The 144,179-nt window shown below is 33.4% G+C and overlaps 3 long non-coding RNA genes across 6 annotated transcripts; all 3 read left to right on the forward strand.

The window, feature by feature from the left end:
• Positions 1–4,045: 4,045 nt before the first annotated feature.
• LOC127725180 (uncharacterized) lies at positions 4,046–16,982 on the forward strand. 2 transcript variants are annotated; one of them, XR_007992821.1, is made up of 2 exons: positions 4,046–4,107; positions 15,842–16,982. It is a non-coding gene; the product is annotated as an uncharacterized LOC127725180 (long non-coding RNA). The 2 variants fall into 2 exon arrangements; XR_007992822.1 differs by lacking the exon at positions 4,046–4,107 and adding an exon at positions 13,166–13,233.
• Positions 16,983–21,096: 4,114 nt separating this feature from the next.
• On the forward strand, positions 21,097–71,117 carry LOC127725181 (uncharacterized). Of its 3 annotated transcripts, none has more exons than XR_007992825.1 (3): positions 21,097–21,185; positions 62,135–62,293; positions 69,911–71,117. It is a non-coding gene; the product is annotated as an uncharacterized LOC127725181 (long non-coding RNA). The 3 variants fall into 3 exon arrangements; XR_007992824.1 differs by lacking the exon at positions 21,097–21,185 and adding an exon at positions 37,907–37,968; XR_007992823.1 differs by lacking the exon at positions 21,097–21,185 and adding an exon at positions 59,783–59,963.
• A 27,319-nt stretch (positions 71,118–98,436) lies between these two features.
• On the forward strand, positions 98,437–111,903 carry LOC127725182 (uncharacterized). Its single transcript, XR_007992826.1, has 4 exons — positions 98,437–99,010; positions 102,367–102,430; positions 106,270–106,475; positions 110,910–111,903. It is a non-coding gene; the product is annotated as an uncharacterized LOC127725182 (long non-coding RNA).
• The last annotated feature ends 32,276 nt before the right edge of the window (positions 111,904–144,179 follow it).

Genomic DNA, 144,179 nt, shown 5'->3' on the forward strand with positions numbered 1-144,179 from the left:
ATATTTCTCATGAACAGGCGTATGAAAACAGGCCAACACCCGCTGAAGGAAACACTATAAGGGAGCTTCCTTTCCATTTTTATGGGGGGAAAAAGGGGGGGGGCTAGGATGAATATTTTGTCCTGCATTTTTTTTTTTAAGTTCGAGATGTAATCTGTCCTGCCTTTTTTTCTATTAGTTTATCCCGACTTGTTTTTACATAAATTGTCATCCTGCCTTTTTTTTCATATTGACTCATCCTGCCTTTTTTTCAAATTTCATCCTAGACCCCCACCCCCTAAAAATCAAATAGTAGCTCCCTAAGTTAGCAAACAAATTATTTTATTTTACATTGACAAACCTGTATAACCTTGAAGCAGTATTAAGTTCATGTATTATCCCGCATATTATTACATGTACATTGAACTAAAACAAATTGTGGTCATTGTCAAAATTATAATTTACAGTTTACTTTTCCAATGCTTTCAATTAAAGATTAGGGCATTTTTGTCATTGGAATTGAGTTTTGTAGTCGGAGATTACTCTAACCTCCAACGACTGTTTTGCGACACCAGCTAGGGCAGTGGGACTTCAGCTGGTCCCATATCAGATAGATGATATTTGCCCGTCCAAAGTGGATGTTCTGCTTCATTGCTTCTGGAGGCGACTGGATCCATATAAATCAAGCCTCAATTTATTCATTTTTCTCTTCATTTAAGTAAGTTTGATCAACCTGCCACCCGTTATCTTCTCATATTTGGACAGTTTTCACATTGACCCATCAATACTGGCATTTTAGAGGGTATGAATGCCCTTTACCGTCAGGCGTCAAACGGTCAATTTGGCTACCGTTAGTGTCAAATATGTTAACATTTTACCGTGATTCGTCAACATATCCTTATCGTGATTCATCAGAGGTCTCAAATAATTATCGTTACCGTTATTTTTGGGAAAAAATTAACGTGATTCATCAACATCTGTCAATTTTTTTAACGTCTTAAAGAAAGTCTTCATTTTATCGTCATGCACCAAAAATTACCGTTAACGTCATCTGGCAAGATTTTTTACCCTTATTCGTCATGAAGGTACCCCCATTACCACCCTCATTTTAACTTTCACTTTAAAAGAATGTCACATGACCAACATTATGGGAACTGATTTATGCAAATGACCCTTATTGAGCCTCAATTAGTTCATTTTTCTCTTCATTTAAGTAAGTTTAATCGACCTGCCACCCGCTATTTTCTCATATTTGGACAGTTGACACATCAATACTGGCATTTTAACTTTAACTTTAAAACATTGTGACTGACCAACAGAAAAAGTAATTTACAATGCATTATGAGAGCTGATTTATGAAAATGACCCTTATTCAATAGGAAAACATAATCTAACACCTCGTTCATTTATGATGCAAATAAGCTGAATGGCCGAGTGTGTTCAATTTGAAAATAAGAGAGTTAAAATGCCGGAATCGCAAAAACAGATGTTGGACATTAATCTCGGACTATGAGTACGAGTTTTGGGCAATTTGTATGGGTGGGGGGAGGGTTCAAGGGAAGCAAATGCTCTTTAAATTATGCATGTTTCAAAAATTGGGGAAAAATTACACAGAGAGTTGAGTCATTTTTATATTCATTAAATAATGACTAATAACATAAATGGTACCAATTTTTCTGCACCAGATGCGCATTTCGACAATCAATGTCTCTTCAGTGATGCTCAAGGCTAAAATATTTGAAAATCTAAAGCTTATTAAAAACATGAAGAGCAATAAACCAAAAAGGACAAAAAGTATAGCCAAAGCTGGGCAAGGAATCAGAGCTTTGCATGAGGGAGATACATTCCTTAATTTTAAATAATTTCCAAAATTTTGTAACAGCAAATTTTATGTAGACTTACCTTCTAATTCTATAAAAAAAAATCACAACTACTGAACAGGAACAATCATGGTACTTTTTTGTCTATGAAACTACACTATGACATCTTATCTGCAAAACCTACAAACAGACACAGAAATATCATCAAATAGTGAAATATAAGATTGATTGCACCTTGTATGGATAGTTCTGACACGTGTTACATGGGGAGCCCGTTTGTTTACAAATAATAATGTCACGTGATCACGCACTGACCGACAATTCACAAATGCATAACCCATTTATCTTGCGGACATGTAATGGGAATGTGCACGGTTATCAAAAACTACAAAAATATTGCATGTACAGTTAATGAAGAAGTTATTTCATCAAATAGATAAGATATTCGCTCATGACACAAATCGACTGGGTGTCATCGCCATCGGGGATAATTGATAAATAGGATTAAATTGACCGCCAAGAAGGTGTAGAGAACCACCTCTGGAGAACCTTAACATTAATAAGTAATACTCACCAAAATTTCTCTATAATTAACGCTATTCTCTGTTGGAAAATTTCAGAAAGATGCTGATAAACTTATTTTGTGATACAGATTATTTTCTTGTTTTGGCGCGAAATATATTCTTACTGTTAATGCTTGACGTAACAAAATTTGTATAGAATTATATTTAACTAAAGCTCAGCGTAAATATGCAGTAGCATGACAATACATTAATGATAAAATGTGTAAATACTTCTGTAAAAGAATGTAATTTTACTTTACCAGTATACTTCACTTAGAATTACATTTGAGCGCAAGAAAATCTCTATGTGAATCGGCTGAAGGTTACCTCGGCTGAATCCCGGGGTCGAAGTTCAACATGTCAACGGAAATTTTTGCGTGTGCTTGCGTTGCTTTAGATCGAGGCCACAGCTTTTCAACCAATCGGGGAATGTTTACTTGGGGCATACATCTATTTTTACTGCAGGTTTCGACATGTTTAAATCGGGATTATAGAAAAATGGAATGTTGTTGGTAGATACAAAACAGAAAATGATGAACACTTTTAGCAAAAGATAAATTGGATCGGGGGTCTGTGAATTCACATTATTTGTACAACTCTCCTTACTCTTGGGAAGCGTGTGCTTTACATCGAGGCTTGCGTTGCTTTACACCGAGGCTTGCCTTGCTTTACATCGACGCCATAGTAGTTCAACCAATCGGGGAATGTTTATTTGGGGCATACATCTATTTTTACTGCAGGTTTTGGCATATTTTAATCGAAATTAGAGAAAAATGGAATGATGTTAGGAGATATAAAACAGAAAATGATAAATATTTTTAGCAAAAGATGAATTGGATCGGGGTTCTGTGTATTCACATTATTTGTACAACTCTCCTTACTGATGGCAAAAAATGGAATTTCCGTGACCTAAATGGTTCGCGAAAATTAATATTTTTATATATATATAGTAAATACATTTTGGAAATTTCCGATGGAATCAACTAAGCAGAAAAATTAAACATGCTACATAAATAAAACACAGTCACAAAGTCTAAAATAAATATTACTTGTATGCATGGACAGTTACATATTAATAAAATGGCTTTACCGAACTATTTTAGTTTTCCAAGCTTTTCATAAGTAATTTTATTTGAAAATTAGATCACATTGTTAATTGTGAGTCAAAAAATCCAAATTATCAAAACAATACGACGAAAAACGCAGAGGATCAACCACTGATTGATATCATAGATTCGAAAGTTGTATAGTAATGTCAATCAGGGACAAATATTGCTTTGACATATCATATCGGTCAAACGATTCATAATGTTGACCGAAAATATATGTAATGTTTGAAAAAAGTAAAATTACCAAAATACCGGACTCCCAAGGAAAATTCAAAACGGAAAGTTCCTGATCAAATGACAAAACCAAAAGTTCAAACACATCAATCGAATCAGTCATTGGAACTGAATTCGGAGACGAACTTTAGTAATATTGAGTTAAAGCTTTCAATTTAACTACTTATATACATTTACTGTTTTTTAATTTGATTGTATTTTCCATATTTGATTTTTTGTTACAACTCTAGATTTTATTGGCAATACAATATTGAATTGAATATAGAAAATTTCCAATGATATAAATAAAACATATAATATTTGCGTAAAGAGTTACGTTTTGTTTAAAATTAGAAAAGAAATGACATAAATGAAACGGTTCAGTTTTCATGCTTTCAATGAGCTTTCCTACTTGCTAATAAGGTAAGTTAATTTGATTACTTTGAATCAAAATACAGCGGATTAACTTATATTCGCGAGTACAAATTTTCGTGGATTGAAGTAAACTAGAACTTTCGTGGATATTTGATTCTATGGTATTGCAAAAGTCTGCATACAAGCCTATAGGAAATTTGAAATTCATTGAACATTTAGATTCGTGGTTCACCTGTTCCCACACAATCCACGAAAATTGGTATCCTACAAATAATAATGAACAAACAATCAAATTAAAAAACAGTAAAATGTATATAAGTAGTTAAATTGAAAGCTTTAACTCAATATTACTAAAGTTCGTCTCCGAATTCAGTTCCAATGACTGATTCGTTTGATGTGTTTGAACTTTTGGTTTTGACATTTAATATGGGACCTTCCGTTTTGAATTTTACTTGTGTTATTTTACTTTTTTCAAACATTACATATATTTTCGGTCACCATTATGAATTGTTTGACCGATATGATATGTCAAAGCAATATTTGTCCCTGATTAACATTACTATACAACTTTCGAATCTATGATATCCATCAATGGTTGATCCTCTGTGTTGTTCGTCGTATTGTTTTGATGGTTGATCCTCTGTGTTGTTCGTCGTATTGTTTTGATGGTTGATCCTCTGTGTTGTTCGTCGTATTGTTTTGATGGTTGATCCTCTGTGTTGTTCGTCGTATTTTTTGTATAATTTGGATTTTTTGACTCACAATTAACAAACAGATCTAATTTTCAAATAGAATTACTTATAAAAAGCTCGGAAACCTAAAATAGTTCGGTAAAGCCATTTTATTAATATGCAACTGTCCATGCATACAAGTAATATTTATTTTTGACTTTGTGACTGTGTTTTATATATGTAGCATGTTTAATTTTTCTGCTTAGTTGATTCCATTGGAAATATACGTAAACTCCATCATAACCACTCATATTTCTATGAACAATGCAGAGATCAATAATTGATGAGAAACGCCTGCAATATGGAAATAAATTACAATTCACCGCTGTTTGTAAGGCGTAAGAAATATATCTATAGAATATAACCGGTTTTAACTTTTCTTTATTTTAATGAAAATTAAGGAAGCAACTCATTTTTATATACTTCTTTAAATAAGCTAAGTGTTTGAAGACTTTTTGCTTTGTTTTGCTGAAAGGGGCATAAGCCGACAAACCCCGATATTTGGTGATGTACATCTGAGATCAATGTAGGATATTTGGTGATGTCCATCTGATATCAATGTAGAATATTTGGTGATGTCCATCTGAGATCAATGTAGGATATTTGGTGATGTACATCTGAGATCAATGTAGGATATTTGGTGATGTGAGATCAATGTAGGATATTTGGTGATGAGATCAATGTAGGATATTTGGTGATGTGAGATCAATGTAGGATATTTGGTGATTTCCATCTGATATCAATGTAGGATACTTTGTGGTGTCTATCTGAGATCAATGTAGAATATTTGGTGATGAGATAAATGTAGGATAGTTGGTGATGAGATCAATGTAGGATATTTGGTGATGTCCATCTGATATCAATGTAGAATATTTGGTGATGTCCATCTGAGATCAATGTAGGATATTTGGTGATGTACATCTGAGATCAATGTAGGATATTTGGTGATGTGAGATCAATGTAGGATATTTGGTGATGAGATCAATGTAGGATATTTGGTGATGTGAGATCAATGTAGGATATTTGGTGATTTCCATCTGATATCAATGTAGGATACTTTGTGGTGTCTATCTGAGATCAATGTAGAATATTTGGTGATGAGATAAATGTAGGATACTTGGTGATGAGATCAATGTAGGATATTTGGTGATGTGAGATCAATGTAGGATATTTGGGAATGTCCATCTGATATCAATGCAGGATATTTTGTCATGTCCATCTGAGATCAATGTAGGATATTTGGTGATGTCCATCTGAGATCAATGTAGGATATTTGGTGATGTACATCTGAGAAATCAATATAGGATATTTGGTGATGTGAGATCAATGTAGGATATCTGGTGATGAGATCAATGTAGGATATTTGGTGATGTGAGATAAATGTAGGATATTTGGTGATGTCTATCTGATATCAATGTAGGATATTTGGTGATCTGAGATCAATGTAGGGTATTTGGTGATGAGACCAATGTAGATTATTTGGTGATCTGAGATCAATGTAGGGTATTTGGTGATGAGACCAATGTAGATTATTTGGTGATCTGAGATCAATGTAGGATATCTGGTGATGTGAGATAAATGTAGGATATTTGGTGATGTCTATCTGATATCAATGTAGGATATTTGGTGATCTGAGATCAATGTAGGGTATTTGGTGATGAGATCAATGTAGATTATTTGGTGATGAGATCAATGTAGGATATTTGGTGATGTGTGATCAATGTAGGATATTTGGTGATGTGTGATCAATGTAGGATATTTGGTGATGTCCATCTGATATCAATGCAGGATATTTTGTGATGTCCATCTGAGATCAATGTAGGATATTTGGTGATGAGATCAATGTAGGATATTTCGTGACGTACATCTGAGATCAATGTAGGATATTTGGTGATGTCCATCTGAAATCAATGTAGGATATTTGGTAATGTCCATCTGATATCAATGTAGGATATTTGGTGATCTGAGATCAGTGTAGGATATTTGGTGATAAGATCAATGTAGGATATTTGGTGATGAGATCAATGTAGGATATTTCGTGATGTACATGTGAGATTAATGTAGGATATTTGGTGATGAGATCAATGTAGAATATTTGGTGATGTCAATCTGAGATCAATGTAGGATATTTGATGATGTACATCTGAGATCAATGTAGGATATTTGGTGATGTCCATCTGAAATCAATGTAGGATATTTGGTAATGTCCATCTGATATCAATGTAGGATATTTGGTGATCTGAGATCAGTGTAGGATATTTGGTGATAAGATCAATGTAGGATATTTGGTGATGAGATCAATGTAGGATAATTCGTGATGTACATCTGAGATTAATGTAGGATATTTGGTGATGTCCATCTGAGATCAATGTAGGATATTTGGTAATGTCCATCTGATATCAATGTAGGATATTTGGTGATCTGAGATCAGTGTAGGATATTTGGTGATAAGATCAATGTAGGATATTTGGTGATGAGATCAATGTAGGATATTTCGTGTTGTACATCTGAGATTAATGTAGGATATTTGGTGATGAGATCAATGTAGGATATTGGGTGATGTCCATCTGAGATCAATGTAGAATATTTGGTGATGAGATCAATGTAGGATATTTGGTGATGTCCATCTGAGATCAATGTAGGATATTTGGTGATGTCAATCTGAGATCAATGTAGGATATTTGGTGATGTACATCTGAGATCAATGTAAGATACTTGGTGATGTACATGTGAGATCAATGTAGGATATTTGGTGATGTGAGATCAATGTAGTGTTTTGTGAATTGTTGTTTGTCTCCTGATATTGTCTTCGATTTATGCTTTTTGTACAGTGTTTTTTTATTAATCAACCCCTCGTATCTTTTCCCGTCTTAGAATCCACACAGTGATTCACGATAATTATATCAAGAGTTAAGAGTATACTTCCATTATTAAATCTCCATAAATGTAACATACAATGATAGCGTATTAACAGAAATGTGACACATTTGAGTTATATGGTATATAATCACACATTCATGTATTTAAAAGAATAAAAGATAATAAGAACTCTCAAATACCACACTTGTCGCGTTTCTAAGACTAAAGAACCTTCCTTAGATATATAAAATGCTAAGGCTTTACTAGAGGTGTTTTCTGCGTGTGTTTTCAGATGATTTGGCATACATTCTGTTTTTTGTCTTGTTTTCATGAAGATTTAGTAAAAATGGCGGTTTATAACAGTGATAGCACGTCGAACAGCACAGCATATACCTATTGCAATGTAGATTGTTTGTTGGATTACTATGAAAACAACTTCAACCATTTATATGTTGTATTTAAAAAATAATCAGGATCTACTTACCCTTCTGGAGCGCCTGATATCACACCCTGTTTTAGTGGGTTTAACTATGCTCAGTCTTTAGTTTTCTATGATGTGTTTTGTATACTATTGTTTGACTTTTGATCGTTTGTCGTTTTTTGACATGGCATTGTCAGGCTGTTTTTCGACATATGAGTTTGAATATCCATTTTGCATCTTTCGTCTCTCTTTTATGACTGGAATACTTTCTACTTAATTGCATATATTTTATTGGAACCAGCCTGTGGTTTTTTGTTGCAAAAGTAAAACATACTTACGGCCAATCAAATAAATTACTTGCAGAAAAACACTCCCTTAAAAAAAGAGCACCTCAAAAAGAAAAACAACACTTCTAAAAAAACACCATGCGCAGACAAAATCATTATCCACAACAAAAACCGGTGATGTACAGCAATGAATAACATGCCTCAAATTGTAATCGACTAGATTCAATGGAATAAAACATGTAAGTAATATAAAATAACGAGATGAGGTATGATTGCCAATGAGACAACTATCCACCAAAGTTCAAATAAAGTGGATGTAAGCAAAAGTAAGGTTGCCTATAATTGCTTACATCTACTTAATTTGAACTTCGGTGGATAGTTCATACCACACTTCCTTATTTTTGATATTAGATAGTACAGTGTATGATAATTCAATTATCTGTATGTCCTCTGAAATTTCATTATAATTACATTTCTAATCAAGGAGTTGATAATGAAATATTTGCATATTCTGTAGAGTAAAACATGAACATCACTCGGTTTATTAAAAAGACATTGTGTATTTATTATACTTAATTCTAAAATTGTCTTTTTTTTGCAGATGATGAAGTCTAACAGACGAATTTGTAAACAAATTCAATACGAGATTTGATAAAATATTGAATCTGAATCTACAAACAATGGGGAAAGGTCGGGATTTAAAATATTTTTGTGGAGGATTTATAGCCCTGTTTATTTGTTGTACACTACTGTTATCTGCTCGGTTCATTCTTCAGTTGATAATAGACAATTCATACAACAACAAAATATATACCGCAGAATTTACAATGAACAGTAACACTTCAAATTTGAATAAATTGTCATGGAAACCTTCCATGTCCTATAATTTTGTTATGTATGATACACAGAACAATTCGTTTACACTGACACAGTCATGTGACAAAAAAATCAAACTTTCATTGGTTGTAGAAACAGAAATGAAAAATGGAACAACACAATCATGTTCATTATGTTTCAAATACACTTCCGGTATACAAAGGTGTAAAACAATGCTGTTTAAAATAGGAGCAGAAAGTTTTCGCTTAGAAGACCAATTGAGGAGTTTTAAAGATTTTTCATTCATGATACAAAGACAAGAGACATCACACGATTATCTGAAAATCAAATCCTGCAGTTTGATGATCAGTTGTTTCTAGAAAAACAATAAACTAGTACATTACTCGAAGGCAGCTATTTAATTGTCTACAACGAGTTCATTAACAAAAGGCCTCGCCATACATTAGTATACTGTTGTTTGGTGTAAGAATAGCGATGCATTTGCTATTGTATTCAATTGAAAGTTTTTTTTTTGTTCAAAGAACATAAACTTATCGCATTTATCGTTCAGTTATTTGAATCAAAATAAACAAATAAAAGTAATTATATTCTTTCCACTATAAAAGACCTAATGGTAACCTTAATAAAATTGGTAATGTATAAATGTTTGATGTTTGTCTTTAAAACAATTGACTGCATTTTTATGAAGCATTCTTAATTAGAAGATTGAATCATGAAGAAGTATTCAACGATATCAAAACGCCATAATTGTTTTTCTAAAGATATGTCCCAAGACAAGACACTGTAGTGGTTGTTTGTTTTTCTAAAGATATGTCCCAAGACAAGACACTGTAGTGGTTGTTTGTTTTTCTAAAGATATGTCCCAAGACAAGACACTGTAGTGGTTGTTTGTTTTTCTAAAGATATGTCCCAAGACAAGAAACTGTAGTGGTTGTTTGTTTTTCTAAAGATATGTCCCAAGACAAGAAACTGTAGTGGTTGTTTGTTTTTCTAAAGATATGTCCCAAGACAAGACACTGTAGTGGTTGTTTGTTTTTCTAAAGATATGTCCCAAGACAAGACACTGTAGTGGTTGTTTGTTTTTCTAAAGATATGTCCCAAGACAAGAAACTGTAGTGGTTGTTTGTTTTTCTAAAGATATGTCCCAAGACAAGACACTGTAGTGGTTGTTTGTTTTTCTAAAGATATGTTCCAAGACAAGACACTGTAGTGGTTGTTTGTTTTTCTAAAGATATGTTCCAAGACAAGACACTGTAGTGGTTGTTTGTTTTTCGTTCTTTTTTGTTGTATACACCAAACTGTCGTTTATCCACATGTGGAGCAGGATCTGCTTACCCTTCCGGAGCACCTGAGATCACCCCCAGTTTTTGGTGGGGTTCGTGTTGCTTAGTCTTTGGGTTTCTATGTTGTGTCATCTGTACTATTGTTTGTCTGTTTGTCTTTTTATTTTTGGCCATGGCGTTGTCGTTTTTTTTTTCGATCTATGAGTTTGACTGTCCCTCTGGTATCTTTCGTCCCTCTTTTATCTCTTTCGAATTGATGGGGCCACCTTAAAATCTCAATAAATGCCGTCAGACATCAGTACAATCTCGAACTAACCTGTGATTTTTCACATTTGGATCTTTCTGAATAGTTATCACATTCGCAATCATACCACATCTCCTTATTTTTACATTTGATTACTCGATGTTTCCCTATATCTTCACTGAAAAAAAAGGTTTTGTTTTTTACGGCAAATATAATTTTTTTTCAAGCCATGGAGAAATGGATTGAAATTGATATTTTAGCACATGTATCAATTCGTGAAGCTTGACTTTTAGCTTTTTTGTTTTGATAAAACCCGTTCGTTTTAACCTGTATTTATAGGTCGTTTAATTGAGAATCCAGACTATCCTTGGCTAAAAACAAACATTATTTGTCTTAGTCCTTGAACGGAATAAATATAAATACTGTCAGTGCTAATGCGTCGATTACAACGCCGTTAGAATGATCATCGACTCGGAGATTAAAGTTCTATACCCGTTGGAACACTTGTATTTGGCAAAACTTTTAGGATTTTTTGGTCCTCAATGCTCTTCAACTTCGTACTTTATTTGACCTTTTTAACTCTTTTTGATTCGAGCGTCACTGATGAGTCTTTTGTAGACAAAACGCGCCTCAGGCGCAAATACAAAATTTCAATAATGGTATCTATGCTGAGTTTATTTATCACTTTGTTTCGGAGTTTCTTTTCAATAAACAGTGTCCTTTGTTGCTGAATACTATCCAGCAAGTTTCAAGATCAATTACAGCAATACAATCATATATGTTACCACATAGTATAATGCCAATAATGTTTGATCTATCTGTATGTAACTTAAGGGTTGGGCATGATATAGAAATATAGTCATTCCTATCCTCTGTCGTAAAACCTTTTCTTAAATGTTTGTGGGTGGTAGATGAATAAATACACACCCACCTACCGGTCGGAATGCGGGCGTTTCATATGACGCCACATGCAGAAGAGTATGTATGGGGTTAACAAAATAAAGAATAATGGTACAATAGAAATTAGTAGATACAATACCCCCCACCCCCCAATAATAAAAAAAACCCAAACAAACAAACATATTAACAACAACAAAACAACAACAAAAAAAGTGCTAAAGTAGAAATATTTTTTTTAAAACAGAAAAATGACTTTACCTAGTAAAGGATAAAGAAAAGAAGACACTCCCGTTTAGATCATCATGTAGGGAAAGTACCACACTCTCTGCTCATTAAGCAAACCCCTTGCAACGACTCTCTTAGAGGTCAGTGGATCGCCTGTTTTCAGTTTAAATTGCCATCAATAACCAGCATACACTCATTTTCCATAAAGTGTCAGTCTAAATTTTCCGCCCTTCAACCTGGTCGATCTAGCTTGCAGATGGTAGTTTGGTGCAGCTATACGAACATATGATATGTACACAGTGGTAGTTGAGTACGGAATATATATAGATCGCGGTTTTACTATCGCCACAAAGGGAAGTTCAATCATTTTATATTTTATACTTTTATAACTTTCTGTGTACAACGTAGTGAATAAAATTGTCGTTCTTGTAATAAAAGCCAATCGTTTGAAATAAGAACATGCGTTTTAACAACAAAGTGGTTTTTGTAAGCTATTATCGCCGTGTAATATCAGCCTAGTATATATACATATATGCTCCCGCTGAGGGAAGTACCAAAGTTTATCTGACGCAAATTTGCAGATCTAACATATACCTATTTAAAAAAATCTAGTCGTGACTATTATCCATACAAATTATTTTGTTAAAAAAATCTGCACTACATTTTACAATGTTTACCTATGGTTCTTCTGAAATTAAATATATTTTCTATTGAAAATTTCCAGTGGAGTTAACTAAGCAGTATATTTAAACATGCTACAAAAATAAAACTCAGTCACACAGTCAAAAATAAATTGTATGCATGGACAGTTACATTTATTAAAAAGAAAAAAATTAAAGGTTATATGACATGACCGAACGATTTTAGTTCTCCGAGCTTTCTATAAGTAATTTTACTTGAAAATTCGCTCAACTTGTTAATTTTTAATTCATTACAATGTATCAAAACAATACAATGAATAATGCAGAGGATCCACCATTGATGGATATGTAAGATACAAAAAGTGTAAAAAATATGTCAATCATAAAAAGATATTGCTTTGTTCATGATGGTGACCGAAAACATGTGTAATGTGTGAAATAAGTCTATGGAGACGAACTTTAGTAATATTGAATTAAAGCTTTCAGTTTAATTACTAATATACGTGGTAAGTGTTTTTTAATTGATTGTGCTGTTCATATTTGATTTCTTGTTACAAATCTGGTGTTTATTGCCAATACAAAATTGAATTGAATATATAGAAAATTTCCAATAATATAAATAAAACATAATCACACACATATTTATTTGCGACAAGTTACGTTTAGTTTAAAATTAGAAAAGAAATGACATAAATGAAACGGTTCAGTCTTCATGCTTTCAATAAGCAATCCTACTTGCAAATAAGGTAAGTTAATTTGATTTTTGTCATATAGCTCTTCAACTGTTTCGGTACTTATACATCCCTCGGTTTTCAAATGTTTGGCATTAAGCGTTCCTGATGAAGGTAAATCCAGAAAAGCGCTTCGGACGCATGGAATTATTAAACGTGTTGTTTCCAATTTTTTGATAACTTTGAATCAAAATCCTTTGGATTCATTTATATTCGCGAGTACCAATTTTTGTGGATTGAAGTAAACTGTCATTGTCGTGGATATTTGATTCCATGGTATTCCAAAAGTCTGCATACAAGCCTATAGGGAAATTGTAATTCATTGAACATTTAGATTCGTGGTTCACCTGTTCCCACACAATCCACGAAAGTTGGTATCCTATAAATAATAATGAATGCATAGTATAGATATACGTAAACAACAGCATAACACTCATATTTCTATGAACAATGAAGAGATCAATAATTGATGAAAAACGCCTGCAATATGGAAATAAATAATAATTCACCGCTGTTTGTAAGACGTAAGAAATATATCTATGGAATATAACCGGTTTTAACTTTCTCTTTATTTTAATGAAACTTAAGGAAGCAACTCACTTTTATATACTTCTTTAAATAAGCTAAGTGTTTGAAGACTTTTTGTTTTGTTTTGCTGAAAGGGGCATAAGCCGACCAACCCTGATATTTTGTGATGTACATCTGAGATCAATGTAGGATATTTGGTGGTGTACATCTAAGATCAATGTAGGATATTTGGTGATGTACATCTGAGATCAATGTAGGATATTTGGCGATGTACATCTGAGATCAATGTAGGATATTTGGTGGTGTACATCTGAGATCAATGTAGGATATTTGATAATGAGATCAATGTAGGATATTTGGTGGTGTACATCTGAGATCAATGTAGGATATTTGGTGGTGTACATCTGAGATCAATGTAGGATATTTGGTGGTGTACATCTGAGATCAATGTAGGATATTTGATAATGAGATCAATGTAGGATATTTGGTGGTGTACATCTGAGATCAATGTAGGATATTTGGTGGTGTACATCTGAGATCAATGTAGGATATTTGGTGGTGTACATCTGAGATCAATGTAGGATATTTGGTGATGTACATCTGAGATCAATGTAGGATATTTGGTGATGTACATCTGAGATCAATGTAGGATATTTGGTGGTGTACATCTGAGATCAATGTAGGATATTTGGTGAAGTACATCTGAGATCAATGTAGGATATTTGGTGGTGTACATCTGAGATCAATGTAGTGTTTTGTGGATTGTTGTTTGTCTTTTCAAAATTTTTCATTTTACTCCTGATATTGTCTTCGATTTATACTTTTTGTACAGTGTTTTTTTATTAATCAACCCCTCGTACCTTTTCCGGTCTTATAATCCACACAGTGATTCACGGTGATTATATCAAGAGTTTAGGGTATACTTCCGTTATTAAATCTCCATAAATGCAACATACAATGATAGCGTATTCACAGAATTGCGACAAATTTGAGTTATATGGTATATAATCACACATGCATGTATATAAAAGAATAAAAGATAAAATAAGAACTCTCAAATACCACACTTGTTGCAGACATGTATATAAAAGAATAAAAGATAATAAGAACTATCAATTACCACACTTGTCGCAGACATGTATGTTTCTAAAGAACCTTCCTTAGATATACAAAATGCTAAGGCTTTACTAGAGGTGTTTTCTGTGTGTGTTTTCAGATGATTTGGCATACATTCTGTTTTTTGTCTTGTTTTCAAGAATATTTAGTAAAAATGTCGGTTCATAACAGTGATAGCACGTCGAACAGCACAGCATATACCAATTGCAAGGTAGATTGTTTGTTGGATTACTATGAAAACAACTTCAACCATTTATATGTTGTCTTTAAAAAGTAATCAGGATCTGCTTACCCTTCTGGAGCGCCTGATATCGCACCATGTTTTAGTGGGTTTAACTATGCTCAGTCTTTAGTTTTCTATGATGTGTTTTGTATACTATTGTTTGTCTTTTGATCGTTTGTCGTTTTTTGACATGGCATTGTCAGGCTGTTTTTCGACATATGAGTTTGAATATCCAGTTTGCATCTTTCGTCTCTCTTTTATGACTGGAATAATTTCTACTTATTTGCATATAATTTGTTTATTGGAACCAACCTGTGTTTTTATTTGTTGCAAAAGTAAAACATACTGACGGCCAATCATATATTTAGTTGCATTAAAACACTCCCTTCAAAAAAGCACTTAAAAAAAAAACAACACTTCTAATAAAACACCATGCGCAGACAAAATCATTATCCACAACAAAAACAGGTGGTGTAAAGCAATGAATAACATGCCTTCAAATTGTAATCGACTAGTGGATAGTTGTCTAAGTGGCAATCATTCCACACTTTCTTATTTTCATATTAGATAGTACTGTATCTGATAATTCAATTATCTGTATGTCCTCTGAAATTGCATTATAATTACATTTCTAATCAAGGAGTTGATAATGAAATATTTGCATATTCTGTAGAGTTAAACATGAACATCACTCGGTTTATTAATCAGACATTGTTCATTTAATATACTTAATTCTAAAATTGTCTTTTTTTGCAGATGATGCAGTCTAACAGACGAATTTTTAAACAAATCTAATACGAGATTTAATAAAATATTGAATCTGAATCTACAAGCAATGGGGAATGGTGGGAATTTAAAATATTTTTGTGGAGGATTTTTAGTCCTGTTTATTTGTTGTACACTACTTTTATCTGCTCGGTTCATTCTTCAGTTGATAATTGACAATTCATGCAACAACACAATTTATACCGCAGAGTTTACAATGAACAGTAACACTTCAAATTTGAATAAATTGTCATGGAAACCTTCCATGTCCTATAATTTTGTTATGTATGATACACAGAACAATTCGTTTACACTGACACAGTCATGTGACAAAAAAATCAAACTTTCATAGGTTGTAGAAACAGAAATTAAAAATGGAACAACACAATCATGTTCATTATGTTTCAAATACACTTCCGGTATACAAAGGTGTAAAACAATGCTGTTTAAAACGGGAGCAGAAAGTTTTCGCTTGGAAGACCAATTGAGGAGTTTTAAAGATTTTTCATTCATGATACAAAGGCAAGAGACATCACACGATTATCTGAAAATCAAATCCTGCAGATTGAAAATCAGTTGTTTCTAGAAAAAACAATAAAACAGTACATTTCTGGAAGGCAGCTATTTAATGCTATAATGGATGAACAATTTCATCAGCAATAGGCCTTGTCCTACATTAGCATAGTGTTGTCTGGTGTAAGAATAGCGACGCATTTACAATTGTATTAATTCGATAAAAAATTCTTGTTCAAAGCACATAAACTTATCTCATGTACAGTTCACTTATTTGAATTATTTGAATCAACGTAAACAAATAAAAGTGGTTAGATTTGTTCCACTGTAAAAACTTTATAACTTTATTGAAATTGGTAATGTCTAAATGTTTTTTTAGCTTTCAAAAAGTTCATATACAAAATTTGACTGCATTTCTATAAATTATTCTTAGTTTTTTTTTAGAGCTGACATCTCGCAGTTAGTGATGAAAAATTACATCGCATAGACATTAATGCAGGATTCTTTCAGACATAAACAATGACATATATCAAAGTAATGTTTTCTGTACTAATAAAACCTAACCATGACAACATTCTAAAAATGTGTAGTGTATTTTAAATAAAACAATCAAAAGTTTCTTGCATGTTTTAGCATTAGCCTATAATTATTAGAACCGAATTCCATTAGTTTAGTTGTATATAGGACTGTAGAGCGATTTTAGTATGAAGCTATTATGACTTCTGTACTGCATACTAAACGTTTTTACAACCATAATACAACTACAAAAAGAAACATTACATTCTAAAATATATTTTCTAAATTTGTCTGTAGTAAGTGATCGTCTTTATTTACACTGCCCAGGACGTTGCAGTATGTAATCTACCTGAGCACTACAAAATAAGTAAGATTGCTACAAGAACATTAACGATATTAATTTGCATCAGATGCGCATTTTGGCAATCCATTTCTCTTAAATGATGCTCGAGGTCAAGATATGTGAAATTCAAAGCTTAAAAAATGGGCCTACGGATCAAAATGGACATAAAGTAAAGCCAAAGTCGGTCCTTGAATCAGAGGCACGATTTCCATGTCCTCGGACGCATTTGTATTCAGATTAACGTTCAGCGACAAGTGTGTTGTAAATAATGAAAGTTTAACTATTGCGCACTTTTATAATTACGATTTTTGACGAATGGACAAACATGTGAGATTAATTATTGCTATTTCAGGAAAATCTGCATACAGATAAATGTCATAATTCGAGTTCTTATAGTAACCATACTCTTTTAGTCGAAATATTCGCATTGATGAAAACATCACAATAATTTCTCAATTTCAGGTATTATGAAAATGAAGGCAACAATGTATCAAATAAAAAAAGTTTTCTGATTTAAATATTAGAAGATATCATGTGGGCATTCCAAAATCATAAGTTGAAGACAAACCGACAACACAATGACCAAAAGAAAAAAAGACGAATCGTCAAATAACAGCATAGAAAACACTACACAGAAAACTAAATATTGAGCAACATGAATCACACCAAACACCGGAAGTAAACGTATATGCTCTGGAAAAATAAGCAAATTTTGCTCAACTAGCGATAATTGTTGTGTTTCTCCAGTTAAAAGGCATTGGAAAGTTATTTATGGTAATTAGGCATCATACACTAGTTGATTGGTAAATGTCTCTTTTCTGATTTTAATACATCACCAAATTCATAAACCATCCGTACATGTCAATTATCTAACCTTAAAAACAGTAAAATTGAAGACATTCCTTGGAAAGTTTTACGGACGCCATCATTATTGTTTACTGCTTTGGAATATCTGTGTCACATACGACTACGGATTTGTTTCACTTGTCGTAACCACAATCTCCGTCCTCTTTTTCTTGTTTGAGACATTTCCGTAAGCGACTTTTACTGGATGTAGAGAGTGAACTACTAACCATTCCAAAGTTCATAAACTGAGCCCCGGTTTGGTTTGGTTCATGTTGATTAGTCTTTGGTTTTCTATATGACGTTTTGCTTTATTGTTTGTCCTTTCGTCGTTTTTATTTTTGGCCATGGTATTCTATGTTTTTATTTTTGGCCATGGTATTCTATGTTTTTATTTTTGGCCGTGGTATTCTATGTTTTTATTTTTGGCCGTGGTATTCTATGTTTTTATTTTTGGCCATGGTATTTTATGCTTTTATTTTTGGCCGTGGTATTCTATGTTTTTATTTTTGGCCATGGTATTCTAGGTTTTAATTTTGGGCCATGGTATTCTATGTTTTTTTTGGACTTGCCTGCTATGTACCTTCTCTCTAATTCTTAAACTTGACCTTATATAGGGAAGTTTGAAATTAAAACATGAGTTTCAAAGACAACTGAAGGAAAATTAAAAATAGATAAAAACAATAACGAAATACAACATTGAATGCTCAAGCATTATCAAAATAATCTACACATGAAAAAATGCATAATTTCAAACAGATGGAAGACTTATGTTTTCAACATTTGTCTTTCATGTGTAACACATACGAAAAATTTATAAATATCATATGTAAGAAATTTTCACTCCTTAGCCTCGGAAGGATGTCTATAGAGGATGTCAAGCTCAATCATCTCAACCTGTTCCATACTAGTATATCTTTATTATTTATGGAACGATAGTAATTATCCCTTTTGAGTTGCCTTAGTCTTGTCAAATATCAAATGAATTTTCAAAGGGATGGACTTTCTGTTTTAGAAATATGTACAAAATAATTGTATTATCGTAATAAATCATGGTCCAACAAAATAGTATCGATATATTGTATTTCAAAGTTTAAAAAAAAAATGCAATTTTGTTCGACATTTGATATTTTTTTGCTTATTGTACTAGTACTGTAGTTCGTGTAATGAAATAGTGACTCCAGAGTTTACTAAAACCAACGCACTACGTACTGGACAGTTGATATTTTCGAGGTCTGATAGTCCAACAGCAGCGTAAGTAGTTGTAAAACAAATGAAAATATTTTCGAACCTACAACTTGCTTTCCTGAAACGTTCGTGACCAAAACTTAAAAAAGTGTAAAAATATGAAATATTTGATAACATAAAAATCAAACAGGCTTTCAGAGATAAACACCATCGGAAATAAACACATGTATTCTAAAACCAGTTATTGGCATGATACGGGTTATGTTCTTCTCATATATTTTATGATGGTATGATACTCAACCCCTTACGGGAGGGATTGTACTTGATTTTCGTATGATTAGACATAATCTTTCAATCAGTTTAATTGAGGTCTGGAGCTGGCATGTCAGTAACTGCTAGTAGTCCTATGTTCATTTATGTATCATTGTCATTTTGCTTAGTTTATTTTGTTACCTATTCTGACATCGGACTCGGACTTCTTTTGAACTGAGTTTTACTGTGCGTATTGCTATGTGTTTCTTTATTCTACATTGGCTAGAGGTATATGGGGAGGGTTGAGATCTCACAAAACATGTTTAACCCCGCCGCATTTTTGCGCCTGTTCCAAGTCAAGAGCCTCTGGCCTTTGTTAGTCTTGTATGTTTTTTTTTTAATTTTAGTTCATTTATATGTTTTGGAGTTTAGTGTGACGTCCATTTTCACTGAACTAGTACACAATTTTATTTAGGGGTCAGCTGAGGACCACCTCCAGGTGCGGGATTTTCTCGCTGCGCTGAAGACCCATTGGTGGCCTTCGGCTGTTGTCTGCTCTTTGGTCGGGTTGTTGTCTCTTTGACATATTCCCCATTTCCATTCTCAATTTTATTTCAGAGAAAATTGCAAAACAGTTATACATATAAATATAAAAATAAGAAGAAGTGGTATGATTGCCAATGTCTGCCAAAGGGTCATCTGTTCGTACCTTGGGTTTGAAATACTGACTGCTTAGATGGTGATACCATAAAGAACGAAACGTCCACCAGCAGTGGTATTGACCAAGTGGTCATGAAAAGACATAATATAAACCAGGCCGATATTTTAGATACACCAGACGTGGTTTTCGGCTACACTGTTCAGTGATGCTCGTAATAATTGAACATGATCTTGGTGAGCTTAGAAAACCAGATAATTCCAAAACGTGTGTGCCAAGTCTTGCTAAGATTATCAATTCTATAGGGTAGACATATATCGGTTTTGTATGTTTTTAAGATTTTCTGAATAGTGTATTTACAGAAATTTGCCATAATAATATTTCATGTCAGTTTACTAATAGGCAGTTGAAACTCTAAGGGACAAATTTCCATTAGGAAGGTATTGAAATTCCAAGAACTTATGCAAAATAAAGGCTAGGTGATCTGTACATTTGGGTATACAGTGGCGGATCAAAGGGGCGTAGAGGGCGAACGTTCCCCCTTTGATCGCCAAAAAAAAAAATTCTCCTGTTTCTCACGATTTATATTTTTTTTTAGCATAAAATCGTCCAAAACTGTTATGTTCGGCGGTTTAGAGCACTTTTATGAAATTACGCCCCCTTTCGAAAATCATGAATCCGCCCTTGGTAAAACCCTTAGAGTCAAAATCAGTAATAGTTCCAAATGGATGCATGATGAATATTTGGGATAAAGAATGTGTTTCAACCAATGAAAAAAAAAAAGACAGAAGAAAAAGTAAAACTTTAAATCTTTTAAAACTAAATCTATACGTAAACCTATATTTGTCCGTCTAAATAGTGTTTTCTAGTCTTTTAAATAATCTATTTTTTGTTTTGGTATTTCATGGTCTTTAAATAGTTTATTAGGTCAACATACAAAATAGATTCCTTCATACCTGCCGCACCTTTTATAGGTGTACTACATTATTGATACTGCTTATCTTTGCGAAAGAAGATGTAAGGTTAGTACATTAAGCATGTATTTTATAATTGTATATTTATTTATTTAAATGCTATGATAACTTTTTCATACTGTATTTTCAGTCGTCAAGCATAATACTGGGGATAAATAATGCGTATAAGTGGTGTGAGGCACAACACATCAAAGATACCGGGCTTAAAATTTTGTACGCCATACGCTCATTTGGTTAACAAAAGACTCTTCAGTGACGCTCGAATCTAAAAAGGTTAAAAGTCCAAATCCAGTACGAAGTTGAAGAGCATTGAGGACAAAAAAAAAGGTTTTGCCAAATACAGCTAAGGTTACATATTCGTTAAAAAATACAACAATGAAAAACGTTTCATTTATGCTATCTACTACCATATTGACTCATTTTAGGATTAGTATACGTAATTTGGGGGTATTTCGGATTTTGACAAACAGAGTTTTTGCATTTTAAACTCGTTGAACTGCATTTGAAGATCGTAAACAATGATATTGGTAGAAATTTTACTTCCAAAGATACAATGAATTAACAGTTTGTGAGATAGATCTGTAAGATATTACTATATTTATTAAAAGGTACATAAAAGGCGGAGAAAGCTAGTACACAAGTTTGTAGTTTAAATTACACTTTTTTTTTAATTCCGTCCACATGCATAACATGCATAATTTAGCATCAAAATGATTTGTTGTTATTATTGTAATTGTTTCCGCTTTAAATATGTTAAATGATATGAAAATGATAGGGTCACCGTAGATTTCTCTAATCTAACATTAATTATCATCTATTTCATATAAATGCCCGAGGAAACGATATTTCAGGATATAGAATAGACAAGAATATATCAATCTATGATTTAATCGGATAACCAGCTATACCTCAATACAAGCATGGATTATCACCCTTGCATCGGATTCTATCAATAAGATTTCGAACGACAAACAGAGCGTTCTAATTTTTAGATTGTGCTTACGGCAATTCGTATAGATCTGTACATAAGTCAAACACATAAAAAGAGCATGGACAATGAGCGTATCTTAGGAAGATTACTTTAGAAAAAAATGGTAAACACACGGAAAATATATGATTTGTTTCTACTGATGCCTATAATGTGTTGTTGCAGGGGTTTGTTTTAAATGTAGTTATGAGGGTCTGCAGGGGGTTTGAAACATAGCGAATACTGGTTAAAATGTGCAGAATAAAGGGCAAAACATATAAAGAATAGAGAATAATAGGCAAAAACTTAAAGAATACATAGAGAATAATTGGTAAAATGTGCAGAATAAAGGACAAAACATATAAAGAATAGAACAAAAGGCAAAAAATAGTAAAAAAGAATGGAGAATAATTGGTAACTAAAATATAAAGAATAGAGAATAATAGGCAAACATAGAAGGAATAGAGAAAGACGACCTAAAAATTAAAGAATACAGAAATGAAGGACCACCCAGCCAGACCCTTATATATCGTGTCATTCTCTCATCACTGGGCTTTTTATTTGGACACTCGACTTCTTCTTATTAATACATCAACAGGCAAACAAACGCCCTCATAAAGAACATACCGTCAGACAGAAAAAGTTCACTTTACCGTATTTCTATCATGTCTATACATTAATCAAGTAGATATCTTTTGTGTTATAAAAATTTGCAGTTACAAAAAAATTTTGATTTTTTTTTTAAATTAAGGAATGTATCTCCCTCATGCAAAGCTCTGATTCCTTGCCCGACTTTGGCTATACTTTTGTCGTTTTTGGTTTATAGCTCTTCATCTTTTTTATAAGCTTTGGATTTTCAAATATTTTGGCCTCGAGCATCACTGAAGAGACACTGATTGTCGAAATGCGCATCTGGTGCAGAAAAATTGGTAGCGTTTATGCTATTACTGCTACTGGATCGATGCCTCTGCTGGTGGACTGATAGTCCCCGATGGTATAACCAGCCAAGTAGCCAATACTTCGGTACTGGCATGAAAATACGGATTTTATGTTATTAAAATTTGCTATTACAAATTTTTTTTTTTTTTTTTAATTTAGGAATGTATCGCCCTCATGCAAAGCTCTGATTCCTTGCCCGGCTTTGGCTATACTTTTGTCCTTTTTGGTTTATAGCTCTTCATCTTTTTATAAAGCTTTGGATTTTCAAATATTTTGGCCTCGAGCATCACTGAAGAAACATTGATTATCGCATCTGGTGCAGAAAAATTGGTACCGTTTATGTTATTTAGTCAGCTTTAGTAATTGCTAACGCTCTTCACATGGTATTATGTAGTATTGTTTCACTTTAACATTTTCCTATATCTCCTTTTAGTCATGCCAAAATTATGTGTGTATGAATTTACGAATATGGGTGTCTTTAATCTCCAAACATAATTCAACACAATTATAACGAAAACAAGATAACTCGTGATTAGTTCCTCAAAATATCTGAAGTATTGTTTCAACTGCGATATGTACATGTAATATGTCATATATCGATATAGAAACAAAGAAATATTTGAAGTCTCACATCATTTCTTTGATGTGGGAACATGAAGTTTACGGTATAATTTTTAAGAATTTCAGTAATCGGACGCATAACATTAATAACGTGTTATTTTCCTTTGTCTATTCTTATATCCAGACAAGGATAGAAGGTACATTAGTTTTGGTTAAAGGCCGGTAAATGTTTTGGTTTAAAGTAATTCTGATATTGATAACGTGAAACTACGTACATGATGACATTGCAAAGTAAACTGCGAAATATGTAGGTTTTTTTTTAGGGTTTTGACCCAAATTTCACAGTCCATGGAAATGTGATAGTGTGAGCGGGACATTGTGTTAATATATGGACACATACCTTTATTTAAACTATAATGTTTATCATCTGTTTCAGTAATAACAGACGAGGGATTACACCTCAATGCAAATCTAATCAAAAAATCAAAAAATCAGAAGACAAACAGAGTCAACCTACAGTTTTCAGCAATAAAATACCTAAGATTTAAACATGTGGATAGTAATGTCATGTCCTATCCATTCATTCGAAAGGTTTCGATTAACTTTTTGACACAGTCTTTTCTTTTCTCGTTGAACACTTAGTACAAAAATGCTAATATCGTGATATATCATGGTATATCAAATAACTTTCAGTTTAGATTAAGTTACTCGTTTGGTGTAAATATTCGTTTTCGCACCAAACCACTATATGGTGATATGTCTGTTTGTTTTGTTCACGCATCAGTGGCGGATCCAGAGGGGGATGTAGAGGGCGTACGCCCCCCCCCCCCTTTTGCTTGAACTTTTTTTTTTTTTTTGTAAAATTATTAATCAGACTAGACTTAGTGAACTTTGCCATTTCCCGGCAGTGTATTTAATTTTTATGCGACAATTCTTTACTTATAAAGATATTTATCGCTCGTATTTACTGTAATATATTATTGATTATATTGAATTCATGTGATTCGCTACGGCGGAGTTGATCAGTACGTCGAAAAAACGACACTCAGTCATGCACTTTGAAATTCAAATTACAGTAACACATTGCTTAGGCGGGAGATGACAAGCATGACGCCTTCAAAGCGACAAAGGATTGAGCAAGAACGTATTGACTTCTATTTCACAATTCCACTCAACAGAAAGTAATACTCTATTACACTCTGAGTCTCATGAAAAAAAAAGTTCCAAAGCAATATTATTCACCTACGAAAATATGTGTAACCCCACACGCCCCAGCCAATTAATAACATTGCTAAATAATGATCCCCAGTCAGTAAGCCCTAGATAGATTTAAAGTCTAAGGTACGGACCATTTGATTTGATAGGGCAGTCTGAGATATTTTAGAGAAAAAATTTTGACCCTGGTTTTTGCCTTAAAAAAAATTCTGGCCGTATCTGTACTGAAAACAATTATCGTGTCCCCTTTTTTGAAATAAGAAAAAAAAATCCAACAAAATTATTCAGCATTAAATGAACATGGTGAATAAAAAACGGGCGTAATTTTTTTGGGGGGTTTGCATGTAAATCCCATATCTGACCGGAATGTCTGTTTCGCCGAACTGATATACTGAAAACTTTTTTCAAGGCCCAACTGCCGCTTTGAACCTGCCTGCTGGGTGTGGCCTTTATGTCTCCATTTGTCGACCGTCATTCACAACTTCGTTGTCATTTGATTTTCAGACTCATTCGTAGCCTTTGGTTGATTTGGAACCCCTCACTTCCCTTGTGGGTGAAACATTTCAACCAAACATTTGGATAAAAATTGCCTGTTTTGTCTTTGTTCGTGTCGGTCGTATTATAAACTTCATTGAATAGCCGTATATCATGTTTACAGCAAGAAATCTGTGAGGTTATGCTTATTAACCATACAACAAACGAGAATTTTCCATGTCCATTTTTTACTGACAAATCCCACATCAAATATATTAGTACATAGCTTTGGATCCATTCAATCATTTTAAAATAGACAATTAATGGGGAGAATGCGGCATCAAAAATGTCCAACCCTAGCTTACACTTTAACCATAAAATATACATGCCCCACGTCAGGAATCGTTAAAAAATGTGCATTTTACACTTATTTTATGTTTTTTAGCCCAAAAAAGGTAAAAAAAAAACTTTACATACTACGCCCCCCTTTCCAAAATCCTGGATCCGCCCCTGCGCATCGTTGTCAATATAATGGAATTTGATGCGACTGTCACTGAAGTGAGAGGTTTAGCTAGCTATCAAACCAGGTTCAATCCACCATTTTCTACATAAGAAAATGCCTGTACCAAGTCAGGAATATGACAGTTGTTATCCATTCGTTTGATGTGTTTGAGCTTTTGATTTTGCCATTTGATAATAGGGACTTTCCTTTTTGAATTTTCCTCGGAGTTCAGTATTTTTGTGATTTTACTTTTTAACACTAAGTACAAATAACTGTGCAGGAACATAAGATAATAAAAACTTAAAATAACACAATCTTATGACTTACTACAAATAACTGCACAGGAACATAAGATAATCAAAGCTTAAAATAACACAATCTTACAACTAAGTACAAATAACTGTGCAGGAACATAAGATAATCAAAGCATAAAATAACACAATCTTATAACTAAGTACAAATAACTGTACAGGAACATACGATAATCAAAGTATAAAATAACACAATCTTACAACTAAGTACAAATAACTGTACAGGAACATAAGATAATCAAAGCATAAAATAACATAATCTTACAACTAAGTACAAATAACTGTACAGGAACATAAGATAATCAAAGCTTAAAATAACACAATCTTATAACTAAGTACAAATAACTGTACAGGAACATACGATAATCAAAGTATAAAATAACACAATCTTACAACTAAGTACAAATAACTGTACAGGAACATAAGATAATCAAAGCATAAAATAACACAATCTTACAACTAAGTACAAATAACTGTACAGGAACATAAGATAATCAAAGCATAAAATAACACAATCTTACAACTAAGTACAAATAACTGTACAGGCACATAAGATAATCAAAGCTTAAAATAGCACAATCTTACAACTAAGAACGAATAACTGTGCAGGAAAATAAGATAATAAAAGCATAAAATAACACAATCTTACAACTAAGTACAAATAACTGTGCAGGAACATAAGATAATCAAAGCATAAAATAACACAATCTTATAACTAAGAACTAATAACTGTGCAGGAACATAAGATAATCAAAGCATAGAATAACACAATCTAATAAATAAGTACAATTAACTGTACTGGAACATAAGATAATCAAAGCATAAAATAACACAATCTTACAACTAAGTACAAATAACTGTACAGGAACATAAGATAATCAAAGCTTAAAATAACACAATCTTACAACTAAGTACAAATAACTGTACAGGAACATAAGATAATCAAAGCATAAAATAACACAATCTTACAACTAAGTACAAATAACTGTACAGGAACATAAGATAATCAGAGCATAAAATAACACAATCTTACAACTAAGTACAAATACCTATACAGGAACATAAGATAATAAAAGCATAAAATAACACAATCTTACAACTAAGTACAAATAACTGTACAGGAACATAAGATAATCAAAGCATAAAATAACACAATCTTACAACTAAGTACAAATAACTGTATAGGAACATACGATAATCAAAGTATAAAATAACACAATCTTAAAACTAAGTACAAATAACTGTACAGGAACATAAGATAATCAAAGCATAAAATAACACAATCTTACAACTAAGTACAAATAACTGTGCAGGAAAATAAGATAATAAAAGCATAAAATAACACAATCTTAAAACTAAGTACAAATAATTGTGCAGGAACATAAGATAATAAAAGCATAAAATAACACAATCTTACAACTAAGTACAAATAACTGTACAGGAACATAAGATAATCAAAGCATAAAATAACACAATCTTACAACTAAGTACAAATAACTGTACATGAACATACGATAATCAAAGTATAAAATAACACAATCTTACAACTAAGTACAAATAACTGTACAGGAACATAAGATAATCAAAACATAAAATAACACAATCTTACAACTAAGTACAAATAACTGTACAGGAACATAAGATAATCAAAGCATAAAATAACACAATCTTATAACTAAGTACAAATAACTGTACAGGAACATACGATAATCAAAGTATAAAATAACACAATCTTACAACTAAGTACAAATAACTGAAAAGGAACATAAGATAATCAAAGCATAAAATAACACAATCTTACAACTAAGTACAAATAACTGTACAGGAACATAAGATAATCAAAGCATAAAATAACACAATCTTACAACTAAGTAAAAATACCTGTACAGGAACATAAGATAATCAAAGCTTAAAATAACACAATCTTACAACTAAGTACAAATAACTGTACAGGCACATAAGATAATCAAAGCTTAAAATAACACAATCTTACAACTAAGAACGAATAACTGTGCAGGAAAATAAGATAATAGAAGCATAAAATAACACAATCGTACAACTAAGTACAAATAAATGTGCAGGAACATAAGATCATCAAAGCATAAAATAACACAATCTTATAACTAAGAACGAATAACTGTGCAGGAACATAAGATAATCAAAGCATAGAATACCACAATCTAATAAATAAGTACAAATAACTGTACTGGAACATAAGATAATCAAAGCATAAAATAACACAATCTTACAACTAAGTACAAATAACTGTACAGGAACATAAGATAATCAAAGCTTAAAATAACACAATCTTACAACTTAGTACAAATAACTGTACAGGAACATAAGATAATCAAAGCATAAAATAACACAATCTTACAACTAAGTACAAATAACTGTACAGGAACATAAGATAATCAAAGCATAAAATAACACAATCTTACAACTAAGTACAAATAACTGTACAGGAACATAAGATAATCAAAGCATAAAATAACACAATCTTGCAACTAAGTACAAATAACTGTGCAGCAACATAAGATAATCAAATCATAGAATAACACAATCTTATAACTTAGTACAAATAACTGTGCAGGAACATAAGATAATCAAAGCATAAAATAACACAATCTTACAACTAAGTACAAATAACTGTACAGGAACATAAGATAATCAAAGCATAAAATAACACAACCTTACAACTAAGTACAAATAACTGTACAGGCACATAAGATAATCAAAGCTTAAAATAACACAATCTTACAACTAAGAACGAATAACTGTGCAGGAAAATAAGATAATAGAAGCATAAAATAACACAATCTTACAACTAAGTACAAATAACTGTGCAGGAACATAAGATAATCAAAGCATAAAATAACACAATCTTATAACTAAGAACGAATAACTGTGCAGGAACATAAGATAATCAAAGCATAGAATAACACAATCTAATAAATAAGTACAAATAACTGTACTGGAACATAAGATAATCAAAGCATAAAATAACACAATCTTACAACTAAGTACAAATAACTGTACAGGAACATAAGATAATTAAAGCTTAAAATAACACAATCTTACAACTAAGTACAAATAACTGTACAGGAACATAAGATAATCAAAGCATAAAATAACACAATCGTACAACTAAGTACAAATAACTGTACAGGAACATAAGATAATCAAAGCATAAAATAACACAATCTTACAACTAAGTACAAATAACTGTACAGGAACATAAGATAATCAAAGCATAAAATAACACAATCCTATAACTAAGAACGAATAATTGTGTTGAAACATAAGATAATAAAAGCATAAAACAACACAATCTTGCAACTAAGTACAAATAACTGTGCAGCAACATAAGATAATCAAATCATAGAATAACACAATCTTATAACTTAGTACAAATAACTGTGCAGGAACATAAGATAATCAAAGCATAAAATAACACAATCTTACAACTAAGTACAAATAACTGTACAGGAACATAAGATAACCAAAGCATAAAATAACACAACCTTACAACTAAGTACAAATAACTGTACAGGAACATAAGATAATCAAAGCATAAAATAACACAATCTTACAACTAAGTACAAATACCTGTACAGGAACATAAGATAATCAAAGCTTAAAATAACACAATCTTACAACTAAGTACAAATAACTGTACAGGCACATAAGATAATCAAAGCTTAAAATAACACAATCTTAAAACTAAGAACGAATAACTGTGCAGGAAAATAAGAAAATAAAAGCATAAAATAACACAATCTTACAACTAAGTACAAATAACTGTGTAGGAACATAAGATAATCAAAGCATAAAATAACACAATCTTATAACTAAGAACGAATAACTGTGCAGGAACATAAGATAATCAAAGCATAAAATAACACAATCTTACAACTAAGTACAAATACCTGTACAGGAACATAAGATAATCAAAGCTTAAAATTACACAACCTTACAACTAAGTACAAATAACTGTACAGGCACATAAGATAATTAAAGCTTAAAATAACACAATCTTACAACTAAGAATAAATAACTGTGCAGGAAAATAAGATAATAAAAGCATAAAATAACATAATCTTACAACTAAGTACAAATAACTGTACAGGAACATAAGATAATCAAAGCATAAAATAATACAATCTAACAACAAAGTCCAAATAACTGTACAGGAACATAAGATAATCAAAGAATAGAATAACACAATCTAACAACAAAGTACAAATAACTGTGCAGGAACTTAAGATAATCAAAGCATAAAATAACACAATCATAAAAATGAAAAATAATTTAGTTGGTTACGTAAAATAAATGACAAAAAAAAAAACGCGCTATGTCAGATTGACGATAGATGGATATTTGAGATCAACTATTTTTGTTTAAAGATACAAAATGTAATTTATACAATAGATATCATATTTATGATGAGATAACATTCCCTATCAGCATGTAACTAAAAGCTTTTGCAACATCTAATAAGCAACTTGACACTTTGAAACGTTACATTATATAAGATGACTAGACTTTTAACAAATGTGTTTGAATCAGATTGTTCTTATCTTTATCCTTTTACAAAATCAAGGTTTTTGATAAAGAAAGGAAAATATTATACAGTGTTTAAGTGAGATTTCGTTCTCAGAATGACACAAAAAGAGCATTTACTTGAGAATAAATCGATATATCAATTAGTCTTTTTAGCCTTATTTTTTAAGAAATGTATCGATTTGAATAAGAGAAATGTTTTTGCGTTTTGTTTACAAGAAAATACTGCGAATTATTACCGAGTGATTTTTTTTTTATTTCTTAGCAATCATTTGCTTTACTGTTTTCTTTTTGTTATCGGTATGAGGAGTTGCAAAATATTTGCGCAACTACATATAACAGTTATTTAGGTCTTTATGAAAAATAATTGTCTGTGTCAAATCTCACCAGCACCATTTTTTCGTGATTTTAGATATTTCGATACCATAATATTTGTCTAATTGGTTATATTATCGATAATGTCATATTACCGACTGTGAAATTTTTACTAACTGCATTAGAATGGCGGATGAAGCACTAATAGCAGGTAACTCTCCACCGTCGACGCACCCGGTGTCGCTCCTTTTGGAGTTCATGCAATTCCCGAGTTTTTGTTAATTTGTGTTGGTTTGTAGCTTCTTAATCGATGTAAGAGATTTGAACATTGGTATACTACTATTGCCTAAATTAGATATCTATGCCTGGAGGTAAAAAAACCCCATATTTTCCAAAATATACAAAATTGTGTAAACAACATTTACAGACAAATTACATATTTTAATATGGCATGTTAATATACCTTCGAAGACGAAACGTCAATATATAAGGAGTTGCATCCACCCAGTGGCTATAAAACGCATTACCAGGTTTTTAATTTGGTACGCATAAAACATCACCTTAAGATATGGAACGATAGGCACATAATACCAAATTACATATAAAATATATATCAATTAAGATATATTAGAAACTATATGAAGGCGACAGTAGTTGACCGATGTTCAAATCTCGGAACTCGATTAAGAAGAGATACATCAAGGCAATAAACAAAAACAAATGGATACTCCAAAAGTAGCGTACGTGACCGGATTGTCGACAGGCTATGCGTCTCTTGCTGTATATGCATGCTCCTCTATTAAAATCCACACCCAGTCACAATCGAGCATAGGACACAATCGATCGGTAAGATTACAGATCAGACGACTAAACTGGTATCATAAGATCTAAGACCGCGAAAACATGTCGCTGACACATAAAACTTATCATTGATCAATATTCCTGTTGTTGAAACAGTCAATGTTGAGTCTACGGATTTGAGACAGGCACATAACACAACATTACCAAAGAACAGAACATTTAAAATATAAATTTGACAAAAAATGACCACATACAGTGTCGTTCATTATTACTATAAATATATTAAACTTGCGTATTTTTATTCTATTGATATGATCCCTTTCGTTGTACCTTAGAATTACATACAAACCATGGCTTATGTACTACAGCATTCAGCAGAAGGTATACATTGAATGATCTAATATGAATAAAGTAGTTGTAAGGTAAATATCTATGTTTTTTCTGTGTAGTGTAAAGGGGACTTTTAGAGTTCACACGAATCCTTAAGTTTTTGTTTGGTTCCTTGATATGTCTTTTACGAGAATTGAACATCGGTCCACTACTGTTGCCCTAATTTGTCTTTTTGTTGTGTATCTGTGTGATTGTGACAATGGCGTATGTCTACAACTTATGACTGCTTCCCTCCTAGATACCTTCTCACTCTTTTATTAATTAATGGGCAACTCAACCTCACAAATAATCGAAATCTTCTACCGTCGTCAACAATAGACATGTTTCTACGATAAATATCAAGCTATAAATTGTCCAGATAAATGACTTTTATGTTTCCGGTCAACATGACCTAGAGTAAATATTTTAAAATGGTTGGTATTTGTTATCTAACATTAATTGTATGTCATATAATACACCACGATTTTGTTTATTTAGATTCAACCTGACATGAAACACATGAAACTGATAAAGAAAATCATTTCTAAACGTTGCAAAATCTGCAGAATAGATATAATTATCTAAATACAATAGTCATCATGTATCCTTTAGGAATTTATTACAGTTGTTAGATTAATGCTACTGTATTAAACTATTTTATCTACCATAAAGACATTTAAGTCATCCAGTATCATATTGTTGACACATTTTAAATGTATGGTGTTCAATAGTAAAGAGTGATTACAAAAGGAACCGATTTTCTAAACAACTACAAACGATATTATCCTGCGATTTAATACAACCAATATTCACTTACAGTCCAACCTTAGGGACGACATCAAAAGTTCAATGTAGGATAAAAAACTTAATTCACATAGTTTTTTCACTGACCCCCCCCCTCCCCCCCCCCCCCCCTCTTAACTTAATTTGGGAAAAGTTGATTGACCAATATGGATATATGTAAAATCGATTTTGGATAAACAAAACTTGCAGCAATTTTAACCCCCCCCCCCCCCCCCCCCCAAACTATTTGATTTAAGTTTTTTATCCTACATTGATCTTTTGATGTCTTCCCTTAGTGCAATATAATAAAATACATCTTCGTATACTTTTTTTTTATTCAACAACTACTAATTGCACTTTCTGCTGTTAACAATGTACTTCACTAGACCAGCATTCCAGTGAAGAGTCCCTGTTTGTTAATACCAAAAAATCCAGGGTTGTTTTCTGGTAAGCATCATTATATTAAATTAACATTAGTTTTAATTTCACAGCTAATTTATAAAATTATCAGCAATGAAATAAACAAGTATATATCAATGAGACTTATTTGTTTAACAATTTACTATAATAATTGATTTTTTAGTATTGTTTCCGGAAATTTTTCATGTTTCCTCCGTAAACGTGTTAATTGTTTTTCTATCAAATATCTTAATGGTTTGAAACATCTTGCATCTTCGTATACTTAAAGACTTGAGAGTCATGTATTGCATGTATAATTATAATTATAAAAAGAGTTGAATTGAGCTACTACAAACATCTAAATAAAAATCTTACGTGATAGCAAATTTGTTAGTATTTCTTGAATAGAAGCCATTTACGATTATTGTAAAACAAATCTATAGTTTGACGTACAACGTCTCTGACCTATACACATTTTTGTTGAAAATGATAACAAACGTGTGAAATAAAAGCTGACAAGGTGTGCAAAGTACTTGTAAGACTTTACAATTGTAATTGGACAATCAGAAACCAGTGCTTTCGTACTGGTATAATTAAATTGATATTCGTTTGAATCTAAAACTGCCTGATTTAAAAACAAATTGTAATTGTCTCAAATTATTGTCGCAACTCCCTTAAAATACTGATTTCAAACTTATGTTTTGATGCTGAAAATATTTACGATACCACTTTTACTGTATCAGATGAGTATTTTGACAAGTGATGTCTCTATAGTGATGCTCGAGGACAAAATATTTAAAATCCAAAACTAAATCAAACGTTAAAGAGCTGAAAAAAGGACCATATAAACTAGTTAAATAAAAAAGAATACAAGGTTTATTCATATGACTCTTTATACTTATAAGAATGTAATTATATCTGTAATCTTGGATGCTTATTTTTCGTTCCCTTCGTTTTTGTTTTGTTTTTTATGTTTACTTGTGTTTTGTTATTTATTATACGTTTTGTAAGATACGATTTTTAATCGAAAAAAAAACCAACTGAAATTTAAATTTAGCCACCTCTATTACCGATATTCAAATATCACCAATCGGTTAAGAAAATACAAGTCAAAGTCTCAATCAAAGTGTGAGTGATTCGCAAGATCTCCAAAAAGGAACAAAACCTGGTGCGTCGACAGCGTAAACGTCCTTTGCTATACATGCATCACTCGTCATGTGAATCCGCACTCAGTCAAAATATCAACATGATTTATTAATTTGATAAATTAAGTAACAACATTAATGGTACTATTTTTTTTCTGCACTAGCTGCGCATTTCGACAGTAAATGTCTCATATATATAATAAATAAACATGTATGAAAGACAAACACATCAATCAGAAAAAAAATTCATCAACAGAAATATAAAATATATACAAAAAAGATGTTTTCAGCTTCCCAATTGTGAACTTTCCATTTCTATGTAGCAACATTCCAGCAGCGCCTACATACGGAGTACATATTTCCCAGTTGATACGATATTCCAGGGCTTGTTTTTCCTATCATAATTTCCTTGATTAAAGAATATCATATGGAAGTTCATGATAAAACATCAAGGCAATATAATATTTACAGAATATCATATGGAAGTTTATGATGAAACATCAAGGCAATATAATATTTACAGAATATCACTTACGAATGACTACTGCTAAACAGACAAAATAATTTTTTTTTATCAAATCAATTAGTTCAAGCTACTTTTATAAAATAACAGAGAATGAATCATAAAAATTCAGTACGAAATCTCACAACTGTTAATCGATAGGGATTTATTTTTTTTTTTTGGGGGGGGGGGGGGTCTAACTCTGAAAGTATGTTCCATGGGAGGGTTGGGGGGGGGAGGGGGGTCATTATGTGGTTTACAAGAATGATGTGGGGAGGGGGGTTGCCAACAAAACTTTTTAATGTAAAAAAAATTGAATCGACCCCCACAGCTGATAAACAATGACCGTTCCCTAACAAGCAATCAGGCTCATGAGTACTCATCCCTTAACCTGCGACAGTGGTGTAACAGCACAACATAAGAACAAAATGTTAAAACCAATGTCATACAAGGACTCTATTAAACCAAGAGTTCGAAGTGGTGAAGTTGAAATCATCCTTTCGAAAATTTTACGGATGCCATCACGAGTTGGTTGACCGTTATGGAAATCTGTTTTACAGATGACGACAGAAACGTTCCGATTGTCGTAACCCTAATTCAGTCCTCTTTTCCTCGAATGTGACCTACATATTAGACTTATCACCGGGTTTGCAATTACACGAGAAACACAATGGGTGTCACGTATTGAGCATGATACGCTCACCACGTGGAATCAATTGATATCACCCCATGTTTTGGTGGGGTTCATGTTGCTCAGTCTTTAGTTTTCTATGCTGTGTTTTGTACGACTTTGCCCCCCGCAGAGCTATAGAACAACAGTACATTAACGGGTGTTACACGGACTCTTTTTAGATGATACACGGACTCTTTTTAGTTGTTACACGGACGCTTTTTATGAATAGATTCACTCGTGCATGATCAGTGATTTCATGGGCACTTTAACTTTCAATTAGATTTGAACTTTTTGGTTCACCGACATATTTCCTGTCTTTTTATTCAACAAAATATTTACGTTAGCATCAATATCTTTTTTCAAACATTTTCAGTAAAATACTATTCATATCAGTACACTAAGGGATTAGACATTTAACTTCAAAAGGGGGGGGGGTATGGTTTTCTCCTAAAAAAAGTTATTTTGATCCCAAATTTTATGAGAAAAAATTTACTATGGTCAAGCAGATGACAAATTAATGTTCTGCATGATTCCTGATTTTCCGAATACCGTATAGTGATAATTTAAACAAAAATATTTGGGTGATGGCGTTGAAAAGTAAATAGTTAATATACTCAGAAAAGAACATACCGCCCCATTTATGAAGCAAAATAATCGGTCAATAAATGTTTCTTCGATATATGGACATGAATAGTATTTTGGACAATGCTGAAAGTAAAGAAATGATGATACCGACGTTCATATTTCAATAAAAAAAGACAGGAAATAAGTAAATAAAAATCAAATCTTATCAAAAGATAAAATCCCTATCAACTCACCAATGCACGATTGATCCTATAAAAAAAAAGTGTTCGTGTAATACACGTCCAAATAAGCAGCAAATCTAGAAGAAAATCATTCAACTTATGTGATCAGTTTTGGACGGTAAGCTGCGATTGGACCATATAGTAACACGTGTTTAATCCCGATCAACATTTGCAGATCTAGAGACGAGCATGAATTTTAAAAAAAAATCAAAGTATATGCCTGAATATATATAATATTAAGACAAAATCCATTTTTTCATAACATTTCATTCACTAATGAAGTAGGAAATTCATTCTTTTGATACATTTATATTGTTATTGAATTTATATATACATATATATCAGTTGCGGATCCAGCCATTTTAAAAAAGGGGGTTCCCAATCCAGGACAAAACAGGGGGGGGGGGGGGGGTCCAACTATATGTCCCCATTTAAATGTATTGATCGTTCAAAAAAGGGGTGTTACAACCCCCGGGACCCCCACCACTGAATATTGAATTCATGTATTTGGCAACAAACGTGCGATTTTTACAATTTTTTTAAAGGGGGAATGGGGGGATGGAATGGCACAGTCTGCATTTTTTCATCAAAATAAAGATCACAGCCTGTTTATTTTAAATTAAATTAGGCCCCCCTCCCCGCTTTCCGTTTCATCCATAAAAATCAAACGTTAGCTTACTTACCACTAAAATATTTCTTTAATATATTACTTTTTTACGAAGTTGCATTTTAAAAAGTCTTAAATGTGTACAGCATTCATCTTTTACTTGATATGGTTCTTTTTTATCAAATTACTAGATTCCTGATTTTTTTCTTGAAAAAAACTCTCGGTTGAAGGGAAATGAAAAAAAAAGTGTGTTTATACTATAACTCACATTTACTGCTTTATGGCTAGTATCTAAGTTTCTCAAATGTTTAGTCTTGCAAAATGTATTATTACTTTCTTGAAACGTCGTACAAGTCAGATACAAAACAAAAGTAACAAAAAAACAGGCCGGAAACAACCTGCCGTATAGTTTTTCTGCACTTGTAGTCAGGTCAAGGTCCTCGGCTATCGCCTCGGACCTTGACCTGACTACTCGTGCAGAAAAACTATCCGGCAACGGTTGTTACCGGCCTGTTTCTTTGTTACCTTTGTATTGTATCTAATACTTGTACACTGTTTGTCTTTTGATCGTTTTTCATTTTTTGCCATGGCATTTGTTTTCAACTTATGAGTTTGAATATCCCTTTGGTATATTTCCCTCTTTTTTATATAGCCAAACCTCAATACCATCTATGTATCCATAAAGGATTTAATAAAGGTTTGAAGAAATTTTAGATAGCGGTTATAAATGAATAAAATTTAGTTATTTATAGCTTTCAAAAATATAAAACGTGTAAATGTGTAAAAAAAAAAACATGACCGTCAAAATTCTATTTTCAACTTTACAATGATTGTATTCTATAAATAGTTTACCTGTTTAAACACAATTACTATTTCGCCGACTCGTTCCCTGTAGCATAGTAAGTGTTTTATTTACTTGTAAGCTTTGATATTTTATATTGCATCTGGCAAAAATAAATTGCAGATCGTGTAAAATTATTGTTAAAAAAGATTATTCAAGAAACATGAACAACATAATGCTTGAAGACCGTACGGTGACCCATAGATGTATAAACTATGGGTTTATAGATCTATGGGTGACCTATACATGCTATAGCTGTTAACTTCTATGTCATTCGGTCTCTGGTAGAGAGTTGTCTCATTGGCAATTATACCACATCTTCTCATTTTTATATGATATGAATCTCATATGCTCTATTGACTTAACATTTTAAGAAAGTGCATTAGGTTTTGCGAGGTCTTAATTCAGCCTTTAATTTTGCTATACAATCACGTTCATGGTTCGATATGGAAATTTTAAAGAGTGAACAACGCATTACGATTTGGATAGTTTTGGTTATTTTGAGTTATGAAAGTAGGGTATTAACGAAAATGCTGGACAATGAGGTTGAAGATACCAATTAAAGGGACATTCAAAGCCACGGAGTAGAAGAAGAACTAACAATTCTATGGGAAAAAAACGAAGGTCAAATAAATGTTCATATAATCCACAGAAAACTTAAAACTGAGCAACTCGAACCCAAACCAAAACTTGTTTTGAACATACCTGTCTTCATCCTTCACATGACTCTACAAAGGTCGCAACATGATTAAAGTCGACATTCATAAAAATCTTTCAAAATTAATTTGTAAATATGCATATTCTATGGGTCGTATACGATGAGAGAAAAGAACTGTTTCATATACACCCGTAACGAATATTTTAAGATAAATGTGAGGAAGGCATGATTTCAAATCAGGAAATAAAGTCCTGCGAGCTTCCTTTCAGTTATATACTTGCTTACATCTGAATGGTTAAAGTATAACCTACTTTGCACCTACATTTCATTTCAATTAACGGATATCTTTACCTGCATTATTCACAGGTATACTTATGTGTTCTTCCTATACCATAGAATCAAAGGATTGTTTCCTTTATCAATAAAGCGATGTTTGAAAATATATAAAATAGAAGGTATTAGAGTGTATTTTGGCATGTTTTATATCAGAAGGTTCAAACTTTGTGTTATTTTCACGCATTAGATCATGTGTTTCAATGCAATATTGTTTTGAACATTTTGAATTTATCTACAGTTTTCAAAATCAGTTGAATACTCTTCCCTCCTATTTATCAAGAACTGTGAGATTTCTGTGACCCAACATAATAGTGTCTATTACTTAAGTATTTGTTATCAATCATATCATAATTTTGAGAGTCCTTATTTTACACCTTTTGTATAAACTTGCTTTGCTATAGTTTTGTACATTTTGATGTCAAGGTCTTAGAACACATGTTCTTAATCAATATCGATGACAAAAATAGACGAAATAGAACTATATTGAAGGAATGCACTACAGATTGTTAAACTATCAAACATGTATTGTATTTTTCAATTTCAATTAATTTCCTTTTTCAAATAAACCATTCAAAGGGATTTTCACCGGGGTTCACTATTTTCATTTCAAAACAAGATAATATATGATTTAGAGTTTTGTGCCTGTACTGAATTATTAAAGAATAAAGACTCTTGCAATTTCTGTAATATTATTATCAGACATATTGATAATGTCCTGTCATTCAATAATCCACGTTTCAGTGAGTGCTTGCATATCATATACCCAGTTAACTTGAAACTAAGGATACTACTAAAACTATAAGGTCTGCTTCATATTTTGATCTTTTCCTCGATATTGAAACATATGGACGACTTCGAACTATTATACATTACAAACGTGATGATTCAGATTTTCGGATAGTCAACTTCTCATTTAATAGCAGTAACATACTCTCTGCTCCATCGTTGGGCGTTTACGCTCATACATGTTTAGTCTAAATGGACTCCATTAACAGGGATTGCGCTCCCTTCACACAAACTGCTTCAACGGAATGATAAGGAAGAACAACTATAATCAACACAACATACGTTTAACGGACAGAATCACTAATCGTTTGACCGATACGATGTGTGTGTTTCAACTCACAAGCGACATGTTTTCACGATCTTAGATAATTAATTAGTAGTTGTCTGGTCTGCAAATTGACCGATTGAGAAATATTTTCGATACAGAGATTTTTATTGAGCTTGAATTTGCGTTACGGGTAATGCATGTCTAGCAGGAGACGCCTAATATATGGACCAACACTCTAGCAGGAGACGCCTACAATATGGACCAACACTCTAGCAGGAGACGCCTACAATATGGACCAACACTCTAGCAGGAGACGCCTACAATATGGACCAACACTCTAGCAGGAGACGCCAACAATATGGACCAACACTCTAGCAGGAGACGCCTACACTATGGACCAACACTTTAGCAGGAGACGCCTACAATATGGACCAACACTTAAACAGGAGACGCCTACAATATGGACCAACACTCTAGCAGGAGACGCCTACAATATGGACCAACACTCTAACAAGAGACGCCTACAATATGGACCAACACTGTAACAGGAGACGCCTACAATATGGACCAACACTCTAGCAGGAGACGCCAACAATATGGACCAACACTCTAGCAGGAGACGCCTACAATATGGACCAACACTCTAGCAGGAGACGCCTACAATATGGACCAACACTCTAGCAGGAGACGCCAACAATATGGATCAACACTCTAGCAGGAGACGCCTACAATATGGACCAACACTCTAGCAGGAGACGCTTAGAATATGGACCAACACTCTAACAAGAGACGCCTACAATATGGACCAACGCTGTAACAGGAGACGCCTACAATATGGACCAACACTCTAGCAGGAGACGCCAACAATATGGACCAACACTCTAGCAGGAGACGCCAACAATATGGACCAAAACTCTAGCAGGAGACGCCTACAAGATGGACCAACACTCTAGCAGGAGACGCCTACAATATGGACCAACACTCTAGCAGGAGACGCCTACAATATGGACCAACACTCTAGCAGGAGACGCCAACAATATGGACCAACACTGTAGCAGGAGACGCCAACAATATGGACCAACACTCTAGCAGGAGACGCCTACAATATGGACCAACACTCTAGCAGGAGACGCCTACAATATGGACCAACACTTTAACAGGAGACGCCTACAATATTGACCAACACTCTAGCAGGAGACGCCTACAATATGGACCAACACTCTAGCAGAAGACGCCTACAATATGGACCAACACTCTAGCAGGAGACGCCTACAATATGGACCAACACTCTAGCAGGAGACGCTTACAATATGGACCAACACTCTAACAAGAGACGCCTACAATATGGACCGACACTGTAACAGGAGACGCCTTCAATATGGACCGACACTCTAGCAGGAGACGCCAACAATATGGACCAACACTCTAGCAGGAGACGCCAACAATATGGACCAACACTCTAGCAGGAGACGCCTACAAGATGGACCAACACTCTAGCAGGAGACGCCTACAATATGGACCAACACTCTAGCAGGAGACGCCTACAATATGGACCAACACTCTAGCAAGAGACGCCAACAATATGGACCAACACTCTAGCAGGAGACGCCAACAATATGGACCAACACTTTAACAGGAGACGCCTACAATATGGACCAACACTCTAGCAGGAGACGCCTACAATATGGACCAACACTCTAGCAGGAGACGCTTACAATGTGGACCAACACTCTAACAAGAGACGCCTACAATATGGACCAACGCTGTAACAGGAGACGCCTACAATATGGACCAACACTGTAGCAGGAGACGCCAACAATATGGACCAACACTCTAGCAGGAGACGCCAACAATATGGACCAACACTCTAGCAGGAGACGCCTACAATATGGACCAACACTCTAGCAGGAGACGCCTACAATATGGACCAACACTCTAGCAGGAGACGCCAACAATATGGACCAACACTGTAGCAGGAGACGCCAACAATATGGACCAACACTCTAGCAGGAGACGCCTACAATTTGGACCAACACTCTAGCAGAAGACGCCTACAATATGGACCAACACTTTAACAGGAGACGCCTACAATATGAACCAACACTCTAGCAGGAGACGCCCACAATATGGACCAACACTCTAGCAGGAGACGCCAACAATATGGACCAACACTCTAGCAGGAGACGCTTACAATATGGACCAACACTCTAACAAGAGACGCCTACAATATGGACCAACACTGTAACAGGAGACGCCTACAATATGGACCAACACTCTAGCAGGAGACGCCAACAATATGGACCAACACTCTAGCAGGAGACGCCAACAATATGGACCAACACTCTAGCAGGAGACGCCTACAATATGGACCAACACTCTATCAGGAGACGCCTACAATATGGACCAACACTCTAGCAGGAGAGGCCTACAATATGGACCAACACTCGCTCCTTTTGGAGTTCATACAATTTCCTTATATTGTTTTTAATACCTTGATATGTAACTTCTTAAGGGTTTTATGAGATTTGAACGTCAATAAACTACTGTTGCCTCAAAGTATTGAATGTTCCCATGTTGAATAGTTTATATATATTTAATATAACAAGCAAATACATTGTTTATAATAAAATTTAATTAAAAATGTTGCTAAAGGAGAAAACTATTTTGAAATTAAATACTAATATATTGAATAAAGTGCTTTACAAAAACGCATGCGAATAGATAATACTCTGGTAACAATATTCATTGACAACTACACGTGACGATGAACACATTACGTTTCATTAATAATAACTATAAACTCAGGTGGTGGTATAATAAAGGCAATAGTATACTAGTATACCGCTGTTCAATAGTCATAAATCGATTTAACGAGATAATCAAAGGTTTATATAAATACCATGTGTGATACGAAAAAAAAATCTGTTCATAAAGTCTTTACTATATCCTTTGGTCGGTAAACAATTATCTTCAACGACTAATATTGCGTAGATCGAATTATGATAGTGCATACTCATGTTAATTTATACTAGGAGCCGAAAAAAATAAACTTGACCAAGATTTGTAGAAGGAAGTTTAAATTTCCCAGAAGGGACAATTTTTGGAGACTTTTAAAGCTACTTTATTCACCTATGTTATTAAGACTGGTTAATATACTTATTTATAATTGATAGATTAAGATAACATTGATATGTGCAGGTAGTCAATAGGAGAAAGAAATCAAGGCCGACAGCTATCACAGTGTCGTGTAACTAGATTAACAAAAAATAGGTTTTAAAGATTTGAATATAATATAAGGGTAAAGGAATTTAACTACCACTAGACAATTATAAATAATCTAATTGATACAAAAATGTCTAGAAATTTGAATATGAATTCGTCTGAATAACCTATACAAACTTAACATTAAAGCAATATATTTTGAATGCGTATTTTCACTCTACGGATGCCAAAATTACAAAGGTGTCTTACAATCGTCTGCTGCATATTGCTATACGAGTCTGCTCAAACCAAAAATTCTAAAGATTATTTACTAATTTTATCAGGTATTTAAACTGAACCGTGGAACTATTTACTTTAGTAGCAATATCAATTAGATAGGGATACTGACTCCAAAAATATAGACTAACTACATCTAAGCCCATCTCCTGGAACAATTGTATACAGTATTTGACTAACTACATCTATGCCCATCTCCTCGAACAATTGTATACAATATTTGACTAACTACATCTAAGCCCATCTCCTCGAACAATTGTATACAATATTTGACTAACTACATCTAAGCCCATCTCCTCGAACAATTGTATACAGTATTTGACTAACTACATCTAAGCCCATCTCCTCGAACAATTGTATACAATATTTGACTAACTACATCTAAGCCCATCTCCTCGAACAATTGTATACAATATTTGACTAACTACATCTAAGCCCATCTCCTCGAACAATTGTATACAATATTTGACTAACTACATCTATGCCCATCTCCTCGAACAATTGTATACAATATTTGACTAACTACATCTATGCCCATCTCCTCGAACAATTGTATACAGTATTTGACTAACTACATCTAAGCCCATCTCCTCGAACAATTGTATACAGTATTTGACTAACTACATCTAAGCCCATCTCCTCGAACAATTGTATACAATATTTGACTAACTACATCTAAGCCCATCTCCTCGAACAATTGTATACAATATTTGACTAACTACATCTATGCCCATCTCCTCGAACAATTGTATACAATATTTGACTAACTACATCTATGCCCATCTCCTCGAACAATTGTATACAGTATTTGACTAACTACATCTAAGCCCATCTCCTCGAACAATTGTATACAGTATTTGACTAACTACATCTAAGCCCATCTCCTCGAACAATTGTATACAGTATTTGACTAACTACATCTAAGCCGTTCTCCACGAACAATTGTATACAGTATTTGACCAACTACATCTAAGCCCATCTCCTCGAACAATTGTATACAGTATTTGACTAACTACATCTAAGCCCATCTCCTCGAACAATTGTATACAATATTTGACTAACTACATCTATGCCCATCTCCTCGAACAATTGTATACAATATTTGACTAACTACATCTATGCCCATCTCCTCGAACAATTGTATACAGTATTTGACTAACTACATCTAAGCCCATCTCCTCGAACAATTGTATACAGTATTTGACTAACTACATCTAAGCCCATCTCCTCGAACAATTGTATACAGTATTTGACTAACTACATCTAAGCCGTTCTCCACGAACAATTGTATACAGTATTTGACCAACTACATCTAAGCCCATCTCCTCGAACAATTGTATACAGTATTTGACTAACTACATCTATGCCCATCTCCTCGAACAATTGTATACAATATTTGACTAACTACATCTATGCCCATCTCCTCGAACAATTGTATACAGTATTTGACTAACTACATCTAAGCCCATCTCCTCGAACAATTGTATACAGTATTTGACTAACTACATCTAAGCCCATCTCCTCGAACAATTGTATACAATATTTGACTAACTACATCTAAGCCCATCTCCTCGAACAATTGTATACAATATTTGACTAACTACATCTATGCCCATCTCCTCGAACAATTGTATACAATATTTGACTAACTACATCTATGCCCATCTCCTCGAACAATTGTATACAGTATTTGACTAACTACATCTAAGCCCATCTCCTCGAACAATTGTATACAGTATTTGACTAACTACATCTAAGCCGTTCTCCACGAACAATTGTATACAGTATTTGACCAACTACATCTAAGCCCATCTCCTCGAACAATTGTATACAGTATTTGACTAACTACATCTAAGCCCATCTCCTCGAACAATTGTATACAATATTTGACTAACTACATCTATGCCCATCTCCTCGAACAATTGTATACAATATTTGACTAACTACATCTATGCCCATCTCCTCGAACAATTGTATACAGTATTTGACTAACTACATCTAAGCCCATCTCCTCGAACAATTGTATACAGTATTTGACTAACTACATCTAAGCCCATCTCCTCGAACAATTGTATACAGTATTTGACTAACTACATCTAAGCCGTTCTCCACGAACAATTGTATACAGTATTTGACCAACTACATCTAAGCCCATCTCCTCGAACAATTGTATACAGTATTTGACTAACTACATCTATGCCCATCTCCTCGAACAATTGTATACAGTATTTGACTAACTACATCTAAGCCCATCTCCTCGAACAATTGTATACAGTATTTGACTAACTACATCTAAGCCCATCACCTCGAACAATTGTATACAGTATTTGACTAACTACATCTAAGCCCATCTCCTCGAACAATTGTATACAGTATTTGACTAACTACATCTAAGCCCATCTCCACGAACAATGTATACAGTATTTGACTAACTACATCTAAGCCCATCTCCTCGAACAATTGTATACAGTATTTGACTAACTACATCTAAGCCCATCTCCTCGAACAATTGTATACAGTATTTGACTAACTACATCTATGCCCATCTCCTCGAACAATTGTATACAGTATTTGACTAACTACATCTAAGCCCATCTCCTCGTACAATTGTATACAGTATTTGACTAACTACATCTAAGCCCATCTCCTCGAATCGAACAATTGTATACAGTATTTGACTAACTACATCTAAGCCCATCTCCTCGAACAATTGTATACAGTATTTGACTAACTACATCTAAGCCCATCTCCACGAACAATTGTATACAGTATTTGACTAACTACATCTAAGCCCATGTCCTCGAACAATAGTATACAGTATTTGACTAACTACATCTTTAGCCCATCTCCTCGAACAATTGTATACAGTATTTGACTAACTACATCTAAGCCCATCTCCTCGAACAATTGTTTACAGTATTTGACTAACTACATCTAAGCCCATCTCCTCGAACAATTGTATACAGTATTTGACTAACTACATCTAAGCCCTTCTCCTCGAACAATTGTATATAGTATTTGACTAACTACATCTAAGCCCATCTCCTCGAACAATTGTATACAGTATTTGACTAACTACATCTATGCCCATCTCCTCGAACAATTGTATACAGTATTTGACTAACTACATCTGAGCCCATCTCCTCGAACAATTGTATACAGTATTTGACTAACTACATCTAAGCCCATCTCCACGAACAATTGTATACAATATTTGACTAACTACATCTAACCCCATCTCCTCGAACAATTGTATACAGTATTTGACTAACTACATCTAAGCCCATCTCCTCGAACAATTCAATTGTATACAATATTTGACTAACTACATCTATTCCCATCTCCTCGAACAATTGTATACAATATTTGACTAACTACATCTAAGCCCATCTCCTCGAACAATTGTATACAGTATTTGACTAACTACATCTAAGCCCATCTCCTCGAACAATTGTATACAGTATTTGACTAACTACATCTAAGCCCATCTCCTCGAACAATTGTATACAGTATTTGACTAACTACATCTAAGCCCATCTCCACGAACAATTGTATACAGTATTTGACTAACTACATCTAAGCCCATCTCCTCGAACAATTGTATACAGTATTTGACTAACTACATCTAAGCCCATCTCCTCGAACAATTGTATACAGTATTTGACTAACTACATCTAAGCCCATCTCCTCGAACAATTGTATACAGTATTTGACTAACTACATCTAAGCCCATCTCCTCGAACAATTGTATACAGTATTTGACTAACTACATCTAAGCCCATCTCCTCGAACAATTGTATACAGTATTTGACTAACTACATCTAAGCCCATCTCCTCGAACAATTGTATACAGTATTTGACTAACTACATCTAAGCCCATCTCCTCGAACAATTGTATACAGTATTTGACTAACTACATCTAAGCCCATCTCCACGAACAATTGTATACAGTATTTGACTTACTACATCTAAGCCCATCTCCTCGAACAATTGTATACAGTATTTGACTAACTACATCTAAGCCCATCTCCACGAACAATTGTATACAGTATTTGACTAACTACATCTAAGCCCATCTCCTCGAACAATTGTATACAATATTTGACTAACTACATCTAAGCCCATCTCCTCGAACAATTGTATACAGTATTTGACTAACTACATTTAAGCCCATCTCCTCGAACAATTGTATACAGTATTTGACTAACTACATCTAAGCCCATCTCCTGGAACAATTGTATACAATATTTGACTAACTACATATATGCCCATCTCCTAGAACAATTGTATACAATATTTGACTAACTACACCTATGCCCATCTCCTCGAACAATTGTATACAGTATTTGACTAACTACATCTAAGCCCATCTCCTCGAACAATTGTATACAGTATTTGACTAACTACATCTAAGCCCATCTCCTCGAACAATTGTATACAGTATTTGACTAACTACATCTAAGCCCATCTCCTCGAACAATTGTATACAGTATTTGACTAACTACATCTAAACCGTTCTCCACGAACAATTGTATACAGTATTTGACCAACTACATCTAAGCCCATCTCCTCGAACAATTGTATACAGTATTTGACTAACTACATCTATGCCCATCTCCTCGAACAATTGTATACAGTATTTGACTTACTACATCTAAGCCCATCTCCTCGAACAATTGTATACAGTATTTGACTAACTACATCTAAGCCCATCTCCTCGAACAATTGTATACAGTATTTGACTAACTACATCTAAGCCGTTCTCCACGAACAATTGTATACAGTATTTGACCAACTACATCTAAGCCCATCTCCTCGAACAATTGTATACAGTATTTGACTAACTACATCTAAGCCCATCTCCTCGAACAATTGTATACAATATTTGACTAACTACATCTATGCCCATCTCCTCGAACAATTGTATACAATATTTGACTAACTACATCTATGCCCATCTCCTCGAACAATTGTATACAGTATTTGACTAACTACATCTAAGCCCATCTCCTCGAACAATTGTATACAGTATTTGACTAACTACATCTAAGCCCATCTCCTCGAACAATTGTATACAGTATTTGACTAACTACATCTAAGCCGTTCTCCACGAACAATTGTATACAGTATTTGACCAACTACATCTAAGCCCATCTCCTCGAACAATTGTATACAGTATTTGACTAACTACATCTATGCCAATCTCCTCGAACAATTGTATACAATATTTGACTAACTACATCTATGCCCATCTCCTCGAACAATTGTATACAGTATTTGACTAACTACATCTAAGCCCATCTCCTCGAACAATTGTATACAGTATTTGACTAACTACATCTAAGCCCATCTCCTCGAACAATTGTATACAATATTTGACTAACTACATCTAAGCCCATCTCCTCGAACAATTGTATACAATATTTGACTAACTACATCTATGCCCATCTCCTCGAACAATTGTATACAATATTTGACTAACTACATCTATGCCCATCTCCTCGAACAATTGTATACAGTATTTGACTAACTACATCTAAGCCCATCTCCTCGAACAATTGTATACAGTATTTGACTAACTACATCTAAGCCGTTCTCCACGAACAATTGTATACAGTATTTGACCAACTACATCTAAGCCCATCTCCTCGAACAATTGTATACAGTATTTGACTAACTACATCTAAGCCCATCTCCTCGAACAATTGTATACAATATTTGACTAACTACATCTATGCCCATCTCCTCGAACAATTGTATACAATATTTGACTAACTACATCTATGCCCATCTCCTCGAACAATTGTATACAGTATTTGACTAACTACATCTAAGCCCATCTCCTCGAACAATTGTATACAGTATTTGACTAACTACATCTAAGCCCATCTCCTCGAACAATTGTATACAGTATTTGACTAACTACATCTAAGCCGTTCTCCACGAACAATTGTATACAGTATTTGACCAACTACATCTAAGCCCATCTCCTCGAACAATTGTATACAGTATTTGACTAACTACATCTATGCCCATCTCCTCGAACAATTGTATACAGTATTTGACTAACTACATCTAAGCCCATCTCCTCGAACAATTGTATACAGTATTTGACTAACTACATCTAAGCCCATCTCCTCGAACAATTGTATACAGTATTTGACTAACTACATCTAAGCCCATCTCCTCGAACAATTGTATACAGTATTTGACTAACTACATCTAAGCCCATCTCCACGAACAATGTATACAGTATTTGACTAACTACATCTAAGCCCATCTCCTCGAACAATTGTATACAGTATTTGACTAACTACATCTAAGCCCATCTCCTCGAACAATTGTATACAGTATTTGACTAACTACATCTATGCCCATCTCCTCGAACAATTGTATACAGTATTTGACTAACTACATCTAAGCCCATCTCCTCGTACAATTGTATACAGTATTTGACTAACTACATCTAAGCCCATCTCCTCGAATCGAACAATTGTATACAGTATTTGACTAACTACATCTAAGCCCATCTCCTCGAACAATTGTATACAGTATTTGACTAACTACATCTAAGCCCATCTCCACGAACAATTGTATACAGTATTTGACTAACTACATCTAAGCCCATGTCCTCGAACAATAGTATACAGTATTTGACTAACTACATCTTTAGCCCATCTCCTCGAACAATTGTATACAGTATTTGACTAACTACATCTAAGCCCATCTCCTCGAACAATTGTTTACAGTATTTGACTAACTACATCTAAGCCCATCTCCTCGAACAATTGTATACAGTATTTGACTAACTACATCTAAGCCCTTCTCCTCGAACAATTGTATATAGTATTTGACTAACTACATCTAAGCCCATCTCCTCGAACAATTGTATACAGTATTTGACTAACTACATCTATGCCCATCTCCTCGAACAATTGTATACAGTATTTGACTAACTACATCTAAGCCCATCTCCTCGAACAATTGTATACAGTATTTGACTAACTACATCTAAGCCCATCTCCACGAACAATTGTATACAGTATTTGACTAACTACATCTAACCCCATCTCCTCGAACAATTGTATACAGTATTTGACTAACTACATCTAAGCCCATCTCCTCGAACAATTCAATTGTATACAATATTTGACTAACTACATCTATTCCCATCTCCTCGAACAATTGTATACAATATTTGACTAACTACATCTAAGCCCATCTCCTCGAACAATTGTATACAGTATTTGACTAACTACATCTAAGCCCATCTCCTCGAACAATTGTATACAGTATTTGACTAACTACATCTAAGCCCATCTCCTCGAACAATTGTATACAGTATTTGACTAACTACATCTAAGCCCATCTCCACGAACAATTGTATACAGTATTTGACTAACTACATCTAAGCCCATCTCCTCGAACAATTGTATACAGTATTTGACTAACTACACCTAAGCCCATCTCCACGAACAATTGTATACAGTATTTGACTAACTACATCTAAGCCCATCTCCTCGAACAATTGTATACAGTATTTGACTAACTACATCTAAGCCCATCTCCTCGAACAATTGTATACAGTATTTGACTAACTACATCTAAGCCCATCTCCTCGAACAATTGTATACAGTATTTGACTAACTACATCTAAGCCCATCTCCTCGAACAATTGTATACAGTATTTGACTAACTACATCTAAGCCCATCTCCTCGAACAATTGTATACAGTATTTGACTAACTACATCTAAGCCCATCTCCTCGAACAATTGTATACAGTATTTGACTAACTACATCTAAGCCCATCTCCTCGAACAATTGTATACAGTATTTGACTAACTACATCTAAGCCCATCTCCACGAACAATTGTATACAGTATTTGACTTACTACATCTAAGCCCATCTCCTCGAACAATTGTATACAGTATTTGACTAACTACATCTAAGCCCATCTCCACGAACAATTGTATACAGTATTTGACTAACTACATCTAAGCCCATCTCCTCGAACAATTGTATACAATATTTGACTAACTACATCTAAGCCCATCTCCTCGAACAATTGTATACAGTATTTGACTAACTACATTTAAGCCCATCTCCTCGAACAATTGTATACAGTATTTGACTAACTACATCTAAGCCCATCTCCTGGAACAATTGTATACAATATTTGACTAACTACATATATGCCCATCTCCTCGAACAATTGTATACAATATTTGACTAACTACACCTATGCCCATCTCCTCGAACAATTGTATACAGTATTTGACTAACTACATCTAAGCCCATCTCCTCGAACAATTGTATACAGTATTTGACTAACTACATCTAAGCCCATCTCCTCGAACAATTGTATACAGTATTTGACTAACTACATCTAAGCCCATCTCCTCGAACAATTGTATACAGTATTTGACTAACTACATCTAAACCGTTCTCCACGAACAATTGTATACAGTATTTGACCAACTACATCTAAGCCCATCTCCTCGAACAATTGTATACAGTATTTGACTAACTACATCTATGCCCATCTCCTCGAACAATTGTATACAGTATTTGACTTACTACATCTAAGCCCATCTCCTCGAACAATTGTATACAGTATTTGACTAACTACATCTAAGCCCATCTCCTCGAACAATTGTATACAGTATTTGACTAACTACATCTAAGCCCATCTCCTCGAACAATTGTATACAGTATTTGACTAACTACATCTAAGCCCATCTCCACGAACAATTGTAAACAGTATTTGACTAACTACATCTAAGCCCATCTCCACGAACAATTGTATACAGTATTTGACTAACTACATCTAAGCCCATCTCCTCGAACAATTGTATACAGTATTTGACTAACTACATCTAAGCCCATCTCCACGAACAATTGTATACAGTATTTGACTAACTACATCTAAGCCCATCTCCACGAACAATTGTATATAGTATTTGACTAACTACATCTAAGCCCATCTCCTCGAACAATTGTATACAGTATTTGACTAACTACATCTATGCCCATCTCCTCGAACAATTGTTTACAGTATTTGACTAACTACATCTAAGCCCATCTCCACGAACAATTGTATACAGTATTTGACTAACTACATCTATGCCCATCTCCTCGAACAATTGTATACAGTATTTGACTAACTACATCTAAGCCCATCTCCACGAACAATTGTATACAGTATTTGACTAACTACATCTAAGCCCATCTCCTCGAAGAATTGTATACAGTATTTGACTAACTACATCTAAGCCCATCTCCTCGAACAATTGTATACAGTATTTGACTAACTACATCTAAGCCCATCTCCTCGAACAATTGTATACAGTATTTGACTAACTACATCTAAGCCCATCTCCTCGAACAATTGTATACAATATTTGACTAACTACATCTAAGCCCATCTCCACGAACAATTGTATACAGTATTTGACTAACTACATCTAAGCCCATCTCCTCGAACAATTGTATACAGTATTTGACTAACTACATCTAAGCCCATCTCCTCGAACAATTGTATACAGTTTTTGACTTCTCTAACTCTTACACAGAATACTCTTCATTCTAAGCTAAAAATAAGTTTAGAAGAGTTATTCAAACTTTGTTCTATTTAAACAAATAGCATTTGAAATAAAGAAAATTCATTATGTGTATCTATGAAATGTAACAATCTTCTGTATTCTTTGTTTCTTAAGCAAAGTGTTTATATTTTCAAAATTAAGATATTCGATAAATTTTCCAAAAATTCCGTTTATTTATGTCTAGTAATGTCTTAGGGTTAGACATGAGACATTCACCAACACAGCTCAGCAAAGTAGACCTTAGATGCATTTGGCTATTATGTTAGGTCCTTTTTTTTGTCATATAGCTCTTCAACTGTTCTGATTCTTATACGAGCATTCTTGATAATGGCTTCGGACGCATGAAATTTATAGAGTGTTTTTTTAATGAACGTAAGAACAATAATAAACTTATATTAATAAGCATAACACGTAGACTTTACCAATGGATACAGAATTGCTGACCCTTTTGGAGCATCTGATATTATCTCCTGGTTTTGTCTGGATTCATATTGTTAAATGTTTATTTTCTGTGAAGTGACAAATATGTTTTGTAACAGCAAGGATTGGACTCTTGAGGCCAGTTTGCATGCCTTTTATAGAAATATGTTGCGTTGCAAAGATCTTGCAAAGAATATCAATGTTTGCCGTGTCTTTCAAATAGCGGAAATTTTCTCATTCCTTATTTTAAGAAAATTTAAGTCAGCATTTTGTTGATATATCGACACAACTGACATGGCATGATACTTTTATGTTTAAGTTCTATACAGCTGTAAAGCAAAACAACAATTTCTATGTTAATAATAAACAGCATCGGCACCAAATATGATCATGCGTTTTCTGCATATAACATCATCATTATCCCGCAATATAAGCGGTCTACCGTTACATTTTCTGCATATAACATCACCATTATCCCACAATATAAGTGGTCTACCGTTACATTTTCTGCATATAACATCACCATTATCCCACAAATTAAGCGGTCTACCGTTACATTTTCTGCATATAACATCATCATTATCCCGCAATATAAGCGGTCTACCGTTACATTTTCTGCATATAACATCACCATTATCCCACAATATAAGTGGTCTACCGTTACATTTTCTGCATATAACATCACCATTATCCCACAAATTAAGCGGTCTACCGTTACATTTTCTGCATATAACATCATCATTATCCCGCAATATAAGCGGTCTACCGTTACATTTTCTGCATATAACATCACCATTATCCAAAAAATATAAGTGATCTACCGTTACATTTTCTGCATATAACATCACCATTATCCCACAATATAAGTGGTCTACCGTTACATTTTCTGCATATAACATCACCATTATCCCACAATATAAGTGGTCTACCGTTACATTTTCTGCATATAACATCACCATTATCCCACAAATTAAGCGGTCTACCGTGACATTTTCTGCATTTAACATCACCATTATCCAACAATATAAGCGGTCTACCGTTACATTTTTCCACCATTATCCCACAATATAAGCGGTCTACACGTTCATTTCAATCTAATCCTTTAGATTCCATTTTTAATGTATGCATTTTTGATTTGATCACCACAGAAATAATGTAGCAGAGAGTGCTTTTGTTTTCGTTTATTAAATAATAAAAGTTGGATCGTCAAACTTCGTGCGTCATTTTAAACACAAGGGCCGGAGCTGATATAGATAAATACTAGAACACTCCCGCGAAATCGCGGGCATTTAGAGCTTGGTTGAAAGTATGTAAACTGTTGTATGATGAATTTTTGTAAAAGATTTTATGACTGGAGAATTTCAGGAAAGGTATCAAAAGTCATAGGTACTTGGGGACAGGCCAATTTTTTTTAGCCCTCCCCTTTTTTTCCAAAATCCCTTATTTTTTGTTTTCTGTTAATTTCAATTATTTTCGCGTTTTTCTGTATACTATGAACATACATATACTATAAGTAAAGTGTATTTGCTATTTACTATCGATTCCAAGTTTACTATCCACTGCTCTCTATATAAAATATATCAGTGACCGCCGTAGATAGTAAACTTGGAATTGATAGTAAATAGCAAATACACTTTATTTATAGTATATGCATTTTCATAGTATACAGAAAAAAACGCGAAAATAATTGTCCTGTCCAAAGGTACTTACGCAAATTATGTTTAATTTTAAAACAGTCCTAAACGGAAGTCTTATCTATGACCTAAAAGTCCGTCCGATGACGGAAACAATATCCGGACGCCTTTATTTTCGTTTTCTTCCCAAAATAACCCAAACTTAATAATCATAAGCGTGGATGACAAATGCGACTATGCATGGTACCTATAGGACACAGAGGCATGATGATTAATTTATTGTGGAAGGGAGAGAAGCGACACACAAAATGAGTATAGATATTGTCAATTTAAGACTGAAACATATTTGACGTCACGTAATGAAAAAAACTTCGATATTTCCGTCCTCCAATTAACAATGCTTAGTTGCACAGAACAGTAACTGTAAAATGGGCGGGGCATTATAACACAAATAAGCTGATGATGATACGAAAGAAACCACAAGATTTCAATCCTAGTAACTGTTAAAGCGTTAAGTCTTTAACATTGTTGTGTGGACTGTTTTCCGACCTCTAACGACGTTTTTCTTAGGCTATGGTCGTATCTCTGTTATTTTTGGTTATGAAATTGGCTGATTTTCTTTTAGCTTTCCTTTTGAAGATGTTAGTGACTAGTTTTCCTTGACTTATGGTTCTTGATTGCCTCTTTGTTTATAATTGATTAATTGTTTGGTTGTTAACTTTACACCGCCTCAGTACAATAAGGTTGTATTGCGGAGCATTGCCCCTTTGTTTACTTTACACCGCCTCAGTACAAAAAGGCTGCATTGTGGAGCATTGCCTCTTTGTATATTTTACATTGTTTGTAAAATGCAATATATATCTGTCGTTGTTGTTAAAGTTGATATTTTATTAAAGTGAGGCGAAAGATACCAAAGGGACATTCAAACTCATTAGTCGAAAATAAACTGACAACGCCATGGCTAAAATAGAAAAAGAACAACAGACAAACAATAGAACACAAAACACAGCATTGAAAACTAAAGACTGAGCAACAGGAGCCCAACCAAACCTTGGGGTGATCTCAGGTATAATATTCTTCTCAAGATGAACCTGGTGGTGTCAACATCCAAAGACCATATTGGAGTAGTTTATTTTGATTTAAGGCTATTGTTTATATCTTTTTAGTCTAGTTGAAAAATTTATTTCCCATTCGACTCATATTCCTATTTCCCATTCCACTTCTCTCATTTACTTACTCATATTCCTATTTCCCATTCGACTCCTCTCATTTACTTACTTATATCCATATTTCCAATTCGACTCCTCTCATTTACTTACTTATATCCATATTTCCCATTCGACTCCTCTCATTTACTTACTCATATTCCTATTTCCCATTCGACTCCTCTCATTTACTTACTCATATCCCTATTTCCCATTCGACTCCTCTCATTTACTTACTCATATCCCTATTTCCCATTCGACTCCTCTCATTTACTTACTCATATTCCTATTTACCATTCGACTCCTCTCATTTACTTACTCATATCCCTATTTCCCATTCGACTCCTCTCATTTACTTACTCATATCCCTATTTCCCATTCGACTCCTCTAATTTACTTACTCATATCCCTATTTCCCATTCGACTCCCCTCATTTACTTACTTATATCCCTATTTCCCATTCGACTCCCCTCATTTACTTACTTATATCCCTATTTCCCATTCGATTCCCCTCATTTACTTACTTATATCCCTATTTCCCATTTGACTCCCCTCATTTACTTACTTACGCCATGGCTAAAATAGAAAAAGAACAACAGACAAACAATAGAACACAAAACACAGCAATGAAAACTAAAGACTGAGCAACAGGAGCCCAACCAAACCTTGGGGTGATCTCAGGTATAATATTCTTCTCAAGATGAACCTGGTGGTGTCAACATCCAAAGACCATATTGGAGTAGTTTATTTTGATTTAAGGCTATTGTTTATATCTTTTTAGTCTAGTTGAAAAATTTATATCCCATTCGACTCATATTCCTATTTCCCATTCCACTTCTCTCATTTACTTACTCATATTCCTTTTTCCCATTCGACTCCTCTCATTTACTTACTTATATCCCTATTTCCCATTCGACTCCTCTCATTTACTTACTTATATCCCTATTTCCCATTCGACTCCTCTCATTTACTTACTCATATTCCTATTTCCCATTCGACTCCTCTCATTTACTTACTCATATCCCTATTTCCCATTCGACTCCTCTCATTTACTTACTCATATTCCTATTTCCCATTCGACTCCTCTCATTTACTTACTCATATTCCTATTTCCCATTCGACTCCTCTCATTTACTTACTCATATTCCTATTTCCCAGTCGACTCCTCTCATTTACTTACTCATATCCCTATTTCCCAGTCGACTCCTCTCATTTACTGACTCATATCCCTATTTCCCAGTCGACTCCTCTCATTTACTGACTCATATTCCCATTTCCCAGTCCACTCCTCTCATTTACTTACTTATATCCCTATTTCCCATTCCACTCCTCTCATTTACTTACTCATATCCCTATTTCCCGTTCGACTCCTCTCGTTTACTTACTTATATATCCCTAGTTCCCATTCGACTCCCCTCATTTACTTACTTATATCCCTATTTCCCATTCGACTCCTCTTATTTACTTACTTATCTCCCTTTGATACCTTCCGCCTTTATTTTTACACATCTGTTAATTTCTTCATTGAATCTTATATAAAGAGAACAGATAGATAAAATAACCTGAGCCTAGCCCGGTATCTTAAACATCTTCACTGGAGGTTTAAACCTATAAATTGTCACTGAATTATCCAAACGAACGTGATGTCAGCATATGTGTATGTTGTCCGTTGGTTGTTGATGGTTGATTGTTCTTGTTTATGTATTGTCATAATGATATTTAATTGCCCCATCCATAAAGTTGGATAATGTACACATGGTTCTGATTGTTCTTGCACTGACCGGTGAATATTGATTTTTAAATGCACTTGTTCGTGTACTGTCCCATGAAAATCATTTGGACCATGACCTAGGAGGCAAAGCTAACATTATACTGGATCCTTCGAGTCAGTGTTGGTCTGAATTTGAGGATGCAAATCATTTTTGTTTGTTTGGCCAAAATACACTACATGTAGAGAAATTATACAATCTTAATTTGGTTTTCCGCAAACTTTGTTTTAGATACTAAACTATTAACTTGCACAGAATTTGAACTTTCGAATGAACAAAATCTCCTAATTTTCAAACATGTTCAAGATTCTATTAAAAGGTCTAATAGATTTATAGTACCTTCATAAAGTGTTATTGCTACTGGCACGGAAGATCATGGTTACCAAAACCTTAGTCATCATCACAGAAAAATATGATTTGCTTATTTTTCTGTTCTGTTATTTTCTTCTTTTTCTTTTCTTTCCTTTTTCTTTTCTTCTTTTTATTTAGTTTGTAGTATATCTAATGAATTTGTTCACTTTACATTGCATACTCATAATGTTAGTATTGTATATATATATATATATATACTTATATTGTAATAGAAGACTTCATAAGAAAGATTTACTTTTGTCTTATCCATTTTGCTGATATTTAGCAAATAAAATATGTTTAAACTAAACTAGGAGGCAGATACTCACCTAGTTACCGTACACCAGGCCCAGATTGATTGTAGGCAGCCTGACAATGTTTTTTATTACTGAGTTTATGTTTCAGATTGCAGGTGATTAAGAAATGAACAGAGATACTCAATGATGGTTCGTTCGTGATTCGTTCAATATTTTTCACTCCCTTCTATATTCAAAATTGCCTTTCTAGAAGTGATTGCTTATTGACTATCGGAAATTACCTTCGAAATTAAGGAATATTTCTCAATATTACATAGTTCTGTATCCACTGTCTGGTTGAGCTTTATATTTGGTATTTTTTTCTGTTAATCCGGTATCTGATTTCATTAATTTGTTACTTTTCTCTTCCTAATTAATTTAACAGGAAACTACTGTTGCTTAATATATCTGTGTTTCAACGTTTGATTAAGTGTTGGTTATTGACCACAAGAGTATCTATCGAATGTAGATAAAATATATATAAGTGGGCATTCAGACTTAGTATCTCTATGTGCAAATGTTACTTAGTAGCCTTTCGATTCGAAAGTCATTGATGACCCGGAATTGTTTTCTCTCAATCGATTAATGACTTTTGAACACCGGTATACTACTGTTGCCTTTATTGATGAGTCTTTGGAAGACGAAACGCGAGACCTGCGTGCAAAATTATAAGCCTGGTATCTTTCATGATTTTTTAAACACAAATAAAGTTTCTAGTCTTAGGCAGGAATATTGAAAATTTACACTGCTTAGGAAAAACCTTGCCACATCTGGAGCATGTAGTTTTTTATTTGCTTTATATTACGCCTCGTATTTCCTATCTGATTGAACATAAATACTATATTTCACAGATCAAACTATGACAGTATGAATTGGGTAGTACATGTATATGATATTTAATAAGATATTATTTCATAAAAATCACGAAGTATAACGTATGTTTCATGTAGGCACTTGATTTAACAATATATATTTTAAATTCTTTATTATTTGAACCTACATACTTCGAGTACGATGAAGGGTAGAAAATTAGCACGTGGGTATTTTCAGCTAAATATAATTCTGATACAACACTTAATCCAGTCAACAGTAAAGGAAATGTGGTCTAGTTCATTCTCAATTATTCACATAAATAAGTTTAGATAACTGAATGGAATAATGTGTTTGAACTTAATACAATTCAAAGCACTGTTGCTTAATGATTTGAACAATACATGAATATATTGAGGTAAGAAAATGGAATTTTATCAATAAATTATTTCATTAAATATTTCTTCAGAGTTTAAAAATATAATTTGAGATTATGACATTAGCTGTGAATACATATATATTTTGTTCGGCATTATAAAGGTAAACGTTAAACAATGATTTATGACTGAATTATTCAACAAATGGACTTTTAGTACCATTGATTAATAATGCAAGTTCTTAATTTAATAACGTAAGGTCATACAACTCCCACCATTTTTTCATATTTATACATCCCTCGCGGTCGATTTGTGTTTTTACCATTCGTGAAGGTAAATCCTTAAAGTTCATCGGACGAACGAAACGTTATATTTTCATTTAGTAGTGTGACATTGATTTGTGCTTAATTGATGTGTATGCTATGTTCTTTGTTTTGTTTTATTTTAATAAAAGAGTACATAAATATCCCTAAATTATGGTTGTCGTACCGGCAAATAATTGTTGGTACAAAGTAAATATTACCACAAAACTAGGAAGAATAAAAGAGACATTATTGCAAAAATAAGTAATTTTATTGAAAAATAATACAGTTTATAAAATATCAAAAGGGCCACTTGTGATGTTACTATGAAGTCATAAACATAGCGAAATTGAAGATTTTAACTAAAATGAACATTTAACATATAAGTCAGCAACAAATTATAAATCAGCCAAGGCCGTACGCACATTAACATCTTTGTAAATTACGTCTTGTTGCAAAATCTTTTTGGGAAAGCCTTTGCTTATTGAAATTTTTAAAGACATTTCAAAGAGAGGCTATTTTTGCAGTTACGTCATTTTCGAACTTTGATTCGAGCACTACTGATAAGTGTTATGAGGACGAAACACGTGTCAGGCGAAATACATTATAAGCCTTTCATGTTTGATAAGTTTCGTTCCCAAGAGTATCACAATCCTAGTACTCAGCTCTTCTGTATTTACACGAAATTTCAATGATATGGTAAAAGTCTGTAAATGTTCTGTTTACAACATTTTGAGTTATTTCAAAACACTAATGTTTTTCTACCCCCAGGCATAGATGGTTAAGTCGTATTTGGCACAACTGTTCGGAATACGCTGTTTTCAATGCTCCACATTTCGTATTTGTTTTTCCCTATGAAAAGAATTTTTCCGAGCACCAATGATTAGTCTTATGTGAAAGAAACGTTAGTCTGGCGTACAAATATGAGCCTGGTATCTGTGAAAAGTTTCGTTACTTAATGCAAGAAATATGAAGCGCCAATGTCAAAATGTAAGAAGAAGTTCAAAATATTAATACTGATATTATATAGACTAATGCTTAATGCAAATCGGAGAGATGCTATGTTGTAGGATATCAAACTGTGTAATGTTTGATATCAAGAGGCTTAACCGGTGACTTGTCATACCTTCACTTTTCTATTTTTCTCGATTTGTTAAATTGTTGGTCTATTTGACTATATTATTTCTAATAAATTGACGATCAGTGCATCCAGAAAGACCTTATCTGTCTGTAAAATAATTCTATAATAAATCTCAATAATAGTATGTTAGGTATTTTAGATTTTTTTGAGATTTCAGATACTACATAGTTTCTGTTCAATATTTTTAGGACTCGTGTCAATTTCTCTATGTAAAAAATAAAATGATGTGGTATGATTGCAAATGAGAACTGAGAAAACTCTACACAACAGAACAATTTAGTTAGCAATTATAGTTCACCATAAGGCCTTCAATAATGACCAAAACCCATACCGAATAGTCAGCTATCAAAGGCCCCAAAATAACAAATGTAAAACAATTCAAACGAGAAAACTAACAGCCTGATTCATGAACAAAACAATAACCGAATACAAATATAATACACAGCAACACACGACAACCATAGCATTACAGGCTCTTAACTTGGAACAGGAACATACATAATGAACAGGCATTAAACATGTTTGCGCATGGCCAACCCTGCCCTAACTTGGAACAGAAGTGTAACACAATAACATAAAAAAAAATTTAAAATCAATCGAAAAAGGCTTAACTCGTCAGATAGATACAAAGTACAAAAACATCTCACAAAAACACGTATGACACAAAGTACAGATCTATGGGTACTAGCAGTTCCTAAAAGGTAGTTTAAATCCAATAACAAATAATAAAAAAGTTGTTTATATTTTTATAGCCACCTTTTCGTTGTAGAATTCACAATGCCGACCTTTTTTCGATCTGACAGCTGATCCCAGTTTGACCCAACTTCTTAAAGCAACAATGAAGGTCATGTGACCATTATAATAGGCATATCTGGGGCTTTTGATTGGTTCAACTGTGGCCAGTCGTATCATCTCAAATCATAACAAGGTACGTTATACATGATAAATGCGTATATAGTTTTAAAACTTCTGAATTGAAACTTTTTTTGATTTAACTGAATAAGGATATGAAACCTTCAACCCGAGATCGTCACCGGTGTGCCATTTTTTTCAAAAAGGAAATTGAAATTCATTTCTTGGAAACGTATGCTGAGTATCAATCTTATGATAAGGCTTTTTATGAACTGGTTTGTTTAAAAAAAAAACCAAAACAACATGTAAAGTTGGGATATAAACTGGTTGTTTGGTTTTAGAGTCTACTAAATATAAAAAGATATATAGGAATTCCACAAATAATTCACAAATAATCTCATCATAGATACCATGATTAAAATAATACGCCTGATGCGCGTTTTGTCTACAAAAGACTCATCAGTGATGCTCGAATCATAAAAGTTAAAAAGGCCATATAAAGCACGAAGTTGAAAAGCAATGAAGACCCAAACGTCCAAAAGGTTTTACCAAATACAATTACAGTAAATTTATTTCTGTACAAGAAAGTCCTTAGTTCTCCGAAAAATTTATTCTGCATATTGAAAAATGTTCATGTCTATAACATCTACTCCATTTATCCCTCCACTTACCCATGTCAGGAATTTTGTAAGCAATCCTCTTTTTTATACACTTATGTTTTTTTCCTTTTTGGAATTTGTCATTGAATATATTGTAAATTTCGTTCACTAGTTTCTACACTACTGTCAATCGAAAGTTTGTGTCTTTTGTTTTGTCGTCGCGGTACAGTCCGATTGACATGCACCCCAAACCACTGCATTTATTACTCTACATAATCTTCTTATATCAAGTGCTTCAAGCTGTGACTTAAATCGGTACTTTGAGTCTAGAGTTCTTTTGTAAGTTGTTTTGTGCTTTGTATATCGATTATATTAGTCAAGCCGTTTTCAGTAGATTTCTACAGTTTGTTTTTACTTATCTAGTGCTGTTACACCACTTTCCCACGTTAGGGGAGGGTTCAGCTTTCTACAGTTTGTTTTTACTTATCTAGTGCTGTTACACCACTTTCCCAAGTTAGGGGAGGGTTCAGCTTTCTACAGTTTGTTTTTACTTATCTAGTGCTGTTACACCACTTTCCCACGTTAGGGGAGGGTTCAGCCCTAGCTAACATGGTAGCCGTTTTCAGTAGATTTTTACAGTTTTTATTTACTTCTCTAGTGCTGTTACACCACTTTCCCACGTTAGGGGAGGGTTCAGCGCTAGCTAACATGGTAGCCCTTTTCAGTAGATTTCTACAGTTTACTTATCTAGTGCTGTTACACCACTTTCCCACGTTAGGGGAGGGTTCAGCGCTAGCTAACATGGTAGCCCTTTTCAGTAGATTTCTACAGTTTACTTATCTAGTGCTGTTACACCACTTTCCCACGTTAGGGGAGGGTTCAGCGCTAGCTAACATGGTAGCCCTTTTCAGTAGATTTCTACAGTTTACTTATCTAGTGCTGTTACACCACTTTCTCACGTTAGGGGAGGGTTCAGCTAACATGTTTAACCCTTTACACTCTACTTTCCCACGTTAGGGGAGGGTTCAGCGCTAGCTAACATGTTTAACCCTTTACACTCTACTTTCCCACGTTAGGGGAGGGTTCAGCCCTAGCTAACATGTTTAACCCTTTACACTCTACTTTCCCACGTTAGGGGAGGGTTCAGCCCTAGCTAACATGTTTAACCCTTTACACTCTACTTTCTCACGTTAGGGGAGGGTTCAGCGCTAGCTAACATGTTTGACCCTTTACACTCTACTTTCCCACGTTAGGGGAGGGTTCAGCGCTAGCTAACATGTTTAACCCTTTACACTCTACTTTCCCACGTTAGTGGAGGGTTCAGCCCTAGCTAACATGTTTGACCCTTTACACTCTACTTTCCCACGTTAGGGGAGGGTTCAGCGCTAGCTAACATGTTTAACCCTTTACACTCTACTTTCCCACGTTAGGGGAGGGTTCAGCTAACATGTTTAACCCTTTACACTCTACTTTCCCACGTTAGGGGAGGGTTCAGCGCTAACTAACATGTTTAACCCTTTACACTCTACTTTCCCACGTTAGGGGAGGGTTCAGTGCTAGCTAACATGTTTAACCCTTTACACACCACTTTCCCACGTTAGGGGAGGGTTCAGCTAACATGTTTAACCCTTTACACTCTACTTTCCCACGTTAGGGGAGGGTTCAGCGCTAGCTAACATGTTTAACCCTTTACACTCTACTTTCCCACGTTAGGGGAGGGTTCAGCGCTAGCTAACATGTTTAACCCTTTACACACCACTTTCCCACGTTAGGGGAGGGTTCAGCTAACATGTTTAACCCTTTACACTCTACTTTCCCACGTTAGGGGAGGGTTCAGCGCTAGCTAACATGTTTAACCCTTTACACACCACTTTCCCACGTTAGGGGAGGGTTCAGCGCTAGCTAACATGTTTAACCCTTTACACTCTACTTTCCCACGTTAGGGGAGGGTTCAGCGCTAGCTAACATGTTTAACCCTTTACACTCTACTTTCCCACGTTAGGGGAGGGTTCAGCGCTAGCTAACATGTTTAACCCTTTACACACCACTTTCCCACGTTAGGGGAGGGTTCAGCTAACATGTTTAACCCTTTACACTCTACTTTCCCACGTTAGGGGAGGGTTCAGCGCTAGCTAACATGTTTAACCCTTTACACACCACTTTCCCACGTTAAGGGAGGGTTCAGCTAACATGTTTAACCCTTTACACTCTACTTTCTCACGTTAGGGGAGGGTTCAGCCTTAGCTAACATGTTTAACCCTTTACACTCTACTTTCCCACGTTAGGGGAAGGTTCAGCGCTAGCTAACATGTTTAACCCTTTACACTCTACTTTCCCACGTTAGGGGAGGGTTCAGCTAACATGTTTAACCCTTTACACTCTACTTTCCCACGTTAGGGGAGGGTTCAGCCCTAGCTAACATGTTTAACCCTTTACACTCTACTTTCCCACGTTAGGGGAGGGTTCAGCCCTAGCTAACATGTTTAACCCTTTACACTCTTCTTTCCCACGTTAGTGGAGGGTTCAGCGCTAGCTAACATGTTTAACCCTTTACACACCACTTTCCCACGTTAGGGGAGGGTTCAGCGATAGCTAACATGTTTAACCCTTTACACTCTACTTTCCCACGTTAGGGGAGGGTTCAGCCCTAGCTAACATGTTTAACCCTTTACACTCTACTTTCCCACGTTAGGGGAGGGTTCAGCTAACATGTTTAACCCTTTACACTCTACTTTCCCACGTTAGGGGAGGGTTCAGCGCTAGCTAACATGTTTAACCCTTTACACTCTACTTTCCCACGTTAGGGGAGGGTTCAGCCCTAGCTAACATGTTTAACCCTTTACACTCTACTTTCCCACGTTAGGGGAGGGTTCAGCCCTAGCTAACATGTTTTACCCTTTACACTCTACTTTCCCACGTTAGGGGAGGGTTCAGCTAACATGTTTAACCCTTTACACACCACTTTCCCACGTTAGGGGAGGGTTCAGCGCTAGCTAACATGTTTGACCCTTTACACTCTACTTTCCCACGTTAGGGGAGGGTTCAGCGCTAGCTAACATGTTTTACCCTTTACACTCTACTTTCCCACGTTAGGGGAGGGTTCAGCGATAGCTAACATGTTTAACCCTTTACACTCTACTTTCCCACGTTAGGGGAGGGTTCAGCCCTAGCTAACATGTTTAACCCTTTACACTCTACTTTCTCACGTTAGGGGAGGGTTCAGCCCTAGCTAACATGTTTAACCCTTTACACTCTACTTTCCCACGTTAGGGGAGGGTTCAGCTAACATGTTTAACCCTTTACACACCACTTTCCCACGTTAGGGGAGGGTTCAGCGCTAGCTAACATGTTTAACCCTTTACACACTACTTTCCCACGTTAGGGGAGGGTTCAGCGCTAGCTAACATGTTTGACCCTTTACACTCTACTTTCCCACGTTAGGGGAGGGTTCAGCGATAGCTAACATGTTTAACCCTTTACACTCTACTTTCTCACGTTAGGGGAGGGTTCAGCGCTAGCTAACATGTTTAACCCTTTACACTCTACTTTCCCACGTTAGGGGAGGGTTCAGCCCTAGCTAACATGTTTAACCCTTTACACTCTACTTTCCCACGTTAGGGGGGGGTTCAGCCCTAGCTAACATGTTTAACCCTTTACACTCTACTTTCCCACGTTAGGGGAGGGTTCAGCTAACATGTTTAACCCTTTACACTCTACTTTCCCACGTTAGGGGAGGGTTCAGCGCTAGCTAACATGTTTAACCCTTTACACTCTACTTTCCCACGTTAGGGGAGGGTTCAGCCCTAGCTAACATGTTTAACCCTTTACACACCACTTTCCCACGTTAGGGGAGGGTTCAGCCCTAGCTAACATGTTTAACCCTTTACACACCACTTTCCCACGTTAGGGGGGGGTTCAGCCCTAGCTAACATGTTTAACCCTTTACACTCTACTTTCCCACGTTAGGGGAGGGTTCAGCCCTAGCTAACATGTTTAACCCTTTACACACCACTTTCCCACGTTAGGGGAGGGTTCAGCGATAGCTAACATGTTTAACCCTTTACACACCACTTTCCCACGTTAGGGGAGGGTTCAGCTTTCTACAGTTTGTTTTTACTTCTCTAGTGCTGTTACACCACTTTCCCACGTTAGGGGAGGGTTCAGCGCTAGGTGCTGTTACACCACTTTCCCACGTTAGGGGAGGGTTCAGCGCTAGGTGCTGTTACACCACTTTCCTACGTTAGAGGAGGGTTCAGCTAACATGTTTAACCCTTTACACTCTACTTTCCCACGTTAGGGGAGGGTTCAGCGCTAGCTAACATGTTTTACCCTTTACACTCTACTTTCCCACGTTAGGGGAGGGTTCAGCGCTAGCTAACATGTTTTACCCTTTACACTCTACTTTCCCACGTTAGGGGAGGGTTCAGCGCTAGCTAACATGTTTTACCCTTTAGACTCTACTTTCCCACGTTAGGGGAGGGTTCAGCCCTAGCTAACATGTTTAACCCTTTACACACCACTTTCCCACGTTAGGGGAGGGTTCAGCCCTAGCTAACATGTTTAACCCTTTACACTCTACTTTCTCACGTTAGGGGAGGGTTCAGCTAACATGTTTAACCCTTTACACTCTACTTTCCCACGTTAGGGGAGGGTTCAGCCCTAGCTAACATGTTTAACCCTTTACACTCTACTTTCCCACGTTAGGGGAGGGTTCAGCCCTAGCTAACATGTTTAACCCTTTACACACCACTTTCCCACGTTAGGGGAGGGTTCAGCCCTAGCTAACATGTTTAACCCTTTACACACCACTTTCCCACGTTAGGGGGGGTTCAGCCCTAGCTAACATGTTTAACCCTTTACACTCTACTTTCCCACGTAAGGGGAGGGTTCAGCCCTAGCTAACATGTTTAACCCTTTACACTCTACTTTCTCACGGTAGGGGAGGGTTCAGCCCTAGCTAACATGTTTAACCCTTTACACACCACTTTCCCACGTTAGGGGAGGGTTCAGCAATAGCTAACATGTTTAACCCTTTACACACCACTTTCCCACGTTAGGGGAGGGTTCAGCAATAGCTAACATGTTTAACCCTTTACACTCTACTTTCCCACGTTAGGGGAGGGTTCAGCGATAGCTAACATGTTTAACCCTTTACACTCTACTTTCTCACGTTAGGGGAGGGTTCAGCCCTAGCTAACATGTTTAACCCTTTACACTCTACTTTCCCACGTTAGGGGAGGGTTCAGCGCTAGCTAACATGTTTAACCCTTTACACTCCACTTTCCCACGTTAGGGGAGGGTTCAGCGCTAGCTAACATGTTTGACCCTTTACACTCTACTTTCCCACGTTAGGGGAGGGTTCAGCCCTAGCTAACATGTTTAACCCTTTACACACCACTTTCCCACGTTAGGGGAGGGTTCAGCCCTAGCTAACATGTTTAACCCTTTACACACCACTTTCCCACGTTAGGGGGGGGGGGGTTCAGCCCTAGCTAACATGTTTAACCCTTTACACTCTACTTTCCCACGTTAGGGGAGGGTTCAGCCCTAGCTAACATGTTTAACCCTTTACACTCTACTTTCTCACGGTAGGGGAGGGTTCAGCCCTAGCTAACATGTTTAACCCTTTACACACCACTTTCCCACGTTAGGGGAGGGTTCAGCAATAGCTAACATGTTTAACCCTTTACACACCACTTTCCCACGTTAGGGGAGTGTTCAGCAATAGCTAACATGTTTAACCCTTTACACTCTACTTTCCCACGTTAGGGGAGGGTTCAGCGATAGCTAACATGTTTAACCCTTTACACTCTACTTTCTCACGTTAGGGGAGGGTTCAGCCCTAGCTAACATGTTTAACCCTTTACACTCTACTTTCCCACGTTAGGGGAGGGTTCAGCGCTAGCTAACATGTTTAACCCTTTACACTCCACTTTCCCACGTTAGGGGAGGGTTCAGCGCTAGCTAACATGTTTGACCCTTTACACTCTACTTTCCCACGTTAGTGGAGGGTTCAGCCCTAGCTAACATGTTTGACCCTTTACACTCTACTTTCCCACGTTAGGGGAGGGTTCAGCGCTAGCTAACATGTTTAACCCTTTACACTCTACTTTCCCACGTTAGGGGAGGGTTCAGCCCTAGCTAACATGTTTAACCCTTTACACTCTACTTTCCCACGTTAGGGGAGGGTTCAGCCCTAGCTAACATGTTTAACCCTTTACACTCTTCTTTCCCACGTTAGGGGAGGGTTCAGCCCTAGCTAACATGTTTAACCCTTTACACTCTACTTTCCCACGTTAGGGGAGGGTTCAGCCCTAGCTAACATGTTTTACCCTTTACACTCTACTTTCCCACGTTAGGGGAGGGTTCAGCTAACATGTTTAACCCTTTACACTCTATTTGTACCTTTTCCATGTCAGGAGCTTGTGGTTGTCATTGATCTATCATTTTTTTTTTCGTTTATACTGTTTTGTAAATAAATTGTGTTTTTGTTTAAATTGTTTTATATTTTTTTTCGTGTAGACTTTGCTTATTGTTGAAGGTTCTACAGTGACATATAAATACTTAAATTATATGTTTCATATTATATGGGGCTGGATTAGCTTACCCTTCCGGAGCGCCTGAGATCAACCCCGTTTATTGTTGGGATTAGTGTTGCCCAGTATTTCTATGTGGTGTTTTGTATACTGCTGTTTTGATCGTTGTCAGTTTTTTGCCCTGTCGTTGTCAGTTTGTGTTCGATAACTGAGTTTGAATTTCCCGATGGTATCTTTCGACTTTCTTTTATGTCCACGTCATTTGATATCTGATTGACAGTGGTATCATTGGAAATCATACCACATCACCGTAACTATATATTTACTAAAAAATCATCTATGATAGTCATCTTTTGCTGTGAAGTTGTAATGACAATAAACATCGTTTGAATAATGGCAAAATGATATGGGAATATTATGTTGTAAAAGAATGGCATTTAAGTAAACCTCAAATATCATTTCATTTATCCATACTGAAATCTGCACATTCATAGAAAGTCTACACAATGACATTATTGAGTTGCTATAAATTGTACTTAATATGAAAATGTCTTGCAGGTATAATACAGAAGTGAAATGGGATAATATACGACACAGTATTTACTTGATTATTCTGAGAAGATTGTAAATGTGAAAACTGTGATATATGATATATAAACTTCCAAGATATTCCGAATTTAATGAGGATCATAGCACTGTTTTTGCTATTTATCATGGGAACATTGGATACGTTTTGTGAAAATGAAAAACATAATAAAGGTTCATTTCATCTAGACGTGAAGGATAGTCTTGAAAACGTTGATCCAAAAATGCAAAATGCCATGATTTGGGAGAAAAGTAAAGAAAAATCCGAAAGTTTATTTAATCTTGAAAATGATAGATCCCAAATTGAATGCACAAAGAACGGTACGATAAAAGTAGAATTAACAATGACCGTCCTAGTAACAGACAATCCGAGTAATGTGCTACTGTGTGTAAACCATCTTAATCAAACCAAACAAAGAACAGAACAGGAATGTCAGCAATTTAAATACCTGAAATCTCAAGCAGGTTATGTAACTAGTATTCAATTAAATTGTATTTATAATGTTATAGAATGTGACAAGATCCACGTAACAGTAGTGGGGACAGACATGATTAATAGATACAGGGTTTTCAACAGACTTCTTATGTATTATATATAATGTCACATAAAATTATTGACAATGCGGTACATAAAGTGTACCTTAAATGTATATAGATCAGGTCGTTCGTTTTCATGTTTGAATTGTTTCACATTTTGACCCTTTATAGCTTTCAATATGGTATGGGTTTTGCTCGTTGTTGAAAGTTTTATATTGGCCTTTTCAATCCATTATGCGTATACATACAGAGATCCAAAAATCTAGAAAAAGTAAATGAACGTCAAATGTACCGGGTCCGGGTGCTTAGCTCAGTACCTTTCTACCATACATTGACCACCCTCGTAAATCTATTAAAAAGAGACAAATCAGTGTTTTAGACAAAACCTTAAGGAATCACATGGACTCCAAAAGAAACGAGACCGGTGCGTCTACAGGGTACACGTCTCCTGTTATGCATGTTCCACATAATCAGTTAAAGAAGAATGTTATATTCTGGACTGCTAGTACTTAAATAAACCACAATACAACTTATATTCTTAACTTTTGCATTTTGAAAAGTTTAACTACAGTATATGAACATCAAATTATTTATGGGTTTCTTTCTTCCAAATTAATCATGAATAAAATATATATTTTATGTTTCTGTGAAATTGCACTTTTTGACTCTGGTTAAGCATCCAAAGGGTATAAATGCACAAAAAATTTCGAATGTTTATGTCATCACTCACTTAGAGACTATTTTACCTACTATAAATTTAAGTTGGTTTGTATATGAACATTATCAAATACATTCTTGAGCACTTGAGTTAATTCTCGGTTTTTGGGGGACTCGTGTTGCTAAATTTTTTTAGTTTTGTATGAAATGATTTGTGGAATTTTCGTCTAGTGGTCGTTTATCGTTTTTGTCGTTCTAAGTTTCTATACGTCGTTTAGAGATTTGAATGTCCCCTTGGTATCTTCTGTTCTTCTTGGTAAATAACGTCACAATAACGTCACAATAACGTCAAATATAGTCTACCGATGTTCTAATCTCATAATTCGATAAGGTATACAAATCAAGGTTACAAACAAACACCGAGGGAATCAAACGAACCCCCAAAAAGATCGAGACCATCTATACTCCGGAAAAATAACACAATCGGGGAAAGGACACAATAGGTAAAATAACAGATTATACAACTAATCTGGTATCTTACAGATTATACGACTATTCTGGTATCCTACAGATTATACCACTATTCTGGTATCCTACAGATTATACGACTATTCTGGTATCCTACAGATTATACGACTAATCTGGTATCTTACAGATTATACGACTATTCTGGTATCTTACAGATTATACGACTATTCTGGTATCTTACAGATTATACGACTATTCTGATATCTTACAGATTATACGACTATTCTGGTATCTTACAGATTATACGACTAATCTGGTATCTGACAGATTATACGACTATTCTGGTATCTTACAGATTATACGACTATTCTGGTATCTTACAGATTATACGACTAATCTGGTATCTTACAGATTATACGACTAATCTGGTATCTTACAGATTATACGACTATTCTGGTATCTTACAGATTATACGACTCTTCTGATATCTTACTGGTAAATCACGTCGCAAGTGAATAGAGTCACAGACTTCTATCGGGAATCCAATTGGTGAAGATGACTGTATAATTATGTAATCTCGAATTCATTCGTTCTTCCTCATAACTCTGTTTGATCAGTTTTTGTGTTCGGATTATACCCCTGCTTATTAATTCTATATAATAAGTAACTATCAAAAGAGATATGCAAACAATGGATTAAAGAATATGTTAATACAGTAAAATGGAAAGTTAACAGTTGGAAAGTAGAAATTATCACGTTTGTCATACATTCTTATTCTGAGTGTTTTGGGTTAGAACGTGCAACATAAAAAGAGAGAGAGATTTCTAAATTTTCTAATTTTCTACATACTGTTTAAGTATTTGCTCAAACAATATACAGAGAACGCTCATATATAGAAATGGATATACTAAAGGATTTTGGAAGAATTATTTTATTAAATGAAATGAAATAAAATGAAATATGTTTTTTAATACAGATTTCAGTTATCTTTCTAAGAGTGGTTCATAGTAATCTTATCCTTCCGGAGAACCTGAGATCACTACTATTTTTTGTTGAGGTTCGTGGTACTCACAGTGTTTGTAGTCTAATTTCTTTTATATGATAAATGGTAACAGAAAAAAGTGTAATACAAAAAATACCGCACTTCAAAGTAAATTCAAAAAGGGAAAGCAATAAAATCTGACAAAACAAAATCAACTAGCTAGTCATCACTGTAGATTAACTAATTAGCCCATCGAAGTCCCCAGAACAAAAGTAACATTCATAGAGAATTCAGGTCAATTAAAAAGCACACAAAACAGATGAATTTAGCTTTCCAATTGGTAACATTTCATTTTTTATGTATAAACATTCCTGTAGCGCCTGCATATTGAGAATAGATTTTAAAGTTGATAAGATATTTCACAATTGTCTGCTCCAAAAAGATTTCCTGGATAGATGATTGCTGCTTACAAGAAGGATATTGAACCAAGGGAGTTTAATGGTAAAGCTGAATTCATTCCTTTAAAAGTTTTGAGGACGCCATCACGAGTTGGTTGAACGTTATTGAATATCTGCTTCACATATGACGACGGATATGTTCGAATTGTCGTAAACACTATATCGTCCTCTTTTCTTCGAATGTGGTTTCACCAAATTAGACTTATCTCCGAATTTGTATTTACATGAGCAATACGACGGGAGCCACATGTAAAGCATGATCTGCTAACCATTCCGGAGCACATGAGAATATCCCCTTTGGTGAGGTTCGCGTTGCTCAGTCTGTATTTTCCTCAGTTGGTTTTGTGGGACGTTATTTCTCTTCTCGTCATTGTTTGTTTTTTGCCAGTTTTTTTATCGACCTATTGGTATCTTTCGTCTCGTTTTTTCATTGAAATGAACGTCAACCTTTACCTAAATTATTTGGGATATACATATGTTTTTTTCATATACTATGGAATCAAATGAATGTTTCGTATATCCGTAAAATGTACTTTAATTATATAAAATAAAAAAAAAAAAATATTAGAGTGTATGACCGCATGAATTTATATCAGAAGGTTAAATGCTTTGTGCTTATTTTGACAAAATAGCCAATGTGTTTCCAAAAATTAATGTCTTTTGTTTTTGTACATTTACAATTGATTTACACTTTTCAACATCGGTTGAATACTCTTCCCGACTATATTTCATTTACTGTGAACTTTCTGTGACAAGGTATTATCTTGGCTATTATTAATTTGTTTGTACTTAAGTATTTGGTATCAGTAAGATGCCTCATTTTACACCCTGAATACACTTACCACGCTTTATTTTTGTTCAATTTCGGATCAAGGTCGTACACATTTTCGTTATCAATGTCGGTGAAAACATTACATGAAATATATATCGAAGAAACGCGATAAAGACCGTAAAACTATCAAACATGTAAATAATGTATTTGAATGATTAATTTCCAATTAAACCATTAACAGGGATATTTACCAAGGGTGCACTATTTTCTTTTTACAATGAAAAACAATTATTTTAGATTTCTGTGCCATTTCTCTACTTATTTGAGCGAAATAAGAGAAAACACTTGCTAAGTTCTTTAATTCAACTATCAGATATATTAATGGTCGCCTTATCTTAATAACTCACATTTCAATGAGTTTTTGCATCTCACATACCCCAGTAAACTTGAAATGAAGGATACTACAAAAAAGGCTGCTCCATATCTCGTGAACTTTGCTTAGATATTGAAAGAGATAGACAACTTCAAATTAGATTTTATGACACATTTTATGATATCAATGTTCCATTTGTTAACTTGCCTTTTTCTTAGAAATGACATCTATGTATGTTTTTATGCTTGTGCATGTCCACGCTAAACGGAATATTTTTCTTGCCATGATCCAGCCGTCTTTTCCGCAATTGAGACTAATAAACAATTATGTAGTTGCCATCAGCAACAACATTGGTGCCAAATGTGGAGCAGGATTTCTTGAGGGGCAACAAAAGGGGGGCGTGAAATTCATTGGTTAGTAGTAGTTATAAAAAAGAAGATGTGGTATGATTGCCAATGAGACAACTCTCCACAAGAGACCAAATGACACAAAAATTAACAGGTCACTGTACGGCCTTAATATAGATAGATATTTGCATTTTCTTCGTTGTGGTGCTAGGTATTGACGGTTTGTCTCCGACTTATGATATTTGTATATCCCTTTGGTATCTTTTGTCAATTTTTAGGCCTTTATGGATTTGATTTTGAGAATGTTTGAGGAGACATAATTGTGCAAATATCGTACATATATCTTACGCCTTCCCAGGTGTTTTTCCGTTGGATGTTAGTCTGTGGAGAATAGAAAAAAACTAGAAAAAGGTTCATTTTTAGTGTTTCTTTTTATAAATCCGATCCATTTTTTAAATTCTGTAACAAAATACAAATGTATCCATTCTCCGACTGTCATAATGTATAAATGAAAATTACAACAACCTTTGGATCAAACGGATCAAACGGAGCATCACTCCAAAGGTTTAGCAATTTAATGTAATTTAAGTTTAATCACTTAACCATACGACAATTTAATGTAATTTAAGTTTAATCACTTAACCATACGACAATTTAATGTGATAGAAGTTTAATCACTTAACCATACGATAATTTAATGTGATTTAAGATTAGTCACTTAACCATACGACATTTTAATATTTGATTTAATTTATGATGACTGTTAAATAATTGTAATTTATATGCAAGTAGCATTACATGTTATATTCATTTTGTGAAAGAAAATCATGATTAGGTTACATATTTTTGAAACTTGCAAAATAGGCAAATGCGTATATAGTTTTACTTTCTCACCTAGTCATAATATCCTAAGCCTAAACACAAGAATGAAACATGCATTTAATTGTAGTACATGCACGAGAAATAAGAAGAAATAATCTTTTACCGATGTTACGATTTTGTCAATATACAAAACAAGATAAAGAACATGAGGGAATCGCATTTACTCCAACCGGACTTGGTTCCTATTATCCTTGCACCACCCAGCTGAAAAATCACGACGTAGTCAAGATATAATATTGCGGAAGAGGACACAATCTATAAATATTAACGATAAGAAAACAGATCTGGATAGTTATGATCTAAGGCATCAAAAACATGTCTCAAGTGAGCTCAAACATATGCATTTTCTATAGATCAACCAATTTTGTAGGACTGGAGAAAACTCGAAAGACCAGGTGAAAACGATAGCTTTAAATATCAGGCGGATGAAAATATGTTTTGGCAATACTGGTTTTGAAGTTAGTCAAATGCTTGTTAGCGTCTCAATGAGTGCATACATCTAATATATCCAAGTGAACTTGAGATTAAGGATACTACCGAAGATCTTGATCTTTTCCTCGATATTGAAACATATCGACGAATTTAAACTAGAGTCTATGACAAACGTGATGATTTTAAATTCTACTTTTACTTTTTATGGGCATTAAGTTTTGCCCTTGTCCGTCTGTACGTCCGTACGTCCCAATATTGGTTTCCGTTCTCTAACTTCAGTTTGCCTCAACCAAATGTTATGAAACTTATAAACAATGCTTATTACCACAAAAAAACAGATCGAGTTTGAATTGTGGTGGCGTCACTATTACTGTTCTAGAGTTATGTCCCTTTACAAATGGAAAAATTGCTGAATTTTTCGTTTCCGTTCTCTAGCTTTAGTTTGCCTCAACCAAATGTTATGAAACTTATACACAATACTTATTACCACAAAACACCAATCAAGTTTGTATTTTGGTGGCGTCACTTTTATCGTTTTAGAGTAATGCCCATTTACAAATGGAAAAATTGCTGAAATATTCGTTTCTGTTCTCTTACTTTAGTTTGCCTCAACTAAATGTTATGAAACGTATACAAAATGCTTATTACCACAAAATACAGATCAAGTTTGAATTTTGGTAGCTTCACTTTTAACAGTTCTTGAGTTATGTCCCTTTATAACGTTATATGCAAGCGGGGGCATCATCTGTGTCCCATGGACACATTCCCCATTTATTTTTATCAATTTCTCTGTAGCGTTCACATATTTTAGTTAATACGTTCCGCTTGTTCATGTATCACACTATACGGAATTCATGTACAGGATTATGCTCCTTACGGACGCAACTAGTGAGTCTTATGTAGACAACCTCGTGTCTGGCGTACACAATTATAAGCCTGATACCTTTGATGAGTATTTACACAAAAACGGCTTCAACAAAGTTATGAGGAAGAACGACTGAAATCAAAACAGCTAGTTACCATCACGATTTGGTTGACCGATACAATGTGTCAATGTCTTATCTCTTCACACGGGCTAAGATCTTTAGATACCAGTAAAGTCGTCGTACCTGTGGTTTTGCCGCTTATGTCCTATTCCTAATTGTGACATTTCTACATATTTGGATTCGCATTGTGCCTGATGCATGGAGATTGCTTTGACGACATAGCAGGTCTCACTCCTTTTGGGTTTTCTGCGATACAGAAAATACTCTTTCAAATCGATTTAGGAAAAAAAATAAACTACTCTCGTCTTGATTTGATAAAAAAATAAAGTTTATTTCATTAAAATAATGTTTATAATGCATGCTTTATTTATAGAATATAGAAGTAAACATGACATGGGTAGTATTTAAATGGAAATTCTATTCTTTAGTTCATATTTCGTAGAAATGTTTAAATCACTAAAATGCACAGTATTTAAATCATAATCACTCTAAATGAATTATGTTTTGCCTTTTACTTTATATTATATGCTATTCGGGATCTTCAAAGGGGATATGGGCGCATTCCCTATCAGTGGTTTGTATCTCCTGAACCGCAAGGCGAAGGGGGTGTAGGGAGTTGACAGGAATTTATATGTGCCCACATCCCCGATGAAACCCGAATAACAATTATTCTATGCTGGAGTGTCTTAATTTCAACACTAATAACCTTTTATCTTTGTTTTCCTTCAGAGGGTATATGGGCTTATACCCCTGTTTATGTAACCAATCAGATTGCTGGATTATTCAGTATGATATAAAACCAGTGTATAAGGAAATTCATTGCTAATGGTTATCCTTCTACAAAATCTATTAGGATAAAATATGAAATATTATGTACTTCTGAATATGCACCTTTCAGGTAGATCTATCCAGAAGTCGAGTTATGTATATAAATGTTATCTATTTGATAAAATCTACGTGACGTCTCTGCTCTTGTTTCTGTATTCACCTTGACTTTTTTGATTATGTCATCAGTCTCTTGAAGGATATTTTACCGACTGTAGCTTTGAGTTGGTCTGTTATTTGTACATGTACATTATTAAATCAATATTTTGGGAAATAACGTCACAATAATGTCAAAAAAAGGCAACAGTAGTATACCGCTGTTCGAAATTCATAAATCGATTGAGAAATAAAATCCGGGTTACAAACTAAAACTGAGGGAAACACATTAAATATAAGAGGAGATTTACGACACAACAGAAACACAACATTAAAATGTAACACACACAGAAACGAACTATAATATAACAATGGCCATTTTCCTGACTTGGTACAGGGCATTTTAAGAAAAAAATGGTGGGTTGAACCTGGTTTTGTGGCTAGCCAAACCTCCCGCTTTTATGACAATGTTAAATGTATCATTAAAATGACAAAATTACATGACAGGACTAAAATAAACAACAATTTATAGTTAACCGATGTTCATATTTCATAAATCGATGAATTAATTAAAAAGACAAATCGAGATAACAATCAAAAAGTGAGTGAATCGCATGCATACCGAAATGAGAGACCGCGTATGTTGACAGGAAAAGCGTCAGCAATGCATGGAACACCCACCATGCAAAAAAAAAAGTAAAACAACAAAAATACCGAGCTTTAATGGAAATTCAAAACGGAAAGTCCTTTATAAAATGGAAAAATAAAAATCTGAAACAGCTGAAAACGAATAGAAAACAACTGTCATATTCCTTACTAGGTACAGGCATTTACTTATGTAGCATATGGTGGATTAAACCTGGTTATATAGCTAGCTAAACCTCTCGCTTGTTCCACACTCTGTGAAATGTCACAATCGGGAATAGGACACAATCTGTAAAATCACAGATTAGATGACTGTTCTGGTATATAAAGATCGGAGACTGCAAAAACATGTCAGTATTGAGTTGATATTGCTGGGTCTTTCAAGTTCTCCACGAAACCGTTTTTTGAATTATTAATATCAATTCTATCAGTAATAAAAGTCGGCCTTCAAAGTTATTGTGATACTACATATTCTAGAGGTGGAGTGAATCAGATGTGGATACTAAACAATTCCAAAGATCTTTTAGAGTACATACAATTTATGACTCTTTCATCTTGTAATAGTATTAAACATTTGATTTTTCTACACTTAACACATTTATTCCCCATTCCAAATTAAAATACAAATTAAAAGAGTTGGTCCTGCTTTGTTTCATAAAAAAGAATGGCCAACGTAGATACAAGTATCTTGTCTTAAAAATCGTACAAATCGTACTTTATAAAAACTCACTCTGATTCAAACAAAAAATTCACTTGATTTCTTGATTAAGAAAATATTTGTTACGTTTGGAGAACTTGCTTTCATCAAACAATCGGCATTCCCGTGGGAACCAACTTTGCTCTTCTTGCCGAGTTGTTCCTTTATTCATATGAGGGTGACTTCATGCAGGAACGTCTTAGGAAGAAAGAAAGAAGTAAGCAGTATCCTTTAACTTTACATTCCGCTAAATAGATGATGTTCTCTAAAAAAAATTTGGCGACTATGTTGAACGCATCTATCCCATTGAACTTGAGATAAAGGATACAACAGATACAGTGAAGTCTCATATCTTGACTAACATCTAGAAATTGACATTGAGGGTCGGTTGAAAATACAACTTTACGACAAAAGAGATCATTTTAGCTTCCCAATTGTGAACTTTCCATTTATATGTAGAAACATTCCTGCATACGGAGTATATATCTCCCAGTTTTTACAATATTCCAGGGCTTGTTTTTCCTATCATGATTTCCTTTATAGAGGGTTGCTGCTCACAAGGAAGCTATTAAAACAAGAGTTCCAAGTGGTGAAGTTGAAATCATCCTTTCGTAAATTTTACGGACGCCATCACGAGTTGGTTGACCGTTATAGAATATCCGTTTCACAGATGACAGCGGATATGTTCCAATTGTCGTAACTACAATCCCGTCCCCCATTGTTCCCCGAATGTGACCTACCGAATTAGACTTATTACCGGATTTGTTCTAACACGAGCAACACGACGGATGCCACATGTGGAGCAGGATCTGCTTACCTTTCCGGAGCACCTGAGATCTCACCCAGTTTTTGGTGGGGTTCGTGTTGCCCAGTTTTTGGTTTTCTATGTTGTGTTCTGTTGTTTGTCTGTTTTTTTAGTCAAGGGGTTATGAGTTTGAATGTCCCTTTGGTATCTTTTACCACCCTTTTGAGACACAGGCATATCGTATCAATAAACCAATTCGTGATGGTGACCGTGAGTTTTATAAAATTTCGATTTCAGTCGTTCCTCCACTCTATTGGAACAGTTTTTATGTAACGAGTATACCCGTGCCAATTTAGTCCTTATAGACTAACAAAAAAATGCATGAGAGAAAAGTATAATTTGAGATATGTACACGGTGTACGATGCAGCAGAGATAATTTTTAATTAATGACGTTTGTCAAAAAATCTAGTAATTGTCTGTGTCAATATCGAGGAAAATATCAAGAATCAATGTATACCTTCTACTGTTGGTAGTATTTTTAATCTCAGTTCATTTCTATATGGGATACAATGCCTGTACCAAAAAGTAAAAAAAAACCAAAAATACCAAACTCAAAGGAAAATTCAAAATGGAAAGTCTATTATCAAATGGCAAAATTAAAAGCTCAAACACATTAAACGAATGGAAAATAATGGCAACTGTAGTATACCGCTGTTCAATAGTCATAATTCGATTAAGCAAAAACAAATCCGGTTAACAAACAAAAACAGAGGGAAACACATCTACTATAAACAACTGTCATATTCCTGACTTGGAACAAGCATTTCCTTATGTAGAAAATGGTGGATTAAACCTGGTTTTATAGCTAGCTAAACTTCTCACTTGTATGACAGTCGCATGAAATTCCATTATATTGACAACAATATGTGAACAAAACAAACATACATAATAGGTAAAAATGTCAAAAATAGGGGTACAGCAATCAACATTGTGTTATAATCTTAATCACTATAAAACAAACAAATATGTCAACAAAGAAAAGCAAAATGGCATATAGACAAAGCACATAAGAAAAATTATAGACAAGAATACAAAAAATGACGATAGCACAATAACACAATTGCTGGATGTATAAATACCGAGCCACGCTAAGAGGATATTACCAAAAATTTACTAATCAAAAGTAAAGTAAATAATTTACAAATACAAATAAAAGAACAATATAACACGTACTGTAAACCAACTAATTTTTCGCGGGCGATTTATTTTCGCGACTTCCGCGAGTAGAAAAATAATGCGAATATAAATCGTCGCGAATGTGTAAAACTTGGATTTTTCCATATTTAACTACATCAAGTAAATTGTAAAGTCGCGAAATAAAATCGCCGCGAAATGGGATAGAAAGAGATAATCACGAAATAAAGTATTCGCGAAAATAAGTAGGTTTACAGTAATTAAGATGATAGAGGTTGCACTTTGTAAATACAGCTGTTTCTCAAACCACGCCTCTTTTGGGGAGATATTTAATATTCATAGGTATGTTAATTTGTTAACGTACTGGTTCCCATTGATGATCTCTGTGTTTCATCTCATAGAGACATCACTTGGGAATGTAACCAGTATAGATAAACATGGTAGCGGCTAAATTTTAATTCTTAGGAGGTCCAAAAATGGAGGTAAGGGTAGTATAGAATTTTAGTATAAGTTTAAACTCTTAGAAGTTCAGGGCATATAAATGTTGAAAATATGCCGCACAGCCCTATATTTTGACCTTTGAATAAAATAGTAGTGCATATAAACTTTCCGTTCTGGGATATTATTTTTCACGAAACTTCATAGTAAAAGTGTCACAGTTTTAGCCGCAAAGGGAGTTCCTATGGGAAATTGCATTGTCTGTATTTACAGAATTGCAACCTATATAGGGTTAAAAAATAGAACATACAGAATTTCACAAAATCTGGTTTATCTCAGAGATTTTAAAGAATTTAACTCAAATATGAAGTTTTATAAATATTTCATGAAGATTGAGAAAATCCTGGGCCTTAACTATGATGACTCAGCATAAATTCACAGTTTACAGTATGCATGGTTTACTTAAAGCCCTGAATTCAAAATAAATTCATAATATATGCCTATTTGTAATTTAAATTGTTTAGAAGTGCTTATATTTACTCTTCGCAGTAATTGCAACTCATTGATCCTTCCTAAATATTTCTGGTGGGGTGTTTTTGTCCTGTCGATAACCCAAAAGTAAGCCGTAACGCCTAAATGTGCTTTTTTGTGACTGCGGCATAAAAAAGTACAAGCTAGAATTACAAAAAGACCTCAGTAAAACTTACAATAGTGTGTTCTATCCTAAATATGTAGTAAATATTTCACATTGCTAGAAACAGGGAAAAAAAATTAGGAAATGTGAGGCCCCAGGGGCAAAAAACAGAGGAAAATGCCTACCCCTGAGTCATAAAACAGATAATTTAACTTGTAAATGCTATGATTTTTTTATTTCAAAGGTCTTTTATAAAGTAAACAATAACTGTGCTAGGAAGTTATGCAAAAATCAGATGTAAGCAGTCATTTCAATCAAACTTTTAGTGAATTTATGCACCAGACTGATATCTTCATAAATACAACTTTTGCAAATATGCCTTTGTTTAAACACTTCTAGGACATATATTAACTAACTTATGTTAGATATATGGTTAGGGATGATACTGTTGTGACAAGAATTCTAAACTGACCATTTGAGGCAGAAATTGTGAACTTTCATTGACAAATAGGCATACAGTAAGATGTGGACTGGAGACACAGGCAGGATTGGATACTTTGTATAATCTTGAATGTTGGAATGCTTAACTACTAAACAATACATTTATAGTATTCTAAAATGCTTTCAATTTGTTATCAGAATAGTTTCAAACAGGTTTTAGACAGTTCATGTCAGAAAACATGCACATAGGGTAAGCTGGCAATAATTAGAGTCTTGTTTTCAAAATCTTTAAAAAATTGAAACAGGGGTAGGGGTATAAAATGTACTGTAAAAGGAGACTTAGAGTATATCCAGTGATTTCTTTAAGGCTATAATTCTGATAAATAAGTATTGTTGTGAGAAAAAGTGTTTTTAGAGAGTTTTCTATTTGAATAAATGTTTGTATAGGTTGCACTTTGTAAATACAGCTGTTTCTCAAACCACGCCTCTTTTGGGGAGATATTTAATATTCATAGGTATGTTAATTTGTTAACGTACTGGTTCCCATTGATGATCTCTGTGTTTCATCTCATAGAGACATCACTTGGGAATGTAACCAGTATAGATAAACATGGTAGCGGCTAAATTTTAATTCTTAGGAGGTCCAAAAATGGAGGTAAGGGTAGTATAGAATTTTAGTATAAGTTTAAACTCTTAGAAGTTCAGGGCATATAAATGTTGAAAATATGCCGCACAGCCCTATATTTTGACCTTTGAATAAAATAGTAGTGCATATAAACTTTCCGTTCTGGGATATTATTTTTCACGAAACTTCATAGTAAAAGTGTCACAGTTTTAGCCGCAAAGGGAGTTCCTATGGGAAATTGCATTGTCTGTATTTACAGAATTGCAACCTAGACAACGTCAGTACCCTACTCAGTAATCTATACTAGCTAATCAAGTCACGAAGATGAAAGTTGTTTTCCATTCGTTTGCTGTGTTTGAGCTTTTGATGTTGCCATTTTATAAAGGACTTTCCGTTTTGAATTTCCCTTGGAGTTCGATATTTTTGTTATTTTACTATGTTTTCGTTTTAGCTTGATTAAAATATCCAATCACGTTTACTATGGATACTATTTTATTTAACGCTATTTTGTCCCAGGTTGGAGTTATCTTTTTGACATTGTTCTACAACTTTTTTTTCATTAATATTATATTTATATTGTGTCATAATAAAACTTATTCGTTATGGGTATGGTTACCTGTTTTTGTTTATATGTCTTTTATATAGATTAAACTGTTGGTTTTCCTGTTTGAATTGTTTTACACTAGTCATTTTGGGGCTCTTTATAGCTTGCTGTTCGGTGTGAGCCAATGCTCCATGTTCAAGGCCGTACTTTGACCTATAATTGTTTACTTTTTACACATTGTGACTTGGATTGATTTGCACTCATACCACATCTTCTTTTTTATAATGAAACAAACACAAAATAAAGATAATATTGATGTCATCGAACTTTGATTCGTAAAACTGAAAACTTAAATGTCTCTAGCGAGTATACATTACTAGTTCTGTTTTTTATATAAATAGTAACACTTTCAGAAAAATGCGAGTATGATCATCTAAAGATTAAAAATTTATTACCTTTTAATTCTTATGTTTATCTATATCTGTACCTTATTGATACATTCAACTTCCTACTAACGATTGCTTGCAATCAGCAAAAAATGATAAACTGTATATACCTCGTAACAATGATATCAGTTTAATAAACATTAAATGGAAAACTATTTATTATTAGGAGATAAGGCTACACTACAATGATATAACAAAGATGACATGCATATCAGGAGACCCTTACCCTAGTATTTTTATCTTGATTTGTCTCGATTTATCGATTTATAAGATTTTAAGTGTTTCACAGATAATTATCTAGATGTCTACCTAGCATTGTTTCGATATTAAAGTACAAACGCGTAGAATGATTTTAGTAGCTATTGTTAAGTAAATACAACACTTGTTGACTTACAATAAAAATATTTTGATTGTGTTTTTATTACGTGTGCTATGTTTGATCGTCTTCAGTGTTTTTTTTAACATAATTTTTTAATTTAATTTAAAATATTCAATATACAGTTGGTTTTGAGAGATAAGTACCTTGAATGTGCATGAGATGAAAACGAGGTGAAACACACCAAAGGGATATTTAAGTCATAATTCGGAAACAAACTGGTAATGCCATGGCAAAAACAAAAATCAACGATCAAAAGACAAACAACAGTATAAAAACACAACATAGAAAACTAAAGACTGAACAACACGAACCCCACCAAAAATGGGGTGATGTATCTATTCATTTGACAAAGACACTTCGTACACATGAAAACATTATAGAAAAATGAATTGTCCTTTAACTGCTGTTATCGCATCAAACAGTTATGCTTTTTTTTTGTTACTTATGAATGACATGTCTTATGTGTTCAGCTAATAATTTTCATTTTAATAAGTAAGATTATCTGAAATTAAAACAATTATTGTGATGTTCATACACAATTCATACTGAACCTTCTCAAAGACAAAAAGAAAAGCAATCTTTCAAAGTTATTTATTTCACTTTGAGATATATTGATGATGTCCCGTGACTTCAGGGAGAGATTTCATCTCATATATCCCAGTAAACTTGAGAATGAAGATACTACCTTCTACCCAAACCAGAAGGTCTGCTTCGTATCTTGAAGTGATATCCATAGAAAACTCAGGTCACTCACACAGCAGACAAAACAGATACGTTTAGCTTTCCTATTATAAACATTCCATTTTCTATGCAGCAACATTCCAGTAGTGCATTCATACTGATCCGAATATTCCAGAACTATTCGTTCCTATTATGATTTTGGAGACAGAGAGTTTCAAAAAAGCTATTGTACAAAGGGTTTATAATGGTAAAGGTGAATTCCTTCGACAGTTTTACAGACGCTATTATGTTTTGATTTACTGTTTTTGAATATCTGTGTCAAACCCTCGATATTGCCGGGATGTTTGTTACTAATTATAAAATTTTCTGTGTAGGTTTTTAAAGATTGTCATATGATATCAGCTTGTCGTCGACTTATGATATTTGAATATCTCTTTGGTATCTTCTGTCTCTTTGTTTTGCCCTCACTGTGTCTTGCTTAGAGAAAGACGTTGAGACAAAAACTTACAGTCATAATTACTGTTTCTTTATCTTACTTTATTTTTCAACAAAAATATAAACCAGTGCAAAAACCAAAATCAAAAAAAAAAAAAAAAAAAAAAAAAATTATTATTGTTTTCTTTCTTCAAAAAGTTTGAATCAATAGATAATATTTCATTGAAATCTCTTATTAAAGTATTTCAGCTTTTAACTTTATATTTCAACGAAGATATAAACCAGTGTATATACATATAAATTGATAATGGTTACATAATGTATCATGGGTACAATCATAAAACTTTACGTCTCACCGATTCTTCAATTTTCATCAGGAAAATCTACCCAAGGGGTATATAAGAACAATAGAAAATGGGGACTGGATATGAATGTTGTTTATACCATAAAATCGATGAGACTTCTCTGCTCATATTTCTGTATCCACTTTGTTTGATTATGTCATCAGTCTCTTATTTTTAGCTACCGTAACGTTGAGTTGGTCTATAATTTAAGCATACACAACAGAAAGATTTCTTTATCAAATAACTTCTTTTGTAATTTACCTTAATTTATGGGAAAAAAGTAATTTGTTTTGTAATTTAAGAATTAAATTATAAAGTAGATCGACACTTTAAGTATTTACAGTATTATTCACATATTCCTTATCAAGTGCGTGTAATGCAAAAAATACATTCATTAACAATCTAATTTAAAGACATTTATAATAATCGGGGGAGAGAGAGAGAGAGAGAGAAAGAGAGAGAGAGAGCTAGTTCTAATTGGATTAGTATACACAAACTGTGTTAGTTATTTAGTCGTGCGTTTGATTTTGTCAGGTTTTATGGACTTCTAGTACAGCAGTCTATATAAGACTCATCAATGGCGCTATGATCAAAAGTTTGCTAAGACAAATATTACTCTGAAGAAGAGCATTAAAAACCGACAATTCCGAAAAGTTGTGCCAAATACAACCAAGGCAATCTATACCTGGAGGTAGAAAACCTTAGTTTTGAATATTCGAATATTTTTGTATTATATTCAGTCAACCAAAAATAAGCAGGGTGGATAGAAAACACCTGGATCAAAATTTACAAGGTAAGATAGAGGATAGACAACATCTAGACCAAAATGGACGGGGTGGATAGAGGATAGCCACCATCTGGATCAAAATTGACAAGGTGGATAGAGGATAGACAACATCTGGATAAAAATAGACAGGATGGATAGAGGATATATAGCATCTGGATCAAAGTAGAAAGCTAACATCTGAACAAAAAACGCAGGAAACGTAGATTCACATTCCTTGTTCTAGGTCTTAAAAATCTAGTAAAAAACAACACTAATTCCCACAACAAACACACATATCTCAATTTTCTTCGTTCTAATGAGTACGATAAACAAAAAAAATGTTTCCTAATGTCATAAACATAAAAATGCTGGACTTTTTGATCGTAAACATATTTGATGAGTTTTGTGGTTGGATATTTCAACAGACAGTCGGTGTTCCAATAGGAACTAATAGTGCACCACTACTGGCTGACTTATTTTTTGTACTCATATGAAGCAGATGTCAGCTCAAAGACCAATAAAAAAAGGCTGTTGCAAAGTTGTTTTCTTTCACTTTCCGATATATTGATGATGTTCAGTCACCAAATAACCTACATTTCAATGAATGCTTACATCTCAAATATCCTAGTGAATTTGAGTTAAGAGAACTAACGAGGGTAGAAGGTCTGATTCATGTCTTTTTATTCTTTCCTCGATACGGAAACAGATGGAAAGTTTCAAATTAGAACCTACAATGAACGTTTTGACATCTTCTTCAACTTCCAATTTCTCAGCAGAAACATACCCCCTGCTACATCGTATGGCATTTACATATATCCGTTGATACTATGCTCATACTATTCGGACTTCGTTATCAGGGATGTTTTAAACAAAAACTGCTCGATGAGTTATGAGGAAGAACGACTGAAATCGACAATACATAGTTGAACGGTCACCATGACGAAATGGTTGTTCGGTACGATTTATCCATGTCGCAACTCAATAGCGACATTTTTTCACGTTCTTAAATTTTATATCTATTGTATTTTTGTTTTAATAGATATAAGAAGATGTGGTATGAGTACCAATGAGACAACTCTCCATCCAAGTCAAAATTTATAACAGTAAACCATTATAGGTCAAAGTGCGGTCTTCAACACGGAGCCTTGGCTCACACCGAACAGCAAGCTATAAAGGGCCCCCAAAATTACTAGTGTAAAACCATTCAAACGGGAAAACAAACGGTCTAATCTATATAAAAAACGAGAAACGAGAAACACTAATGAACCACATCAACAAACGACAACTACTGAACATAAGATTCCTGACTTAGGACAGGTGCAAACAAATGCAGCGGGTTTAAACGTTTAAATGGTACCAAACCTTCACCCTATCTGAAACAATAGTGTAACATCACAACATAAAAAGACACATTACAAAATATCAATTGAAATGGCTTAACTCAATCAAAAGACATATTAAAACCAGTGAACATACACTGAACAAATAAATTTGATATATGATACAATGTAAATACAAAATAAATAAACTTAGGGAAGAATAATTAAAGTAACATGTTATACCGCTGTGAAATGTTAAACAATTTAAGAAAAACAATATGCTTGAACAAAAATATCAGCCATTTGCAATTACTTTAAACACAGGTAAATGAAAATAATTTTGTTGTTAGGTATACGTGTACAGTTCAAATGGAGAAAGGAAATATTTTTACAAAATAAATAATTTTAATGTTCATAGTACGAAGAAGTGAAAATTTATAGTAATACCAAACACTTATTTAAGCTGGTATAAAGACCAGATATAACCCTGAATAACATTAAATAACAAAAAAGCAATACAATTAGTATCAACAGGTCAAAGAAACAAGAAAGTTCGATTTGAGAGTACTCGCAGTTACTGACAGCTAGTTAAAAGCCAAAAAAGTTTTTATGGCGATGTTTATTTTGTGCTCCTTTCTCTTATATAATATACAATATATATGTTATAAAATTTCATTATACCTAAGTAATTACCCTTACTTTATAAACGTCAATGTATATAACGACACTTGTTACCACACGGATAGAAAATCACGAGGATGACTTTTAAATCATGTGACTTGTGTTATCTGTTTTAAATGAATAACACAATCGGGAATAGGAGACGATCGATAAATGTACATATCAGATGACCAGTCTGTTATCTAAAGATATAAGACCGCGAAAACATGCCACTAGTAAAATAAGACAAATAAACATCGTAATTGTTATTTAATTCGTGGTATATTTTTTATTTTTATCTGAGACAAAGGCATCATTTCTTTAAATGTTTCTGCATAAAGTCCAGTTGTAAATAAAAGAGAATTTTTCAAACTAACAAAGTAGCAATAATAAATGGTAAATTGTAAAGGACCAGAAAAAATGTCAAAAAAGACATAAAGAAAGACAAATGTTGGGATTCGAAAAGTTAAACTGAATGGTGAGTGTAATTCTTGTGTGATATATCTTCCTATAAAACGCACATTCTGACTTGATTAAAATTTAGGTTCATAGAAAGTCTAGATAGTTGATGTCAAACAGTTCCCTCTTCTTTTCATTACGAAAGGGACATACTCACTAATTTTAATACCATGAAAAATTGCATAAAAAAGAGGTTGAAAACACTAAAATCATTGAATTAATTTATCATCTTTCAGTGTGTATTACTTGAATTGGGTTCAGAGCACAGTTTTCGATCCCCAAGGGTATTAAAACCCTTGTTTTTAGTTTTATGCCTGATATGTTTTTTTTTATACTACTTTTAGGGAAATTTAAATTTGCATCGTACAAAAAAGTAAAATATGTAAATAAGATTATTCTCTCGATGCAAAATGTTGTTCTTCAGCTGGATTGGGCGTCCGGTTTGGTCATGTTTAATTGTTTGACATACAGCACCACAGAGGAAAAAAATATTTTATGCATATTTTGCTTGAAATTAATATGGAATCTTACAGTGGTACACGTAAGCCATTTTCAAATGATTTCTACAGTTTGTTTTATCGTTGTATAAAAACTGTTCCAAGTTAGGATAATGGCTATAAATTAAACTGTTTGAATTTCATCAAATTATGCCATTACAAACCTTTAAAAATTTCTAATCGCCAAAGGTTTGCTGAAAGTTGAAGGCAAGCGATAATTGTTGACTTTATTGTCCCTTGTCCTTTGGTTGTTGTTACATTGTCAATCATAACTCATCTCTTTTTTGTCCCTTGTCCTTTGTTTGTTGTCACATTATCAATCATAACTCATCTCTTTATTTTTAGATTGATAACTTGATCGATTTGATATTGTTTCAAAGTATATTTAACTGGGTACAGGCATATCAGTTAATGAATTTTTGTGCACTTTATGTATCAAATATCAAAAAAGAGGATCGATTTTATACTAATAAATGTAAATGTGTATAGTTATACACAATATTTTTCTGTATTCTTAAAGAAAAAAAATATTATTCTTAATATGAATAGAACTCATCTTTGTTATTATAAGCAAGAACATTTACTTTAGAAAAAATTCAAAATAATACGAGAAGTTACTAACTAGATAATAACAAAATAATTCGTTTAAATATTTAAATTATTCTACAAAATAAATATTGACGAATTCAAAAAGATTGTGACATCAAAAGACATGGCACGAATTCAAGTATTTATTAGTTTAGGTAACTTAACACCAGACATCGATTGAATATAACTAATGCGTCTTTAACAAGGGTAATATTAATTTGATAGATATAGTCAAACTGCCAAGTTTAAACAAAAGCCAAATAACTATAAAAACCGGAAACAAACTCAAGGTTGTAATTTTGAACTTTCTTTTATTCATGTGAATATGAAGTATTTTTTTAACAGTGAATATATGGCACGTATTTCTTCATATGTTAGAGACGCGTACCATGTCAAAGCTCCCTGTTTCAATTCTTTTGGAGTTGATGCGATTCCCTCATTTTTTTGTTTGGTACTTTGATTTGTATTTTCAATCAACTATCGGTTCTCCTATTGTCCTTTTCTAGATTTAGATATATCATTTTTACACTGGAAACTCTACACCACAATTAACGACAAAAGGAACAATTTTTCTTTCCCTATTGTTATTTTCCTTTATTGGTTTGTGATGTTCCTTTGGCATCATCTTACGATGATTATATATCACAACTTGTTCGCTATGACCGTGTTTGAAGTGACGTTTTGGAATTCAATGAACGTAATCTATTTATAACTGGAAAATTATTAAGACAGGGATTTCGTTACCACACATTGCTTAAAACGTTTACCAAATTCATCCATTGATACAAAGATGTAGTTTGGAAGTTTGGCTGTACATGTAGAAAACTTGTTTAAAACGGGATAGCACATCCTAATTTTTACGGAGATATTGTTTACTGAGCCCTGAAATTTAGATACGATCCGGGTAAACTTATCGATCCTTTAAATATACTTATGCTAAAAGATTACCGATTCAGCACTGTAATTAGATCTTTGAATGTTGTTTTATTGGTATAAATATTGATTTTGTTATCAGTAAGTAAGCAATGAACGAGGTTGTAAAATGTGGTAAATGCTTTTTTGTGCTTCTTTGTTAAATATTTGTTTGTTTTTGTTGTGATTAAGATTGTGACACGGTGTTGACTGCTGTACCCCTATTTTGACATTTTTACTTATTATGTCTGTTTGTTTTATTCACGCATCGTTGTCAATATAATGGAATTTGATGCGACTGTCATACAAGTGAGAGGTTTAGCGCTATAAAACCAGGTTCAATCCACCATTTTCTACATAAAAAAATGCCTGTACCAGGTCAGGAATATGACAGTTGTTGTCCATTCGTTTGATGTGTTTGTGCTTTTGATTTTTCCATTTGATTAGGGACTTTCCGTTTTGAATTTTCCTCGGAGTTCAGTATTTTTGCGATTTAACTTTTTAAAACCAAAATGAAATTATTGTAATATACATATACAGAACTAGCAGCTGTTTGTAACTGCGAGTACTCTCAGATCTGTACTTAGTGTCTGTTTTGTTAGGGATGAGGGATGGATAAATAACCTGCCACATCCGGTCTGTGTTTTTGTTTCTTGTCTTTCTGTTTTGTATCTATCTGATGAGGTAAGCCTCTTTTTACTGATTTTTAAAGTTTGTTCATATGTTGTGCTGTCCCAGGTTAGGGAGAGAGTTGGGCGCCCGCAAACATTAAAAAACCCTGCCACATTCTGTATGTGCCTGTCCCAAATCAGAAGCCTGTAACTCTATTTGTCGTTTGTTGCTATATATCATATTTGTTTTTCTTTCATTGTTTTGTACATAAATCAAGCTGTTAGTTTTATCGTTGAAATTGTTTTACATTTGTCTTTTCGGGGTCTTTTATAGCTGACTATGCGGTATGGGTTTAGCTCCTTGTTGAAGGCCATACGGTAACCTATAGTTGTTAACTTTTATGTCATTTGGAATTGGTCTCTGGTGGGGAATTGTCTCATTGGAAACCATACCACATCTTCATAATTTATATTGTTGTCTACATTGTATTGTTTTCTTCCATTAACGTTCGAGTCTATCCTTTGTTTGAAAAAAAAGTTTTTTAATATCAAAATTTTATTTTTCAAAACTTTACAATGACCGATAGTTTACGCATTTATTTATGTCTTGTGGTTCGATATGAGTCAATTTGTGATGTCTTGTGGTTCGATATGAGTCAATTTGTAATGTCTTGTGGTTCGATATGAGTCAATTTGTAATGTATTGTGGTTCGATATGAGTCAATTTGTAATGTCTTGTGGTTCGATATGAGTCGATTTGTAATGTATTGTGGTTCGATATGAGTCAATTTGTAATGTCTTGTGGTTCGATATGAGTCAATTTGTAATGTCTTGTGGTTCGATATGAGTCAATTTCCGGTCCACTTTTAGGTAACGCCTAATTAATTGATATTTAACATATTACCATATTTTTCCACGAATGTGGCATCACTGAATTTGACTCATCACTGAGTTTTTATTAACATCATGAGGAACACAACAGGTGCCATCATCACCTTAACGTTGGGATTTGTATTGCCTAGTCTTTAGTTTTCTATGTTGTGTTTTGTATACTTTTATTTGTCTTTTGGGCGTTTTTTTCATTTCGACTTATAAGTTTGAATATCCCTTTGGTATCTTTTTTCTCTCTTTTATAGGAGTTACATTACGGGTGTAAAATGTGGTTTATGATCTGCCAACGCCTTTGGAGGTCCAGAACTCATTCCCCGGTTATTTTTGAGACTTTGTATAGTTTTTTTGGTATTTTGTTTGTCATGGAATTGTCAGTTTTTCTTTAACCTGAATGTTTTTATTGCCGCCTTGGTATCTTCCGCCTCCATTTTAATACGACAAACAAAAGTCGAAATCTAAGGTATGATATGATATTACTAGAAAATTTGAAGATATTAACTCTTAATGGTGTGTTTATTGACGATATAATCCTAACAGGATCTATCATTTGAAGATATTGATGTATCATTTGCAGATATGCGTATCATCGAATCATGATGAACCATTTGCAAATATGATCCAATCATAATTTATCATTTGAAGATATTATCCAATCATGTATCATCTGAATATATGATCTATTCATGATGCAATATTACTGTATCATTTTAGAAATTATCCAATCATTCGTTATCATTTGAAGTTATCATCCAATTATAATTTATCGCTGGATGAACGATTCAGAAGCTTTCATATGTTTAGTACTATTCCTGTCCATGCTGGAATATTATATTGGGTCCTCTAATCCACCGTTTTACAATATGATGCATTGTTTGTACAATTTTTAAACGCGTACACCAACACATTGTGACTGGTTAAAATAGTAAACAATAGATATCTAACAAATTGTGTATGGTTTCTATATATATTTTTATTGAAATAACTTCCAATCTTTTAAATTCATTAAAAGAGAAATGCCAATTCCTATCTTATTTTGTCTACATTAATTTCATTCATTCATTATTGTATAAATATGACTTGTGTAATATATATGTAGGACTCGGAGGTGCGATGGGGATGCTGAGGTGCGATGGGGACGCTGAGGTGCGATGGTCACGCTGAAGTGCAATGGTTCGTTCGTTCATATGCGATGGTCTATAATTCGCGTGATGGCTAGTTTGAAATCTACAAATGTTCAAATATTAAGAGAAGTGTTTTTTTTCAAATAGTTACTATATAAATTTGCATTCGTTTTTGTCTATGTATGTGCTTAGTTACATTTGCCTACTAAATTTGAGATCAATCTCTTTGATTTTCTGCATGTGGACATAATTCTGCGTTTTATCTTGGTTCCTCTCATGAATTTCTCGTTTACCGTAATATTATAATACGAAGAGTCTGTCTGCAGACCAGTGTGTATTAAAACAATTCCACGCTTCATCGTACGTGAAAAAGAATCATTAGTTGATTCCGAACAAAAATCCACCCCAGAAGTTAACTTTCCCCTTTCTACATATCACTCCTCGTTTTCCGCAGTATTAAAAAGTTTTAAGCCCCTTAATAACTTTAAAACCCGAAAACAAAACTTCTAACAGAGAAATGGAATTCTACATCGACATGAAAAACATTGAAAATATAGTTTATGTAGTCCATCGCACTTCGGCGTAGCTATCAACAAGATAGCGTCACAAAGCCACCATCGCACTTCAGCGTGATCAAAACACACTTCAGCGTCAAAACATTGTGTGACCATCGCGGTTCGGAGTACCATCGCGGATCAGAGTGCTACTCATATGTAATAAACAGACTGGTAAACAAGTTATTGAAATGAAAAGTCAACAAATATTGTTGTAAAAAGTAGCAAAACTATTATGTGGAGGCCTATCCATCCCTTGGAAAATGGATGTTAAATAATTTACAATGTACAAAATAAATTGTTGAATTAGATTATCGCCAATTCAAATCATAAATGCCTATAGATCTACTTATAAACAATAAACATGGAAACGCTGTTTCTAAGAGTTCTGTCCATTAGTATTATAACAATTATGTGCTTCCCTGAGAAATGAAATTTAAATTGAATGGCAATGCAAATGTATTCGATTGTAAAAAGTTTGACGAGGTTAAACAAATGATGGCATTTGAATGTTCCTTGCTTAAATATGTATGGATTACTTGCATTTTTGCTATGGTCATGTAAATTATTTGAACTTAAATCCTGGTACATATATTTATACCTTTCAAGCAAAAGGCGACATATTTTAATACCCTTTGGAAGGTCTTATTATAATTAAAAGTTGGGAACTTGCCTCGAAAAGTAAAGTTTTTTCCCTCGTTAGTTTTCTAATGGTAGCTTGTTCGCCTCTAGCGCTGTTGAAATTAGGCTTGTTTCCTTACTATCCATTTTTTTCTTCTTCGAAAATAGCTAGGAATCAAAGTAAAAGTAAAGATAATTTGGCTCTGAGTTCGAATAAAGTATTCAAAAAGATTGTAATATCATCAAATTCCCGATATGGGATAAAAACTTTAAACAATACGTCTGAGGATGCCAATCTTGTCTTAAGTTATATTCATTTTCATTAACATGGTGTCCTCCTTTAATAATTTCACACGGTATCGTTTTCTACCTATCATGATATGATAGACATGATTTAAATCAATGCATTTCAACTGGTGCATTATTAGAATTGGCGGGAACGATTTGCTTTAGTTAAAAGTAATCATAGTCAAGATAACAGTATTAGTATTACTTGGCGAAACAAATATAAAGAAGTTGTTTAATTGAACACAGGAGAACAAATGAAAATTTGTAATGACTGTCGCAGTGTAGGGGACATGAATTCATTTATATATATTGACAGTACTTAAAAACCTTTAACATATTTATGATAGGAAACTGTATAAAATTTTAGTTATGCTCATTATATTCCGCACATATAGTGTGTTCAAGTGCGAATGTGTTGTTCAATAGTCCTACTGACACAACCCGAATACTGTTACAGTATTGAATTTTAAAACTACTGTTCAATTTAAGCCAACAGATGTTTACCTCTGTTAAACTGTCATAAATTCTTTCAAAAGACACAAAAGTCCAAACAAAACATGTGGGAATCGCACAAACTCTAAATGAAGCCTAACCGGATGCGTCGATAGAGTAAGCGTCGAATGCTATGTATGCATGCAATACCGGTCATACGATCCTCATTTGAAGTAAAGAATTGTTTTGACTGTTCTATTGGCATCATAGGAGTTTAATGCTGTCATATAAACGGTATTATAAAAAAAACCAGGTCGCCTTTTTATGTTATTGGACTATCCAAAGACAAATCAAAGAAAAAAACCCCATGTATAGATTGTCGTAGCCTTATTTGGCACAGTGTTTTTTTGTTTTTTCTATACTCTTCCAATTTGTATTTGGTTTGACCTTTCAACTGTTTTGATTCGAGCGTCACTGACTTAATGATGTTCGCTACTCTGTTTCAAAATAACAAGCTTTTTAAAAGTCATTTATAAATTGATAGTATATAAATAAAGGAACTAAAAAAGCAGGAAAAAATGAAGGGTCCATGTGCTTGTTTTAGAATAAGCCATTGAAAATTTGGCGGGAAATGATTCTCTCTAGATTTTCATGCATTTAACATTGGCACCTTTTTTCTTTCAAAAACTATGAAAAAATAACAAGGATTTTATAAGATTTTCAAATATGGCTTTGAAAATTATATGTTATAATATTATGAAAAGAAAAGTAGGGGTAAGCGGGCAAAATTTTTAATGGCACTACAGGGATAAAACCAGAGGATTCCGAATATCTGGCAAAAATCCAGAAACAGGAGTAGCGAACATCCTTAATATCATACCTCATCTCCTTATTTTTATAAAGTAAACAAAAATGCCTGGCGTTCAAAGTTATAAGGCTTGTATCTTGATGAGTTTTGTTTTTAAATCAGTGCATTAAAATCTATTTCAGAAGATGTTATTCCATTATCTTCTCTTTCTTGGACTATTAAAATCTTAACAAAATGCACATCAATTATAAAAAATAAAGAAACATTAATTCAAGGTTGTCCTACAAAAAGGAATAACCTATAATCGAAGAGGCAATGTTCTTTTTCATATCAAATACATTCATATTTTCTAGTAATACCAAAATATAAATACAGATAAGTAGGTCGCACTTACGTTAAGTTATTGTTTAATAGAGACAAGGGCCTGTCCATCTTTTTTTATCATAATTATAGATCTGAACCCAATGTTTTTAAAGGTAAAACAAGCTCCCGATCGGCTTTTTTCTACGGGGTTACCTTTGTCACCGTGTTACGAATTATTATTGCAGATTTTTATGCAACTGGAAATTCAGTCATTTGGTTCATTTTACACTGAGTTTGCTTATAGATATATGTCACTGGACGTAAGTAACTTAAGCAGGCTGGCTTTAATATGTTTAAGTATGAACGTTCCTGATGAAGGGTTATCCAGAAAAGCTTTTCTGAAGAAATAAAAATTTAATTATATATGGTTTATCCATTAAATCGATCTTTGTCCTGTTGTTGACTTGACGATCGATTTTTTTTCACAACCGCAATAAATTCATTTAAAACATGCATCTGGAATACAATCTCCTACTTAACATAACTGCTTCACTATGTGCACTTTATGCATTATCTATAAATAAAAGACGCTAAGTGTTCTATATTTCAGTCCCATGTAAAATTTCTTCGGGATATTATTGTTTTTTCTTGGTCAACGTTTAAACTTTGATAAATGTCACAGTCTATTATAGATGCTATCAGCCCAGTAGTCAGTACTTAGATACTGATATGATTTATAACTTACTTTTCTAAAATTCTCCGTTTATAATTTTTTTACATGTAATTATAAAGAAACTAAGTTTTCAACTCCTTCAGGCAAAGTCGACCTTGGATGGATTTGAATATATTTTTAGGTAATTTTTGCTAATACAGCTCTCCAACTGTTTCGGTTCGTCTACATTTGTACATCCTTGGCTTTCAAATATTCGGCTTTGAGCGTTCCTGGTGAAGGTAAATCCAGAACAGGCTTCTGACGCATACAATTTATACCTAGTTGTTTTCATTTTTTAACAGCACAGGGTCGATACCTATGCTGGTGGACTTACAGCCCCCGAGTGTATCATGAGCTCAGTAGTCAGTACTTAGGTACTGACATGATTTATAACCAACCTTCAAATACTGTCTGTTTATACATTTGGAAATTATAAAGAAATCACGGTTTCAACTCCCTCAGGCACAGTTGAGCTTAGATTGATTTGAATATATTTTTATGTCCTTTTCGGTCATACAGCTTTTCAACTGTTCGGTTCGTATACGCCCTTGGCTTTCAAATATTTGTCTTTGAGATTTCCTGATGAAGGTATATCAAGAAAAGCGCGTCGCTTGCATGTAATTGTTGTTTTTATGTTTTGCTATTATAAATCATATATAGCGACATCTTACTCAATAACACATGTGTACAATGTATTCAAAGCTTTACCTTTTTGTGCATTGAATACATTAATTTTTGAATTGCATACTTGACATATACAACTTGTTAACAGTTATTTATTTTGCAAAACGTACGAGTAAACATGTACGTTAGATATTTAGCAGAAAAGACCGTCTGAGTTCTTCATCTTTGATTTTAATTTTCAAGAAGCAACTGATCTATGCTTCTGCAGAATATAACGCTTCATAAATTTATAATAAAACAGGAGCATGTTAATAATTCGGAGAAGCCGAGTTCACGTTCGGCTTTACATTCGGTTTTACATGTTGCCTTAATTACTGGGGGTGATCTCAGGTGCTCCGGAAGGGTAAGCAGATTCTGCTCCACATGTGGCACCCGTCGTGTTGCTCACGTTAGTACAAACCAGGTGATAAATCTAGTTCGGTAAGTCACATTCGGGGATTCATTCTGAGACAAAAAAAAAAATTAGAAACAAAATATACCTACCATGATTGTTATTCTTTTTAGGTCATATTGCCCCTCCTGCATTAATGAAGTAAATGAGTTCCTGTTGAAGAGTAATTTTCTATTCTTTCTTTTACACACGAACAAAGTAGATGCAAAGAGAACCAATATGACACAACAACAAAGGCCCACATCTTAAACAAGTGGTAATAGATTTAAATATATCTTTTACATCAATATGTGCGATATAAATAGCATCAGTTTTGTTTTTAAAGATGTGCGATATACAAGTTACATCCGGGTTAATATGCATGGTCATATTTACCCAAAAACAATAAAAAGGTAAGTATTTTCTTTTCTATTTATATTTATTGTAACCATGCATTCAGTTATCGGTCACTATCAAAATAAGGGTTTTGTTTTCTATAAGAAATATCAATATAACTCTTTTTTTTTTATAAATATTTTACAACATTACAAAATCAAGGTCAAACTTATGGGTCAACATTCTAAAAAATATTTCCAAAGCATTTTTTAATTTGATGGAAGAATAGTTACCATATTTTTGGAACAAAAGATTGACGGCAAAATGCGAGCCTACACAAATATGCACATTAGAATGTGTCAGAGAAGATTCGTTGCAATTTTATTAAAAGACACATCAAGAATATAGAAGACAACAAAATACTTTATAAAATATCATATTAAAGATATCTACAAATATCTAGCTTACATATTTAAACAATGCAACAAAAAGAGATGTGGAGTAAATGTCAATGAGATAGCAATACAACGCCAAGATTAATTAAATGACATGCTTCAACAATAGACGAGGTCTTTACAATTATACTTTTCCCCTGATATTTATCTGAAAAGCTCTGACAGATATAACGAGGGGGGATGACTCAGTTACCTGTATATTGTAAGGGAGTGTCCCTTTTTATAAGTGCTGTGAATAAATTTAACAGATGCAATAAGTTATTTTCATTTACACAGTATAAGATTTGTTAAAGTATGTTGTAGTTGATGAGCAAAGTTAAGACTATCAATTAACAGAAAATGTTTTGTAGGGACATGAAATATTGTTATGACGTAATTCAATTGTTGTTAAGTTAAAAAAAGCTAGACTTTTTCGGCGACATTATTTCAAAATTCAAATTGCTTAGTACAATTCATTATTAACACAAATACAATTGTACACCTTTAAATCATCGGCAATTCAGAAATGTAAACAGGGACAACTTGATTGAATGTAAAATAAAGGAGATATGGTATGATTGCCAATGAGAAAACAACACAAAGAGACCAATCGACAAATAATTGAGCAAGCAATGGCCTTCAACCATGTGAAAAATCCCTACCGGAATGGGATGTTGTAAAGGCGACAGTTCACAAGAGACAACAAAGTTTCTTATGTTTAAATAACTTCAATACAATAAACTGATATGATGTCTGACCGTAAATAAACTAGACAATCAGGGCGTTTTATACAAGCGATGCAGTAACTACTGACTCCTCTGAGCAGTTTTTGGAAAAGTTCTTGTTTCTCAACCTTTTGCTATTATGTACAGTTATTTGTCATTTCTTCGTTGTACTTTATCAATGTTTAGTCCGGTTTTCTTCGACATCTAGTTTTTGAATCCTCTTAATTATAAAAATGAAGATGTGGTATGATTGCCAATGAGACAAGTCTCCACAAGAGACCAAATGACACAGAAATTAACAAACTATAGGTCACCGAACGGCCTTCCACAATGAGCAAAGCCCATACCGCATAGTCAGCTATAAAAGGCCCCGAAATGACCTATGTAAAACAATTCAAACGAGAAAACTAACGGCCTAATTTATGTCAAAAATAATGAACGAAAACAGATATGTAAAGCAGCAACATGTTTCTCTCTCTGTTAACATAGAGTCCATTATCTCGCTAATGTATGTAAGACCAGTTTCACAATTTGATACACGAGACGTCCGTTTCGTCGTCATTGGACTCATAAGTTGTGACCAAATCAAAACAAGTAGAAAGCAAAATAAAATATACAGTTGAAGAGCATTGAACAACAAACATTCCGAACAGTTGTGCAAAATACGGCTCATGGCGTTTATGATTTGAGCTGAATAACTGACGTGTTTCGAATAGTTCAACACATTTTATATACAGTTAATTAACAGTTATTTATTAATAGTGAAATAATGATTTTCTATAATATTTGTTATTTTCATTTAGTTTTAATTTTTGTGAATTAAACCCTTATACTCTCAGATCAAAGTTCTATATATTTGACATTAAAAACAAATTTAAACAATAACCAATACGATAAATTGAATTAAACTTCGCTATTTTCTTTTTTGTTACCATGGCTTTGTCAGTTTATTTTTGACTTGTGAGATTGAATGTCCCTTTGTTATCTTTCGCCTCTAATTTGCAGTAAGTTTTGTTGAACTATTAAAAAACCTGATACATTAAAGTCTAAGATAATTATTCGATATGATTGTTTCTTCTGTTTTTAGAACATATCTTATATAGATATAACATTCGAAGCTTAACAGCAAGGTATCATCAGAACATCAAAATATATAATATAAAACAGACAGAATTGCAAGCCTTCATTTTATATTTTATTTGACTGCTTTTTGTTTGAATAATGAGTGAAGGGTAAATATTTGGTTAATACATCACAATACAATAACCGAGAAGAAATAATTATCAGTGATTTAATCCACAGTAACTATTTCTGTGCAGTGAGCATATCTATGTACGCTTATCCAAATTAGTTCATAGCTATTGACCATATTCGAATTATAACCCACCTAATTTTTCACTAATTGTACTGCATTTTTGCTGTGCATATTAACGCATTGGTAGAACTGGCAGAAATGGGAATGTTACATATGTCAGTTATGCGACATTTCTACAAATGACATTGTAAATTCAGCAACATTAGCGATGTTTTTTTTATTTTTGCAAACATTGCGACGAGATAGGTTTCGCCAACATAAAAAAATGCATTTTAATATTTGATAGCGTAATTTGTATGCAACATGCCCGGATTGCACACACAGAGTTCTGAATTTGTAGTATATATTACTTATAATTTTTCAATGACACTAATATAACTTTCAAAGGATCGACTACAAATTCAAAGATCCATATAATGGTTTTTAACTGCCTCCGTACTTAAAAGATAAATCATTATTCTGCAGTAAGAGTTACTATAGAAAACAAATGAATTTGTTTAAAAGGCCAAAAGATGATTTAATGTTGTTAACGAATTACAGACGATACCTTTTTTTTGGGGAAAATTAAGGACAATGTTGACTGCTATACCCTAAATTTTAACATTTTTACCTATTATGTCTGTTTGTTTTGCTCACACATTGTTGTCAACATAATGGAATTCTATGCAACTGTCGTACAAGTAAGAGGTTAAGCAAGCTATAAACATGATGAAACCAGGTTTAATCCACCATTTTCTACATAAGGACATGCTTGTATCAAGTAAGGAATATGAGAGTTGTTTTCCATTTGTCTGATGTGTTTGAGCTTTTGATTTTGCCATTTGATAAAGGACTTTCCGTTTTTAATTTTCCTTGGAGTTCGATTTTTTGTTATTTTAAACAAAAATGACCTAGATTTAGATATATCTTTTACATCAATATGTGCAGTATAAATAGCATTCAGTTGGTTTTTTTTCAAGTGCGATATAAAAGTTACTTCCGGGTTAGTATGCATTGTCATGTCCACAAAGAAACAATAAAAAGGTAAGTCTTTTCTTTTCTATTTATATCTATTGTAACCATGCAATCAGTTATCGGTCATATCAAGGTAAGGGTTTTGTTTTTATTGCTATTTCTATTAAAAATGTCAGTATGACACTTTTTACAACTTTACTAAAATCAAGGTCAAACTTATGGGTCAACAGTTTTTAATCATCTGATGGAAGAATAGTTACAATATTTTTGGAACAAAAGATTGACGGTAAATGTGAGCCTACAAAAAAGTGAACATTTAAATGTTCTAGACTTAAATTTGGGCATACTTAATCTCTTGATGATGATTTTGGATAAGGTATTCATAAGAACATAATAGAAATAGATGCAATTCGTTTCAATTTCATTAGAAGACACATCCAGAATATAGAAGTCAACAGAATATTTTAGTGTTTTATGTACTATTGTTTGTGTGTTTGTCTTTCTTTTTTAGCCTTGGCGTTGTCAGATTATTTTCGACTTATGAGTTTGAATGTCCCTCTGGTATCTTTTGCCTTTCTTTTATAAAATATTATATTGAATATATCTACAAATATCCAGCTTAGCAGCTACATATTTAAACAATGCAATAAAAAGAGATGTAAGTAATTGTCAATGAGATAGCAATACAACGCCAAGAATAATTAAATGGCATGCAGTCTTTAACAATAGACTAGGTCTTCACAATTATACTTGTCCCCTGACATTTATCTGAAAGGTCCGTCATATATAACGAAGGGGATGACTCAGTTACCTGTGTGTTGTAAGGGAGTGCCCCTTTTGATAAATGCTGTGAATAAATTTAACAGATGCAATTAAATATTTACATTTACACAATATAAGAATTAGTAAAGTATGTTGTAGTTGATAAGCAAAGCAAACTAACAATTAGCATAAAATGTTGTGTAGGGACATTAAATATTATTATGACTATTGAACAGCGGTATACTACTGTTGCCTTTATTTAATTGTTGTAAATGTATTTTATAATTAAAGTTTTTAGTACAATACATTATCAACACAAATATAATTGTACACCTTTAAATCATCGGCATTTTAGAAATGTAAACAGAGACAACTTGATTGAATGTAAAATAAACAAGATATGGTATGATTGCCAATGAGAAAACAACCCATAGAGACCAATTGACAAATATATGAGCAAGCTATGGCCCTCAACAATGCGAAAAATCCCTACCGGAAAGGAATATTGTAAAGGCGACAGTTAACAAGCGAAAACAGAGTTTCTTATGTTTAAGAAACTTCAATACAATAAACTGATATGATGTCTGACCGTAAATAAACTATACAAACACGGCATTTTAGACAAGAGAAGCAGTAACTGCTGACTCCTCTGTGCAGGTTCTTGGAAAAGTTCTTGTTACTCAACATTTTTCTATTATGCACAGTTGTTTGTTATTTCTTCGTTATACTGTTATCAATGTTTAGTCCGGTTTTCTTCGACATCTTGTTTTTGATTCCCCTTAAGTATGTTTCTCTCTCTGTTAACACAGAGTCCATTATGCTCGCTTATGTATGTAAGATCAGTCTCACAATTTGATACATAAGACGTCCCTTTCGTCGTCATTGGACTCATAAGTGGCGACCAAATTAAAACAGGTAGAAATAAGTTGTAGAGCATTGAACAACAAATATTCCGAACAGTTGTGCAAAATACGGCTCATGGCGTTTATGATTTGAGCTGAATAACTAACGTGTTTCGAATAGTTCAGCACATTTTATATACAGTAAATTGACAGCAGTCATTGATATATTATTTCTCTAAATTTCCCATTTTGTAAAAAATTAAACAATAAACAATACGACAAATTGAATTATAATTCGCTATTTCCTTTTTTTTTGCCATGGCGTTGTCAGTTTGTTTTTGACTTGTGAGATTGAATGTCCCTTTGGTGTCTTTCGCCTCTAATTTGCAGTTAGTTTTGTTGAACTATTTAAAAAAAAACTGATACATTCAAGTCCGATACAATTATTGGACATAATTGTTTCTTCCGTTTTTAGAACATAACTTATAGATATAACATTCTAAGTTAAACAGCAAGGTATGATCAGAACATCAGACAATATAATATAAAACAGGTTAAATTACAATCCTTCATTTTATATTTTATTTGACTGATTTTTTTGTTTGAATACTGATAACAATTTATTCTATTTGAATGGAAAACTATTCTTGAACAACCTTGGCAAACAGGTTTCTAAACAGAACACATTTATTTAAAAACCAGTTGTTGGCATGACACGGGTTATGTTCTTCTCATATATGTTATGATGGTATGATACTAAACCCCTAACGGGAAGGATTGTGCCTGATATTCATATGATGAAGACATAATCTTTCAATCAGTTTAATTGAAGTCTGGAGCTGGCATGTCAGTTAACTGCTAGTAGTCTGTTGTTATTTATGTATTATTGTCATTTTGTTTATTTTCTTTGGTTACATCTTCTGACATCAGACTCGGACTTCTCTTGAACTGAATTTTAATGTGCGTAGTGTTATGCGTTTACTTTTCTACATTGGCTAGAGGTATAGGGGGAGGGTTGAGATCTCATAAACATGTTTAACCCCGCCGCATTTTTGCGCTTGTCCCAAGTCAGGAGCCTCTAGCCTTTGTTAGTCTTGTATTATTTTTACTTTTAGTTTCTTGTGTACAATTTGGAGTTTAGTATGGTGTTCATTATCACTGAACTAGTATATATATTTGTTTAGGGGCCAGCTGAAGGACGCCTCCGGGTGCGGGAATTTCTCGCTGCATTGAAGACCTGTTGGTGGCCTTCTGCTGTTGTCTCTTCTGTGGTCGGGTTGTTGTCTCTTTGACACATTCCCCATTTCCATTCTCAATTTTATCATTGCGATAAATCCCTAGAATCCTAATATGTCTTTAGAACAGAAAGTATACAGAAGCGTTGTCAGATACTTGTAAGCGAATAAGATTGCATTTGCTACCCGTCATGTATGTTGTCTATATATAATCATCCGTAAGTATACACAGATAAGTATAGTATGACAGTTTTTGGAGGGATTGTGAAACTCAATCTTTAGTTCTCCATGTAGTGTTTTGTGAACCTATTCTTCTGTACGTCGTTTTTTTGTTGTTTGCATGGTGTTTGTCAGTTTTTGCGACTTTGAGTCTTAAATATTCCCTTCGTACCCTCCATCTGTGTTTTGAATGCGTACATTAAACATTACGTTTATGCAAACCAGGATTATTCAGGCTGTTTTTATTCTCTATTTCACGGAACGGCCCAATTTTGATTTGATGTGTCATTCATTCGAAATTTGTGTAATTGATATTTCTGCAAATGATAATGATGATGATGATGATGATGATGATGATGATGATGATGATGATGATGATGATGATGATGATGATGATGATGATGATGAATGTTTAATGTCTAGCGTCCAATTAAATGCAAACTCAGGACGAGAACGTGTTAAGGTTAATATGAATATTAAGCCTGTTTTGTACTAGACCGACACGATGAACCAGAAATGACATGTCTGGACTACAATACCTTACAATCCTAATCAGTTGTAAAGTCATATAATGGTTCTTGATAATAACTTCCTTTCAAAACATTAATCAGCATTCTGCATTTAAAGCTCATAATTTCATTTCATTGATATGATCAAAAGTGCCTATATATGTTTAGAACGAAATGTCGATACTTAAGACAGAATTAAACTCAAACAAAGAAGACCTACAATTGTTTTGGCTATTCTGTTAAAGGTGCTCCACATGTAAAAAATGTGGGTTTTAGCGCAAATGACGTAAGTAATTCCAGAGAAAGCTTCTTACCCACCAAATTTCCTTTCTTTTACGCAGGAACCAAGTAGATGAATGAAGAACATATATGACACAGGAACTACAAATTCAACACACAAGTTAACAGATTTTGAATGTATAAATGACATTGATATGTGGGATTAAAATAGAATTTGTTTTCTAAAAAGGAGTGTAAAACTCCTTTGATAAAAAGGTTATTTCCGGGTCATTTTTCATGGTCAAATAAAACTAAATGCAATAAAAAGGTAAGTGATTTCTATTTCTATTGTTCAGCATGCATTAAGTTTATAATGGTAGTGTAAACTTTTTACATTTATATGAATTATGCATCAAGTCATAAAAATAACAATTAAAACATATAATGAAAGTTTGATAATATTTAGGTCGATCGATATCATGGGTCCAGAATATAAACTAGATTTCTCATTGATATTTATGATACAATGTTTCATCTTATAGCTAGCTAAACCTCTCACTTGTATGACAGTCACAGAAAAAAAGTTTCTCTAAATGATAAATTTTGATATCTTCTACATACTTTTTTTTTTTATCGTGATTAAATAAATAACAACGTTTTCAAGACTGTCGATGCAGAGTTATCTTATATTACTTAAGTCTATTTCATTGCCTCCTATATTAGAAAGACAAGATAAATATTGTTTTGAAAACACGGAGAATACACGGAGAATACACAGTTTCAGAATGGTTTATGCTTCTTATCAAACTTAATGTTTTGTGTAGTGATTTATTGAATTGTTTTATTTATCATTTTTTTTTCGCTTTTTCATAGTGCCAGGGTGTTGTCTGTTTTTCTTGTTATCTTTAATTTCCCTTTGGGTTGATCTCCCTTCTCTAATGTAAAATATCATTTACACTTTTATAATTAAAATGTTAGATGTAATATCCTTGTTACAAGTAATGAATCAAGAAAAGGCTTAAGGTTATCACAAAATGTATGGTAGGGATTAAAGGTAGGTCAATTTAAAAAGTATACAATCGTATCATATAGATAAACGAATATGTATCTGGAGATATACATTAACGAATATGTATCTGAAGATATACATTAACGAATATGTATCTGGAGATATACATTAACGAATATGTATCTGGAGATCTTTATTTTATGTATTAGAAAAAAAAAAAAAAATAACAAAAATACCGAACTCTAAGGAAAATTCAAAACCGAAAGTCCTTTATCAAATGGCAAAATTAAAAGCTCCAACACATCAAACGAATGGAAAACAACTGTCATATTCAAAGATGCACCTTGCACAGCTCGAATGGGTGTATCATTTTTACACCAAGATATTTTTGTCAAGGTAGTGCAGAATGATAGTGTTCAATAATTTAGGAGGGAGCTCTTTCAGCGATTTGATCAAATGTTATTGAAGAGCATGTAAAATGCAGGGTATTCAATTCCATTTAACGACATCTTGGTGTAAAAGAATTTATTATAAAAAAAAGTTAAGCACATTTTGTCTAGATCGGCGATGGCGGTGTTTTGCAAAAAATGAGGATTTAATCATTGAGTGACGCAGCCTTATGAAATAAAATTGATCTGGGACAATGGCTCGATATCAGTACACAATCATCCAATGAATTTAACAAAATAGACATGCAAAGCATGTCTGTCTATGTGTCTACAATAAGTAAAAAAACACGCCAATTGTACTTTTCATGTCTGGTTCTATGACTATAATACATTTGCCTTTAATGTTATAAAAAAATGAATGATAAACAATGTCAATAGAGTGGGTGGCGCATATTCGCCGTGGACACATTTTCGCCGTTTTTGGAATTTTTTTTTGTAAATTTCGTGTGCCTTTACCCAATACTTGCCTAAATAGATGCTAAACACTGTTTGTAATGTTCGAACTGTTGATATTCCTATTTACCCCATTTCCAATGTTATTCGCACATATAAAGAAATATGCAGGTGTTTTTTAACGATTTTGGTAATTATGTAAGATTTATATGGCACGCATGCGCAGTCATAAAGTAAATATTTGTTAGAAAAATCGTATAGGAATGGTCTCTCAAGCTAATTCATGTAATTGCAAACAATTGTTTTTATGATATGCAAGGATAATGAGGATGGTCATATCATACATTGCGGCGAAAATGAGTCCCCCATGGTACAAGAGCAACTTGATTTCCTCTTGAGCTTGCGTTCATTTTAAAAACATTTAAACAATGTTTTGAAGAGAATTCCTTTATCAAACATTTTTTTCATATAGTAAACTTTCTGAAACCTACATAAAAAGTTTCAAATATTCGAATGTAAATCGGATGTAGGTAGAAATGAACGAATTTTGCGGCGAATATGCGTCACCCACTCTACATAGATTTTCTTAATGAGTAAAGTCTTAATACAAAGATAAGATAAAAATCCCCATCAGCAAAAGATATTTTAAAATCTTCGACGAGAAGTTTATTATCCGGTCTTTGAGGATTAGTTTTGAAATCCAACTCCCTTTATGATGCGACCAGGGAGTCACTCTATTCACATGAACAATGAGACCTTTTCCGTACACACGGGATCAAAGTCAGTCATCTAATTGAATTGATTAATCTTTTGCACTCGCTTACTCAATCCGTCTGCTTTTTCCGGTTTGTTTGTTATCGGTTATTGCCAAGTGCACCTCGTTGAAACAGTTCATTACATGTATTTCATGTTTGATACACAATGAAGCAAAGTGAATATTTTCTGACAACAAAAGATAATTGAACTTGGTCATTTATTTGATAGAAGAATGAGTTTCACTCAAATATATTTTACTCGAAGTTGACGACATAAGAAATTGGAGAAAAAGTTGCGACTGTGATCCGAAATTCTAGTGAGGCATTTAAGAATAAATTATCACTTGCCCGGATGTTTTCATAGATATCAGAATTTGTGGTATGAGTGCAAATGAGACAGCTCTCCATCCAAGTCCCACTTTGTAAAAGTAAACCATTATAGGTCAAAGTACGGCCTTCAACACGGAGCCTTGGCTCATACCGAACAGCAAGCTATAAAGGGCCCCAAAAATGACCATTCAAACAGGAAAACCAACGGTCTAATCTATATAAAAAACGAGAAACGAGAAACACTTATAAACCACATCAACAAACGACAACCACTGAACATAAGGTTCCTGACTTAGGACAGGTGCAAAAAATTGCAGCGGCTTTGAACGTTTTATCTGGCGCCAACCTTCACCCTAACCTGAGACAGTGGTATAACAATACGACATAAAAGGACACACTATAAAACATGAATTGAAAAACGCTCAACTCACCAAAGTATGAATACTAACAGATTTTAGACAAAAGTTGGACCATGAAAACCAATTTACCAAATAGTTAAATTATAAACCCCAAAAAAATATATCAAAGCCAAAACCAGTATGAAATAATTTTGCCAAACAACCGGTCACTTATGGACCACTCAAAAAGAGCTTGTTGAGAAGGATCTTTAACGTGCAAAGAGCGTGGTACTCTCTGAACACGGGACCTTGGATTTCACGTCCCCATCCGACGGACATAAATGCATGTTTGATTGCCATTATTCTCTTAAAACTGTACATCATTTTTTTTTTCTCGAGATCAGGTTAAGAATATTTTAGTATATACCCTGATGCGTATACGTCAACGTATCTGGTACGATTGGATACGTTTTAAATTGACCGACGTCTATTTGAAATAGTATCAAGAAAAAAATTCAATTGGTTTAAACGTATATAACTCTGAAAACGCGATTATTTATCTGTTTCAGTAGAACGTTTTGCATTAAACAGGTCTTTTTTGAAATTTTAATATATTGGTATAATAAATTAGTGGCACAGATATAATTGATACCTTTCAAATCATTGGTAATTTATAAACTATCCGCAAAGACCCAAAGACCCAAAGACAAAGACGGGAGCAGTAGAAACCATCGACTGTTGAGTACACGAAATCATCCCAGTTATTAGCTGGTTCCGTTTTGCTTAAAAAAATTAAGCTATTTTGAAACGTTTTTTGCCATTTTGCCGTTCTTCTGATACAATGTAGCTAAGCAAATTGATAAATCCTTTGTGATCCCTAAATGTATCAATGGTTCAATATGTTTTATTTCTGGTATTTTATGTTAATATATGATTATATATTCATGTATTGGAACCTCTTGAACTTACATATATGATTCCATGTTCACAATGATATGAAGTAGTTATTGTTATATGATGCCATTCTCTAATAGGCGAAAACTAAAATATCAAAATTATTATATGCATATATGTAGATTAAGCAATTAAACGAGATAAACACTTAACGACAAAAATAAGATATTTACAAAGCTTTTATAAAGCATATATGCATTGCTAATGTTTTCATTGCTTTATTTTCATTGCTTGTTTGGAAATAGATATACATTATCCACACCTTATTGTGAAAGGCAGAAACAAAACATACAACAGGGTATAATGTTGCCTATTTTTTTTCGGAATTATTCAAACTTCGCTGTTGAATGTGCCTTCTATATGATTCGAGCTCCACTGACAAGACTCGTGCATACGAAATGCTTGGCATAAAGTATCATTGACATATCAATTTATGTTCTAAACATTAACAATGCATTTAAAAATGTCCATAAAAATCGTATATACATTATACATCTTGCAAGACCATGAATCGACATCATTTTCTTCCTGCAGGTTTTAGAACAAGAGTATTGGATATAAAATTCATAGCTAACTGTAAAGGAATCATCAGAGGAATATTGAATGAGATCTATAATGACATTCTTGCAAATTATATTACGTTACAGTCTCATTTATGTTGCTATGTGTTTTAGTTTTAAAAATAATTGGGCGACATTCTATTTGGATATTAATTCAACCTTAAATAAAATTGGCAAACAGGTTTCACTGACCTGGGAAGTAAATCATCATTCGTCTGAATTTAATCTCGGTAGTAACAATTCAAAAATTGTTTGTGGAAGCAACGGAAGTATAAAAATAGAATTAACATTAACAATTGCAGTCAGGAAACAACAAAACGGAAGTCTTATTTGTTTAAATCATCTTAATAAACAAATTCGACAAGAACAGGAGTGCCAACAATTCAAGCCGCAACCATCACTTGCTGGTTTTGTCACCCAGTTTCCATTAAATTGGATGTTTGATGTATACCAAGGGGATCAGATAGAGGTTACAGTAGTTGGTAAATCGTTGATAAAGAGAGTCAAATCTTGGAATAGACTGTTATTGTATTATTTGTAGCCTAAATAAACGATATTAAAGAAGGCTTGGAAACATTTTCGATGACTCAATATTCCAACACAAGTTAAGAGCAACGATCAAAGAGGGCAGCTTTACATTTAGTTTTACGTTGTTTGCTTATAAATGTTTTCAAATGTGTTCAGCAATAAAATTAGAAGAACTAAATTGATAACGTTAGCTGTATTTGACAAAACCTTTCGATATTGTTGGTCCCCAATGGTCTTCAACTTCGTACTTTATTTGGCATGTTAACTGTATTTTTTTCAAGCAGCATTTGTGAGTCTTTTGTAGACGACACTCACGTCTTGTCTTCACTATCATAAGCCTGGTACTTTTAATGAGTTTGTTTTTGTGTGCATAAAATCTGTATTTCTTCATGTTTGGTGTTGTCAGCTTCTTTTCGAATAAAGAATTTGGAATGACCCTTTGGAATCTTCCGACTCCTTTAACTGCAGCAAAAATTTGCTAAACCTATCACTTGTATGACAGTCGCATATAATTTCATTATATTGAATATAAGTGTGCAGTATGAATCTAACCATCCACGGCTTAGCTACAGGTCTTCATAAAAAGTAAAATCACAAAAATACTGAACTCCGAGGAAAATTCAAAAAGGAAAGTCCCAAATCAAATGGCAAAATCAAAAGTTCAAACACATCATAATTTTTTCTATTATCCCTCCATATGTTATAGAATCTGTTGTTATAGGGGCGATTAATTTCAAATATCTATACAACACGATTCATACTGGAGAATAGTAGATATCTTGCAGTAGATTAAACTTTAAAAAAAAACTTTCAATGAATATGAATATTTCATTAATGTTAGTATTAGTCTAAAACGTACAGAGAAAAGCCAGGGTCAAAATAAATATTGATGATTCAAAACATTATATAATTGCACCTTGAAAAATTCATTGTTGACAGACGCAAACCAAAATATTTAAAAATCGTACGCATAATAATGATCTTATTGAGACTATTGTGCATATTATTCAAACGTGATTTTCAGAGACGTTTGGAAACTTGATTTAACAGTGACACAATAATCAAAAGATAATAAAAAAGGGACGATACCGATGGTGTTATTAAAATGACGAGAAGAGACGACCAAATACAGACAACACATTGGCATCCCCTCCCCCTCCCCCAACAAAAATTAAAAAAACAACACAAAATTATCCAACAAAAACTACACATTGACCAATACACACCACCGTATTTGGCACAGAAAGTGAACGAACAGTGATAAAATTTACAATTCGAAAAGGAGCTTATATGTTTTTGGGTCAAAATGTCGAGACTATGTCGTAAATGCAGTATTCAAATTTAAGCAGTAGCATCTGTTAACAAATATTCATCATAGAACGTCAATGATATACTTTTCATGCAATTTTGCCGATGTACTCAAAATATAAACATGCTTCAAACCAAACATAATAAAGACCAATAGAAGTAACTCAAACTTATTGGTGAATCCAGCATAAGGTTATTTTTGAAATAACTTTTAAATGAAATCAAATTTGAAATTCAACTGTTTAAATAGGACTGGTATCTGGAATATATTACTTATGAACCGATACTTTATACCATATATTACTTATGAACCGATACTTTATACCATATATTACTTATGAACCGATACTTTATACCATATATTTCTAAATTCATGAATAAGTATAGATATTTTGTGTAGATGAGGAAATACAAAACAAGCTGGTCAGTCCGTAAAATCATTTCCTTTAATAATCGGTTGTTTATTCTTGTTGCAAAATTAAATCAACTGAATATTAGTGATGTTCAAATCGCATCAAACGATAAAAACAAATCAAGGTACCAAACAAACAAACACTGAAGAAACAGCACGAACTCCAGAATGAAAACAATCAAGTTCTAATTCGTCTTTTGTTTATAATTGCTGTCAATAACAGAAACAATGAAATATCTACAATTTACCCTCAATTATCAATATCACGAAAAACATTTTGATATAGCATCTACTACCATATTAATACTTAGATCTACTCTTTTGATGTAAACAGATGTCAGTTTAATGCAATTTTATGCCATATATCTCCATCATGCAAAGCTCTGATTTCTTTTTCGGATTTGTCTCTTCTGTCGGTCATGTTGGATTTGATCAGCTCTTCAAAGATTGTATTAGATTTTAGATTTTTAAATAGTTTAGCCTTGAGCATCACCATAATAACACTAATTGTCGAAATACGTATCTGGTGCATTCACATTGGAACCTTTTATCTTATCAAACATCACAGGAAGACACAAACAAACAATAAAGTAAAACATGCGAAATAGCATGTACAACAGGCAGAGTGAATGAGAAATTATCTACTGGTACCCTTTAGCTAGCATTACTATTCATGTGATTCATCAATTTATATTTGGTACCAAGGTTCATGGCTAGGAACATTACCTTACTGATAATAAAAATAGATAATCAAGCGAACCAACACCTTAGGCGGTACAAGCTGGTAGAGTATTCAGGATGGATACATACGAGGTTTGCTGCGGTTGTCGTACTACCTCATGTTGTTGTCTATTAGGACTTACCTTGAATGTATTGGATACCTAGACTTCACAAAATTCCATACAAACAACGGTACATTGCCGGCTCATCTGCATGTTCTACAAAGGAATTGCCCATTAGATTGACCAAAATTCTGTCCACAGTGAAAGAGGGTCTTTAGAAATACTGTGAATTGTTACTCGCGTAGTGGTATTAACCATATGTTGATTCTAAAAAACACTAAATAACCTAAAGATACATGATGGTCTTGAAGTATTGATTCTATGTACTAACGTTGTTTATCATCTTAATTACGTGTTTGTTGTTCTTTTATTTGTCTTTGTAAATTATAAACCTTTACTGTTTAGTCCATTTTTGGTAATATCCGTTTTGCAAGGCTCGGTACTTATGCATCTCGCCATTATGTTGTTGTGCTGTGGTCATTTTTAGTATTCTTGTCTTTCATCTTTTCTTATGTGCTTTGTCTATATGCCATTTTGTTTTTCTTTGTTGACACATTTGTTGGTTTTTATAGTGATTAAGATTATAACACAATGTTGACTGCTGTACCCCTTTTTTTGCCATTTTTACCTATACTGTTTGTTTGTTTTGTTCACACATTGTTGTCAATATAATGGAATTTTATGCGATTGTCATACAAGTGAGAGGTTTAGCTAGCTATAAAACCAGGTTTAATCCACCATTTTCTACATAAGGAATTGCCTGTACCAAGTCAGAAATATGACAGTTTTTTCCATTCGTTTGATTTTGCCATTTGATAAGGGACTTTCCGATTTTAAATTTCCTTGGAGTTCGGTATTTTTGTTATTTTACTTTTTTTTTATATACTTTGGATTACTGATACTTGTTGAACATCATTTTTGTTTTATATGTGACAGGTTTTATTTTTTCATATATCCGATAAGTCGACTTCACGGGTAGTAACCTCGTCATATCGAAAAGCGTTTAGTACAGTGATTTTGTCATAGTTTGGTTAAGATGAACATGGTTGTGTTAAGTGTTTTTGATGACAAACAGTGTCAAAATATAAACATTCGAATAGTTTGTTAAAGGAACTAATGACAAACAATTCAAGCTGGTAAGTATCTTTGTTTATAGCTAATATGTTAGTACATCAAAATTTGTATCATATAGTTATTAATTTGACACAGAATAATGCTTGCGTATGTCAAAATTTAAAAGTTGTGATTCGTTTCTAATGAATAAAGAAAAGTGGTTTACTTACTGTCTGCTACATCACATATTTTGTTATGATATAAAACTGCCGTCAATTTTCCCGAAAAACAGCTCCTAGTGCACACAATTTGAGATTACAGAATATTCGGTGTCATGGTTTGGTTCATTCGTGTCATGGTTTATTTCATGTTGAACATGGTTCAGTAATGTGATTCTATTCGTGAATGAAGGAAGAGTAACTATCAAAATAAACAGACATTATATATATTGAAATACTCTTTTTTAAATTGTTTTATTTGGAATACAAAAGGGCATATATACGCACATTCAATATAGTATTATATATATTAAGTACATGCGGTCTGATTGCCAATGAGATAGCTATCCACCCGAGACCAAAATGACGTAGATGTAAGCAACTATATGTCGTCGTACGGCCTTCAACAATGACCAAAATCCATACCTTTTAGCAAGCTATAAAAGGCTCCGACAAAATTATATGTAAAAAAAAATTTAAATGAGAAAACCAATGTATGATACAATATTACAAAAACATAATCATTTTTATTCGTTCGTAATAATAATTGATAAAAGTGCACATTAAATCGGCTTCATTCTAATTTAGAATTGTGATTTTTCATATATATAAATTCTGAACTTGTGTGTATTTTTTTTTTATTTTAATTTTACTAATAGTTTTACAAATTTTACAAGTGATGCCGCGCACGATATCATCAACAGAGTCAATCTTGGACATACGGAAAAAATTATCTATATCAAACAGAAGCAGCGCTTTCTGTTTTTGTAATTATTATCTCAAAAGTTAGTTTAAAAGAGCAGTGACTATTTGAATTATAAAAGCAAAATAACAAAAATACGGGACTTTGCAGAAAATTCTAAACGGAAAGAACCTAATCAAATGGCAAAACCAAAAACTGAAACGCATCAAACGAATGGATAACAACTGTCATATTCCTGACTTGGTACATACATTTTTTTCTGTAGAAAATGGTGGATTAAACCTGGTTTTATAGACAGCTTAACCTCTCACTTGTATGACAGTCGCATAAAATTCCATTATATATTGACGACGATGTGTGAACAAAACAAACAGACATAATAGGTAAAAATGTCAAAACATAAGGGTACAGCAGGCCAAATTGTGTTATAATCTTAGTCACTATAAAAACAAAACAAATATTTCAACAAAGAAAAACAAAAAAGCATATAGTCAAAGCACATAAGCAAAAACGAAAGACAAGAATACAAAAATTTACCATAGCACAATAACACAATGACGGGATGTATAAGTACCGAGCCACGTCAAATGGATTGGGCCAAAAATAGACTAAACAGTTAAAGTAATAATTTACAAAGACACATAAAGGAGTACCATAACACGTCATTAAGGTGACAAACAACGTCAGTACTAAGAATGTTTACTTAAAGGCCATCGTTTAACATTTGTGAAGTAGAAAAGGAATATTTACCCACAAGGTCTTCCGATGAACTTTTTTGATAAAAGGACGAGACGTTCTTTGACATACCACTGGTTCGTCAACTTTCTGCTCAGACACAGGTGACGGTTTACAAAGTCTGAGTAGCATCTGCAAGCTCTTGAATATCGAATGAGTTGGGAAATGTATATTCCATATGCAGGAGAAGTTGGTATATTGCTATATATATATATTAATGATGGAGAAACTGATAATTTTAAAATTAAAATCGTCTCGTTTGTCATAGATTCTGGTACTAAGATGACCGCTCATGTCAAATTCGAGGTGAAAGTCTAAAAATGAGGCAGATGAAGCCGTGTCTGTTGTTCCTTTAATTTCTAGTTCTTGGGGATATATTAATGGAATTCAATCAGAAAAGTCTGGATTGTTAATGGAAAGAACAATATATATGAATGTGAAATTTAATAATCTTCTTGTTTTTTACAAATGTCTGAAGGAACTCCGACTAATATGAAGATAAGAAGAGGTCGCTGCCGCACAGTTCGCTCCCATAGAAATACATACAGTTTGGTGACAATTCTACCTCCAAATTCAACAAATATTTTGTCAATAAGAAAATCCAGCATACAAGTCACTTGTTCCTCTGTGTAGCATGCTTTATTTTATTGTTCACTATTAACAAAATATGGCGTATGGTATCCAAAAGTAATAAATGTATAGCGTGCGCTACCATTTTTATGTTGAAAAGCATTGTAGATTTAAATTATTTCTTTTAGACGATTTTTCAATTACACATAGGGAATGGTGGTACACAGGGTTGAAAAATTAAACGTTTTGATAGAACAAATTTCAGAGAAATATTGAAATTTACATTTATTCAGAAGTTCTTTAAGAGTTTTGTTTTAAAATCCATACATGGTTGATACCACTACGCGAGTAAACAGTTTCACGGTATTTCTGAAAACCCTCTTTCATTGCGGAGAGAATTTTTGTCAATCTAATGGACAATTCTTTCGTCGAACATGCAGATGAGCTGTTAATGTACGGCCGTTTGTATGGAATTTTGTGAATCTTAGGTATCCAATACAAACAAGGTAAGTCCTCTGATTTGCTGCTCAAAGTAATGTTCATTGAAGCTATTAAGGAAATATGAATCACCAAAATCTCATCCTTGTCAAATGATGTTTTTGTATGTGGGATTACATGAGTGTTCATTTATTCCTAATTCTTTTACAAGACACTCATAGTAGTACGATTTGCATACAAAGACAAGTCACGAACAGTTAAATTGTTTAATGTACGCCTTGCCAATTACAGCATCTAATTTTGGTTTTTAAGGCTTTGTTTCTTCTTAGTCAGTTGGTAAATTGTGTAACTTCGTTTAATTACAAGCGTTTTTAAACAAACTATCAATATTGAGCTGAAACACATACATATTATTTTGGATCTAAACCATGACAAACATGATCAAAACCATGACGAATTTCTAGACACCGAACCATGTCATAACTTTACCAAACCATAGCAATTTTGATAGTTTGCTTATTCTGCGTTAGTTTCTTGAAAACAATTCCAATGCAAATTAAAACATCTCATTTGCTTTTTATTTGCTCGTTTGAATAGAACTGAGGCAATCGTTCGGGGAAGTAACTTAACACAACCATGTTCATCTTAACCAAACTATGACAAAATCACTGTACTAAACGCTTCTCGATATGACGAGGTTACTACCTGTGGACTTTATCCTGTTTTTTGCGGACCTCCATTTGTCTATTCGTACGTTATATTTTATACAAGAATATAGTTGTTGTTGTTTTACTTTTATTTTTTATTTGATCTAGCAGCATAAGAAAATAGTTTCATTATGATAAACAATTTTTTCTGTTTGTAAAGTAACATTTTTCGAAATTTCTCTTAATTTCACCTATTTTTAGCACATTATCAAAGAGTTCAAAGCCTGCACATAAAAAATCGAAACAATCTGTGTCTTTTACAAATATTTAATAAAGAACATTTGATAAAAATCTAATTCAATTGTAGTGTATATTTTGTTTAAAAAAATACTGATTCACATCCGGTATTGACGAAATTCGTCTTTGGGTAGATCAGACTAACCCAGTAACCTCACGCAACAATGATTTATTGTTTAGACAAGCATTGCAAGTAAATGGCTTAATTATATTGAATATGTCTGCACTAAAGAAATATGAAATGAATTTAAAAGGATATCGCGGGAAAAAATTGAAAATGAAAATAACACTTTATAAGTTTAATGTTTTTTACATGTCTTCACTTAAAAAAAATCTAAATTGGCATGAGAAAGTTTTGTCAATTTTGGCAGTTAGTCTATTTAGTAAGAGTTATAATCACAATGAATATTGTTGGAAAGTTAATTTGACAGCAATTTGTTTATAAGATTTGTCTAGCTGCCAATATTCAAATTATATTATTGAATTATATATATTTTTTTAGTAAATACCGTAAGACGTATTTCTTTTATTTTCTTATAAAAATGATTTCCAAAGACAATATCCACACAGAGGCGTTAAAGGGATATTTTCATTTTATCAAATTAACGAACCGATAACAAAATAACAAACGAAAAACAAATATGTTATACATAAAGACAACAGTAGTTTACCGGCTGTTAAAAGTCATAAATCGATTGAGAGAAGACAAATTCGGGTTACACACTTAAACTGAGGGAAACTTAAACAACAACAAACGACAACAACAAAATTACAGGCTCCTTACTTGGAACAGGTACATACAAAATGTGGTAGGGTTAAATAAATTTGCTATCGCCAAACCTTTCCCCTGAACCTTGGACGGTTGTGTAACAGTAAAACATAAGAAAAAAAAAAAAAAAAAAAAAAAAAAAAATCAGTTGATTATGGCCTTACTCGTCAGATCGAAACAGAGCACAATCAAACTTACAAAAACACAAAGTAAAAATTTGAGAGTACTCGCAGTTACTGAAATCTAGTTCAAAGCCAATAACAAAAAAAAATCATGTATATAAGACTAAATCATTGATTAGTATTCATCCAACTTATAATGGATTCAGTGTAAAGACATCATTAACATACAGAGAAAAACATGAACTTGTGCAATACCAAAATAAAGTTATCGACAAATTTAAAGGACCGAGAATGTTGATATGTCTCTTTAATATTTTTTTATGTAATTGCAACTATAAAAAAAATCCATTCTTTCACAAAATTTGCATTCCTATAAGAGGGGCCTGATGGGGGGGTCTCATCACGATTTGAGTTGATTTTTTTGTCAATCACGATTCACAGAAAATTAATTTCCATGATCACGGATCACGAAAATATAAAAACAAAATAAATATGTAGAAAAACGGATCACGATAGCGAAAATGCGCCGATCACGAAGAACGAAAATAACCCATCAGGCCCCTCCTATAAGTATAAGAATTTAAACCACAAATTAGATAATGTAAATTTTTTCCTGCTGATCATTTTTCTTGTCAATTTCTTTTTATAGATTAATGTTTTGAATATAATAATTGAAATGCAACGCATGGGTACAGCAACAAAATTAAACCTGGGGCTTAATACATAATAAGTAGACACGTCGTATAGCAATGCAAATTCACACTCGGTATGACAGTCATATTCGGGAATATGACAATGATGGTATTGAAAGGCAATTTTATAATTTTTTGGACAACAAACGATAAGACATAACACATAATTCAACCGAAACCATAACAGAAACATAAAAAAAAAATACATGAATGTTGGATGTACAAAATACCGAGACACGCCGTAAAACAATGCAAATTCACACTCAGTATAACAGTCATATTCGGAAATAGGTCACGTTCGGTACTTAGCAGACAGACGACATAGATGTTAAACCACAATCTAAGACGTGGTAAAGATGTCATTAGTTAGTTTAGACACAGACACATCGTATAGATCAACCAATTCGTGATGATGTCCATAAAATTTACGGAGTGTCATTTTTAATCTTTCCTCCTTATAACTCTGTTGGAGCTGTTTCTGCGTAAGGAGCACACTCCTGTATATGAAGTCAGTATAGTGTGAACATGCACGAGCATAACGTATCAATTGAGATATGTAAACACCATTCGACGGAGCAGAGGGTATGTTACTGCTGAGAAATGGGAAATTGATAATTGGGAATTTGAAATCATTCCGTTTGTCATAGATTTTAGTGTGAAGTCGTCCATCTGTGTCAATATTGAGGAAAAGATCAAGGTATGAAGCAGTCCTTCTTGTATCAGTAGTATCCTTAATTTCAAGTTCACTGGGATATATGATTTGCAAGTACTGACTGAAATATGGGTTATTCTGTGATGGGACATCATCAATATATCTGAAAATAAAATTAAAGAATTTTGCAAGGTGCTTTTTCTTTTTGTCTTTTAGAAGGTTCTGAATGAATTCTGCTTCATACGAGTACAAAAACAAGTCGGCCAGAAGGGGTGCACAATAAGTACTCATTAGAATACCGACTGTCTGTTGAAATATCAATCCTCCAAACTCAACAAATATATTGTCGATTAAAAAGTCCAGTTTGTTAATTTCTGTGTCATTTGGTCACTTGTGAAGAGTTGTCTCATTGCCAATCATACCACATCTTCTTTTATATATATATATATACATATATATATGTACAAGTCTAAATTGAAAACAACGTTCAAACCTATGATTACGTTGGATAAAAACCGCAATTTTTATACGTGTGCATGCAAAACAAATTTCTTGTTAAAGGAGTCTAAATACAGCACAAACAACAATTTCCAAAAGACCAAAAAAGTGAAAAGTATATTTTAACAAAACGCATTTGACTAACAGGTCGAACAACACATGTTCTTAAATCCTGCTGACTGCCATTGACAATTGCCAAATAAACCGATCACCGATGTAATAAATGGATATATGTATATATATATATCAATCTAATGAACGAATAAAAAACAAATATGATCTTTCTGACTTGGTACAGGCATTTTCCGAAAAAAAATGGTAAGTAAAACATGATTTTATAGTGTATGACAAAAGTCAAGGGCATGAAATTCAGTTGTCATTATTTGCTGTCTGCCCTAAAAATGTTTTTCGTTTATCATTTTGTCATAATTAAAGACACCCACAACCAAAAACTTTAAAAACTAAGCTATTATTTCTTTCAAAAAGTTAAATATATTTTACACCTATTAAACTTTTTATGAATGAATGTTAAACCTCAATAATCATGATAATATTATCAATTGATTAAATACGGATATTTATTGTCGTCATATTACGTTGTGTAAAGATAACAGTGTAACAGAATAGTTTACTCGGTACAATTCTCAGTTTTCCCATCACTTACAGAAATTTATGAATGAAATTGAATTAAATGCCTCGATTTCATGGTCAATTTATTACATATTACATTTTAATCTTGACCTCTTCAGTTATAGCTATTATCGAGGGGAAACTATGGAAGAATATAGTTAGGTTTATTTCATTTTCATGTTTTTGAAATGAACATTTTTCTGTTATCATACCAGATAATTGTAAATTGTAAATTTCATCAGGAATTCTCAAAGCCAAATATTTGAAAGCTAAGGATTTATAAGAACCGAAACAATTGAAGAGCTTTATGACCAAAAAGAACCTAAAAAAATTACTAAATGAATCTAAGGCCAACTTTGCCTGAGGGTGTTGAAACCTTAGATTCTTTATAATTTCACAATTTATAAACGGACAATTTTAGCAAGAATTGTTATAAATCATGTCAGTACCGAAGTACTGACTACTGAGCTGATGATACCCTCGGGGACTGATAGTCCACCAGCAGAGGTATCGACCCAGTGCTGTAAAAAATGAAAACAACACATTATATAAATGTTATGCGTCCGAAGCGATTTTCTGGATTTACCTTCATCAGGAACGTTCAAAGCCAAATATTTGAAAGCCAAGGATTTATAAGAACCAAAACAATTGAAGAGTTATGTGACCAAAATTAACTTAATAAAATAGCCAAATCCATCTAAGGCCAACTTTGCCTGAAGGAGCTGTTATAGTTGAATAGTTATCACCACCGTATTTATATTTAAGTATTGCCCGATAGAGTATGTATCCTACATAATCATCGATAACGAATACACCATACATCATAATTGATAGCGAGTATCCCATATATGATCACCGATGTCGAAAGTTACAAACATAATCACCGATGACGAATGTTATATACATGATCACCGATAACACATGTGCAATAAAAATCACCAATAACGAATGTTACATACATGATCACCAATTACACAGGTGCCAATTATGATTATCAAATGCATATTTTCTTGTCACTTTTAACGAATGTATAATATCTGATCGCAAATAACTAATGTTTTTCACGGAATGCAAATGTATAAATCCTTATCACCGATGCCGAATGTATAATTCATGATGACTTATAACGAATGTATAATTCATGATGACTTATAACGAATGGATAAATCATGTTCACAGATAACTCACGATCACCAAAAACGAATGTATAATTCATTATCACCGGTAACGAATGTTCTATACACGATCACCGATAACGAATGTAACATTTAGGATCATCGATAGTAAATGTACCATTTAGGATCATCGATAACAGTTGTACCATACATGATAACCAATTTCGAATGTACCATACACATGGTAACATGCTCACCGAAAACGAATGTACCATTCATAAGCATGAACTGCAAACCTTTAATCACTTTAACGAATGTATAATCCCTGATCCCTAATAACCTATGTATAATTCTTTATCACCGATGCCGAATGTATAATTCCTGATGGCTTATAACGAATGTATGATTCACGATCACCAAAAACGAACGAATAATTCACTATCACCGATAACGAATGTGCTGTACTCGATCACCGATAACGAATGTAACATTTAGGATCATCGATAGTGAATATACCATGCATGATCACCGACAACGAATATATAATACACGATTACCGATAACAAGCGAATGTACCATACATGATCGCTGAAATCGATTGTGCAAACAATGCTCACCGAAAACGAATGTACCATTTATGAGCATGAACTGCATACCTTTAATCACTTTTAACGAATGTATAATCCCTGATCCCTAATAACTTATGTATAACTCTTTACCACCGAATATGAATGTATAATTTCGTATCACCGATGCCGAATGTATAAATCCCGATGAATTATAACGAGTGTATGATTCGTGATCACTTATAAAGAATGTTTGACTGTAGCTCACTGTTTACGAATGTATACCTCCTTATCACCGATGATGAATGTTTACTTCTTGATCACCGATAACGAATGTATAATGCTTGATCACCGATTTCAAATGTATAATTCTTGACGCCTTATAACGAATGTGTACTCATAATTACTTATAACGAGTGTATGACTAATAATCATTGTATACGAATGCATAATTCTTTATCACCGATAACGAATATATAATTCCAGCTGAACGACTACGAATGTATAATCCTTGACCACCGATTTCGAAGGTTTAAATCCTGGTGAGCGATAACTAATGTCTAATTCCTGATCAACGATTACAAATGTATAGTTCATAATTACTTATATCGAATGTGTAATTTCTCATCACGGGTTACGAATGTAAAGTTGATAATAACGAACGTATAAATCCTAATCAACGATTACGAATGTATTTATACTTATCGATCATAGTTACAATTGTCTTTTTCCTGATCGGTGTTGGCAAGTGGATAATCCTCGATGACGGATAATGAATGTATCATGTATCATTCCTTATCGTCGATTGCTAATGTATGATTCCTGGTCACTGATACATTAAACGAATGTATGATTCCTGGTCACTGATACATTAAACGAATGTATGATTCCTGGTCACTGATACATGTAACGAATGTATGATTCCTGGTCACTGATACATTAAACGAATGTATGATACCTGGTCACTGATAAATGTAACGAATGCATGATTCATGATCAAAATAACGAGTGTATGACTCCTGATCGCGGATAATGATTGTTTAATTTCTGATCTATGATTACGAATTTGTCCCTGATCACCTATTACAAATGAACGAGTCCTGATCACTGATTATGTGTGTATGACTCTGGATCATCAATACCGAATTTATGATTCCTGAACACTGATAACAAATGTATGATAACCGATCTTAAAGGACGAATGTATCAATACTGATCACAGTTCACGTAGAGATAATTTCTGACCACTTAATTTGAATCATCAACATGTCACTAAACAGTCCACTTTCGCTAAAATTGTTTGGTTCGGTTTTCTCAAATTCTGAATTGTAATATCATTCTATTTTGACCGAAAAAAGGAGGATCATACCTCGGTAGTAATGAAAAAAATTCTAAACAAATTTGTTCAATAGAATCTCCATTTATATTGCTTATTTCCTGAAACTCAATAAATCGTAATCTAACTCCTGGTGGATTTTCTTATTAGTAATTTTTACAGTCACGGAAAGTTTATGAATATCAAAGATTGGAACTTACATGTAGGTAAAATGGACATATTGACACAATTTATACAAACGAAATTTAAATGAGATGAGTATCCGATGCAGGTTATCAGCATAATCACTCTTAAATAAATTTTGGATTTGGTTCATGACAACGCATTATTTAGACACGATTTTCCGTTCACGATGTTAATAATAGTTTTTTTTTTACTCAGTCGAGCGGCTTTAAAAACTCAGCATATACATTAGGCTAACGATTCAGTGCGACAAACAAGCCTCATCCGTGCGTTGAGTGAAATCAGCTTTAAGGTCAACAAATTAGAAAAAGTTGAAGATGACCACACATCTTTTGTCAAACTGAGACGCACATACATCTTATTTTATAGCAATTTGCAATTGTGACAGTCAAACCTGTGAAGTGTCAAATTCAAATCAACTTTAATCAACTGTATAAGGAACATTAATTCTTTAATATAGTTCCATTACATAGTTGAGGAATTAAAATTTACATCAATTATCAATTAATTGCATATTTTTACTGCAGAAGTTTTGAAAATTGAGTAAAACTGCAATACAAATTAAAAAGTGTGGAAATAGATTTACTAATGGACAAAGTTGCATAACTCGATGATTACATTTAATCCATAGACACACATGAGTTTATAAAATCAGTCAATATATAAATTATCGACTGAAACATTCCGCTATGTATTATTTGATTATGAAATTAAATTATGTTTCCATCCAAGGGAAATTAAGGGCACATATTATGATAAAAATAACTTCGTGAAATATGTAGCAAGACATCAAGGACATTTGTTATCAAAAAGGATGCACTAAATGTATAAAATGTTATTTTCATTGATCAATATATGGCAGACGTTTACTAAAAACTAAAAAAAGTAAGCATTTTTGGTTTTATGTTTTAAGCATGACCGCTACATGTGTATATATCTATAGCTCATTCATCAGGATAAGATGGAGACAAATAAAACCAGTTTAATTCAAATGCACTTATTGTTTACTGAATATTGAACAGAAAGTGTATATACATATCTATATTTTATGGAGCAAGACTATCATCATTATCAACAGAGCATAATAATCGTGACTTGTTATATTTTTACATATATATCAATCAGGATTCTGGAGTGAAGCGAAAATTATGATTTTTTATTTCTTGCATCAATTTTTTGCCTACACAACAATATATATAAATTAAATACGCAAGTTACTATTTTGATAAAATTTAACCGTCAGTGTTGCATGGTAATTTAAAAAAAAAACCCATTGATTTGCAAGTTTATCCAAGAACAAGGTCTATTAAAAAGTTGCTGTTGTTCAAATTTTTGTTCACGGTCATACAAATTTGCGTTTAGTTAGGTGTTTTAATGCATGGTCAACACGTTAGTGAACGCATCAAAGGAAAAACTGTTACATTAAACAATGAACTCCTTCGTGACAGAAACAAAACATAATATCTTTAAACCAAACAATGTAAAGACCACTTTCATTCAAATGTTGGTTTTTTTATCAACTCTTTACTTAAATGAAATTTATATTAAACTGTTGAATTTGAATATCTAATGAACCAGATATCTTATAGACCACAATCCTTTCTTGATGGTGACTTTTTATTGTTGTGAGCACGCACTAAAAATATTTCATTCAGAGTTACTAGTTATTGACTGTAAATTCTGTTAGTATCTGACAGGTGTTTTAAAACACTTCACACGCACTACATTTTTAAATTCCTTTGGTTTAGCTGTCGCCGTAAGTGATATCTCGACGTGTAGAATTCTTATCTTAGGTACGAGTATAACATTTCTTTTTATCAACGAAAAAATCAGTTGCAAGATCCCGTTTTAGTAACAAGATCCTGTGTTTACACATTATTCAAAAATGTAATAGTAATAAATAGACAACTTTTTGTAGCGATTTCAGTTTTGACAGTTTAATTTATTATTATGTAAGATGTCTTTCTTTTTAATACATTCGCGATAAATTACATTTTAATAGGGTTCCGCACGCTATTTTATTTATCTGAACGGTGGCTGAATTATTTAAATTCACCGCCCGGTATCTTTAGGACCGCTAGGTAACCCATCTTTGGAACCGTCGGGGTACCGCCTGTAATTATGTATATAAGGGGATGCAAGAGAGATGAGGGAGATATAGTTAGTTAGTTAGTAAGCTAGAAGAGTTGTTGTTAAGAGGAAAGTTAGAGAACGAGAGGATAGTGATATTGTGTTAGATAGATCGGGACTATTGCTCAGCAGTTTTATTATGTTAAACTGATATTCAATATTTAACAGATTATATTGTGATTTTAATTGAGACTTTGTATTGTGGTTTGTTTTCTTTGTACCATTTGAACATGGATTTTACGTAATTTACGCTACCTCAAAATAACTTATCGACATACAAGAATCCATAAAAAACGACAACGCTACATTTTTGACTAACACAGCCAATGCGACCATTTTGATCTTTTGACTTTAAAGATATGAAAACAAGCAGTGTTGTTATCCTCATATTAAATAAAAAAGAAATGCATTGATCAACAAAAACAAATTAAAAAAAAAACTAATCTTTTATCATCAGCCATCCATATACGCGTGTGCCCAAATTCGATATCTGTGGGTTATGCACTAGAAATTATTATTTCCCATATTAATTTTCAATATGTTTCTAGCTGTTAATTAATTAACATAATTGTTGTTCATTTGAATTTACAAAAAAGAAGTGGAAGGTACAAAAGGGACATTAAAAACTCATCAGTTGTTTTAAAATTGACAACGCCTTAGCAAAAAAAAACCAAAACAAAATAAACAAAAGATACACAATGTTCTTCCTATTATTTTTATATCATGTATAACACACATTTGAATTTATTTATATATTGAATCATGTATTATAGACTCATTTATAGCCCTATTCGTCAGTGTTACAAGTTGTCCCTTCTCCTGCTTTAATTCATTTAAACTGCACACAAGAGTCCAAACATTGATGTAAATGAATATTCACAACAAAGACGAGAAAAAGCGTCTTGGGATACCGTTCCCTAAAAAGTTATTTATAAATCTAATGATGCTATATAGTATGCCGAAAGTTTATTTATTCGGTTATATAAAGAGAACAAACGTATGACATACAATTAATTGATAAACACAAGCAACCACGTTTACAGATGTACTCATTAAATCAGTATTCAGATGTTCGATAGTTCTGAGATTAGGCACATTGATGCCAATAGTGCAATTCATTGTGATAATAAGCTACGGATATTTGGATGACATAGCATTTCTTAAATAATGATTATGATGATGACGATGAAGGAGTGTCATTTTAATGTCAATGCACTATATGCATATCTATCAAAACGTGACAAGTCGAAACTAAGAGGGTTCAAAGAGTTATAGGTCACCAATAATTTGTTTTACACTATTTGACAACCAGAACCGGATTTTCCTTGTATGTTCACTTGATAACAGTCCGCAAGTCAGATTATAAGAACAAATTACTCAGACTCAGAGACGACTAGACTTTCACTACTTTTCTTCACAAATAACCATGAATAAATATCTGGTTTCTCCTTTACAGAATAATTAAAGCTATTAGTTCAACTTGCCGGATAAGTAAAAAGTAAAACATGAAAAATACCGAACTCCGAGAAAAAATTCATAACGGAAAGTCCCAAAACAAATGACGAAACCAAAAGCTCAAACACATCTAACAAATGGATAACAACTGTCATATTCCTGACTTGGTTCAGGCATTTAAAACTAAGTAAACTATTTTTATGCTTTTTCCAGCAAGCCAGAACGGATGACGTGTTTTGCTTTTTTTCCGGTCGCCACTACCACAGCCTGCTTGATAATGTCCTATATTAAAAAAAACCATGAAAACAACCCGTTATAAATTTCATGCGTCCGATGCGCTTTTCTGCATTTAGAGGCATATTACATTACATTACAGCAAGTGAAATAATAATATAAAAAATGTTATCCACATCCCTATTTATAAAAATAAGTTAAGAATGTGTTTACAAATATTGAACATAAAAATTTTTGGTTGATTTTTTGTTATATATTAATATCTTGAATATAAAATTGAGAATGGAAATGGGGAATGTGTCAAAGAGACAACAACCCGACCACAGAACAGACAACAGCAGAAGGTCACTAACAGGTCTTCAATGCAGCGAGAAATTCCCGCACCCGGAGGCGTCCTTCAGCTGGCCCCTAAACAAATATATATACTAGTTCAGTGATAATGAACGCCCTACTAAACTCCAAATTGTACACAAGAAACTAAAATTAAAAATAATACAAGACTAACAAAGGCTAGAGGCTCCTGACTTGGGACAGGCGCAAAAATGCGGCGGGGTTAAACATGTTTATGAGATCTCAACCCTCCCCCTATACCGCTAGCCAATGTAGAAAAGTAAACGCATAACAATACGCACATTAAAATTCAGTTCAAGAGAAGTCCGAGTCTGATATCAGAAGATGTAACCAAAGAAATAAACAAAATGACAATAATACATAAATAACAACAGACTACTAGCAGTTAACTGACATGCCAGCTCCAGACTTCAATTAAACTGATTGAAAGATTATGTCTTCATCATATGAATATCAGGCACAATCCTTCCCGTTAGGGGTTTAGTATCATACCATCATAACATATATGAGAAGAACATAACCCGTGTCATGCCAACAACTGGTTTTTAAATAAATGTGTTTAGTGCCGATGCAAAGACCCTATAAGTGAATCAATATTAACGCCAAAATATGCAATCTTTAATGACCTGACAACAGTATCGTAACTATATCCCTTCTTAATAAGTCTATTTAAAGGTTTTGTTAGTTTCAGAGGTGAATACTGACATTTTTGTGCTTTATAAAGAATATTTCCATAAAAAATTGGATGTGAAATACCTGAACGTATAAGAAGTCTGCATGTTGAGCTATATTTACGAATGATGTCCTTATACCGATGATAAAATTTAGTAAATGTTTTGACTAGTTTGTGATATCGAAAACCCTGGTGTAATAATCTTTTAGTAATACATAAATTTCTCTCGTTAAAATCTAAAACATTTATTACATACACGAGCGAATCGTACAAGTTGAGATATATAAACACCGTAAGATGGTGACAAGGGAACGTCACCATCTAAAAATGGATAATTAACGATAGGAAATGAAAAATCATCTCTTTTATCATATATTTTAGTATTAAGCTTTCCGTTAATGATATAGATATCAAGATCGATGAAAGGGCAGTGGTCATTGTTAGTATTAGCTTTATTTAAAGTAAGTTCAACAGGATAAATTTCTTTAGTATACATACTAAAGTCGTCATTATTGAGAGCCAAAATATCATCCAAATATCTAAAAGTATTATTAAATTTGTGTATCAGATGTTGTTTCGATGGGTCTTTACTGATTTTTGTCATAAATTGATACTCATAGCAATACAAAAAAAGGTCCGCAATAAGTGGTGCACAGTTAGTCCCCATTGGAATTCCGATAACCTGACGATATACGGAATCTCCAAAGCGAACAAAAATGTTATCTAGTAAAAATTCAAGGGCATATATAGTATCAAAGCATGTCCAATTGACATAGTTTTTTTGTTTATTGCTACTAAAAAATGACCTAAAAGAGTTTGAACATATATATTCACATTCTGACTTTTTAAATGCCCATTTAATTAGGTGTGTGAATTTTTTCTTAATGAGAATGTGAGGCAATGTGGTATATAGGGTAGAAAAATCAAAACTTTGAACAGATTCAAAATCACCAATATATGCATGCAATTTATCAAGTACTTCCAACGAGTTCTTGACACTCCAAAAGTAATTAATTCCACTATTTTCGAAGTCCTTATTTGAACAATGTATTATCAGGTTTTGAATTTTTAAGCTTTTAGTTGGCAATAAAATATTTAAAAAAAAAAACCAAATAAGATAAAGAGTATGGGGTAGCTGTGGAGTATAAATAGTTCGTCCATAGTAATCACTAGCCTGTTAACTTAAAGGTTGTCATTTCGACTAGGCAAGATATGTTCGACACCAATAATAATTTATAATGACTCTTAATTTTTCTGCCGTTGATTGCGGGTTCTCTCTGATACTCTGACCGTTTCAACTTATAGACGAGGACCACCATGATAAAGGCAAAGGTGTTTGAAATGCTTAACAAATACCTACAGTAACAAAACAATGAAACTTAACAACTACACATTTAAGCATTGAACATATTAAAAGCACTTGTATCATGACAATCAGAATCAAATTGCTTATGTTAAAACTCTGTATGCACGTTAAACTTGTTAAAAATCTCAAAAAGAGATGACAACAATAAAGAGGAGGAAGATACTAAAAGGATATACCGATCAATAGGTGGAAAACAAACTGACCGTTTAATAGCAAAATAAAACCTCCAAAACAACGAAATGATACATCACATAACATATAGAAATTAAAAACGAACCCAACCGAAAAACCGGAGGTGGTCCGGGAGTTATCTTACCCATCTGAAAATCCGGTCACCTTTTGCTGCTCATGAAAGTACACATTTGGTAATAAAGTCTCATTCGGTGATGCCGAATAGTACTGAACAATGGTCACGATAATTGGTACATATCTGTTGTCATCTGTGAAACCAACTCTTGGCATCCGTAAAAGCTTCGAACCATCATTGTAAATTAACAAAAGAGTGAAAAGAAGAAGCGGAAGATACCTAGAGATATTCAAAATTTTAAGTCGATAACCAACAGACATTGCCTTGCAAAAAAAAACAAAACACGACGAATTTACAAACAATAGTATACAAAACACAACATCGTAACAACAAAAAAAACCCAAAAAAACTGAGGAACACGAACTATCGAAAACCAGGGATGATATCATGTGTTCTAGAAGGATAAGACTATCCTGCTCCAGATGTGGCAACCTTCGTATTACTCATGTGAGTACTTCTCGTCGATAAATCTGCGTTGATGACGTCATATGCGAGGACAAGAGGACGGAATAATGATTAAGACAATTTGAACCTATCCGTCGTCGTCATTGAAATATATGTTCCATGACGGGCAACCAACTCATGATGGCATTTGTTAAATATTCAACGGGATGACTTCACTACTTGGAACCAGTGGTTTCATAGCTTTCTTTTAATAATCAACTCTCTACCAAGGACTAACAAACACAAATTATATTCAATTGATTAGTAGCAGGGGGACAACGTACAAAGAATGTATAATTCAACAGAAGTAAACAACATCTGAATCGTAATACTTAACACCATACATAAACCATACTAAGAAATAAAGAACAAAGAACTTGTGTAATATGAGAAGGTAACAGTATACCAAATTTACATAACAAATAGCTGGGTAAAAGGTATAAAGCAAATTAAATATCACGAGTTATAAGATCTTATAAAATAATATTAACCAACAAAAGGTAAAAACATACAAAATTCATATTAACTTACATAATGCTTTAACATCATACATCGACTAATCAAAAGATACAACATACACAAATCATATTAACTAAAATAATGTTATAACATCATATAAAAGTACATCGACTGACTAAAAGATACAACATTCACAAATCACATAAATTAACAATAAGTTATAACAAAATACAAAAACAATATTGACTAAGTAAACACTAGGTAGTTTACCGCCAAATTGACTTTCTGAAATCCAAACATGTTTGATGAATGCATTATAATCTAAAATGAAATAACACCTACCTCAAAAACTTCATTTTAATGAGATATTATCTTAAATTGAATATAAAAAAGAAGATGTGGTATGATTGCCAATGAGACAACTTTCCACAAGAGACCAAATGACACACAAATTAACAACTATAAGTCACCGTACGGCCTTCAACAATTAGCAAAGCCCATACCGCATAGTAAGCTATAATGGGCCCCAAAATGTCAAATGTAAAACAATTCACACGAGAAAACTAACGGCCTAATTTATGTACAAAATAATGAACAAAAAACAAATATGTAACACAGCAACAAACGACAACCATTGAATTATTGGCTCCTGACTTGAGACAGGCAAATACTTGAAAGTTACATGTAACGAATCATCATCAGCTTCAGCATATTTGTATGAAGTCCTGTTTTGCCGTGACATTAATTCGTAAAGATTATTTATGAATTTTTGCTGAATTTTATCTAATTTTAATTTTATACATTTTTCAAGCTTTATTGCCTTATTTATTTTTATTATATATGCATCTAACATAAACAGCAGTAGTTGTTATTCTAGATTTAGACATTTCAACTTTTAAAGGGAAACTCCATACTAAAATTTACGTCAAAAGAGACGATTTTTCATTCCCTGTTGTTAATTTTCCTTTTTTAGATGGTGATGTTCCTTTGACTCCATCATACGGTGTTTATATATCCCAACTCGTTCGTTATGCCCGTGTGTGTAGTAATGTCATAGATTTTAACGAACGTAATCAATGCATCACTGGTATATTATTTAGTCAGGGATTTCGTTACCATAAATTATTTAAAACTTTTACTAAATTCTTTCATAGATACAAAGATTTGAAAAGTAAATTTGGCTGTTCCTGTAGAAAACTGATTAAAAACGGTATTTCACATCCTAAATTTTACGGAAATATTGTACTAAAATCGCGGAAATCACTATGTGATCCGTGTAAACTCATCGAACCTTTAAACAAACTTATTAGTAAAGGTTATCTTACTCGATACTTTTATTTTGGCATTGCACAAGTCATGTTTTCTTTGACATGACGTTAAAACACTAAATCCCTGGGATGTGTTTTAGTTGATTTTAGTCTCTGATGCATGATTTTTTATTATTAATTGTTTTTGGCTTTTAACTAGCTTTCAGTAACTGCGAGTACTCTCTTTCGTGTTAATTTGACCTGTTGATACAATTTGTAATGTATTTTTTTTATTTAATGTTTACTTATTTAGTGTTATATCTCGTCTCACTATTTTTATTATATACCTCCTTTGATAGGTGTTTGGTATGACGATAAAATTTTCACTTTTGTTATCGTACTAGGAACAACAAAATTATTTATTATGTAAAATTTATTTCCGTACTCCATGTATACCTTACAACAAAATTATTTTTATTTACCTGTGTATGTTATTTTATTTGGCGGCATTTTGTCAAAGATTATGGTTGTCTTTCTGATATTGTTTTACATCTAACCCCCTTGTTTTATTAATTTTGTATTTACATTGTGTCATAGATCACATTTATTCGTTCAGTGTATGTTCACTTCATTTTGTTAATATGTCTTTTGATTGAGTTAAGCCATTTCAATTGATATGTCTTTCTATGTTGTGATGTTACACTATTGTTTCAGGTAGGGTGAAGATTGGCGCCTATTAAAACGTTTAAACCCGCTGCATTTGTTTGCACCTGTCCTAAGTCAGGAACATGATGTTCACGGGTTGCCGTTTGTTGATGTGGTTCATAAGCGTTTCTCGTTTCTCGTTTTTTATATAGATTAGACCGTTGGTTTTCCTGTTTGAATGGTTTTACACTAGTAATTTTTGGTGCCCTTTAAAGCTTGCTGTTCGGTGTGGGCCAAGGCTCAGTGTTGAAGGCCGTACTTTGACCTATAATGGTTTACTTTTACAAATTGTGACTTGGATGGAGAGTTGTCTCATTGGCACTCATACCTCATCTTCTTATATCTATTAAAATAGAAATAAGAAGTTATGCATTTGTTTTTTTTTCCAATCTCAATTTGTTTGGAAATGTTGAAACCCCTCAATCCCATGCATATGCATCGCGCACAAATAGATCACAGTGAAGGTTACGAAAGTAGTTTCTGCAACATGGAACATTGAAGTGTGAAGAAAAGAAAAAAAGTATAACGGACAAATCCGATTCAAGTATTTGAAAATATGCAAATCAATAAGGTTTTATTAATAAATAGAAGGCTTACAAAGTACACATAATGTATTAATAAACAGCAGCCTTACAACATACACACAATGTATTAATAAACAGCAGGCTTACAACGTACACATAATGTATTAATAAACAGCAGCCTTACAACGTACACATAATGTATTAATAAACAGCAGCCTTACAACGTACACATAATGTATTAATAAACAGCAGCCTTACGACGTACACATAATGTATTAATAAACAACAGCCTTACAACATACACATAATGTATTAATAAACAGCAGCCTTACAACATACACATAATGTATTATTAAACAGCAGCCTTACGACGTACACATAATGTATAAATACATAGCAAGCGTACAACGTTCTCATAATGTATTTATAAAACAGCAGGCTTACAACGTACACATAATGTATTTTTAAACAGCAGGCTTACACAGTACATATAATGTATTAATAAACAGCAGGTTGCCAACGTCAAAATTATAATAATAACCAGAGTGGTAATGACGTACTGAAAATATTAGAAGATGGTTAATGAGCATAAAAACAAATCAGCACTCTAATAACAAAAGAAATCGTCAGTTTCAGAAACGGCATTTAAAAGTAAAAGTTAAGAAATACTCGTTTGTACGTCGAATGGTTCTAACATTGGATAACTATCATATGTAATATAATCTAAACCGGTTGTATTCAAATGAGGCATAGATTTGGTCAGTTCCTAAAACAATCACTCTAATTCTATCATTTCGTTTAACTGAAAATATTTCATTCAGAAAAACTGTATCTCCGTGTTTGATTCTCTGACACGTTTTGTTGTTAGACTGAATCAACTCAACACAAACAGCAACTGCCAACCTTCTCTTATTTGCTCCGACGGAAACTGTTACTTCAGCTTTTATTAAACCATCTTCTGGTACTATTATCTCCTCTCCTTCGTTAGCTAACTTGAAATTCGATTCAAAAGAGAGTTGTCGCCATTTCAATGGATTCCGTTTTGGAACAGCAATTACACTGTTTGGATCCAGATTATAAAATCCAACATTCTTCACAGGGTGGCAAGAAGTTGTGTCTATGAGGAAGAACACTATCGAAAATCTAACAAAATTCATACTTGTGAACTTCCTATCAAAAATAAAATAAAATAATAAATTTACTAAAGATATTTAATTTCAGACTATACGGATGATGGTAGAAAAAACATTGTATTATTTTTAATTTTAGTTTCTTGTGTACAATTTGGAGTTTAGTATGGCGTTCATTATCACTGAACTAGTATATATATTTGTTTAGGGGCCAGCTGAAGGAAGCCTCCGGGTGCGGGAATTTCTCGCTGCATTGAAGACCTGTTGGTGACCTTCTGCTGTTGTCTGTTCTGTGGTCGGGTTGTTGTCTCTTTGACACATTCCCCATTTCCATTCTCAATTTTATTGTCATTTGAGACATAAAATTCATTTGACTACAATGCCTGTACCAAGTTAGAAATACTAGTATGGCAGTTATTTTTTCACTCGTTCCGTTGGTTGCTAACGTTTGATTCTGTCGGTTTTTATGGACGTTCTAGATGCAAGTCAAGATATGCGGCAGTATATCTCACTAAATAATACAAGTTTTTTTATTATAACATAGTCACAAAACTTGTATTATTTAGTGAGATAACATCATATATATAAATCATGCATTTTACTGGTAATGATAGCTTTTTTCAATCTTCATGAAGAACACCCATATGAATAAAGGAACAATCCGGTGATAAAAAGTGCACAGTTTGACCTTATAGGAATGCATTCTGCCTGTTTAAAACCACGTCTTCTAATTGCGTATAATAAACCAGCATCTTGTGAAACTTATACGTTATGTTTGATTATTGATATAAATTGGACATGTTGGATTCCAATTAAGTATGTACCGTTAATCTTAGAGAAAAAAATATAAATTATAGATAATAAGAATGAAAAAAAAAACATAAAACAACAACAATGCAGTATTTTCCTGTTTGGTAGGCTTGATTTTTAGGTGAAGTATTAAATATGTCACTGAACATCGCTGGCTTTATTAACAAGAAAAGCTTCTTACACAAAAACTGCCTGATCAGATTCACAAAAAAACCCCAACTGAATTCGACGCTACATTACTTTTACGGTCACCAGTACGTATTGGTTGTCCGTAACGATGTATAGGTCTCTTAGCTCACTTCCGATATGTTTTTGTGATCTAATATTTTATAATACCAGTAGGTCAGTGTTCTATTCCGATTGTGAAATATTGACTGAATCTGGATTCGCATTGCGGGTGATGAATCCATAGCAAGAGACGCGCAACATGTCTACGTAACTTCCATCGCTATGTTGGAGTTACTGCAAGTACCTCATTTTTGTGTGTGACTTTGATTTGTCTCTTCGTAATCGATTTTCAAGATTAGAACATCCGTAAAAGTCTTTTTAATCTCTGCGATTCCTGAGTAATGCATGCCACTGTTCTATTCAAATGTAACACCAGGATAAATAACATGACTAGTTGTATTGCCAGATAAGCATTTGAATCAAGGATCAAATTATAACAAAAAACCTACCCATAAGCATGATATAAAATAACCATCTAACCATCGAATTGCCATATAGTTTGAAAATGCAGTCTTTTATATACGAATTAACACACTCTAAAAATGTTGAAAATTTGGTTGTGTAGGATTACGAATCCGGGTATATAATCTTTTATAAAAAGGAATGTCGACTTGTCATAATTGAATACAAATCATTGTGTAAATAATTAATGACACTGATTTGTATCATACTATAAATTAGAATACCAATTTTTTAATTCACCGAGGCACGTTGGTCCTCGACGGTTTGTTAGAAATGTAGACCTGGAATGCCCATTTTACAATTAGTTGATACCGATTTGCTTTATTAGGTCATCATGCACTAATAGATTGATATAATTAAAAATATGTTAGATTGTGTTTTGCATAGCTCAAAATTAAGGGAAATGGTAAAAGTTTGAAATAAATTACCAGGAGAAACTGTTAACAGATTATTACAGCAAATAGGATATAACGCACTTAACATTACTGATTTTTCAATCATTTGTATTGAATAAACATATGCAATAACCATATACAAAAAGAAATTACTACAGGAAACGTGATCCCTGAAATATCATATTAGGTCCTAGGTGACCGAGTGGTCTAAGTAGTCCAACTACTGGATCACTAGCTTGATAATGCTGAGGTTGTGAGTTCGAATCCCGCAATTGGCAGAAAAAAGTAAAATAACAAAAATGTCGAACTGCGAGGAAAATTCAAAACGGAAAGTTAGGTGCATTCGACTCCAACCTTAATTGACAAGGATTATCAGATTTTCTGCCGTAAGTCGGTGGTTGTCTCCGGACAGTCCGGCTTTCCCCATTGATCAAAACTGACCGCAACAAAATAGTACAATAGTGCTGAAAGTGGCGTTAAACATCGATCAATTATATCATATCAACTCATAGTATATACTAGTACTCTATTTACATAAACTACTTGAACGTCGGTTCAACGAAATAGAATTGAAACTATATTTTTTGTCGCTAAGATAAGTCCCAAAGCGTTATCGAAAGGAGTAGGTAAAGAAATAAAAAATCTTGAACAAAAAATTAAAACAAAATTTTTTAATATCATATTCTGAAAATTAAAAAACAATATGAAACATGCAAATTTAAGTAAAATAGACATTTGAAAGGTCTAATTTCTTTTAAGGACAAACATAGCAGCTTTCAAAGATTTAAATTGTACCAGTTTGATTACAAACTTCTCCTGTTTCAATACTTTCCAAGGTCGCGTTCCTTGTGCAATACATCAGACATACACTTTGATCTAAAAAAATGTAATCAATAAATGCTTATTGGTGAAAGACACATTATTATAAAAAAATTAAGTTGTTGATTATTTTGTCTAATGTCGTCTCAAGAAAACTTTAGTAACAACAGGTCAAATTATGATTATTATCATATTAGAGCAGAAGTATGACGTAAGAATGCAGTACTTCTTTTAAAAACATTAAGGGTACCAATGATAGTTCACCAGACGCGATTTTCGATATTTAATGTCTCTTCGGTGATAATCGAGGTCAAAATATTTGAAAGTCCACAACCTAATGGAAACATTGAAGGGCTGATACAACCAAAAAGAACCGAAAGTAAAGTCAAATCCGAAAAAGGTTTTAGAGCTATGTATGACAGAGATACAATTCTTGATTTAACAGCAAATTAAAATAGAACAACGTTTTATTTTGTGCCAAAAACCGAAGCAGTGAAATTACGTCCGGGTTTGTTGCTAACTTATTATATCGGTATTCCATTTTGTGTCACATGATTACAGTTATCATTTCAGTTTTTGATAAACTAAGTAATATTATGTTTTTGCACACAGGTACTTAAAAAATCAGCAAATTTTTAAAATCGGAAGTCAAATAAAAACATAATCACTCCTTTATCTTGTGATAGGTTGCTTTACCATTCGGATTGAAATGTTATAAGAAACTTCAATACGTTATTTCAACTTTTAAATTGTGTCCTACTCTGTTTCAAAATGCATGAATAAGTAAAGGGATCCTATCATAACTTACCGTACTCCTATTAAACAATCAAATAAAAACTGTGTAGAAAGTAACTACTTGAACATAGGATACTGTAGAGAAAGTAAATACTGGAACATAGATAACTGTGTAAAAAGTAAAGACTTGAACATAGATAACTGTGTAGAAAGTAAATGCTGGAACATAGGTTACTGTGTAGAAAGTAAATACTGGAACATAGGTTACTGTGTAGAAAGTAAATGCTGGAACATAGGTTATTTAGTAGAAAGTAAATACTGGAACATAGGTTACTGAGGAGGAATTAAATACTGGAACATAGGTTACTGTGTGGGAAGTAAATACTGGAACATAGGTTACTGTGTAGAAAGTAAATACTGGAACATATGTTATTGAGGAGGAATTAAATACTGGAACATAGATAACTGTGTAGAAATTAAATACTGGAACATAGGTTACTGTGTAGAAAGTAAATACTGGAACATAGGTTATTGTGTAGAAAGTAAATATAAGAACATAGGTTATTGAGGAGAAATTAAATACTTGAATAGGTTATTGAGGAGAAATTAAATACTTGAATAGGTTATTGAGTAGAAAAGTTCTTTAAGACAAATTTATATCGAAGATCAATTATTACACACGTTTTATTATTTAATGATCGCTAAAACACAAAATTAATCCTAGTTGATTTCAGTTTAATTGTTTTATTTGTTAAACCCTACTTTTCTCTATGCAAGACAATGGGGTTAGGTCGTCAGATAAATAAAAGCTATGCAATGTATTTGAAGGAAGATTTCAATTATATAGTAAAAAACGATAAGTTGAAGACACGCAAATACCTAGTATCGTTTTGTAGGTCACGTGTATTTTCAGAAATTTGACAAAGAAAGGTAACTAAAAGTTAAAAGTCACAAACTAATTTATGTAAACCATTAGCATTCCAATTAAAATTATTATGTAGATCCCAGGTAAGTTAATTTATGCTTGCCTAGTTCTCAGTCTTGCACACAAAAAAAACACAAATTATCACTAGGACATTCACAGTTAGGGGATTATCTACAAAAATCTAAGAAAAATGAGCGAATACATGTATCCTATGCCGGTTAACATATGATTGTTTGAAAATGAGTACTATATGAATGTACCTTACTCGGAAGCAAGTCATTTCGTACCTTGACCATTTCGTACCTCTGCCATTTCGTACCCAAATTTGCCATTTCGTACTCAACATTCACCATTTCGTACCCACGGTAATATCCATTTCGTACCCTATGGGCCAAATGCATCTACCATTTCGTACCTCATGGACTTAATACATGTTAGCTATTTCGTATTATTTTTGTAAAGTTTTTCATGATTTTAATGTTTTGTTTTAAATATAACATATTGAATAAAATTATGCATCTAGACGTAACAATTTTACCAAGACCGATGATTGGTTTGATTAAGCAGCACTTGGAAACTTTAATAGTTATAATTACACTTTGTTTGTTCGCAGGATTTGATCTTAATTAATTGTTAAACTCTAAAAGTATGAGGTTTTAATTAACCAACAAAGAAATAATTATCTGCAACTGTATTTATAGTAATTAATAGTTGTATTTGTCAGGAAATGCAGTGAAAAGGGACACAAGCTGATTTTTACTCAAAAAGGAAGCCATGAGTCAAAGTGTTTGCATAAGTATTTGCACCTAATGTGACCAATCAACGAACTTGCTATGGCTTTTTATTTTGAGAAATTACAGACAGCCAATAGATGTTTTTGTCCGAAAATGAATTTACATAAAAAGTACAAGCCAAATCGGCAAATATTCAAAAAAAAAAAAAAACATGACAGGCGACACGTGTCTAAGTTGTGATAGTACAATTCGTCCAAGACAAGAAGCACTTCAATTTGATAGTTGTTTACAATGGCAGCATCGTCTATGTGGGACAGGTAGGAATTATTATACTTTAATATTTAAATCATACAGCAATAAATCCTGAAATAAGAAAAAACTCATTTTACTTCCTTTATTTTGTCTCCTTATCATATAAATCTAACATTCTAAATTGGTAAATATCTTTTTTTAGTGTGAAAAGCAATTTTTCTAAAATTATTATTTAAAAAAAAAAATCCATGCATATGATGTATACATTTAGGTTCAAATACACATTGCGATAGTCTATTTAAAATATCTCAATATTTAGGCACACGTCTCAATTTCAAATGAAACGTGTGTTCAATCAACATATATAAACCAATTAAATAGAATGCTACCTATTTCAAATGACACGTGTGACACAAATGACATCAGTTCCGAATAGACGTTGTATAGCAGCACGAAGATTTTGCACAGATCACAGATCCAAATACGGAGAGTTTCTAAGTCTTTATTTGCACTTGCATCCTCACAATTTAATATTATAGGTCACTATACCTTGTTTTAACTAATAACTTCAGGCAATTTTGTAAATTGCACGGTGTTTCCAGCTAACTTTTCTTGCAGGCCTTGCCGGACGGCCATTTAATTTCCAGCGCCATATTTGAATTTTGACAAATAAAATTTTATTTTTTCAGACAGTAAGTCTAAGTCTTTTTGTGACTTATAAATAATTAAAATAAATAATTCAGGCATCTTTATAATCATAACAGTTAAATAATTTTTTTTCCATTCTAGTTAAGTTTAAATTTTTGACCACATAGTCTGTAGTCTAGACCCCCCCCCCTCTCTTATTTTCTTTTCTTGCTAAATCTATTTATTGCATATATATATATAGTTTAATCAAACTACTAAACACACTGTACTTGTGTTTCAACCAATATCCTGTGTTTGAAAGATAGAAGAAAATTTAGTCCTCTGTTCCCACAAAGACTGATATATGTCTGAGACTAAAGTTGTAAAGTCAAGCAGATACTTCAGAGTAAATAAGAGAGATATTCAGGATAAAACAGCCCAAAGCCAACCCATAATTATATCTGATAGTAAAGGCAACTACATAAAGAGAGCCATTACAACTGAAGACTTCCTAAATATAAAATTTATCACAAAAAAAGGACAAAAAGTACAGCAAACTATTGATTGGGCTGAAAAAGAATTACCATATATCTGTCATCAACACAAAAACATCACATTTTATATTTGGCTAGGAACCTGTAATTTAACCGAACTTAACAAAACTACCAGATACATCTCTCTTGTGAACCAAAACGATTCAAACGTCCGATATCTAAGAAGAAAATTTATTGAACTTAAGGCTGTCATCACCAAAATAAAACCAAAATCAGAAATCATCTTCTTAGAAGTAACGCCATACTCCATTCAGTGCTGGAACAGATCACAAGGCCACAAAAACCCGGACATTTTCAGTGAAGACGATCAAACACTTCAAAACCAGTTATATCAATTAAACACCTTCATCCAAGAAATAAACCAATCTGCAGAAAAATCACCAAAATTTGATCTAGACATTCGAAAAACATCTAAAAGAAAAGGCGGTACTGACGAATACTACAATTTTAATCTATACAAAACTGACGGTGTACATCCAAACTCTTTATTAGCAAAGCTCTGGATGAGAAGAATAGCGACAAAAATTCTCCACCAATGTTATAGATAAATATCATCAATACAGTAGAATGGAATACTATATACATATATATATAAACTTTATAACAACCATATTTAATTGCATTCATATATAGAAATATAACAGCTTTTATATAACCCTAGTCCATAGTGTATAACTAACAAATATAGAGATATATATATCTACATACTCAGTAAACCCTGACATCAGAAGATATAATAGTTAACTGGAAAATTCTTATTTGAGCAAGCTTTTAGTGGGGACGCCCCGCTGAATGCACATTAATCTACATAGAACTTCCTCGTCAAAAAATAAATAAATATCTAAAGTGAAAAATGAGTATCCAGACTAGAACATCAGCAAGAACCAAGAGCAAACCTCAGCCCTATACACCAGCTAAATATGAAAACTTTAGTATCAATAAAACCAGGGCCTTGGACAAAAAGCTAGAAGCATGTAATAGAACAATGGACATACAAATTGAGCAGAAACATCAAAACTACATCCTAGAGCTATCAGCAGCTGCTTATGAAATTATAAAGGGGGAAATAGACATATACTTTGAAAAACACTCTAAATACAAGCTCTTGCCAAAACACCAGCATGATAATCAAGGGCTATGCATCAGAACATCACATTCGGTCAGAAATAGAAGCAGTAACAGACAACTCTATCGTATCAATTTATTCCATACTACATCAAAGGTAGAGGTTAATGGCCAAGATATGGAACACTTCCTGACACACATTAAAGATATAAAAGAAAGAATGAAATCAAGAGAGAACTATAAGATATATAACAAACAGATAGAGGAACAGATAAACATAATCAAGAGAAATGAAGCCGATATAGTAATAAGAGCAAAACAGAATGAGTCACTTGTAAAAACAACAGCTCATCAGCCTA

This window comes from Mytilus californianus, unplaced genomic scaffold, assembly GCF_021869535.1.
Source record: "Mytilus californianus isolate M0D057914Y unplaced genomic scaffold, xbMytCali1.0.p SCAF_15, whole genome shotgun sequence".
Classification (NCBI taxonomy): domain Eukaryota; kingdom Metazoa; phylum Mollusca; class Bivalvia; order Mytilida; family Mytilidae; genus Mytilus; species Mytilus californianus.